The sequence below is a fragment of the Lissotriton vulgaris genome, chromosome 1_1, assembly GCF_964263255.1.
Source record: "Lissotriton vulgaris chromosome 1_1, aLisVul1.2, whole genome shotgun sequence".
In the NCBI taxonomy this organism is placed as follows: domain Eukaryota; kingdom Metazoa; phylum Chordata; class Amphibia; order Caudata; family Salamandridae; genus Lissotriton; species Lissotriton vulgaris.
This window is the reverse complement of record NC_141685.1, coordinates 24,658,538-24,802,716: the sequence shown is the minus strand read 5'-3', so window position 1 is coordinate 24,802,716 and position 144,179 is coordinate 24,658,538. Positions and strand designations below refer to the sequence as shown.

Below are 144,179 nucleotides of genomic sequence, written 5' to 3'. Positions count from 1 at the left end.
CACCCTCACTCACCCTCACTCACAATCACTCACACTCAGTCACCCTCACTCACCCTCACTCACCCTCGACCCCTCACTCACCCTCACTCATCCTCACTCATCCTCAACACCTCACCCTCACCCTCATCCACCCTCATCCACCCTCAACCCCTCACCCTAACTCACAATAACACTCTCTCACCCTCACCCTCAACTCCTCACTCACCCCCACCCTCACTCACCCTCAACACCTCACCCTCACACAGTGCAATAGGTCTCGCAGGATTTTTAGTTAAAGCTTTTACATTTGCTTATTGCTTTTTTGATTTGTAATTCTTTTGCATTGCCTACAAAAAAATAAAATGCAAAAGATTTACAACAAAAAACCTATAAACAATTCTAAAAGCACTAACTCTAATGCTGCGAGACCTATTGCATTTCTAATGCTTGTCCTTGTATAGCGCCTTCTACAGCTGGCATGTCAACGCAGCGGCAGCGCCCTAGGACTTCAGTTTGAGGTGCCATGATAAGCTTCCCCAAGGGGACCCTCGAGATATCAAGACTCGCCCCTGGGGTTAGGAGGGGGCCGGGGTGGGGGGGGGGCTGCCTGATAGGAGTCGGACAAGGGGAAGGGTCACTCCACTGTGAGCAGAGAGGTGCTCTGGTGCCTGTAGCTCCCGTTTTTAGGTCTCGCCTGTCGATGCGCATGCGCATCGAGCAAGCGAGACTATAGGGGCTCATCCACTCTTTATCTAACTGCAAGGAATCGTGGCGATTCCTTGCAGTGCCCGTGACTTTTAAGGTCAATGCGCATGCGCATTAAGCTTATGCGCATGCGCATTGACCTTAAAAGTCACGGGCGCGTGCACGTCCGTGTTTGTTTACCCTTGCCTACTCTCTCTCTCCCCTCTCCGCCCCCGTTCCACCCCCTCCCCTTCCCGCCGTGTCGCATTTCTCCTCCCCCCTCCTCTCCTCCCCTGCCTGCCTGCCGCATTTCTCCTCCCCCTCCCCTCTCTCCCCTCCGTCTCGTTTCACACACACCCTCTCTCCCGCTCCGCCCCCTCCCCGCCAACACCGCCTCGCGAGCTCGTCATTCCAAACCCGCCCTCCCCCGCCTGACCCCAGCGCATTTCTCCTCCCCCTCATTGCTCCTACTACAAGCCTTTTCTAATGGATCATCAGAATCACGTTTGCGACTACTTTCTTCTTCCTGTTTCTTGGGGAGTCTGACTTCATGTTGGTGGCAGAAGTGGTGACAATCTTCATCTCGATTCAGGTACGTTCGCTTGTTATTCGATGGCTTGCGTTCTCCTTCTCATGTTTGTCCCCTCCCCTGGTGCAAAGCCTCCATACTTGTGTCCTTCCACTGCTCACTTAGAGAACTTTTTTCTTTTTTGCTCGGGTATCCTAAGAGAGTGTATGTGTTTTTAGTGGTCTCCCTCGTGGTCTTCTCTACCCCCGTGCTCAATGTTGGGTTTTTGCATCCGTGTGCTCCTCTCTCTTGTTGCTCTCTGTCGCCTGTGTACTTCTTTCCCCCAAGCGGCGTCCATCTCACCTGGGTGTTTATCTGTTCGCCCTGTGTTCTCTCCCTCGTGTGTGTTTCCTCCACCCTCCTTTTTGCTTCCTCCCATGTGTGCTGCTTTACTCTTCCTCCCCTCCCCCTGCTAGCTGATCCGCTCCTCAGTTACTCATCTCCCCATACAGTACTATATTTTTTTTTAAGGAGGATTAGATACCAAATTACTGCTAATCCTTCCAATTTATAAATAAAAACGCCTTTGCGTTACTCCAATTTATACTTTTTTTTGTTATTTACAGATCTATCTCAGATCTGTAAATCTTAAAATAAAAAATTAAAATCGCAGCGTGCATTTTTGTCAATGCCGTACATCACAAACAAATGAATACAAGACGTTGACAGAGCAAGTCTGTCTCAAAGGCTAGGCCTCTTGGTTTTGCCCATGCTTCTTTTCTCTTTTGCATTGATGAGTACTCTCCGCTGTGAGTAGGCACATGCGCAGTCCCGCTACACCCTACCCCTGTGTGCCCCTTCCTGCCTTCACTCTGGTAGCACAGCTGCCCCGAGGCTGAGTAAATGTATCCCTGGGTCTGCCATGGACTTTGATCTCCTTTTATGAACCCACCCCAGCAGGACGTTCACTTCCTCCTCCCTGTGAACGGAGCCCCTCCAGCCGGACCAGAACGAGGGAGGTGATCCTCGACAGACCAAGGCGCCCTGGGAGCACCCTCAGCCCAGCCCCTGCCCTAGACCGAGAATGAGCCCTCCAACACATTGCATCGTGTCCTCTCCAGCATAGACTGAGGCAGCCCGACATCTCCTCGGTACAGATTGAGGCTGGCCCTTTTTTCTTGTCAATTGGAGCTCATGTGGCACCCTCCCCCACCCCCCAGATAAAGCAGGAGCTGATGCAGTAAGTGCACTCACAGACGGAGTTCACTGATACACGCAACCACTTCCCAGCCAAACCGAGCTGAGGTTGTAAACACCCTACCCCCCTCACGGGCACAGACTGAGCTTATGTGGCCGTCTGAGCTGTGCTAGCTCACCTGCATGGATTTCTGGCAAACTTCGCCTGTGGTTCTGTGGTTTATTCCTAGCTCTGCTCTCGCTCCACAAGTGTCCCTGCCAAGGTGTGAGGCCCGGCCTACAGCATGGACCTGCCTCTCTCTCCCGTGTCTGTGTGACTTGTGTTACTGTGAGCTCTGCAGACAGTGCTGTCCTTCATGGCTCCCGCACATGAACTTATTACAAATAGTTCTACGCACATCTCTTTACCCATGTGTCAGTGGGACATGGTGGCAATGCACATGCTTGATAACCTCCATACTGGTCACCCTCCCCTTCCCTACATGCTGTAGCCCTCCTCATCAAGGACTTGAAGAAATATGGTGCATTATCTCCCCAACCACCCTCTTCCATGGAACTTCACACGCACCCCATGCCAGCCTGCACCATCTTCTAAACCAGCTGCATCATCAAAGAAGCCATCACGGTGAGCACCCTTGCCTAGCTGGTTGACGAGCTCACCACCTCCAGTGGCTCTCAGCGCTACACTTCTCCTCCTTCACACCCAGGCAGGACCTGAAACAAAATCCCCATGTCCTTCAGGACTGTCCGTACAATTCTTCAATTTAGGAAAGAGCGAAGGACACACCTCTGCGAAGAACACTACTTCAGGGCAAAGTAACAACCCGTCTCCACTCTCAGCACCCAGTGATGCCCTCCAGTAACTTGTTGACTCTCTTTGGCCCTCTACAAGGCTCTTTCGCCTCTCGTCTAGGTTCTGATTATACAAATATCACATGGATATTTCCTAGTAAAGGTGTGCAGCCACTGTCTCTCTCACAGGATGATCAAATACATTCTCTGTTCATGGAGCCCCCTCCTGCCCTGTGACTTGTTACTGCGAGTTTTTCAAGTACAAGATTTGTCCGTATGAGTTATGGGATATGATGTGTTGCTGAGCCTGTATGAATTGTCACTGTGTTCGGCAAGTATGTGATTTGCCACTGCACCTGTATGAATTGTCCCTCTGAGGTCGGCTGGTATGATTTGCCACTGCATCTGTATAAATTGTCCCTGTGAGGTCGGCTGGTATGATTTGCCACTGCATCTGTATGAATTGTCCCTGTGAGGTCCGCTGGTATGATTTGCCAGTGCCACTGCACCTGTATAAATTGTCCCTGTGAGGTCGACTGGTATGATTTGCCCCTGCATCTGTATGAATTGTCACTGAGTTCTGCAAGTACATGATTTGTCCCTGCACCCTTCTGAATTGTCACGGTGATTTGTTGCTGATCCTGTATGACTCGCCATTTCTGTGCCTGTGGACTTACAGGTTATGCTTCCTCTTCTGCTTGGTGGGGTGGGAGGGGGCACTGAATGCGGTGGCTGGGGAGGAAGCTGTCATTCCTAGTTCTTTATTCCTTGAACCCCCTCCCACGACTGCAGGATGTTGGCACAGCTGACCGGATGCATGGCTGATATACATCCTATGAGCTCACCCCAGGCCTTTACTTGTGAGCCGATTATAGATTCTTGTCTTGGAGGCCTCTGACCTCAGAGAGGAAGGACATTCGTTATACAGCTGTTCTTTGTGTGTGATGGACGTGGGAGAGGAGGGGAGGGGGTGATCGACTTCTGAAGTCTGGGCCGTGCCCCACTTGCATCCTTAACTTTGAATATACGGTCATTTCACTACAAATAATCATGGACGCGGTTCCAGTCCTGGGCTTCACAATTACAGGTCACTTTTGCCAGGCGTGGTAGCTTGATTGGTTAAATTGCAGCATACTAAACAACACTCCCAGAATGCAATGGGTCTTTTGCCGCACAAAGTCTGATGTAAGAAACACTGTGATCCTAAGGGGGTGCTGTGGCCACCATACAGGTATGCCGGTTTAGAGAGCTTGAACCTACCCATAAACACGTTTAGAGATGTTGACCAAACTGTAAACTGGGTTAGAGCCCTTGAACCCACTCCTCCTGAACCGGATTTGGATCCCAGGAGTTTTTAACTGCACTGATTATCCTACCGTCATCCGCAGTGCGTGCTTGCGTCATCTTCGCACGTCTGGGCACAATCACCTCAATCACCCTCAACCCCTCACCCTCACCCACCTTCACTCACCCTCACCCTCACTCACCCTCACTCACACTCACCCTCACCCACCCTCAACCCCTCATCCTCACTCACCCTCAACCCCTCACCCTCACTCACCCTCAACCCCTCACCCTCACTCACCCCACTCACCCTCAACCCCTCACCCTCAACCCCTCACCCTCACTCACCCTCACTCACCCTCACCCACCCTCAACCCCTCACCCACCCTCAACCCCTCACCCTCAATCCCTCACCCACACTCACCCACACTCACCCACACTCACCCACACTCACCCACACTCACCCTCACTCACCTTCAACCCCTCACCCTCACTCACCCCCAACCCCTCAACCCCTCACCCTCATTCACCCTCACCCTCACTCACCCTCAACCCCTCACCCTCAACCCCTCACCCTCAACCCCTCACCCTCAACCCCTCACCCTCAACCCCTCACCCTCACCCACCCACACTCACCCACACTCACCCACACTCACCCACACTCACCCACACACCCTCACTCACACTCACTCACCCACCCTCACCCACCCTCACTCACCCTCACCCTCATGCTAAAGATTTACAAAAAAAACCATTAACAATTCTAAAAGCACTAACTCTAATGCTGCGAGACCTATTGCATTTCTAATGCTTGTTTTTCTAGAGGTGTATTTATAAAGCGCCCACGCAGTGAGCTTCAAGGCGCCAGGCTAGCACAGTGCGAGCAGGGGCTGAAGTACATGGAAGGACGTGCAGGAGGGGGGGCGCTATAGTGTGGTGAGGTCTCTCCTGGCATGGGAGTGTGGAGTAAACTTAATATCAGGACAATAAGCGTGACTGAGACTCGGAGCAATTTCATGCGTTAAATGGCACTGCGGCGCGTTGACTCCGTGTCAGGATGTAATGTTAGTTGGTACACGAGTAGCGCCGGGAGCACTTAGATGATTTGCAAGTTGGCTTTAGTTAGTTATCTATCTTTCTTGGACAGTGGACGGACTTTGGGGCAGGGGGCAGGCAGCAGGGCTGCAGCTGCTACCTCAAGTGATGTGTGAGTTGCGGGCCCGGGCCGGCGGCGCAACTTGCAAGTGTGAAGAAGACGCCGCGGCCGCACCGGTGATTGTTCACACAGTACTGACTCTGACTCTGACAGTATGATGAGACTCTGCGGCCGGCGGCGAAATAAATATATTTACATGATATCGACTCATGAACACAACACACGCACGCTGCGGGGCGGGCCTGTGGCTGCACAGAGACAGTCTCGGAGAGAGTACAATCAATAAGAAGGTGTATTTACATGAAAAAACAAACCATCAATGTGGGTGTGCGGCGTGCGCGCAGGATATTCATAGACCCGGCCCTAATATTTAAATGCCGGTGCTAAGCACCGGCACAAATTAAGCACTGACTATATCAATATCTACCATATCTATTGACATATACACCTATAAGTCACTCCTATGGCAGTTCTTAACAATCCTGGAAGCAGAGTGCTTTATGTGGTTTTATGTGAGAGGGTGCCCTAGCATGAGCTGAGCCCCTCTGCAGCGTTCGAAACCATCTCCTTATAGCTATTCTATGATATAGCCATACCATATACTCTTAAGTGCATTATAATCCTCGCAATTAATGCTAACTTTGGTTTGGCTTCATCAAAACATGTCATGTAAGGTGTCAAACACTTTGGAATACTACCCTCCCCCGCCAGTCCTGGCGGCGGGGGTAGCATTCCACCCTTTTAGAGGGAGAAGACATGTTGTTACTGGTAAACCTGGTTTAAGTTAAGGAGAGCCTCAGCATCACAAATTGGATGCTGCTGACACAGACATGAGTCTGAGCTCCTGTTGCTGGACGAAACTCTGGCAGGGGAGGCCTTGACAAAAGATTTCCTGTCCAGGGAGGTGCCAGCACCTCCCCAGACAGGCTGTAGTGTATTGGGGCAGGGAGGGCTGCATTCAGAATGCATTTTCTAGACTCTGCCTGGGGCACACAAGTTGCTCCATGCATAGCCCAGTTCAAACCAGTTGCTCGGACACTCCAGCCCCGCTCTGGCGCGAAACTGGACAAAGGGAAAGGGAAAGGGGTGTAACCACCCACTTCCCAGGTCTACCCATAGGAGGGACCTAGCTGGTAATCCAGCCCCCAAACTGAGTTTAAGTATAGGAGCTGTGTCCCTAGGACTTTAGACTACCCTGGACAAATCTTTGCAAGATATATCCTGGACCTTCGACGTTCCATTCTGACTGGAAGATGGAAGACATCTCCCTTGTGGTCAAGTAGTGACCACCCTGTTCAAACAGGCACCATCAGCAACTTTTCTGGTCAGTTTCAAGGCTCCTGCCGGAACCCGAAGACTCTGCGACTCAAGAACTGGACTTCCAGACTCCTCTGACCCTTACCCACATCCACAGCAAAGCTGAGATACGTGGCAGTCATGAGAGACGTGGGACCGGACATCTTGGACATCCTGCTTTTTGCTACCTGCTTGACTCCTGAGGCATCCTTGCAGTTGTGCATTGGGGTAAGAGAAGCCCCAGCCCCTAGCACCCTTTGCACCGAAGCACAGGCCCCTACACTTTGCGAGTGTCCCGTGGGCCCCGCTTTCGCATTTGTGCTCGATGCGTCTTCCCGGCTCCTTGCCCGTTGGCAAGTGAGTCCCCCAAAGACTTTCTTTCACCTTTAACTTGCTTTACTGGTTGCTCCAGGCTTGTTCAGGCTTCCCTACAAAGGAGAAGCGCCCCAGACCTTGCTGGTCTGACTCTAAGCCAATCTTCATCTCCTGCGCGGATTGCGTTTGCCAAGGCTTGTTGGGTCCAATCCGGATACCGACACCGCAGTCAACTAGATCCTTCGTGGAACAGCTCGAATCCAGCTCCTGGTTGTGGTCGGCACCTCCTGGACCTCGTGGCTGCAGAGACAAGCTTCACCTTCTTCACCTGAAACACTCAACATCGCCTGGTTCCTTCCTGGTCACTGGCTAGTGACCCAGACTCTGTCCCTTCTACTTTCAGGTTCTTCAGATCTTCGATCTACCCGGACACTTTTTCTCTGGTCGCCTGCAGCACTTCTTTGCAGATCTCCATTGAAAACATCGACGAAACCTGACACCAAAAGGCACCTATGCACCCGGCTTCCCTGGGTGAGGTAACATGAGTACTCTGGTGCTGCCGTGGGTCTTGACTCTCGAAGTGTTCTAGTCTAAAGGGGTTTTGTTGTAGTCCATCTGGAAGTGCCCTTAAACAGTAACTTTGTAACTTCTTCGTTTCCCATAGACAGTCAATGGTAACTCGCGGCTGTGTTTAGACACTGCACATGTCTCCCGTGGGCCTCCTACTTCCTAACCTTTGGTTGTTTAGAGTAGCCCCAGCGATTCCCCAGGCCCGCTTTCTATTCCAGGGGTGGTTGGTATACCACTATTTTAGTATATGGTTTGTGAGGCCCCTAGGGCAAAACTGTATTTGTGCAACTTATCGTATTCTAATTAAGTAACTTGTATTGTGCTTTTACCTCTGACCTCATAAAGTGTGCAGAGGGGTTGTGTTTAGAATAAATACATATATATTTGATATATACCTTGTGTGGTGTCCTTTCATTTGGTATCAAGGGATTATAATTGGTAAATCAAACTTGCTTTACATGCTCTCTGAAGTCTTAGCCTTTGATTGCTGGTCCATGCTACCACTAGGATAGATTTCTATAAGGTTGACTTTACAACCACCATCAATAAGGGTCGATTAGACTGGTGCAAGGTGCCCACTAGAACTAGTGGGCATCAAATGCCAGGCTAACTTCCCACAACGGCCCTGTAAGAAAAACGCCCCCAGGGGCCCAAAACCGGCCCACACCCATGTGGCGCACCGGGGGATTGCCAGGTGCCCGGTATGGCCAGTCCGGCCCCGGCCTCCTTGTGCTGAGGGGGTGCCGCTGCCAGAGGCGGCCACAGTGGACGGCCGGAGAGGCGGCAGAGCTGAGGCGGTGAATCTGGGAAGACTGGACACCCGGTGAGCAGTGCAGCCCTGACCCAGGACAGGGAGGGGACAAGAGAAGGGGGCAGGGAAGGGCTGGACCAGCAGATAACTGCGCTGGGTCAGACCCCGGACAGGACGGGGAGGGGACAAGGGAGGCAGGGAAAGGCTGGGGTCAGACCCCGGAAAAGACAGAGTGGGGACAAGGGAATGGAGGCAGGGAAGGGCTGCACCAGCAGATAACAGCGCTGGGTCAGACCCCAAACAGGACTGGGTGGGGACAAGAGAAGGGAGTCAGGGAAGGGCTGGAGCAGCAGATACCAGCCCTGGGTCAGACCCCGGACAGGACTGGGTGGGGACAAGGGAATGGAGGCAGGGAAGGGCTGGGTCAACTCAGTCATAAATTTAATCTGAGGAATTCGGCAGGGAGGTGGGGGGGGGATATGGCATCTGGCACAGGGCCATCTTTCCACTGGGAATTTTCATAAGAGACGAGGTGCTGCTGCTCCAGAGTGTGAGGTGAGGGGGGTCCGGGGCAGGGGCGGCTGGTAATAATGGTCGAAATGGGCACTGCCCTCCCACCTTGTAGGAGAAAGAAGACAAATAAATAACAGTGGGCAGTTTAAAATAACATTTAAGTTTGCATTTTACCATTTTATTTGACTAATTTATTGTTTTTCTGAGGGCGGGGTGAGGGTCCGAACGAATGGCCTGTGACCGTGAGGAAATAAAATTGACAATTGTACCCCATCATTTCCCTGTTTCTGCCTGGTAGCCATTTTTTATTCAGACAAGCACCCATTTTGAAGGAAGTGGCCAGAGCGGCAGCCCAATGGGCTGCATGTCCCTCCATGTATCGGGATGACCTGGTATCCCAACTGTACCCTGCCTTAATTCCACGTGAACAAAGACTAGCAAGCACATACATGCCCCAACACCTCATCACCCTAATGGAGATGTGGTGTTCTCAAAATCAGCCCACATTGATCCAATTGTTAGAAGACTGCGTGCACGACAAATATCTGCATGATGCACCCTCATTTGTAAGCAGGTTCTTTGAACTCCGAGCTAAATGCCACGAACAACTTAATAATCAGGGCCCAGGACTGACTCGGGGTAACAACCCTCTCCGGGAAGTACACCCTAGGTTAACTACTGCAGGAGCGCTAAAACGAGTCTTCGTATACACACCTCTGACCAAGTTAGAAATGCTTGAAATGAAGAAAATTGTCCCTGCGCACGAAAAAGACCCCGTAGGTTTCTTCCGGGAGCTCGTGGATGTCCTGCGAATGGGCAGTCTGACTCTCCCGGACATCCTTGCTCTACTTAAAATACTCTTGCCTGGGGGTATTTATGTCAAATTAAAGGAAAAGGACTGGCAAGTGGATACACACGAAATAAAATGGGCAGAAATAGAGGCAGAAGATACCGGCCGAGAGCCTGGCCAACCGTTGGGTGACAAGGTAAAGGCATTACCCAACGCCCTAATGGCAGTCCTCCCACAACTAACTATTGGCCACTAAGAAAGAGGACTGGGAGCCATTTCGGCGTGCAAACAAAAAGTAGATGAGGATGTGGGGGATTACTATACCAGGCTAGAACGATGTTTCACTGCCGATAGTGGTCTCACTCCATCCAGCGAGTCTTACATGCACCTCTTTGTATCCAAATTGGTAGAGAATGCACTTCCCCAGGTAAAGAATAGAGCGTTGAAAGTAGAAAGTACTTGGCAGGCGAATACAGCCTCTCAGATGCTGCAGATGTTACAATACCATCAGAATAGACTCCGTAAAGAAAGTGAGCAAGATAAACGCAGAATGAAAGAAACAAAAATAAAAGCACTAGTAGCACAGACCGTGACAACACCTGTTGTACAGAAGGGGGGAGGACAGGATAGGACAGGTTGTAATTATTGTAAAAAGCCAGGACATTTTGTACGTGAATGTCCGGTCCTTAAACACAATTTGGCCACCGGAAAGACGAAGCCCCGTGTCTATCCTCCCCGGCAGGACCAACCCTCGACAGGACAAAATAATACACCCCCAACTCAGTCTCAGATGTATATCGGACAAGACTTCACTACTGATTCATACCCTGATTTCTCATGAAGATGCCCAGAGAGAGGTAGTGAGCATGCCCCACCCTTAATACCCATCCCTCTAGATCAGAAGGGTCCCTAGGTAGATGTCTCAATACTGGGGGAGGAACGGAAGTTCCTATTGGACACGGGTGCGAGCAAATCCACTGTCAGTCATAGACAACTTCCAGAGGTTCCTCTCTCGGGGCGACAAAAATATATCTCTGGGTTTCTCAGGACAACCAGTAGTTAACAAGACCTCCAGACCCTTGCCCCTCACACTAGGACCCCTTACTACCATGACAGATCTTGTCCTTACAGATACCTGCCCCGAAAATGTATTAGGAATAAATCAATTAAAAGAACTAGGAGCTGTCATAGTCTGTTCCCCTCAAGACATCCGATTGTTTCTGCGTGACTTCAAGGGTCACTACACTTACAGGGACCTGGACAGCAGACTGGCGTCTCTACCACAGCATTTGTGGGCCAAAGATTCGACAGACGTAGGGTGCATGGCAATTCCACCACACAAGGTCACGCTGAAAGAAGGTGTCACTCTACCACGCCTTAAGCAATATAAGATACCACCTGCTGCAGAAATGGCCCTCCTAAAAATAATTGAGGATCTCATTCAGTATGGGGTAGTCAAAGAAACACCTTTCAACGTCTGTAATTCACCTGTTCTGCCGGTCCATAAGAGGACGGTACCAGACTCTCCTCCAGTGTACAGATTAGTGGTAGACCTGCGAAAACTCAATGAATGTGTATTACCCCAACATCCAGTGGTCCCAGACATTTCAACTCTACTTACCGCTATTGATGCACAGGCTTCATGGTTCACGGTAATAGATTTAAAGAATGCATTCTTTAGTATCCCTATGCATCCAGACAGGCAGTATCTCTTTGGCTTCTTCCTCCAAGGGTGAGCTTCCAATTTACAAGAGCACCTTAAGGCTTCACTGAAAGTTCGAGCATATACAGCCAGGCCCTAAAAAGACAATTGGACACAGTACATGTACCCCCTGAAACAGCCCTACTACAATATGTTGATGATATACTCATTACTGCCCGATCGGAACAAAAATGCTGCGAAGCCTCCCTCACGGTCCTCCAGTTTTTAGCTGATAATGGCCACAAGGTATCACCTTCCAAGCTACAATTCTGTCTACAGCAAGTGGCTTATCTAGGGCACTTGCTGTCAAAGGAGGGTAGGCAACTCACACCAGAACGCATCAAACTCATAACCGCCATGACAAGACCTCAAACACAGAAACAAGTCAGGGCTTTCGTGGGACTTACTTCATATTGCAGACAGTGGATTCCACACTATGCCCTCATTTCTAAACCCCTCGTCAACCTTACCACAGCAGAGGTTGCACAACATCCACAGTTACCGTGGTTGGAGGAACATGAACAAGCTTTTCAGACCCTTAAACAAGCTCTCTGCCAAGCTCCAGTGTTAGCAACCCCTGACTACCTAAAAACGTTTACGCTCTTTGTGACTGAGAAGGATGGCACCGCCCTGTCCGTTCTGAGACAGGATCAGGCAGGCAGAAACAGACCATGTGCATATTTTTCAAGTATTCTGGATCCAGTTGCACGGGCTCTTCCTGCATGCCTGAAATCGGTAGCGGACACAGCCCAAGCAATCCGACAAGGTGACTCCTTCGTGCTAGGACACCCATTAACCGTTCAGGTACCTCATTCAGTGGAGTTGCTCTTAAACAGAACTCAGACCCAACACCTCACGGTGGCTAGATTGACAGGTTACAAAATGACACTCTTCCAGCCACACATAACGATTCACAGATGCAACATCCTAAATCCAGCCACATTATTGCCCATTTATGACACACAACCAAAAATACATGATTGTAGTGTTGAGGTAGAGCTAGTAACTAAACCCAGACAAGACTTACTAGACACCCCCCCTTTGTGACCCAGATAAGACATTGTACGTGGACGGCTCCTGTATGCGTCTCACAACAAGAGAATTAGCAGCTGCCTATGCAGTCACCACCGGAACTACTGTTCTTGAATCACACAGGATCTTCATACTATCTGCCCAAGCAGCTGAACTGATAGCACTCGTACGCGCCTGCCATTTAGGAAAAGATCTAGTCATCAATGTGTACACCGATTCCTAGTATGCATTCGGAGTAGTGCACAATTTCGGCACCCTGTGGAAGGAAAGAGGATTCCTCAACTCACATGGAGCCAAAATTCAACACTCCGAACTTATCACACAATTACTGGAAGCCATACACCTGCCCAAACGAATATCAATAATTCAATGTAAAGCGCACACAAAGGGGACAGATGACATCTCCAAAGGAAATGAGCTTGCAGACCTCACAGCCAAAAAGACAGCCCAGACAGAGTTTCTAACACTACAGAACAACAGAGCACACACAGTTCGAGATCCTTTCCAAGACGTACACAGTGTACAAAAACATGCCACAGACTCAGAGATACAGGAATGGAAAGACAATGGAGGGGTACAGACTGAACAGGGATGGATGATTCCAGAAAGAGCTGTGTGGTACCTACCGGATGCGATGGTCCAGGTTATCATCAATACCATACATGGACCAGCGCATTTGGAGGAAAAAGGCACGTTGGACAGTATAAAAGATGTATGGTACAACAAGCACCTTTGAGCAGCAGCAAAGCAACGAGCAAAGACATGTATGATATGTTCCCAGCACAATCCAGGTAAAGGTACCCCAGTCGAGCAAGGTGGTTTCCATCCACCAGGCCACCCATTCGAAGTTCTTCAGATGGATTATAGCCAAATGGATAGATGTAGGGGACTGAAATATGTCCTGGTGGTCATATGTGCCCTGACCAGATGGGTAGAAGCCTATCCAGTCCCTGATTATACAGCAGCCACGACAGCTAAACAACTGGTCAGAGAATTCTTCCCCCGATATGAGCTGCCTCGCGTCATCTTCTAAGATAACGGCCAGCCCTTCTCTTCAGAGCACATGAAACACGTCTCACTCCTCCTAGGCTATACCTGGAAGTTCCACTGTGTCCGACACCTGCAGGCTGCAGGACTGGTAGAAAGATATAATCAGACCCTCAAGACTAAACTGGCGAAGGTAGTGGCAGAGAAAGGGGTGGATTGGGCCACAGCACTTCCAGTGGCACTGTTCTATGCCAGGATGATCCCGCATTCAAGGACAGGACTAGCCCCCTATGAAATTGTGTTTGGTAGACCCACTAACATATGGGGAATACCCAGACCCAAGTCCATTTATGATGTTGATAGCGCTGTTCTGACAGATTACTTGGCTTCCTTGATGTCTGCACTCCGTTCTTGTCGTTCACAGGTGGCTGCAGCCTTCCCAGACAAAAATAACCCTGAAGAGCACACCATCCGACCCGGGGACTGGGTCTTGGTCCGCAATTTCAACAGAACAAATCCCCTCCAGCCCAGGTGGAAAGAGCCGAAGTTGGTACTCCTAACTACACGAACTGCGGTGAAGGTCGAAGGCAGAAAAGGCTGGTTGCACGCCAGCCATTGCAAAGGAATACTTTAGAGAAATAGACTTGATTGCCAGCGATATTACCAAACTTAGTGACACTATGACTGAACAATCCTCATTGCCCTTAGAACAGACCCCACAACAGGAATATAAATCAAAGTTGAGGTCCGCCACCCGGACTCTGGCTGATTAAGTCCACGGACACAGGTCCAGTGGTGAAGTGGTCAGAGCATGGGAACAGACTCAGACACCCTGACTATGTGGGAGAAAGAGAAAGTGAGGCGCCGAAAGAAGAATGTTAAGAAGTTGCATAGCGGCTCTATCATATGTTTGATAATACTGTTTTTCTTGATAACTATCATGACGTGTCTTGGTTGGGTCCTCCACATTGTCTTCCCGCCGGAACCACATAACTCCCATGCACCTAACGGCACCCAGGAACACACATATCACGACCTACCCCCTCATGAGCAAGCCCATAGACTAGCCCTGCAGAACAATACCTTTATACAGATGCTACACTATACTCATCAAGCCAGCAATAGCACAGATTGCTGGATATGTGGCCGCCTCCCACCTCATCAAAAGAAAGGTGGGATACCTCTCTTCCCCTTCCCGTTTTCTTATAATGGGACTTGTGAGGCCTGGTTTGCCTTGATAACAGCCGACAACACTACCCCCACCTCCTGCCCTGATGGAAATAATTCATGCAAGAATGGGTGGCCTTGGGGGGACTTAAATAAGGTCCTTAATGCTGCCTGCTACCCAAATGAGGATGGAAATCCCCAGGCGACAGGTACGGCTCTAGAAAGCGAAGAATACAAGCAGGGGAACGTGACCATGTCCTATAGGATATTAAATACCAAACCTAAAAGGAATACCGGGTCCCCTTCCATCTCGGTCTCAACAGTAAAAGGGCACCTGTGCGTCCGAAAAAATGGCTCTGTTCCATTAGGACACAGTGACTGCCATACCACTGTGAGCTTTGAGGACAAAGGAAAATCATCATTTCCAGCATCTCGTCATACTTATTTCATCTGCGGGCAAACGGTCTATGTGCAGCTGCCCTTAAACTGGGGGGGAACATGCTACATAACATTTCTGCTACCCCCTGTCTTTGTGGCCCCATCCACTTATCACCGAGACCTCCTAGTGCCCCATGTGAGACATAAAAGAACGATTGACACCTCCGGGGTTGATCAAACGGAAACTACATGGGAACAATATACAGACTTCAACAAAGGTTTCTTTTTCTTTGTCGGTCCTGTGCAGAACAGCAAACTCATACGCAGGTTGACAAGGACCCTGGAGGCTGTTGTAAATCAGACGGCGTCTGCCCTGGGGAATTTGACTCAGGAACAGTCTGCCATAAGATTGGTTGCTCTCCAAAACCGCTTTGTCCTTGACATCATCCTGGCTGACAGAGGCGGAGCCTGTAAAATTATCGGCTTTAGCTGCTGTGTTTTCATTCCTGATAACTCTCCGTCTGTATATACGGCTATAACAAAATTACACAAGATAGCCACCAGCCTACATCAAGAACCTGGCACTTGGACATGGTCTGACTGGTTCTGGAAAATAGTATCATCCTGGGGATGGAAATTGCTGTCAGCAACAGGCATAATACTCCTGGTAATAACTGGATGCTGCCTTTGCATCCAATGTGGCCCCGCCGTGTGCAGACTATGCGCTGCAAGCTGCATTCGACCACGTATCCAGCAGAAAGAAAAGGAAAGAATTATGCCACAGGAATGCATAGACAATCTCATGCAAATTGAGATATAGAAACAGGTACACTCTGGGGCAAGGAGGGAATGAGGAAATAAAATTGACAATTGTGCCCCATCATTTCCCTGTTTCTGCCTAGTAGGCATTTTTTATTCAGACAAGCACCCATTTTTTGTGTCTGTCATCCATTTTGTCTTCAGACCCACGAGCAAGACACCCTGCACCTGGCATCTCAGTTCATTGATCACACATTCCTGTGGTTCTGCCAATTCTGGGAACCAGCAGCAGATAGTTCCTGTTTTAAGAAATAGTTCCTGTTCTTGACTGTAAGCCAGAGATAAAACCCCCCGGATGAGGAAGGGCCTTCAACTGAAAAGAGCAAGAACACATTTCAACATCACATGCACTCTCACGAGACATAGGACATGCCCATACCTTGACACATCTTGTTTGAAATTACTGTTTGTCACTTCCTTTTTCTTTCCTTTGCCTACTGATTGGATATGTATAAATATTCTGCTGTGTGAATGAAGTTTTAGACCACTCCTGAACCTGCTGGGTGATGGAGCTCTTCCTTAACTCAAGTTATTGAATAAAGCCTTAACTCTGCACCACAGACTCCTCCTTTTTTGCCTTCTGATAGCATTCTAGCAATTCCGATTGATGGGGTATTAATTTATTTACCACAACCGGACAATCCTGCACTTTGTCAGGGGCCAGGGCGAGGTCTTGCTCGACCTGCAAGCATAAGCTTGAAATGTGATGTCAGTAGTGGTGGGCATGTCGATTATTCATTGCGAGATGCAGAAAACCATTTGGGCGATCTTCACAATGGCCCTGGGCGTGTCTGGATAAATGCCATTAAAGTAAATTGGGCAGGGGCGGGGTATGTCTATGGAGGTAAGGAAAGGCTGGGTGTGTCTCTGGCCTCTGAGATACTGCTGTTGCTCAATTTGATTGGAAGGCTGGGGCCTAAGGAACAACCACGTTGCAGCAGCATGCACGCTGCTTTTACGGTTGTGTGTGTGATTGAAATCGAAGAGAAAAGAACCAAGCAGCAGCAGGATTTTACTAATGGCTCACCCTGAACTGAGCATTTTGCTTTCGGGGCCTTCCAAGCTCTCTGTCTGCCAGCCTTGAACTGAAGAGCCGGCCTGAGCTGCTCTGCCACGGAAGCTACAACAGAAAGTTTAATGGTCCGGGCCTTCCTAATTCTACAAGAGGAGCCACGGCCAGTGCAGGTAAAACTCACCTCTAGCCGATCCCCCTAAATCATCCAGCAAATTAAAGGTTAAGGTAGGTTTTATTACAGTTTTGTGTATTCAATTTATTGTACTACGTATTTTTTCAAATAAAGGAGTGTGCACATTAAATGAAAGTTAATATGTGCATGTTTGCGACTGTGAAAACTGAAAAGCTTTAATGTGAATAAATGCTATGGGGTCTTGGAGTTCTAAAACATGTAACCAGTTAAAAGAGAAATTGTGATTAAAGGTGCAGCGGTAGTGACGCCAGCAATGGTTGGTTTAACCTAGTGACATTACCACCAGGTGCTGGTGCAGTTTGGCAATCATTATTTTCCCTTTGCCAGGCATTGTTGTCATATAATCCAATTAATACAACTCCACAGAGGCCACTGCCATACATGTCAATGTTTCAGGACAGCGAGGTGGGAGATTTAAAGTAAAAAATCGGGAGAATGAAAATTCCCCATTGACTTCTATTGTAGAAAATGCAATTTCAGGCAAGAGACGGCTAAAATAAAGGCATTTTTGCCTTGAAAAATCGGTAGTCTCCCACCTGATTCGGGTCTATTGGCATGTATGCAGTGCTGTAACATGACCAATCACCGTATGACTTTATCATGAAGCCATGCTGTGATTGGCCATTTCTTCCATTGCTTCACTTCACTTCGTGCACATTGCCGGTTTTGCACATGAGGTCCCTCCCTCGCAACTGGACATGTCCCGACCAAGCATATTCCAAGTCACAGAAGCGGGGGGCCACGTAGTAAAACAAAAGGTAAACTCTGTTTTGTTGATTTTCTGTTTGTTTTTCTATGGTATGCCAATGCAGCCGTCGCCAGTGTTGGAATATGCGGCTGTAGGCTAGTGCAGTTTATTTTTAAGGCTGCTGCTAATAATGAATTGTGTTTGTGACTATTTAGAAATTACAAGCAGGTGAACCAGGCTTGAGTCTCGGCGTCCGCTCAACCTCCTATGATCCTGGGCAAATAACAATCTAAATCTCCTCGTGCCTAAAAATAAATGAATGTGTCTTTGTGTAAAGTAACTTTTCCCATCTTACAAAAGTGCACCTACTGGACGCGCAGCGGATGAGCGCAGAGGGGCGTGCCTAAGGCAAGCCCAGCTGCGCCCGTCCGCGACCGGACGGGGCCAGGGGCACTACACCACGCCCATTTCGTCTCTTATCCCCCGGAAACATTAGGTGCCCACCAAGGCCCTTGGGACCTGAACCAAGCCGCGCTGGGCCACATCACAGAGGCCGGGATTTTAAATATTCATCCCTTGCCCTCTTTCCCAGCGAACCTGCCTTCGTTAATACAACCTTCCACCTGCACTAGCTCTTCCACCCCTCAAGTAAGTGCCTCACCGAAAATCTCTGCTTACCTACTAAACACCCGGTCGGCAGTAAAACACCATCTCGACCTGTTCACTCTCCTGAACACACAGAAACCTGATCTACTGTTCCTCACGGAAACCTGGTTCTGCCAGGATTCACTGCCCAACCTGCTCGCGGCTCTGCCCTCTTCTTACTATGCCCTCCGGGCCGATCGACCTCCCGGCAAAGCAAGAGGGGGAGTGGCTCTGATCATCCGCTCAGACCTACAGTTCCAACTAATACCCCACCCCCCTATCCCAGAAGTGGACTATTTAGTTGCTTGCTCTAATTCCTTCCAGACACCTATCACGTGTCCTGATGTACTGACCTCCCAAAAATATTCCGCACTTTCTCTCAGCCTTCCTGGACCTGCTAGCCACACTAGCCGTCAACTACTCGGCAGTCCTGGTACTTGGCGACTTCAATTTCTGGCCAGCCGATCCAGCAGAAGATGCCCCCTCCAAAGACTTTACGGAATCACTTCAAAGCTTGAATTTTATATCCCACATCCATTCCCCTACCCACATCCAGGGCTATATATTAGACCAAGTTTGGTCCCTCAACACTTCTATTCATACTCCCACCATTACCCCTTGCCTATGGTCTGACCACCACTTAATCACCTTTTTCTTGGACTCAAGTCTGACCATCAAACTCCACTGCCCAAGAACACCTGGGCTCGCAACTGGGGCAAAGTCGATATCCCATTGCTCTTCTCCTCCCTACTAGCCTCTAGTCCAACCACAGAGGACCAGGCCACACCGCTTCAGGAAGAAACCCTTAATAAATGGCTATCTAATGCCTGCGATCAGGTGGCACCCCTAAGACGCATTAGAGTAAGACGCGCTAACGACGTCAACAAATGGTTCACCCCGGAACTTAAGGAGAAAAAACTAGCCACCCGCCGCGCAGAACGAGCGTGGAGACGCACGTACTGCACTGCTACCAAATTACTCTACTCCTCTATCCAGGCTGAGTACAAGAAAGCCACCCTTGATGCCAAAACTTGCTACTTCTTAAATAAGATCCTTCGGGCAGAGAACAAACCCAGAGAAATCTTTGCCACAGTTTTCGAATTGGCCTCTTCAGACTGGACCACACCCAAGCCAGTACCCTCCCAACCCCTGTGCGACTCACTAAACAACTTTTTTATTAACAAAATTGTAGAGATCAAGGCCAACATTGCTCCTCCCTCCCCAGCCTTCTTAAACCCTGATCTGCCACCGAACACCTCTCACCTCGACCTTATAGCCCCGCTGTCTAAAGACATCTTCCTTTCCTTACTCCCCTGCGTCAAATCTGGATCTCCTTCCGACATCTGTCCGGCTCACATCCTACGAGATATCTTCTCTACTTGCCCTTTCCCCCCCCCCCTCACCTATCTCAACGAGACCCTTATGTCATGAACAATGGTAAATCAGGGAATGCAGCTCAGGAGGAAAATATCTCTAGCAGCCAAGGTGTTAAATGCTGCAAATGCAGACTTGCCTGCGTTTGGCACATTTTTGCTAGGCCTATGTAGGAGCCAGCGTTGATCTCCCCCATTCTCAAAATATATATTATAAACAGTGCACTGTTAAAAAGAAAAAAAACTTTGCCTGACCCTCACATGTGTAACTCTGTTCTGTCAATCAGCCTGAGCACTAATATAACCCCATAAAAAAATGCACAGTTAAGCGCCACGGACTTCCATAAAAATGTTGTGCCCTCTCTCAGCTCACCACTCTCAGACTTCACCATCCACCACTGACACTTAGTAAGTCTTGCTCCTGTAACGAGACACTGCTGCCATCGCAGCATCAGATGTAAGATACTTCACTAGCATATTCGGAAGTGTTATCGCAAAATCTGTTATGAAGTTCTGTGGATATAATGGATAAGCAGCTACCTATGTCCTTACCATATGAAATCTTTATATTGATTAACCAACTTGCTTTCTCAAACTTGCTTGAAAATACACCATTCGGCCGCTCTTTTTTTCAAAATGTTGTGAGGGGGAAATTCCATCAACCCCTCTTTTGGTGGTCAGTCTCTCTTGCCGCCGGTAACTCTCGCACAACGTTTACACCCCACCTTTTTCAAAAGTCACCAGCCGCCCCTGATCTGGGGAGCCGTGGGCCTTGGGAGGGGTGAAGTATTGTTCAATAGAAGGGGCTGTGAGATGCTGCTGCTCCAGAGTGTGAGGTGAGGGTTTGGGGGGGTCCGGGGAGCAGAGGGCCTTGGGAGGGGTGAAGTATTGTTAAACAGAAGGGGCGGTGAGATGCTGCAGCTCCAGAGTGTGAGGTGAGGGGGGGTCCGGGGAGCAGTGGGCCTCGGGAGGGGTGAAGTATTGTTAAACAGAAGGGGCGGTGAGATGCTGCAGCTACAGAGTGTGAGGTGAGGGGGGGTCTGGGGAGAAGTGGGCCTTGGGAGGGTGAAGTATTGTTATACAGAAGGGGCGGTGAGATGCTGCTGCTCCAGAGTGTGAGGTGAGGGTTTGGGGGGGTCCGGGGAGCAGAGGGCCTTGGGAGGGGAGGTGAGATGCTGCTGCTCCAGAGTGTGAGGTGAGGGTTTGGGGGGGTCCGGGGAGCAGAGGGCCTTGGGAGGGGAGGTGAGATGCTGCTGCTCCAGAGTGTGAGGTGAGGGGGGTCTGGGGGGCAGTGGGCCTTGGGAGGGGTGAAGTATTGTTAAACAGAAGGGGCGGTGAGATGCTGCTGCTCCAGAGTGTGAGGTGAGGGGGTCCGGGGAGCAGTGGGCCTTGGGAGGGTGAAGTATTGTTAAACAGAAGGGGCGGTGAGATGCTGCTGCTCCAGAGTGTGAGGTGAGGGGGGGTCTTGGGAGCCGTGGGCCATGGGAGGGTGAAGTATTGTTAAACAGAAGGGGCGGGAGATGCTGCTGCTCCAGAGTGTGAGGTGAGGGGGTCTGGGGAGCAGTGGGCCTTGGGAGGGTGAAGTATTGTGAAACAGAAGGGGCGGTGAGATGCTGCTGCTCCACAGTGTGAGGTGAGGGGGGGTCCGGGGGCAGTGGGCCTTGGGAGGGGTGAAGTATTGTTAAACAGAAGGGGTGGTGAGATGCTGCTGCTCCAGAGTGTGAGGTGGGGGGGGTCCGGGGAGCAGTGGGCCTTGGGAGGGGTGAAGTATTGTTAAACAGAAGGGGCGGTGAGATGCTGCTGCTCCAGAGTGTGACGTGAGGGGGGTCCTGTGAGCAGTGGGCCTTGGGAGGGGTGAAGTATTGTTAAACAGAAGGGGAGGTGAGATGCTGCTGCTCCAGAGTGTGAGGTGGGGGGGGTCCGGGGAGCAGTGGGCCTTGGGAGGGTGAAGTATTGTTAAACAGAAGGGGCGGTGAGATGCTGCTGCTACAGTGTGAGGTGAGGGGGGGTCCTGGGAGCAGTGGGCCTTGGGAGGGTGAAGTATTGTTCAACAGAAGGGGCAGTGAGATGCTGCTGCTCCAGAGTGTGAGGTGAGGGGGGGTCCGGGGAGCAGTGGGTCTTGGGAGGGGTGAAGTATTGTTAAACAGAAGGGGCGGTGAGATGCTGCTGCTCCAGAGTGTGAAGTGAGGGGGGTTCGGGGAGCAGTGGGCCTTGGGAGGGGCGGTGAGATGCTGCTGCTAGAGTGTGAGGTGAGGGGGGTCCGGGGAGCAGTGGGCCTTGGGAGGGGTGAAGTATTGTTAAACAGAAGGGGCGGTGAGATGCTGCTCCAGAGTGTGAGGTGAGGGGGGGTCCGGGGAGCAGTGGGCCTTGGGAGGGTGAAGTATTGTTAAACAGAAGGGGCGGTGAGATGCTGCTGCTCCAGAGTGTGAGGTGAGGGGGTCCGGGGAGCAGTGGGCCTTGGGAGGGTGAAGTATTGTTAAACAGAAGGGGCGGTGAGATGCTGCTGCTCCAGAGTGTGAGGTGAGGGGGGGTCCGGGGAGCAGTGGGCCGTGGGAGGGTGAAGTATTGTTAAACAGAAGGGGCGGTGAGATGCTGCTGCTCCAGAGTGTGAGGTGAGGGGGGTCTGGGGGGCAGTGGGCCTTGGGAGGGGTGAAGTATTGTTAAACAGAAGGGGCGGTGAGATGCTGCTGCTCCAGAGTGTGAGGTGAGGGGGGTCTGGGGGGCAGTGGGCCTTGGGAGGGGTGAAGTATTGTTAAACAGAAGGGGCGGTGAGATGCTGCTGCTCCAGAGTGTGAGGTGGGGGGGGTCCGGGGAGCAGTGGGCCTTGGGAGGGGTGAAGTATTGTTAAACAGAAGGGGCGGTGAGATGCTGCTGCTCCAGAGTGTGGGGTGAGGAGGGGTCCGGGGAGCCGTGGGCCTTGAGAGGGCTGAAGTATTGTTAAACTGAAGGGGCGGTGAGATGCTGCTGCTCCAGAGTGTGAGGTGAGGGGGGGTCCGGGGAGCAGTGGGCCTTGGGAGGGTGAAGTATTGTTAAACTGAAGGGGCGGTGAGATGCTGCTGCTCCAGAGTGTGAGGTGAGGGTTTGGGGGGGTCCGGGGAACAGTGGGCCTTGGGAGGGGCGGTGAGATGCTGCTGCTCCAGAGTGTGAGGTGAGGGGGGTCAAGGGGCAGTGGGCCTTGGGAGGGGTGAAGTATTGTTAAACAGAAGGGGCGGTGAGATGCTGCTGCTCTAGAGTGTGAGGTGAGGGGGGTCCAGGGGCAGTGGGCCTTGGGAGGGTGAAGTATTGTTAAACAGAAGGGGAGGTGAGATGCTGCTGCTCCAGAGTGTGGGGTGAGGGGGGGTCCGGGGAGCAGTGGGCCTTGGGAGGGGTGAAGTATTGTCAAAGTGAAGGGGCGGTGAGATGCTGCTGCTCCAGAGTGTGATATGAGGGGGGTCCGGGGAGCAGTGGGCCTTGGGAGGGGTGAAGTATTGTTAAACAGAAGGGGCGGTGAGATGCTGCTGCTCTAGAGTGTGAGGTGAGGGGGGTCCGGGGAGCAGTGGGCCTTGGGAGGGGTGAAGTATTGTTAAACAGAAGGGGAGGTGAGATGCTGCTCCAGAGTGTGAGGTGAGGGGGTCTGGGGAGCAGTGGGCCTTGGGAGGGGTGAAGTATTGTTAAAAGAAGGGGAGGTGAGATGCTGCTGCTCCCGAGAGTGAGGTGAGGGGTGGTCCGGGGAGCAGTGGGCCTTGGGAGGGTGAAGTATTGTTAAACAGGAGGGGCGGTGAGATGCTGCTGCTCCAGAGTGTAAGGTGAGTGGGGGGGGGGAGCATTGGGTCTTGGGAGGGGTGAAGTATTGTTAAACAGAAGGGGCGGTGAGATGCTGCTGCTCTAGAGTGTGAGGTGAGGGGGGTCCGGGGAGCAGTGGGCCTTGGGAGGGGTGAAGTATTGTTAAACAGAAGGGGCGGTGAGATGCTGCTGCTCCAGAGTGTGAGGTGAGGGGGGTCTTGGGAGCAGTGGGCCTTGGGAGGGGTGAAGTATTGTTAAACAGGAGGGGCGGTGAGATGCTGCTGCTCCAGAGTGTGAGGTGAGGGGGGTCCGGGGAGCAGTGGGCCTTGGGAGGGGTGAAGTATTGTTAAACAGAAGGGGAGGTGAGATGCTGCTGCTCCAGAGTGTGAGGTGGGGGGGGGGGTCCGGGGAGCAGTGGGCCTTGGGAGGGGTGAAGTATTGTTACACAGAAGGGGAGGTGAGATGCTGCTGCTCCAGAGTGTGAGGTGAGGGGGGGGTCAGAGGAGCAGTGGGCCTTGGGAGGGTGAAGTATTGTTAAACTGAAGGGGCGGTGAGATGCTGCTGCTCCAGAGTGTGAGGTGAGGGGGGTCCGGGGAGCAGTGGGCCTTGGGAGGGGTGAAGTATTGTTAAACAGAAGGGGAGGTGAGATGCTGCTGCTCCAGAGTGTGAGGTGAGGGGGGGTCCGGGGAGCAGTGGGCCTTGGGAGGGGTGAAGTATTGTTAAACAGAAGGGGCGGTGAGATGCTGCTGCTCCAGAGTGTGAGGTGAGGGTTTGGGGGGGTCCGGGGAGCAGAGGGCCTTGGGAGGGGTGAAGTATTGTTAAACAGGAGGGGCGGTGAGATGCTGCTGCTCCAGAGTGTAAGGTGAGTGGGGGGGGGGGAGCATTGGGTCTTGGGAGGGGTGAAGTATTGTTAAACAGAAGGGGCGGTGAGATGCTGCTGCTCCAGAGTGTGAGGTGAGGGGGGGTCCGGGGAGCCGTGGGCCTTGGGAGGGGTGAAGTATTGTTAAACAGAAGGGGCGGTGAGATGCTGCTGCTCCAGAGTGTGGGGTGAGGAGGGGTCCGGGGAGCCGTGGGCCTTGGGAGGGGTGAAGTATTGTTCAACAGAAGGGGCGGTGAGATGCTGCTGCTCCAGAGTGTGAGGTGAGGGGGGGTCCGGGGAGCAGTGGGCCTTGGGAGGGGTGAAGTATTGTTCAACAGAAGGGGCGGTGAGATGCTGCTGCTCCAGAGTGTGAGGTGAGGGGGGGTCCGGGGAGCAGTGGGCCTTGGGAGGGGTGAAGTATTGTTAAACAGAAGGGGAGGTGAGATGCTGCTGCTCCAGAGTGTGAGGTGAGGGGGGGTCCTGGGAGCAGTGGGCCTTGGGAGGGGTGAAGTATTGTTAAACAGAAGGGGCGGTGAGATGCTGCTGCTCCCGAGTGTGAGGGTTTGGGGGGGTCCGGGGAGCAGTGGGTCTTGGGAGGGGTGAAGTATTGTGAAACAGAAGGGGCGGTGAGATGCTGCTGATCCAGATTGTGAGGTGAGGGTTTGGGGGGGTCCGGGGAGCAGTGGGTCTTGGGAGGGGTGAAGTATTGTTAAACAGAAGGGGCGGTGAGATGCTGCTGCTCTAGAGTGTGAGGTGAGGGAGGGTCCGGGGAGTAGTGGGCCTTGGGAGGGGCGGTGAGATGCTGCTGCTCCAGAGTGTGAGGTGAGTGGGGGGGGGGGAGCATTGGGCCTTGGGAGGGGTGAAGTATTGTTAAACAGAAGGGGCGGTGAGATGCTGCTGCTCTAGAGTGTGAGGTGAGGGGGGGGGTCTGGGGAGCTGTGGGCCTTGGGAGGGTGAAGTATTGTTAAACAGAAGGGGAGGTGAGATGCTGCTGCTCCAGAGTGTGAGATGAGGGGGGTCCAGGGGCAGTGGGCCTTGGGAGGGGTGAAGTATTGTTAAACAGAAGGGGCGGTGAGATGCTGCTGCTCTAGAGTGTGAGGTGAGGGGGGTCCGGGGAGCCGTGGGCCGTGGGAGGGGTGAAGTACCGTCAAACAGAAGGGGCGGCGAGATGCTGCTGCTCCAGAGTGTGAGGTGGGGGGGGGTCCGGGGAGCAGTGGGCCTTGGAAGGGGTGAAGTATTGTTAAACAGAAGGGGCGGTGAGATGCTTCTGCTCCAGAGTGTGAGGTGAGGGGGGGTCCGGGGAACAGTGGGCCTTGGGAGGGGTGAAGTATTGTTAAACAGAAGGGGAGGTGAGATGCTGCTGCTCCAGAGTGTGAGGTGAGGGGGGGTTCCGGGGAGAAGTGGGCCTTGGGAGGGTGAAGTATTGTTAAACAGAAGGGGTGGTGAGATGCTGCTGCTCCAGAGTGTGAGGTGAGGGGGGGTCCGGGGAGCAGTGGGCCTTGGGAGGGTGAAGTATTGTTAAACAGAAGGGGAGGTGAGATGCTGCTGCTCCAGAGTGTGAGGTGAGGGTTTGGGGGGGTCCGGGGAGCAGTGGGTCTTGGGAGGGGTGAAGTATTGTTAAACAGAAGGGGCGGTGAGATGCTGCTGCTCCAGAGTGTGAGGTGAGGGGGGGTCTTGGGAGCCGTGGGCCGTGGGAGGGTGAAGTATTGTTAAACAGAAGGGGCGGTGAGATGCTGCTGCTCCAGAGTGTGAGGTGAGGGGGGGTCCGGGGAGCAGTGGGCCTTGGGAGGGTGAAGTATTGTTAAACAGAAGGGGCGGTGAGATGCTGCTGCTCAAGAGTGTGAGGTGAGGGGTTGGGGGGGGGGGGGTCCGGGGAGCCGTGGGCCGTGGGAGGGTGAAGTATTGTTAAACTGAAGGGGCGGTGAGATGCTGCTGCTCCAGAGTGTGAGGTGAGGGGGGGTCCGGGGAGCAGTGGGCCTTGGGAGGGTGAAGTATTGTTAAACAGAAGGGGAGGTGAGATGCTGCTGCTCCAGAGTGTGAGGTGAGGGTTTGGGGGGGTCCGGGGAGCCGTGGGCCTTGGGAGGGGTGAAGTATTGTTAAACAGAAGGGGCGGTGAGATGCTGCTGCTCCAGAGTGTGAGGTGAGGGGGAGTCCGGGGGAGCAGTGAGCCTTGGGAGGGGTGAAGGATTGTTAAACAGAAGGGGCGGTGAGATGCTTCTGCTCTATAGTGTGAGATGAGAGGGGTCCTGTGAGCAGTGGGCCTTGGGAGGGGTGAAGTATTGTTAAACAGAAGGGGCGGTGAGATGCTGCTGCTCAAGAGTGTGAGGTGAGGGGTTGGGGGGGGGTCCGGGGAGCAGAGGGCCTTGGGAGGGGCGGTGAGATGCTGCTGCTCCAGAGTGTGAGGTGAGGGGGGGTCCGGGGGGCAGTGGGCCATGGGAGGGGTGAAGTATTGTTAAACAGAAGGGGCGGTGAGATGCTGCTGCTCCAGAGTGTGAGGTGAGGGGGGGGTCCGGGGAGCAGTGGGTCTTGGGAGGGTGAAGTATTGTTAAACTGAAGGGGCGGTGAGATGCTGCTGCTCCAGAGTGTGAGGTGAGGGGGGGTCCTGGGAGCAGCAGGCCTTGGGAGGGGTGAAGTATTGTTAAACAGAAGGGGCGGTGAGATGCTGCTGCTCCAGAGTGTGAGGTGAGGGGGGTCCGGGGAGCCGTGGGCCATAGGAGGGTGAAGTATTGTTAAACAGAAGGGGCGGTGAGATGCTGCTGCTCCAGAGTGTGAGGTGAGGGGGGTCCGGGGAGCAGTGGGCCTTGGGAGGGTGAAGTATTGTTAATCAGAAGGGGCGGTGAGATGCTGCTGCTCCAGAGTGTGAGGTGAGGGGGGTCCGGGGAGCAGTGGGCCTTGGCAGGGTGAAGTATTGTTAAACTGAAGGGGCGGTGAGATGCTGCTGCTCCAGAGTGTGAGGTGAGGGGGGTCCGGGGAGCAGTGGGCCTTGGGAGGGTGAAGTATTGTTAAACAGAAGGGGTGGTGAGATGCTGCTGCTCCAGAGTGTGGGATGAGGGGGGTCCGGGGAGCAGTGGGCCTTGGGAGGGGTGAAGTATTGTTAAACAGAAGGGGCGGTGAGATGCTGCTGCTCCAGAGTGTGAGGTGAGGGGGGGGTCCGGGGAGCAGTGGGTCTTGGGAGGGTGAAGTATTGTTAAACTGAAGGGGCGGTGAGATGCTGCTGCTCCAGAGTGTGGGATGAGGGGGGTCCTGGGAGCTGTGGGCCTTGGGAGGGTGAAGTATTCTTAAACAGAAGGGGCGGTGAGATGCTGTTGCTCCAGAGTGTGAGGTGAGGGGGGTCCAGGGAGCAGTGGGTCTTGGGAGGGGTGAAGTATTGTTAAACAGAAGGGGCGGCAAGATGCTGCTGCTCCAGAGTGTGAGGTGAGGGGGGTCCTGTGAGCAGTGGGCCTTGGGAGGGTGAAGTATTGTTAAACAGAAGGGGCGTTGAGATGCTGCTGCTCCAGAGTGTGAGGTGAGGGGGGTCCGGGGAGCCGTGGGCCGTGGGAGGGGTGAAGTACCGTCAAACAGAAGGGGCGGCGAGATGCTGCTGCTCCAGAGTGTGAGGTGGGGGGGGGTCCGGGGAGCAGTGGGCCTTGGGAGGGGTGAAGTATTGTTACACAGAAGGGGCGGTGAGATGCTGCTGCTCCAGAGTGTGAGGTGAGGGGGGGTCCGGGTAGCAGTGGGCCTTGGGAGGGGTGAGGTATTGTTAAACAGAAGGGGAGGTGAGATGCTGCTGCTCCAGAGTGTGAGGTGAGGGGGGTCTTGGGAGCAGTGGGCCTTGGGAGGGGTGAAGTATTGTTAAACAGAAGGGGCGGTGAGATGCTGCTGCTCCAGAGTGTGAGATGAGGGGGCTCAGGGGGGGCAGCGGGCCTTGGGAGGGTGAAGTATTGTTAAACAGAATGGGCGGTGAGATGCTGCTGCTCCAGAGTGTGGGGTGAGGGGGGTCCGGGGAGCAGTGGGTCTTGGGAGGGGTGAAGTATTGTTAAACAGAAGGGGCGGTGAGATGCTGCTGCTCCAGAGTGTGAGGTGAGGGGGGTCCTGTGAGCAGTGGGCCTTGGGAGGGGTGAAGTATTGTTAAACAGAAGGGGAGGTGAGATGCTGCTGCTCCAGAGTGTGAGATGAGGGGGGTCTTGGGAGCAGTGGGCCTTGGGAGGGGTGAAGTATTGTTAAACAGAAGGGGAGGTGAGATGCTGCTGCTCCAGAGTGTGAGGTGAGGGGGGGTCCTGGGAGCAGTGGGCCTTGGGAGGGGTGAAGTATTGTTAAACAGAAGGGGCGGTGAGATGCTGCTGCTCCAGAGTGTGAGGTGAGGGGGGTCCGGGGAGCAGTGGGCCTTGGGAGGGGTGAAGTATTGTTAAACAGAAGGGGCGGTGAGATGCTGCTGCTCCAGAGTGTGAGGTGAGGGGGGGTCCGGGGAGCAGTGGGCCTTGGGAGGGTGAAGTATTGTTAAACAGAAGGGGCGGTGAGATGCTGCTGCTCCAGAGTGTGAGGTGAGTGGGGTCTGGGGAGCAGTGGGCCTTGGGAGGGGTGAAGTATTGTTAAACAGATGGGGCGGTGAGATGCTGCTGCTCCAGAGTGTGAGGTGAGGGTTTGGGGGGGTCCGGGGAGCAGTGGGCCTTGGGAGGGGTGAAGTATTGTTAAACAGAAGGGGCGGTGAGATGCTGCTGCTCCAGAGTGTGAGATGAGGGGGCTCAGGGGGGGCAGCGGGCCTTGGGAGGGGTGAAGTATTGTTAAACAGAAGGGGCGGTGAGATGCTGCTGCTCCAGAGTGTGAGGTGAGGGTTTGGGGGGGTCCGGGGAGCAGAGGGCCTTGGGAGGGGCGGTGAGATGCTGCTGCTCCAGAGTGTGAGATGTGGGGGGTCCAGGGGCAGTGGGCCTTGGGAGGGGTGAAGTATTGTTAAACTGAAGGGGCGGTGAGATGCTGCTGCTCCAGAGTGTGAGGTGAGCGGGGAGCCGTGGGAGGGGCGGAGTACCGTCAAGCAGAAGGGGGAATGAGATGCTGCTGCAGCCTGCAGGGGGTTTGTGACTGGGCCGTCACTATTAAGGACACGTAGACAGCAGCCTAGTTTATTTAGGTTTGTGAGAATGCTAATGTTGCGATAGAGGGAAAGGTATTGAGTCACCAGGAACGCAGGTAAAACAAAAGACAAAACTTGAAGGGAAGGAACTGCAACCCATACAGACTGTATGTAGCACCCTTACAAGCAGGCATCAGCCAGGCCATCAGACTGGGCACTCCGATAAGACTTGGAGAATCATTTGACCAATGTGATCAATTGGAGAATCGTATGACCACTACTACAGCCCCTGGTACGGGAAACTCCTGAAGCATTGCAATTGTGGACCACAGTCTCTCCTGGACTTCTTTACTTTTCCCTTTGTCCTGCCCACCATTTTGTGGCTGTTCTCAGCAGTTTTTTCCCTGGTCCCCGACCCGTCATCTTGTCCATTCCCTCGCCTTTTTACCCTTTTCCCTCTTTTCCCCCTTGAGGACCCTCAAATGTTTCTTCCCCTCTCTGTTTTGCCTTTTCTCCATACCCTCGAATCCCTCCCACCCTCCCTTGGTGTTGTGACTACGTCCCCCCTCCGACCCCACTTAATAGAACTCTGCCTGAGGAAATCTACTATGTTTGTATATTTATGTATATAGGGATAACTCTAATCACTAGTATATGCAGTAGACCTTTGTACTCTCTACCATTCCTATGTGACTCTTAGAGTATATCCATTTGAATCCCTTCCCTATGTATATAGAGATAGCTCTAATCACTAGTATATGCAGTAGACCTTTGTGCTCTCTACCATTCCTATGTGACTCTTAGAGTATATCCATTCGTATCCCTTCCCTATGTATATAGAGATAACTCTAATCACTAGTATATGCTGTCGACCTTTGTACCATCTACCATTCCTATGTGACGCTTAGAGTATGTCCATTTGTATCTCCTCCTTGTGTGACTTTACATCTTGTACATTTGCATTTTTAGGTCGAGTTTACTCGAACCTATTCCTGTCCATCCAAAAGCTGACTTTTTACGATGTGGATTTTCAAAAGTTCACGTGAAATCACGTGACCACAAGCTCCTTCGTACACGAGCTTGCATTTGCTTCCGCTGCCCCGCCCCCCGCCGTCACTTATTCACGGCCGCAGGCCGTGACTTCAAAGGGTTCCGCTGCCCCGCCCCCTGCTTCACGGCCATCTGTTCCCCTCTCCCTCCCCTAATTATTCACTGCTGGCCGGCACATCTAGTTTCGACCCACTCCGTGTACTACCTACGTAGTAGGGCGTCAGGCTCTGGCTGCAGATCTAACCTCCCCTGCCGCTGAAACTAGGGCCCTCCCACCCCCCACACACTGGCACCGAGGCAGAAGAACGACCCTGCCATTAAACCTTTTTAGCGATGTGACGTGCATGGTTGGGCAGGTATGCAAGAATCCAGGGGGCCACGCAACATATTTTGCATTCGGGCCCTTTCGCATTGCCTCACGCTGCATCCTTCAGAGACCCAAATCAAAATGTGTGGCACGCAACAGGCCAGCGCGTGACACCACACGAAGCACGCTGATGGGGCAGAAGGAAAAGGGCATGGTAACCTCTGCATTGGCACCAGCTTGTTCTTGATTTGCTAATGATGGGTGTAATGACTTAAGTGGTGAACAACAGTATTTCTGTTTGTTTGCTGCTCATTAGTTCATGAGGGCTTTTGTAACAGAATATTCAGGCAGTCATCAAGTAATTCTTTAATCCAGTGGTATGGTTAAAGAAGACAACACTAGGTGTTTATGCCACACCTGGACGATGTACTGAGACTGGATGCCACTCCTTTGTACTGGCCCTTTTTGTACCCCCTGTACTGATGTTTAAGCAGTCAGCGTGTTCCAATCTTTTTTTAACCATACCCTGGGTTGAGGACTGACTTGGCGATTGCCTGAATATCTGGTTACAGAAGCCCTGATGAAGTATCTGGTTATTACCGCACAAGACGAAACATGTTGGCTTGCAAGAACTTCATGCGCGAAAGAATAATGCCAATAAAGAAGAATCGATCTGACAGCTTTCCATCACTTCCTGGTGATATCTGAAGGAGCGGTTGTGATTACTGTTGGAACTGGGGATTCTGGGGAGCATTTGTGTGCGTGCTCCTCTCCTTTGCTGAGCACCCTATCAAGGTGTGCTGTACAAAAACCTTTCACTTTTTTAGAACTTTGAAGCGTCTTCATCATATTTTTAGTTGATAGATGTTCCATAATTTACATGCCCTTGCGGCCCTCACAATTTAGAGAACCCTCCGCCTGCCTTCCTCCGCTCTGTAAACTTATTAATCTATCACTGTCCTCGGGCTCTGTACCAGCTGCCTGGAAACAGGCGCAGGTAATTCCTATCCTGAAAAAACCTGCTTTGGACCCTAAAAAAGCTAAACACTATCGCCCCATCTCTCTCCTCCCGTGGGCTGCTAAGCTGACTGAGGCCCATGTTAATACTATTCTTGCAAAACATCTCCATTCTGCGAATATTTTAGATCCCTCGCAGAATGGGTTCAGGCCCGGCCATAGCACCGAGACGGCGCTCCTGTATATGGCTGAACATCTCCGCATGTTAGAGGATTCAGGTCACACGGCGGCACTTGTGCTCCTCGATCTAAGTGCCGCCTTCGACACTGTCTCCCATGACATTCTACTCCAACGTCTGGTTGAGGCAGGAGTGGATAAGCTGGCCCTTGAATGGTTCAGATCTTTTCTATCTGATCGCTCCTTCAGGGTCATCACTCCCCCCTTTGAATCCAAACCTCATGCGGTTGCCCAGGGAGTCCCCCAGGGATCGGCCTTAAGCCCCACTCTTTTTAACCTTTATGCCCAGCCGCTGGCTGATGTCGCCATGCGTGGGAACCTCTCCATCGTGTCCTACGCAGACGACACGCAGCTTGCGGTTGCGATTAGTGGGGCTTCCGATCTCGAGGCAGCCAAGTTCCGTGAGGGACTCATATCTGTGGCCCATTGGATGAATGATAATTTCCTACAATTGAATGCTAAAAAAACCGAGGTGCTCATTGTGGGGAAACAAGTTCATCTGTGGGGTGACAGCTGGTGGCCACGCGAGCTCGGTCCTACCCCTACCCCTGTCACTGAAGTCAAAAACCTTGGGGTGTGGTTTGACTCCCAACTGAGCTTTTCCACTCACACTAAAAAGACCGCGGCATCTTGCTTTGGAATCTTGCGTCAGCTTCGGTCCACCTTCAAATACTTTGACGCTCCTACACGTCAACTCATTGTGCAAGCTTTGATTCTGTCTAAATTAGACTATGCCAGCTCTCTTTTTCTTGGAGTCAATCAGGCTGAGCTCTCCAGTCTCCAACGCATCCAGAACGCTGCCGCCAGGGCTCTGGTTGGTCTGCCTAAATTCTGTTCAGCTAGGAGAACCATCTTTAATCTCCATTGGCTCCCGGTGGCACAGAGAATAAAGTTTAAATTTTTGATTTTGACATTCAAAATCCTTAAGCTTTCTTCTCCTCAGATTCTGCAGCAACTCATTTCTCCTTATGTTCCAGCTCGTTCTCTGCGGTCTTCTGTTCTCCACCTTGCCACTGTTCCCCGTTTCAAGAGATCCAGGATTGGCGGCCGCTCCTTCCGAGTCCTTGCCGCCAAACTGTGGAATTCCTTGCCCGTCCACATCCGTGCCATCGATGAGCTCCTTGCTTTTAGGAAGGCGGTTAAAACTTTTCTTTTCCCCATAGCCCCTTAGTTCTGTTGCCGTTGTGTTGTGTTTCCCACCTCCTGTCCGGTTTTTGTTCTGCACTAGCGCCAGGACGCCCCTTTGCTGGGGCAGCTGTGCGCTCAATAAATCAGGATAACATAACATAACATTGTGTGTCTCTGAGAGCCACGCTAGACCTCGGCTGGGCTCGCCCTATAAACCTGCTGCTTGCCCACCTCTAAAACAATGGGCACACACGTTTGTGCTAAATTTCTACACTTGTGGGATGAGCAAAATGTGCACACAATTGTTGTTACCAAAAGTGGTCTAGTGACTACATTGCCGATTTGTGTGTTATGAGTTTGGGCTCTCTCTAGGCTGGCACTCTGAAACAAATGTCTGTGATACCGTGCACTTTAGACACAAGAAAGGCGCAGCTTTGAAACAGGCGGAGCCGTTCTGGCAGGACCACTCAAAACTGCCATGTTCTATTTAGCCTCAAAGCGCCTATAAGTGCTTCACTCCTCAATGTAGCGCTATAAGCCTGGCCTCCCTTTCTCAGATTGCCACGCAGGGCGGGATGGGGGTGCAATGGTTAAAATTCCCGCTAGTGCGAGGTTCACGCCACGCTCAGCACGCAGCAGTGGGCGCGCAGGTAGCGCCCACCAGAAACCGAGGCGCTTCTGCGCCCACGCCAGTGCTCTCGTCTTCCAGCGGGTGCATCCGGCCCACCCACGCCCTCTTGGTATCCTGGACAACCCGCAGCTGCCCTGCCAGACGACCCCCTGTGCTCTACATGCACAGCCCCCGCTCTGGGGCTCTGGTGGGGGCCGCCTCGGTGCTTTGTCTGCGTGCAGCTGGCACTGTTGTGCCTCCTCTCTTCTGGAACACAGTGTGCTGTCATGTCCTAACACGGGGAGATGGGGATGGAGGGAGGGAGGGGGCGAGAGCTCCAGGGAGAGGAGCTCAGCCAGCGCTGTCTCACGGAAGAACCAAACACAAACACTTGGAATCGGTGGTTTCCGGTGTGACATGATGCGGAGACGGGGACAGACGGCGTGAGTCACCTGATGGCGGATGCAGCCGGAAGCGGTTGTGTCAGACCAACAACAGGGCCGCGGGCTCCTCGCAGAGGCGCAGCAACGCCCCCCAGCCCGACAACGTACAACAGAATGAAAAAGCTTTCTCTTCAATCACAACCTGCAAGGTTGCCATGACTCCGTCACTTCCGCAGTTCCATTGGGATGTGCTTTTTAGGTCGAGTAATTTATTACTCGAAACTATTGTGATGAAACCAACTCTTAAAACCAAGGATAACGCACAGTGCATGTGCCCGTGCACGCGCTTTTCTCCCGAGCCTCAGCATCACACTTCAAAGGAATTCCTTCCGCTCCTTATCTCCTCAGGCACTTAGCGTCTACGTGTGTCTCCCAGGCTCCTCACAGTGCCATATGTCCTCAGAGCATCACACTTCTAACGTGAACGACCGTCTGCTCCTTGGAATGCTGGCATGGTTGCCCAGTGCTGCCTGATCTTCTTCAAAGGCAGCTTGTAATCCAAGCTGCCCTCTGCCTTTGCATTCTGAACTCTTTCTTGGATTTCACACAAAGTCCATAGCGCTTCCTTCTACCTTTCACCTGGCACACACACCACCAGCCATCAGTGCACGCTTTCATCAGGCATACACACCACCGGCCGTCAGTGCACGCTTTCACCAGGCACACACACACCACCAGCCGTCAGTGCACGCTTTCACAAGGCACACACACACACCACCAGCCGTCAGTGCACGCTTTCACAAGGCACACACACACACCACCAGCCATCAGTGCACGCTTTCACCAGGCATACACACCACCGGCCGTCAGTGCACGCTTTCACCAGGCACACACACACACCACCCGCCATCAGTGCACGCTTTCACCAGGCATACACACCACTGGCCGTCAATGCACACTCTCATCAGGCACAGACACCATCATCCAGCAGTGCACACATTCACCAGGCATACACACCACCGGCCATCAGAGGCACACACACACCACCAGCCCTCAGTGCATGCTTTCACCAGGCACACACACATCACCAGCCATCAGTGCACGCTTTCACCAGGCACACACACACACACCACCAGACATCAGTGCACGCTTTCACCAGGCATACACACACTCCACCAGCCATCAGTGCACCCTTTCACCAGGCACACACACACCACCAGCCATCAGTGCACGCTTTCACCAGGCACACACACACACCACCAGCCATCAGTGCACTCTTTCATCAGGCATACACACCACTGGCCGTCAGTGCACGTTTTCACCAGGCACACACACCACCGGTCGTCAGTGCACGCTTTCACCAGGCATACACACCACCGCCCGTCAGTGCACGCTTTCACCTGGCACACACACACACCACCAGCCATCAGTGCACGATTTCACCAGGCATACACACCACCGGCCCTCAGTGCACACTCTCACCAGGCACAGACACCATCAGTGCACACATTCACCAGGCATACACACCACCGCCGACAGTGCACTGTTTCACCAGGTACACACACACACCACCAACCATCAGTGCACTCTTTCACCAGGCATACACACCACCGGCCATCAGTGCACGCTTTCACCAGGCACACACACCACCGGCCGTCAGTGCACACTCTCAACAGGCACAGACACCATCAGTCATCAGTGCAAGCTTTCACCAGGCATAACCACCACCGCCCGTCAGTGCACGCTTTCACCTGGCACACACACACACCACCAGCCATCAGTGCACGATTTCACCAGGCATACACACCACCGGCCCTCAGTGCACACTCTCACCAGGCACAGACACCATCAGTGCACACATTCACCAGGCCTACACACCACCGCCAACAGTGCACGGTTTCACCAGGTACACACACACACCACCAGCCATCAGTGCACTCTTTCACCAGGCATACACACCACCGGCCATCAGTGCACGCTTTCACCAGGCACACACACCACCGGCCGTCAGTGCACACTCTCAACAGGCACCGACACCATCAGTCATCAGTGCAAGCTTTCACTGGGCACAAACACCACCAGCCGTCAGTACACGCTTCCACCAGGCACACACACCACCAGACATCAGTACACGCTTTCACCAGGCATACACACACACCACCAGCCATCAGTGCACCCTTTCACCAGGCACACACACACCACCAGCCATCAGTGCACGCTTTCACCAGGCGCACACACACACACACCACCAGTGCATGCTTTCACCAGGCATACACACACACCACCAGCCATTAGTGCACCCTTTCACCAGGCACACACACACCACCAGCCATCAGTGCACGCTTTCACCAGGCAGGCACGCACACACACACACACCACAATTCATCAGTGCACGCTTTCACCAGGCATACACACACACCACCAGCCATCAGTGCACGCTTTCACCAGGCATACACACCACCGGCCGTCAGTGCACGCTTTCACCAGGCACACACACCACCGGCCATCAGTGCACGCTTTTATCAGGCATACACACCACCGGCCATCAGTGCAAACTTTCACCAGGCACACACACACACACACACCACCAGCCATCAGTGCACGCTTTCACCAGGCATACACACCACCGGCCGTTAGTGCACGCTTTCACCAGGCACAGACACCATCAATCATCAGTGCACGCTTTCACCAGGCACACACCACCAGCCGTCAGTGCACGCTTTCACCAGGCACACACACACCGCCAGCCATCAGTGCACGCTTTCACCAGGCATACACACCACCGGCCATCAGTGCACGCTTCCACCAGGCACACACACACACACGACCAGTCATCAGTGCACGCTTTCACTGGGCACAAACACCACGAGCAGTCAGTGCACGCTTTCACCAGGCACAAACACCAGCAGCCGTCAGTGCACGATTCCTTCAGGCACACACCACCAGATGTCAGTGCACGCTTTAAGCAGGCACACACACCACCAGCCGTCAGTGCGCGCTTTCACCAGGCACACACACAGCACCAGCCATCAGTGCATGCTTTCAAAAGGCACACACACACCACCAGCCATCAGTGCACGTTTTCACCAGGCATACACACCACCGGACGTCAGTGCACACTTTCACCGGGCACAGACACCATCAATTGTCAGGGCACGCTTACACCAGGCACACACCACCAGCTGTCAGTGCACGCTTTCACCAGGCACACACACACACACAGCCAGCCATCAGTGCACGCTTTCACCAGGCACACACACCACCAGCCGTCAGTGCACGCTTTCACCAGGCACACACACCACCAGCGGGCCAGGCCCACACACACCACCAGCCGTCAGTGCACGCTTTCACCAGGCACACACACCACTAGCCATCAGTGCACCATTTCTACAGGCACACACACCACCAGCCATCAGTGCAAACATCAATTGTTAACGCATCCACAATTAACTATTGTAGCAATCGCAGTATGGCACACTTTACTTTTAACTAATACAAAGCTCCCCCCACTCGGGTGGAGACACCCTGTTGCACAGCGTGAAACATAGACTGTTGTCTATAAACAGTTCATCAAAATTTCATCTCATGTTGGGGTTCCAAAATGTTTAATGTTTCATCAAAAGTTCAAAATAATTCAAAGTTCAAGTATTTCATCCATTGTCAACATAATCCAATCATATAACTTCCCCAATGCATTTCGTTGGCCGACGAGTAAACACACCCGCGGGGTTCCCGACACTGAGGCGATCACACGCCGCTACAGTCTCTGTTCATATAACGCGACGCACACTGTCTAAACAAGCCAGTAACCCCCTGAGGAAGGGCTCAGTCATCAGCCCGAAATGCATTGGGGAAGTTATATGATTGGATTATGTTGACAATGGATGAAATACTTGAACTTTGAATTATTTTGAACTTTTGATGAAACATTAAACATTTTGGAACCCCAACATGAGATGAAATTTTGATGAACTGTTTATAGACAACAGTCTATGTTTCATGCTGTGCAACAGGGTGTCTCCACCCGAGTGGGGGGAGCTTTGTATTAGTTTACAGTTGACCGCTGTGAGGTACAGACAGCGTTTGATCCTGTTGGCACGCTACAAATCTACACTGCGAGAAAACTATTGAATTATCCAGCTGTGCAGGTCCTTCCCTCATTGTTTTGATTCAACACTTTACTTTTAAACATATTCATCTAAAGCGCAGCATGCCACCATTCCCTCACACTCAGCACCCTCATACACTCTGCAATGGAACATACACTCCAAATACCACTCAGTGCCACATAATTACACTGCACTCAATGCAACATACTCTTCAAATACCACTCAGTGCCACATAATTTCACTCCACATAATTCCACTGCACTCAATGCAACATACATTCCAAATACCACTCAGTGCCACATAATTACACGCCATATAATTACACTGCACTCAATGCAACATACTTTCCAAATACCACTCAGTACCACCTAATTACACGCCACACATTTACACTGCACACAATGCAACATACACTCCAAATACCACAGTGCCCCATAATTACACACCACATAATTACACTCTACTGAATGCAACAGACACTCCACACAATACCACTCAGTGCTACATAATTATATGCTGCATAATTATACTGCACTCATGCAACATACACTTCAAACAATACCACTCAGTGCCACATAATTACATGCCACACAATTACACTCTACTGAATACAACATGCACTCCCCACACAATACCACTCTGTGCCACATAATTATATGCTTCATAATTACACTGCGCTCACCGCAACATACACTCTAAATACCACTCAGTGCCACATAATTACACGCCACATAATTACACTGCACTCAATGCAACATACTCTTCAAATACCACTCAGTGCCACAAAAAAACACGCCACATAATTACACTGCACTCAATGCAACATACACTCCAAATAACACTCAGTGCCACATAATTACACACCACATATTTACACAGCCCTCAATGCAAAATACACTCCAAATAACACTCAGTGCCACATAGTTACACACCACATAATTACACTGCACTCAATGCAACATACACTCCAAATACCTCTCAGTGTCACATAGTTATTTGCAACATAATTACACTCTACACCATGCAACATACACTCCAAATACCACTCAGTACCACATAATTACACGCCTCATAATTAGACTCTACTGAATGCAACACACACAATACCACTCAGTGCCACATAATTATATGCTACATAATTACACTGCACTCAATGCAACATACACTCCAAATACCATCAGTGCCACATAATTACACGCCACATAATTACACTGCACTCAATGCAACAGACACTCCACACAATACCACTCAATGCCACATAATTATATGCTTCATAATCACACTGCGCTCAGCGCAACATACACTCCAAATACCACTAAGTGCCACATAATTACACTGCACTCAATGCAACATACACTCCAAATAACACTCAGTGCCACATAATTACACACCACATAATTACACTGCACTCAATGCCACATACACTCCAAATACCACTCAGTGCCACATAATTACACTGCAATCAATGCAAAATACATTCCAAATACCGCTCAGTGCCACATAATTACACGCCACATAATTACACTGCACTCAATGCAACATACACTCCAAATACCACTCAGTGCCACATAATTACACTGCACTCAATGCAACATACACTCCAAATACCACTCAGTGCCACATAGTTATATGCAGAAAGGTATAGGTGCCTTCAACGTGATTTGTTTAACAAAATATAATTAAACGTGGTTCAACTAACTCTTTAGGACAAGTCAATGGTCCTTTCAAGAATAAGAACCATTGACCTGTCCTAAAGAGTTAGTTGAATCATGTTTAATTATATTTTGTTAAACAAATCCCCTTGAAGGCACCTATACCTTTCTACTTACTCACCCAAGCCCTCAAGGGTATTTTGGGTTGCTCACTGTTCCTTAATCACGTAGTTATATGCAACATACACTCCAAATACCACTCAGTGCCACATAATTACACTCTACTGAATGCAACACACTCCACACAATACCACTCAGTGCCACATAATTACACTCTACTGAATGCAACACACACTCCTCATATTAGCAGTCAGTGCCACATAATTATATGCTACATAATTACACTGCACTCAATGCAACATACACTGCAAATACCACTCGGTGCCACATAATTACACGGCACACAATTACACTCTAGTGAATACAATATACACTCCCCATATTACCACTCAGTGCCATATAATTACATGCCTCATACTTACACTCTAGTCAATGCAACATAAATACACTTTATCTATCTGTCTATTTATCACCCTTCTATCTGTCTATCTCTGTATTACCCTCACTCTATCTATCTATCGCCCTCCCTCTGTTTATCTATTGCCCTCACTCTATCTATCTATTGCCCTCACTCTATCTATCTATTGCCCTCACTCTATCTATCTATTGCCCTCACTCTATCTATCTATCGCCCTCACTGTATCTATCGCCCTCACTGTATCCATCGTCCTCACTCTATCTATCTATCGCTCCCCAGCGGTATCGTTCTGCAGCGCTTTGCCTTCATTTAAAAGTGCCTCGTTTTTACTGAATATTGTCTGCCTTGGCTGCCGCTTAATTTATATGCTGTTAGGATTTGTCTGTGTCAGTTTCAGGCTCCCCAGCGGTATCGTTCTGCAGCGCTTTGCCTCCATTTAAAAGTGCCTCGTTTTTACTGAATATTGTCTGCCTTGGCTGCCGCTTAATTTATATGCTGTTAGGATTTGCCTGTGTCAGTTTCAGGCTCCCCAGCGGTATCGTTCTGCAGCGCTTTGCCTCCATTTAAAAGTGCCTCGTTTTTACTGAATATTGTTTGCCTTGGCTGCCGCTTAATTTATATGCTCTTTGGATTTGCCTGTGTCAGTTTCAGGCTGATTGCGCGTTTTCCCCCTAGCGCTCCGCTCTGCTCACCCCCCGCCTCCATTTTGTGTGTTGTTGTGCTCCTCTGTAGCCCGCCCCGCCTCCCAGCTGAGACGCCCTCCCACTGACTACTAACAGCGCTCCACTCCGTGGAAACGCTGTGATTCACTCTTCGCTTTTGAGCTGAGTGGTCGCTCCCCAGCGGTATCGTTCTGCAGCGCTTTGCCTCCATTTAAAAGGGCCTCGTTTTTACTGAATATTGTCTGCCTTGGCTGCCGCTTAATTTATATGCTGTTAGGATTTGCCTGTGTCAGTTTCAGGCTCCCCAGCGGTATCGTTCTGCAGCGCTTTGCCTCCATTTAAAAGTGCCTCATTTTTACTGAATATTGTTTGCCTTGGCTGCCGCTTAATTTATATGCTCTTTGGATTTGCCTGTGTCAGTTTCAGGCTGATTCCGCGTTTTCCCCCTAGCGCTCCGCTCTGCTCACCCCCCCCCCGCCTCCATTTTGTGTGTTGTTGTGCTCCTCTGTAGCCCGCCCCGCCTCCCAGCTGAGACGCCCTCCCACAGACTACTAACAGCGCTCCACTCCGTGGAAACGCTGTGATTCACTCTTCGCTTTTGAGCTGAGTGGTCGCTCCCCAGCGGTATCGTTCTGCAGCGCTTTGCCTTCATTTAAAAGTGCCTCGTTTTTACTGAATATTGTCTGCCTTGGCTGCCGCTTAATTTATATGCTGTTAGGATTTGCCTGTGTCAGTTTCAGGCTCCCCAGCGGTATCGTTCTGCAGCGCTTTGCCTCCATTTAAAAGGGCCTCGTTTTTACTGAATATTGTCTGCCTTGGCTGCCGCTTAATTTATATGCTGTTAGGATTTGCCTGTGTCAGTTTCAGGCTCCCCAGCGGTATCGTTCTGCAGCGCTTTGCCTCCATTTAAAAGTGCCTCATTTTTACTGAATATTGTTTGCCTTGGCTGCCGCTTAATTTATATGCTCTTTGGATTTGCCTGTGTCAGTTTCAGGCTGATTGCGCGTTTTCCCCCTAGCGCTCCGCTCTGCTCACCCCCCCCGCCTCCATTTTGTGTGTTGTTGTGCTCCTCTGTAGCCCGTCCCGCCTCCCAGCTGAGACGCCCTCCCCCTCCACCATCCATATATGACAGGAGTTCCCGCGCGCAGCGTTTACGCGCAGCGTTCGCGCCCAATCTGCGCCAAAGGTAAGCCCGTCTACGCCCGTCCGCGCCTGGACCGCGCCCAGCGCCAGACCCCCTGCCCCTCGCGCCGCCCAGCCCTCCCGCATCACCTACGATGCCGCCTCCCTCCTAGCCCTTAACCCCGGCCGCGCTCCCAACTGCATCCAAGCCGCCCCTGGACAAACCCATGGACCTTTCTCCTGCGTCACCTGCAAATTCAGCGGCACTGTTAACATCTCCGCTACACCCACAGCACAGATCCCCGACCCCAATCACCTCCAATGCATCCTTCTCAACACCCGATCCGTCCACAGACATGCCATTGACCTTTGAAATCTACTAGACACCATTTCTCCGGACATCGCCTTCCTGACAGAAACATGGATGAATGCTTCCTCCACACCCGACATCACCATTGCCATCCCTGAAGACTATAAGATCACTCGAAAAGACCGTACCAACCACACAGGAGGAGGAATCGCGATCGTCCATAAGAAATCAATCCGCATCTCTACCAACTCTGACGCCAACCTCGCCAACTCCGAACACCTCCACTTCCAGATCCACATCGACCCCAAGACCACACTTAGAGGCACCCTCCTCTACAGACCACCAGGACCCCGCGCAAAATTCAGTGAAGACATCACAGACTTCATCACCCCACACGCGCTCCCCTCCAAAGACTACATCCTTTTGGGAGACCTCAACTTTCACCTTGAAAAGAGCCACGACCGCAACACCACCACCCTCTTGGACAACCTCGCCAACCTCGGACTTAAACAACTAGTCACTTCCCCCACCCACATAGCAGGTCACACTCTCGACCCCATCTTCACCTCCAGCAATCATGTCTCCTTCAGCCACACTACGGAGCTCCTCTGGACTGACCACAGCTGTGTTCACTTCACCTACAACAAACCAAAACCCAACATCCACCTCCAACCTACCCTGCAAAGAAACTGGAACAAAATCACCACGGACCAAATCTCCGCATCGCTCCTTCAAAACACCCCAGCCCTCTCTTCTAACGCTAACGAAGCCGCCACCAACCTCACCCTATGGTTATCCAACACCGCAGACACCTTAGCTCCACTGAAAAAACGTCAAAGTAAACCTGGCAGCAAGAAAGCCTCATGGTTCAACGATGATCTCAAGAAGTCCAAGAAACTCTGCCATTCCCTTGAAAAGGCCTGGAAAAAAGACCCAACCACAAGCACCAAGGACGCCTTCAAAAGCGCCACCCGCACTCACCACCAACTGATCCGAAAAGCCAAGAAAACAGCATTCAAGGATCGACTTGACAACAACGCCCACAACAGCAAGGAACTTTTCAACATCGTCAAGGAATTTTCCAATCCCTCGGCCAATTCCAACGACATCACCCCCTCTCAAACCCTCTGCGACTCCCTAGCCTCTTTTTTCCACAACAAGATTGCAGACATCCACAACAGCTTTGACAACCAACCCGGAAACCAACACACACCACCATCTGCTGACCATCTTCCCTCCGTGAACACCCTTAACGCCTGGAACCCAATCTCCACTGAGGACACCATCCGCCTGATGAATTCCATCCACTCAGGTTCCCCCACAGACCCATGCCCTCACCACATCTTCAACAAAGCAGACTCCGTCATAGCACCGCACCTCCGAGACGTCATCAACTGCTCCTTCAACCTTCCCAGAAGACTGGAAACATGCTGAACTCACCGCCCTTCTGAAGAAACCAACAGCGGACCCCACCGAACTCAAAAATTACCGCCCCATCTCGCTTCTTCCATTCCCGGCCAAAGTCATCGAGAAAGCCGTCAACAACCAGCTCGCCGCCTTCCTCGAAGCCAACAAATCCCTCGACCCCTCACAATCTGGCTTCCGAGCAAAACACAGCACTGAGACCGCCCTCATCGCAGCAACAGACGACATTCGAACTCTACTGGACCATGGAGACACAGTCGCCCTCATCCTCCTCGACCTCTCTGCAGCATTCGATACAGTCTGCCACAGCACCCTTCTACAACGCCTCAATAACATCGGAATTCAAGGAAAAGCACTTGAATGGATCACCTCGTTCCTCACCGGAAGAACCCAGAGAGTCCGCCTTCCTCCATTCAAGTCCGAGGCCTCTGAAGTCATCTGCGGCGTATCTCAAGGATCCTCACTCAGTCCCACCCTCTTCAACGTATACATGAGCCCCCTCGCGGCCATCGCACGCCAACACAACCTCAACATCATTTCTTACGCGGACGACACTCAACTAATCCTTTCTCTCACCAATGACCCCAGCACCGCCAAAACTAACCTACACGAAGGAATGAAAGAAGTCGCCGAATGGATGAAACAAAGTCGTCTGAAACTGAACTCAGACAAAACAGAAGTCCTCATCTTAGGCACATCCCCCTCTGCTTGGGACGACTCCTGGTGGCCGGAAGCCCTCGGAAAAGCACCCACCCCGACAGACCACGCACGGAACCTAGGCTTCATCCTGGATTCTTCACTCTCAATGAACAGACAAGTCAGCGCCGTATCCTCATCCTGCTTCAACATTCTTCGCATGCTCAGAAAAACATTTCGCTGGATCCCCTCCGAAACAAGGAAAAGTCACCCATGCTCTGGTCACGAGCCGACTGGACTACGGAAACACCCTCTACGCAGGTACCACCGCTAAACTCCAGAAGAAACTCCAACGAATCCAAAACGCCTCAGCCAGACTCATATTAGACATCCCACGCAACGAACACATCTCTGGTCACCTTAAAGACCTCCACTGGCTACCCGTCAATAAGAGGATCACTTTCCGACTGCTTACCCACGCACACAAATCACTCTACGACATCGGACCAGATTGCCTCAACTCTCGACTGTCCTTCTACACCCCCTCCCGCCAACTACGCTCTTCCAGCCAAGCCCTCGCCACTATACCTCGCATCAACAAGACCACCATGGGAGGCAGATCCTTTTCATACCTGGCTGCTAAAACATGGAACTCACTCCCCGCTTACCTTCGCCTCACCCAGAACCACCTAGCGTTCAGAAAGCAGCTTAAAACGTGGATATTTGACAAATAATCCTCCTCCCCTTCCTAAGCGCCTTGAAACCCTCTGGGTATGTAGTGCGCTATACAAATTTTTTGACTTGACTTGACGATCGCATCACCACAGCATCACTCAGCACCACCAGAGCATCACTCAGGGGTACCACAACATCACTTATGCGCTACCACAGCATCACTTGTCGCCACCACATCACTCGTCGTCACCACAGCATCAATCTTTGCAACCATTCAACAACTGGTTCAAATATGTTCTCTCAATGTTTCAAGCTTCATTATAAATGTCACAAAAATATGTTAATAGTTAACTTCTGTTCTAGGATTTTCATCACAATAAAATACAATGAACATAATCTTCACAAAAATTATTTTACAAAAGCTATTGACATTATAAATTACAATAACTTAAGTATTAATTATTAAAAAAATAAAAGCCATTTTTATTTGTAATATCGATACATCTAAGTCACGTAAATACAACACATATTGCATTACAAATGCTATAGGTGTCACGTTTGCGAAAGTTAAAAGTATTGGCATTGTAAATGACAAAGCTATTACTTCAGCTATTTTCAAAACCAACACATGAATAAAAAAATTGTCATTCACAACACCAATAGCTCAAACTTTCCTAATGTGAGATTTATTGCATTGCAAATGCTTGTTTTTTCTGCTTGTATCTTTTATGTAACGCATGTAATCTTAAATCCTTATGTTTCTCAACTGGTTCTGATGTAAAGCGCTCTGACACCTTCGGGTAAAGTTCGCGCCTTAGAAAATCGCATTAAATAAATAAGTAGTAACTCGCAGACAGCAGCAGGGCGCCCGGAGCGGAGTTGAATGGTCACTTGCAGAGCCTCGAAGCATCGACAGCCGCGCAAAGACTGGAAGCTTCCCTGGGCGGGCCCCGCAGAGCCCGCGCTCGATCTGGAGTCTGAGCTGGGGGGGGGGGGGGGCAACGCAGGGGTTCATGGGCGAGGGGGGGGGGTGCGGGGCTTTGGCACCTACAGAGGGGGGCAGAGGAGGACAATGCAGGCACAGCACCGGGGGCACCAATGTGAGGGGGAGAGGCGGGGGGGGGGCGGGGAGTCCATGGCAGAGATCAGGGGGGGGGGGTGACTGGAGAGCGGCACGGACAGGCGGTGATCCTCGGCAGACAGGATAGTGCCCCCCCCCCCTCGGTCCGGGGGGGGGGGGGGGGGGGCTCGAGGCTCGGACCGGTGCACTCTGGGTCAAGGTTTGAATCTCGGCGCCTCGGCCTCCGGGGACCCTCGGCGGGCGGGCGGTGTCTGTGTCTCCCAGGGAGGGAGGGAGGGGGTCGCTCCAGGCCAGGCCGCCCCGGGGGAGGGCTTACAAGGTAAGAAGAATGGAGTGAGGCGGTCAGAGTCCACGTGGACCCCCCACACCTGGAGGAGGCGGGGGAGCAGGCATCTAAAGCATTGTTAACAAGGCGGGGGTCAGCCTTTCATCCTTCCGAGGCCGAGTGGGAACGTGACGGCGCCGCGCACGGGGGGGGGGGGGGGGGGGGGGAGAGCGCGCGGGCTGACCCCGACGCGCAGCGCGTGACCCGCGGGCTGACCCTCACAGGTGCGTGGCCTGGATTTCACGTCATGACCCAGGGACCTATGAAACGGAAGAACACGCCCACGTCACTGGAAGGCGGAAGAGAAGAACCCGGAAGGAGCGGAGCGCGAGGAAACGCCGAAGGTCAGCTGCCCACCGCTGACCCCAGAGACGAGAGGCCACGAGCCCAGCGTGCTGACGACCCCGGAGACGAGGGGCGCGCGAGGCCCACGCCGCCAGCTGATCCCAGAGGCGCACGAGGCCGACGCAGGTACGTGCCACCCTTTCAGAGGGGCCCGGGAGGGGTCAACCTCCATCACCCCCGGGGGTGCACCCCTGAACCCCCTCCTCTGCCGCGGGGCTCCCAGTGACTCTCTCTGAGGAGGAGTGACCTCCTCCAGGGGTCCAGCTCGGGTCTGTCCCTCCCTCCATCACCCCTGGGGGTGCACCCCTGAACCCCCTCCTCTGCGTGGGGCTCCCAGTGACTCTCTCTGAGGAGGAGTGACCTCCAGGGGTCCAGCTCGGGTCTGTCCCTCCCTCCATCACCCCCGGGGGTGAACCCCTGAACCCCCTCCCCTGTCGCGGGGCTCCCAGTGACTCTCTGAGGAGGAGTGACCTCCTCCAGGGGTCCAGCTCGGGTCTGTCCCTCCCTCCATCACCCCCGGGGGTGCACCCCTGAACCCCCTCCTCTGCCGCGGGGCTCCCAGTGACTCTCTCTGAGGAGGAGTGACCTCCTCCAGGGATCCAGCTCGGGTCTGTCCCTCCCTCCATCACCCCCGGGGGTGCACCCCTGAACCCCCTCCTCTGCCGCGGGGCTCCCAGTGACTCTCTGAGGAGGAGTGACCTCCTCCAGGGATCCAGCTCGGGTCTGTCCCTCCCTCCATCACCCCCGGGGGTGCACCCCTGAACCCCCTCCTCTGCCGCGGGGCTCCCAGTGACTCTGAGGAGGAGTGACCTCCTCCGGGGATCCAGCTCGGGTCTGTCCCTCCCTCCATCACCCCTGGGGGTGCACCCCTGAACCCCCTCCTCTGCCGCGGGGCTCCCAGTGACTCTCTCTGAGGAGGAGTGACCTCCAGGGGTCCAGCTCGGGTCTGTCCCTCCCTCCATCACCCCCGGGGGTGCACCCCTGAACCCCCTCCTCTGTCGTGAGGCTCCCAGTGACTCTCTCTGAGGAGGAGTGACCTCCTCCAGGGGTCCAGCTCGGGTCTGTCCCTCCCGCCGTCGTGTTTAAGGTCTCTCAGAAGCGCCCCGGTGTGTGCGCCTCTGGCCGTCCGAGACTGTAACCCCGCCCGGATCCCCTCTGCGTTCCCCTGTGTATTCCTTCCCCCTCTTAACCCTCAACTCCCGCGCCAAGGGGGAGCGCACCATTTTTTTTTTTCGAAAGTGAAAATTTAATGGAACGGTTGGAGCTTTTTAAAATTGGGTTTTATTGCTAAAAGACATAACAATATTGTTGACTATCGTATCAATTTGTCTTTTCTTTTCCTATTGCATCCTTATTTTTTAGTTTCTTAGTATTTATCTCATATAAAACAAATTGATATTGGCATTTGAAACAATACTTACAATTTCACTGCCACGCTAGGCAGTGCAATATGAACAATCGTACAACCATTTGTGACTGAGTTTTACCCCAACAGTGTTCAAACAATACCAGTATATGACTCCCCCCCCCCCCCCAATATCAAGCGAGTGAGAGTAGAGCAGACATCCCTGAAAAACTTTTGTCCGCTTATGTCTGCGTGTGTCTGCATATGTCTGCGTGTGTCTGTGTGTGCGTGTGTCTGTGTGTGTGTGCGTGTGCCTGTGTACGTGTGTCTGTGTGTACCTGTCTGTTTGTGTGTGTGCGCGCGTCCATATCCATTGTGTGCGTGTGAAGAGCCTGCCGGAATCAGAGCGCGTGTTCACGCGCGCGACCTGATCCGATTCCGGCAGGCTGCGTGCCAGTCTTATGTCCTCTCCTCTAGTCCTTGAAAGCAGAAAACGATCACTATAGGTTCACTTTGCGACAGCAAGGCTTCGCCCTGCAATCGCAGGCGCAAGACCTAACAAGCGGTCTAAACTCTTGTATTGCCCAGACTAGATTATGGTAGTGCTACTCTATGTGGCTTACCTCGATACAAGTTGGCCTCTCTAAGAGCCTCCCTCAACACGGCAGCCAGACTTGTCTCCGGAACAAAAATCCCTGAACTGGCGACTGTACGAAGAAAGAATTCAACAAGTAATTGCATGCATAACTCAAAGTGCTACACATCAATACCTCCAGATATCAGGCCCAAAAGCTAAACAGTGAGGAGGCTGCAGACCTTTGCGAAGTGCGCACACACTGTTTCTGAAACAAAGTGAACCCATAAAAAGAGCACCAGCGCGTTCTCGGTTGTCGCACCTAAGATATGGAATTCTCTACCACCGGACGTTTGTCTAATCTCTTCTACCACCACCACCACCTTCAAAAAAGAAGCAAATTCTTTTCTGCTGACTAAGTTTTACCCTAAGACAATATATTTATGCTTATTAAAATGTAACCATACTAACTACTCTTTATGATGCTTGGCCATCTAATTGTTGACTATTATTGAAATCCAGCTTTTACCTCTATTTACTTTCATTGCTGTGTTTGTCATTCACTCATGTCTATTTTGCCAGTCCAACTGATACCCTGCCTCTCGTCATGTAAAGTGTTCCAATACCCGCGAGGGTCATGTTCATGCAATACAAAACTATAAATATAGATTTTTACATATATTTCTCAGAGTTCTGAGCTGTTTTAGGTGTGCTGAGGGCGCTAGCTTCCATCGTCTCTCTGCAAATCGGAGTCTGCTTCTTTCTTAATTTTGGTGACTGTTCTACCAAGGTTGTGTTCATTTGTTTATGATCCTTTTTTGTTGGGGGGAGGGGGTTTGGGGGCTATCGTCCATTTTGTCATTCATAGTTTTGTTTTTAGTGTTCCATGAGTTTGTGAACATCGGAAATGCTTTCCTGGAGTTGAAGTTTTCTTTGGCATAGATCATACAGCTCATCTCTATTCTTATTTCTAGTATTCCTGACCCACCGTCTAGGTCTAACCTCTTATCTCATTGCCTTTGCTTCAGGAGCTGAGATGTGGAATGAGATGCTGTGATGATCTGATCAATCGCATGTCGTTATGGAGTCTATGCATAGAGCTTCTGCCATGGAGATAAGGGTTAGTGATGTTCCTTTGCCGGGTGTTCGACCTGTGCATGTTTTTTTTTTTTTTACAGAGTTATATATATCGCGATCTTGACCCAGATCGGGTATCTGAAGTGCTTTACATAGCACCACTTGCATTACATGAGAACACATTTTTTTATTTTTCATTTTTATTAGGCACAGGGAGAATAAGTGATTTGCCCAGAATCGCAGTATGTTCAGAGTCATTGCCGAGACTCGAACCCAGTTCCCCAGATTCAAGATCGACCGCCCTAGCCGTTAGGCCAACTCCTCTCCCCTGATTGCACCAGATTATGGTCTTTGAAAAAAGATTTAGTGCAGTCATATGCGGGTCCTCAATTTAATTGCAATTTAGGTTGAAGTCACCTAGAAAGATTCTGTTCGAGTGCCTTAAGGTCTGTACTGTGATTGTTAATTGCTCATGAGGGTCTGGTTGTCTCAAAGAGGGTGGTAGATAATGTGTAATTTGGTCCGGGAGTAAATCCCCCCTAACCCATGTGGACTTCAACTCCCATATATTCACAGGAGGATATCTTCTCCATTTGGAATCGTTTGATCTGTGAATGCACGCAACCCGCACGACCCCAACTTGGTTTTAGTGTGTGGTTCGGTCTAATGATGTTGTAGTTAGGTGGAACTAAGATATCTAATAGTGGTGTGGAAGAGTTATTTAGTCAGCTCACTGGTAGGATTGTTGTGTCTAGCAGGGATGTGGAATTCCTATAGGCCGACGCCCAGGACATATTGTTTGAGGCCAAGGACCACAAGTTTTCATTTGTATTTTGTCCTTGGGACATGTAGGCCCACCCCCCCGCAGCACAAACCCTTTGGCTGCCAGTTGCAGTACCACATTATGAAACAGGAAAGGGCACTGTCTGCAGTTAAGGTAATATTTTTGTCCATATAGTAATGCTGTTCAAGCTTGTATTCATGGTTCATTAATTGAAAGCATTTATTATTAGGGTGAGAGTAAATGTTGTAAGCTCCGACTGCACTACTGACTGTGGTTCCACTATAGGAACATCTACACATGTTTTCAAAGTTTGGCAATATGAGGCTATGTATAATGCTCCCAGAATGCTCTTATTTGATGCAAATATTTGCAGAAAATCGAAAGCAAGATTGATGATCCTCTGCTTTCAAAATAAAATGTTCATCAATTAATGAAAGCACAAAAAAAATCTCTAAACTACTATAACATTTCAGATACCATTTCTTTGTAGCTGCAGCATCATTTAGTGACATGTGTTGATGCACGCTTGTATTTCCCAATACTATTCATTATGGAAAATCAGTGTAACCAGTTTCAGGAAGATTATGGGAAACAAAAATAAACAAGCATCGGCAAAGCAGGTAGGTCTGAAATTGCTGGTCAGGTTTTTAGTTTTATCACTGTGCGAATTGTTTTGGCATTATTTTTGTAAAACCGTATTGGTGTGAGAACTGCCGGGGACTCACCATTATAAAAAACATTGGCAAAAGCAACAGTTGTTTTTGGTCTCAAATAGCATATTCTGCCACAGTAGTTACTGGCATTGAGCAAAACTACTGTGTGCCGATATGCTCCTTTTGAAAGAGCAGAATGCTGTCACTCACAGTGAAGTCAGCCGATACAGAGAGAGACAACATTTTAATAAACCCAAAACGTCATGGTCAACGCCAGACCAAATTAGGGAACCAATTATTAAAGGAAGTCTAAAAAGTGCATCCAGGGTATATGTCCTTGCATTAAGTGCAGCTATACGGCTTTCGTGAATTCCCAAGAATTTACAGAAGAAGGACTAAAAAATAGTACTCCTAGAAAATATTTGTGAACTGCATTTTGGCATGAGCAAATAACCATGTGTATCTTTGCTCATGCGAAGATCTGAGCTTTGCAAGTTAACTTTCCCTCCAACCACTCTTTTTCCCAACTCTGTAAGAGTACATTTCCAACATTTCTCAGTATGGGAAAAGATCAGAAAAGAGTTGTTGAAAAACCTTAAAACAGCAAGTTAGTAGGTTTGCACAGACACAAAAGGGCATTCTAACCCTGGAACTATTGTGTACCACTACCTTCAGCCCCAGTATTTAGATCTGCGGAAATGTGGCAACATAAGGGGATTGCACTTATTCAAACACTATCCTGGTATGAGCCCTGGCATAATCCGTTAGGCTATATCAGAGCTCTTATATATGGAGATTACTGCCATAATTTGTCGCCACACTACATGGCACTAAAGGGACAAGTGGATTTTGTTACAGGACAAGTAGATTTCTGAAGCAACCTTCTACATGGACAAGTAGATATTTGATTAAATTCCACACCACTGGTCTAGATTATGTGACAGGATGGGGTTGGCTATGTCTTTGGCATATTTAGCTGCTGATTGCAGTTGTGCAGTAAGCTCTTCAGTGTCTTTTAAGGCTCTCTTTTTCTGTCTTGATTACCTGGGATGAAGGTGATCTGTCTTACTTTTGAGAGGTTTATAGTAGAAGCTATGATGATTTGTTGCTCCAGAGAAGTATTTATAGCTATAGTGTGTATAGTCCTGAATTGAAATGTTTATAATTAACAGGTACTTTACTATCCTTGACCAATATCGTAAATGGTTATGGCGATGCTCGCACTACAATAACGTGAGATCTGCTGTAGGGATATTCCCTAAAGAAATGTGGAAATTTGGTGTAATATGATGGACTTATATGATTACAAACATGACTTTGTCTGTATAAATATAGGCAAATTGATAGTGTTAAGATGGCTGACCATTATCCTGATGAATGTAAAGTTTCTTGCCGCTACTGGGCGTGTTGCCACAGTGACGGCAAAATAGTTAAAATGGCATCCTCGAGGCGTAAAATGATGACACTGACTAAGGAAACGAAACGCGTCTGTCTTGAACTGCTGCTGGCTGATTAAAAACCTTCTACGCCGCCCGACTGGAGTGCTCTTTTTTGACTTCTGTTATTCGGAAGGGAGTTTCTTGGAGCGCGAATCTATATCGCGGGACACCACCGCGAAGAGCAGCCGCCCACGAGTGCACCGGCTTGTTGGTGCAACTGGAGCATATATATATATATATATATATATATATATATATATTACCTACTGGCGGTCGCCAGTAGGTAGTTATAGTTAGGATTTTTTTCAATGTTAAATCTCAAAATTCTATTTGGAATAACTTTGGCGCCGGTTGACGAATCTGCCTGAAAATTTCCTCAAAATGGCCTCGTGGAGCTCCGGTCCTTCCCTGAAAGTTTGGGGGGGATGCGTGAAGCGGGGGCCGAGATAAAAGGGGGGTCCCAAAACGCGTTTTCCCCATGTTAATTTCCATAGGGCGGTCGATGTCACTTTTAGCCCGAACGGCTGAATGGATTTCCACCTAATTTGTCAAAATTGTAGGGACTGGTAGTCCGATGTGCCTTTGCTATGTCTCGAGATATGTGCTCAAGTGGATTTTGAGTAATTTAGGTTCAAAAAAATATATATATCTAGAGCCGCGCCCCGGTACGCGCGCAGGGGAGCGCTCAAAGCGAGCCACGCGACTTGCGTACGGAAAGCTGATTGGCTCTCGGGTGTCTGTAAACATTCGAAACAGTCCGCAGCGGCCGCCATCTTGTACCTCGGTAGGATTGAGGTGGTAAAAATCAAAGGGGGAAATGAGCAAAAGGGGGCAGGGTACACCCCCCCTGACCCCCTAGGTTTGATGTGGGGGTCATAAAAAAGCCGTACGGGGCCCCAAAAATTTTTTTTTTTAAATTTGCGCCGAGGGAGCGCCTGGTACGCGCACCGGTGAGCGTACAATTGAGAAAAAGAATGACACTTTTTTTTTTAAAAAAAGTGTCATTTTTTTTATAAATTGGAGGTAGTTCTGAAAAGAACTTTTTTTTTGTTTTTGTTGTTTTATATTTTTTTTATACTTTTTGAAACGATTTTATATTTTTTTTGGTTTTTTTTCAGGGGAAAAACAAAAACAGGGATTCAAAAAATGCTCAACAGGAGCAAAAAAATGAGAAAATTTAGGGACGGGGAGAGCATTGGTGTTCCTGTTTCTTTATTGCAATGAGTTCAACGCTCTGCTCCCCGTAACAGAGTAGTTCGTCACAGTCCTTGCATAAAAATTTTATTCCTGCAAATACCGGCTGGACGTTAGGGACCATTCTTGCATGTCTTGAACCTGAAGGTGTTGGTCCACCAGTGGAGGTGCTGCTGCCATCTCTCCGTGCCTTCTCTGCCAGCTCCCTGACACTCTCCCTGGAGTAATTGTTGGGGTGTTTTCTTTTGACATGCCTAATTAAATTGGCATTTCCAAAGCTGTATTTTTTTAGAGGATTGCCTCTGGATAAAATACTGCCACATATTTTACAAGTAACTTTTCCAGCATTAACTTTTTTTTGTCCTTCAGGGATCTCATAAAATTTCCAAATGAAGTGGTTCTTTGTTTTCGGGTGAGGAGGGTCCTCTTGCACAAATCCATCTGAATCACTGCTGGATGACTCCCTTGCAGCCATTGCTGTAGATCAGGATATTAATGAGTAGACAATTCAGAAAACACCTCTTGCTCTCTCCAAGTGCAAATCAATAGTGAGAGAAATGGGTGGGTTTCTCTAAATTTAGAAAAAAATAATTTTTGAACCAATGAAAAGTGTTATTTACAGGTCACATGACCATGGGCTTCATCATTATGAAACCAAAACTGTTATGAACCAATGAAAAGTGTTATTTTCTGGTCACATGAACCGACGCGCTTACGCGACGCGCCTCGGGGCGCGGCCAGAGGCGCGCCGCGTAAGCGTGTCAGACGCCTACGTTGCGCGATCGTATTCGCTCGAGTGCTTCCGGGTGCGCTTACGCCGTGCGTATTACGCGGTTGCGGCTACGCGATACGTCACGATCATGTTTTCGTTTGCGATATTGGCGCTCACGGGACGCTCCCGGAAGCGCGCCCCGGGGCGCTTTTCAGAAATACGCTTTTCGGGGCGCTCCCCGAGGCGCGCTCCGGGAGCGCTCCCCCCAAAAATTAAAAAAAAAAATGGGATAATTGTAGGGACAGGTAGCCCTATTCTGAAGTGGTTTGTAAAAAAATTAACTTTAGAAAAATATGTATTGTGCTACATTGGGCTTAATATATGTTAGAGCCCAAAGTAGCCCAATGTAGCCCAAAGATGGCCACCAGAGACCAAAAATTGTAAATGTAGCCCAAATTTCAACTAGATGTAGCCCAACTGTAGCCCAATGACAGAATGTACCAGAGTGTTAAAAAGAACAACTAGAGTGCTAACAGTCTTATTTATAAAGTGAAACTTATAGTTAGGAATTAGCATTAACAAAACCTATGAAATTCACTGGAAAAAACATAGGTTTCACACCAGTTATAGTTAGGAATTAGCATTTAAAAAAGCTATGAAATTCACTGAAAAAACCATAGGTTTCACACTGGTTATAGTTAGGAATTAGCATTTAAAAAACCTATGAAATTCACTGAAAAAACCATAGGTTTCACACCAGTTATAGTTAGGAATTAGCATTTAAAAAACCTATTAAATTCACTGAAAAAACCATAGGTTTCACACCAGTTATAGTTAGCTGGAAATTTTACTGATATAAAACCATTGAAATTCCCACGTTATAGTTAGTCGGACTCACTATAACTTGCGCGTGCAATGCACTGCTGATGACATCACATATTACATCACTCATGACATGGTCAGTGACATCACTCATGACATCACTGATGACACCATCCTTGTGACACAGTGACAGACCTCCTCTCAGTGTAAAGTAACCCTTCAGACACATATTCAAAAATAGAAACTGAAATTTTTTAAAAATGGACATACCTATATCAGTTACAACAAGCAATTCTGTACTTCCACTATCTATATACACATCCACTCATTCACCAACAGTTCTATATAGTCACTCATACATATACTCACTGATCATATGAAGAGATACACCTATACATCCTGTTACACACCGACATTCATCCAAAAGTTACTCACACACATATTCACACGTGCAAATGAACTATTGAACAACCATTTATTTGAATATAGAGTTATACACACACTTCCACCTTACTTCTATTGAAAATTACACATATTTATTCTCTTAAACAATCACTTAAAGAAACACATACTTATTTAAACAGGAAATCTTACAATCTCTTACTCTCACATATACTCACTTATATACATCAATATTCATATATACTAGATTAAAACATATGTAGTTACTGATAAAGACACTAGTGAGACAGTCATTCACTCACTAAAAAACACAGATAGACACTCATCCACCCATACAGTCCTGTACATATGCTGTCTTCAAAACACATACAAACAAAGAGTCAGTCACTCATGCATCTATGTGCTAAGTAATACCTCCACCAAACCATATAGACACTCATACTAATACTAATAAAAATATCAAATAACCCATATACATACGCATGTAGCTACTTATCAACACATGTAGCCACTTATACACAAAGTGAAACACTAATATATGTATTTAAATATTTAAACATAACTCACTAATATTTATTTTTCAGAAAGACACATATTCACTGGATGGTGTCATCAGTGATGTCATGAGTGATGTCACTGACCATGTCATGAGTGATGTAATATGTGATGTCATCAGCAGTGCATTGCACGCGCAAGTTATAGTGAGTCCGACTAACTATAACGTGGGAATTTCAATGGTTTTATATCAGTAAAATTTCCAGCTAACTATAACTGGTGTGAAACCTATGGTTTTTTCAGTGAATTTAATAGGTTTTTTAAATGCTAATTCCTAACTATAACTGGTGTGAAACCTATGGTTTTTTCAGTGAATATATATATATATATATACATATACACGTTTGTGGACGGAATCGGCTGAAATTTTCAGGAAAATGGCACATTTTGTTTCCGAGCAGCCCCTGAAAATTTGAGGGGGTTTCGTCAAGGGGGGGGCAGAGAAAAAAGGGGGCTCCCAAAACGCGTTTTTCCCATTCATTTTTCCATAGGGCGTTTGGCCTCACTTTTAGCTCGAACAGCTGAATGGATTTGCACGAAATTTGGCAAAATTGTAGGGACTGTTAGCCCGATGTGCCTTTGCTGGGTCTCAATATGTGTGCTCCAGTGGATTTTGAGAAATTAACGTTTTTATCAAATTATATATCTGTGACAGAGTACCAGATAGCGCTCCAGTTCGCGTACTTTTCGCGTAACGGAGCTTTGCGAAGCTAAGCTGATTGTCTCTCCGGTGTCTGTCAACATTCTAAACAGTCTGCAGCGGCCGCCATCTTGTCTCTCGGTAGGATCGAGATACAAGAGGAGGCTAGATCGAAGGGGCAAATGCCCATAAGGGGGCATAGTAGATCCTCCTTGACCTCCTAGGTTTGATGTGGAGGCTTTAAAAGGGTCCCGCCGTGAAAAAAAAAAGTTTTTTTTCGTGGGGTGCGCTCTTTTCACGAAACTTTGCAAAATTGTAGGGACTGTTAGCCCGATGTGCCTTTGCTGGGTCTCAATATATGTGCTTCAGTGAATTTTGAGAAATTAACGTTTTTAAAAACTGATATATCTGTGACAGCGTACTAGATAGCGTACTAGTTCGCGTACTTTTCGCGTAACGGAGCTTTGCGATGCGAAGCTGATTGGCTCTCCGGTGTCTGTCAACATTCTTAAAAGTCTGTAGCGGCCGCCATCTTGTCTCTCGGTAGGATCGAGAGACAAGAGGAGGCCAGAACGAAGGGGCAAATGTACATGTATTTTATATAGCGCAAACCGCCCACATCGCAGGCATCTAAGCGCTTGCTTAGGGAACCCGTCCTGGTATTCCCCTGTGAGATAACCCCGGCAGGGTATCCACAAGGTGAAAGCCAGGCATCCCGCCGCGAGGGGCCGTTGTGGAGATTAAGCAAGCTATTGCCCAGAGTCGCAGAGTGTGAACCCGTGAGTCGAGTAGGCACCGGAGCGAGAATTATCGAGTATGTGGAATTATTGAGCCCAAGCCCCGTCGAGGCGGGGAATTGAACCCTGGTCCAGGGCCGATCTCAGCTTCCGGGTCTGCCGCCTCTAACCCCTGAGCCACACTTCTCCACAAGGGGGCATAGTAGATCCTCCTTGACCCCCTAGGTTTGATGTGGAGGCTTTAAAAGGGCCCCGCCGTGGAAAAAAAAAATGTTTTTTTTCGTGGAGTGCGCCCGGTACGCGTACTCGAAAGCGGTCTGGGGAGCGTACTATAAGGAAACAAAAATGATTGACTTTTAACTTATTGTATGTTTATCAATTGTTCTATTTGATTTTTTTTTGTTTATTTTTATTTATGTTGCTACATGTAGGTACCAATGCGGAGTCTAAAAATTTATAAACGCCGTCTCCTTTGTAGATATCTTGCTTGTTGATAAAGAAGTTATTGTGGTATATGGAATTCATACCATAGTTTGTCTGGAAAGTCAAAACAACATGGAGGCAGGAGATGATAAAGAGATGTTAAATACGCATTGGGGATTATATAGTGGGAGAAAGGAAGTAACTTTGAACAAAGTTAGTATGTAACTCCAAAAAGTTGCACAGTATATTTAAAGTGTGACTTCACGTTATAATTAATTTGCTACTAGCTTTCAATATACATATAAAAATAAATAATGTGTCAAACAATTTTTGAATTAAGAAATAAAAAAAAAATTTCAGATTGTTTTTCAAAATTTAAAAGAAAATCTAAAAAATTGTGATCATTTATTTATTCATTTTTCAGTAGACAATCTACTGTATCTACACATTGTATAAGTTAATTGTTTATAGTATCGTCATAGAAATCGTTGTCTTCTTCTGTCTCCATTTGTTTTTCTGTTTCAGTTTTCAAGTTGTTTTCTTGTCCTTCCATTTTGAATTCTGAAAAATGAATTTTAAAAAAATATATCAGTACAGATAGGGCATTGTTGAGTTTCAGTACAGACTAGTAGTTTGGTTATTTAAACAGTGTTTTTTTCTTTGGGCAGTGTATGGTATCAAATTGGAAGTAGAAATATGAAGAAAATTATCAAATAAACTCTTAGTCAATTCTGAATTATACTAGAGAAGTGTAACTCTATCCTTAAGTCAGGGCCGGCGCTAGGCATGGGCAGCGTGGGCTGCCGTTCAGGACCTCGCACTTAGCCCACCAGCATGGGGCCACGCACTGGTGATGTGTCCTTTTGTTTCTCTGGAGATCTATCACAAAGAAAGGTGTCGCCTGCAATTAAGGTCCATTGGAGGGGGCCCCCTCCTTGGGCCTCTCATGGATGGTGTCAGGAGGTGTAGGGGAGGGAGAAGGAGACACTCTCTCAATTGCAAGGAGACCATTCGCAGACACTGTGGGGGGCCCATTGTCCAGTATTTTGGCGCACTCTTAGTTTTAAATTTTTCAATTCTGAATTATACAAGACAAGTCTAACTCCATCCATAACTAAAACAGAGAAGTCAATTTTATTCTATAAGTATTACAGAGTGATAGAATATAACTGTCTGAAAATGTTTTTCTAATTAGCTTTCAGTATAGAACATACTTCAGTTTTAGAAATAATATCTTACTTTTTCAATATAATTTGAAGTTATCAGTTGATTTTTTCTTGTTCTGCAGTTCACGAAGTAGTAGTCAAAATGGCTGTGTTTCTCTCTCTTTGTTTATATATATTCAGGTACATAACCAATCAAATGTCATGATATTATATTAGATATTGAAAGTAATATTTTAATTGGTTGTCATTTCCAACACTTCCGATATGTTTTGTGAAGTAATTTACCTCACGTATTTTAGAGAATTCTACATGCTAAATGGCTAAATGGTATTTCAACGAAATTTGTGAAAATGGTGGGATTGGTATGTAGTATGAGCTACTGTTTAATTGGTGAAAGTGTCTCTAGTGGTTTTTCTGAAAATTACTTTCCCACCTTTTTTGTGCGAGTGCTTGTCAGTGCGTTTCCCGGTACGCGAACTGGCGGCGTTACGGGAGTTCTCCATTTTGTGTTTCGGTAGAATTGAGATATAAGATGGAGGGTAAATAATGTTCAGAATGGGTAAATTGGGGAACTTTAGACGTATCCTGTTTCCCTAAGTTTTCAGAGGGTGGCTCTGGAGGCTCATATATGTAGAGTAAAAAAAATTGATTTATTCGCGTGGTTAGCTGCCGGTACGCGAACTAGGTAGCGTACCGGGAAGCGAATAGAGGTGAAAATAAGTGAAAAAAGGTACATTCGAAATTTCAAAAGAGTACACTAAGTTAAGGTAGCTCTGAAAAGAGCTTTTGGGTTTTGTGTATGTTCTATAAACTTATAAGTAGGAACCAATACACATTCTTAAATTTAGTATGAAAACTCTGTTCCCCTCCTCTGAGAAATGCACACCATCTAGAAAAAGAATATATGTTACAGCTATAGATATTAGCTTTTAAAAAACCATTGAAATTCACGGAAAAAAACATAGGTTATAGACCATATATAGTTAGGAATTCGCATTTACAAAACCTTATTTTACTCGCACAAAACCATTGAAATTCGAATATATAGTTAGTTGCTATAACTATATATCGCGCACTCGCAATCCACTGCTGATGATGTCACATATTACATCATTCATGACATGGTCAGTGACATCACTGATGACATCACTGATGACATCTCAAATGACATCACTGATGACATCACTGATGACATCTCAAATTACATCACTGATGACATCACTGATGACATCTCAAATGATATCACTGATGACATCACTGACATCTCATTTGACATTACTGATCACATCACTGATGATATCATTTATGTGATAATACAATGAACATCTTCAGACTCTAATATAACCTTAGATACAATCAGTATAAACAGAAACTCAGACTGTCACTCATCCATGGAGTTACTCACACACCTAGTCAGTCATGCAAAAAATCATTCACACCTCCATTTCCTCAACTATACAGTTATACACACCTTACTAATTCAAACATATTCTAACACATATTTACTCTCCTATACAATCCCTGATACAAGTTCACAATGATCCATACAGCCACTCACACTTTCACTGGCTCTTATGCACAGTTATTTATATATGTCAATTCTCACATGTACTGTGTTTTACATATGTACTTACTTTGACATGTAGCACTGAGATATCCATTCACTCACCAATACACTCATGCACACAGTCAACTGCCCATGCAGCTGTTTCCACATGCACTTTTGAACCCATACATCTAATGATTCAACTGCTCACACATCTATGCACAGTCATACACTTCCCAGCCACTCACACACATACTCAGTCTCCCATACAAATACTTGGGCAACCAATGAATAACACATATAGTTACTCATATAGCTACTGATTAACACATTCAGCAGTTTACAGAACAACAGACATAATGATGCACAAATTAAGACAGTTTAGTCACTAACCCATGCACTCAGTGAGACACCTTTAATGACTCTCTCATACAGTCAGTCATGCACCTACTAAATCCTTCATCCAGACACTTACACATCCACTCATTCTTCAATATGTAAGACATATTTTAACTTTACAGAAACATACAGTCACTGGATGTTGTCATCAGTGATGTCATCAGTGATGTCATTTGAGATGTCATCAGTGATGTCACTGACCATGTCATGAATGATGTAATATGTGACATCATCAGCAGTGGATTGCGGGTGCACGATATATAGTTATAGCAACTAACTATATATTCGAATTTCAATGGTTTTGTGCGAGTAAAATAAGGTTTTGTAAATGCTAATTCCTAACTATATATGGTCTATAACCTATGGTTTTTTCAGTGAATATATATATATATATATATATATATATATATATATATATATATATTTATTTATTTATTTATTCCAGGGATAATCCAGTACGGCGCAGGCTTTTCAGGAGGCTGCAAATACGGACACAGACCCAAACTTGGTGCAAAAAAGGTGATTTATTCAGCTATGGTGTTCCCAGTCATCACGACGCGTTTCGCGCTTCACAGAGCGCTTGATCACATGACACAGTTGATCACCAGGCATTGGTTTAAATACAATCCACACATAGTATCTGAGCCTACAAATGGCATAGAAATAGAAGAGTTGAACCTTTAAAAACTACTCAGGCTCTGTTTATAATACCATCGAATATGCTAAAGTGCTATATGTTCTGCAATATCTATTTTTAAATTAAACAGAACAAAAAGATTGCAAAGCAAAATGTGGATGTAAAAACCGTTGTCATAAGTAAATAGTGATAGTGATTTTTAAAACGACAAACAGCAAATGTTTTTGATTAACGTCAAAATTAACCAATATAATAATTGTTTGTAGTGCAGTATTTTTACTGATGTTTGTTGTGTTTAAACATTTTTTCATTTTTATAATTTACGGTCAAATACAAGTTTGGAACAAAAACAATATGGAGCCCCATATGTTATTTGTATCCAATCAATTGTACAAATTTGCAAAAAGGAGAGCATAAAGTGCTTGTGAGAATAAGAGTTTGCATAAATTCTACTGAGGTATATATTGCTAGTAGTAAAGTTGGTATTGCAAAACAATAGGAAATAATGTGTGTGTGTGTGTGTGTGTGTGTGTGTGTATATATATATATATATATATATATATATATATATATATATATATATATATATTACCTACTGGCGGTGGCCAGTAGGTAGTTATAGTTAGGATTTTTTTCAATGTTAAATCTCAAAATTCTATTTGGAATAACTTTGGCACCGGTTGACGAATCTGCCTGAATTTCCTGAAAATGGCCTCGTCGAGCTCCGGTCCTTCCCTGAAAGTTTGGGGGGGATACGTCAAGCGGGGGCCGAGATAAAAGGGGGGTCCCAAAACGCATTTTCCCCATGTTAATTTCCATAGGGCGGTCAATTTCACTTTTAGCCCGAACGGCTGAATGGATTTACACCAAACTTGGCAAAATTGTAGGGACTGGTAGCCCGATGTGCCTTTGCTATGTCTCAAGATACGTGCTGCAGTGGATTTTGAGTAATTTAGGTTCAAAAAAATATATATATCTATAGGCGCTCTCCGGTGCGCGCTCCAGGCGCGACACGCGACTTGCGCGCAGAAAGCTGATTGGCTCTTGGGTGTCTGTAAACATTCTAAACAGTCTGGAGCGGCCGCCATCTTGTGTCTCGGTAAAATCGAGACACAAGGGGTTTGAAAAAAAAAGGGGCAAATGACCATAAGGGGGAAGAGTAGACCCCCTCTGACCCCCTAGGTTTGATGTAGGGACTAAAATAGGGTCCTGCAGGGCATTAAAAATTTTTTTTCGTTTTGCGCGGGGGAAGCGCATGGTACGCGCACCGGCGAAGCACGGGGAAAATCCAGGACCATATTTATGAAGGCCTTGCGCTGTTAGTTTTGCGCCTCCTGTGCGTCAATTTTTGTGACGCACCAGCGGTGTAAAAAAATGCGCATTGTTATGCAATATTTAAAAAGTGACGCATCTATCTAGATGCGTCACTTTTTAAATATAGTGCAACGAGGCACATTTTATTACACTGCTGGTGTTATGCGTCACTTTTCTGTGCGCACTCCTTATGACATTCCAGATGTGTCATATTTAATGTATGACGAATCATGTTGCAAGGAGTTACAGATACGTCAGTATTTCTGACATATCTGTAAACATAAAAGTGATGCGAGGCAGGTGCAAGATTTTGACGCAACAGCATCCTAAAAGTGACGCAGAGAAATCTTATAGATTTCAGTACGTCGTTATTACCAAGCTTTTTGCGGGGGAATGCCCCCTTTGCATACATTATACCTGACGCAGATATAATGTGGCGCAGAGTTTTAAAAAGTGACCCATGTACCTAGATGCGTCACTTTTTAAAAATAGCGTCAGGTATAATGCATGCAGAGGGGGTGTTCTCCCGCAAAAAGCTTTGTAATAGCGACGCAGTGAAATCTTTGAGATTTCACTGCGTCAGTTTTAGGATGCTGTTGCGTCAAAATCTTGTGCCTGCTTTACAGCAGGTGTTAGACTGAGGCAAGACCTTTCACATGCTGCTTTCCCCATTTGAAAGGACACATTACTGGAGTTGCGTCACTTTTGTGACGCACTCCAGCAATGCGTTACTTGGAATGTCATAAGGAGTGCGCACAGAAAAGTGACGCATCGCACCAGTGGTGTAAAAAAATGTGCCTCGTTGCGTTATATTTAAAAAGTGACGTATCTAGGTAGATGGGTCACTTTTTAAAATCAAGCGCCACATTATATCTGCGTGAGGTATAATGCATGCAGAGGGGGTGTTCCCCCACAAAAAGCTTTGTAATAGCGACGCAGTGAAATGTTTGAGATTTCACTGCGTCACTTTTAGGATGCTGTTGCATCCTTTAAATATAGTGCAACGAGGCACATTTTATTACACTGCTGGTGTGATGCGTCACTTTTCTGTCCACAGTCCTTATGACATTCCAGATGTGTCATATTTAATGTATGACGAATCATGTTGCAAGGAGTTACAGATACGTCAGTATTTCTCACATATCTGTAAACATGAAAGTGACGCGAGGCAGGCGCAAGATTTTGACGCAACAGCATCCTAAAAGTGACGCAGAGAAATCTCATAGATTTCAGTACGTCGTTATTACCAAGCTTTTTGCGAGGGATTGCCCCCTCTGCATACATTATACCTGATGCAGATACAATGTGGCGCAGAGTTTTAAAAAGTGACCCATGTACCTAGATGCGTCACTTTTTAAAAAATAGTGTCAGGTATAATGCATGCAGAGGGGGTGTTCCTTGCAAAAAGCTTGGTAATAATGACGCAGTGCGTCACTTTTAGGATGCTGTTGCGCCAAAATCTTGCGCCTGCTTCACAGCAAACCTTTCACATGGTGCTTTTTCCATGTGGAAGGACACATTACTGGAGTTGCGTCACTTTTGTGACGCACTCCTGCAATGCGTTACTTTTGTGTTTACAGATATGTCAGAAATACTGACATATCTGTAACTCCTTGCGAATTGATTAGTCATATATTAAATATGACATATCTGGAATGTCATAAGGAGTGCGTCCAGAAAAGTGACGCATCGCTGTTTTCACGTAGCGATGCGTCACTTTTCAGAAATGAGGCCTCCAGTTTATTCACTGTGTCATAACTTTCTTTTCTAACACTCACCTTCTTTCATTCCTCCTACTTCACTTCCTTTCACCTCTCATACCTTTCTGTTCTTTCTTACTCATTCTCCTTTCAATTATCAATGCACTATATTTCACTTACTCTTCATTTTTTAAGAATATAGCTCTTTGATGAGAATTGGAGGTAGTTCTGAAAAGAACTTTTGGTTTTCTTCTTTTAACTGAACAGGAACAAAAACAGGGAATGGAAACTGCTCAACAGGAGCAAAAAGAAAAGAAAAAAATTAGGGGTGGGAAGGGCAGCGATGGTTCTCCAATGCTCGAACCATGAGCAGGACACTTTGCTCCCCATAGGTGAGGAGTTGATTGCAGTATCTGCATTTGACGACCCCATGGTTAAATGCAGGTTGTATGTTTGCTACCAGCTCCTGTGATTGTTCTCTTCCAGAAGAAGTTGCTCCTCCTGTTGATGTAGAGGCCCCATCTCTGGGAACCTCTTGTGCCAGAGCCCTGACACTTTCCCGGGCAAAATTCTGGGGGTGCCTCCTCTCCACATGGCGAATCATGGTGAAGTTGCCAAAAGAGTATTTTTTTTGGGGGTTACCCCGTGACAGGACCTGTTTGCAGATCCTGCACTCTACTTTTGGTGCATTCACCTTCTTCTGGTCTGCTGGAAACGTAAAAAATTTCCAGATGAAATGTTCTTTGACCTTCGGCTGAGGAGGCTCTTCATCAATGAAATCATTGGAGTCATCTTCACTGCTGGATGGTCTGGCAGCCATGATTAATCAAGGAATATGGAACAGCAAAAAAGGCAGGTCTTTCAGTCACAAAAGTGAAAGAAGAAGTGAAGGAAATGGGTGGGGATTTCATTCATTGTAAAAAAAAAACTGTTAGCAACCAATGAAAAGTGGTTTTTTAGGGTCACATGACCCGACGCGTTTACGCTGCGCGCTCCGGAGCACTTCCGGTGCGTTTACGCAGCGCGATCGTAGGCGCTTCCGGGGCGCAAACGTGGCGCGATCGTAGGCGCTTTTGCGTGCGTTTATGCGCCGCGAACGTAGGCGCTTCCGAGGGCACTTACGTTGCGCGCCGAAGTGACGTCATCAATCTTTTATAGAAATGCATAATCATTTTCCTTATTAAAAAAAACTAATTTTATTTGTATGGTACGAAATGTTTTGCATTATTATTAACTTTTCATTCATATTTTTTTTCACGAACGACAGTTGCGCTCTGGGTGCGCTTTCAGATGAGCTCTCGGAAAAGCTTACCGGAGAGCTTAGCTGAAAGCTTCCCGGAGCGCCCACCCAGAGCGCAAAAGAAAAAAATTATATAAAAAAAATGAATACTTAAAAAAAACAGCAAATTGTAAAAAAAAAAAAGGTTAGAAACTCGATATACAAAGGAATTAGCATTTAAAAAACCTATGAAATTCACTGAAAAAACCATAGGTTTCACACCAGTTATAGTTAGGAATTAGCATTTAAAAAACCTATTAAATTCACTGAAAAAACCATAGGTTTCACACCAGTTATAGTTAGCTGGAAATTTTACTGATATAAAACCATTGAAATTCCCACGTTATAGTTAGATGGACTCACTATAACTTGCGCGTGCAATGCACTGCTGATGATGTCTTATTAAGCCAGTTAACCAATCAATTTTTAAAAACCATCCATTTAGACACTTATTTAAACATTTATTCTTCCATCAACTTTTACATATACATATATAAAATATATTTATTTTTCAGAAAGACACACATTCACTGGATGGTGTCATCAGTGATGTCATGAGTGATGTCACTGACCATGTCATGAGTGATGTAATATGTGATGTCATCAGCAGTGCATTGCACGCGCAAGTTATAGTGAGTCCATCTAACTATAACGTGGGAATTTCAATGGTTTTATATCAGTAAAATTTCCAGCTAACTATAACTGGTGTGAAACCTATGGTTTTTTCAGTGAATTTAATAGGTTTTTTAAATGCTAATTCCTAACTATAACTGGTGTGAAACCTATGGTTTTTTCAGTGAATATATATATATATATATATATATATATATATATATATATATATATATATATATCCTTCCTCCCTCCCTCCAAAAATGAATGAGCAGGACCCAGAGGGGAACAAGTGAGACAGCCTTTAATGTTCAGAAAACAACTAGGGTGACGGCAAATGCATTTCGGCATGTGGAGCCTTCTTCAGTGCCCAGCACCTAATGCAGTCCTGTAGTCTGGTGATTTCCTGCTGCCTGAAAGTAACTGGCGTAGGTCCGCCCCTCCCTCACGCAATGTGGCACACCTGTGGGAATTAATTGGTCAATCCTGAACTACCACTCCCAGGATGCCTCATGTTACAAGCGTCCCGGGCCGGTGAAATGGGGAGGATGTGGGGTGTATATATATATATATAAATAAACCTAGTGGTGTTTTCACTAGGAAGTTATAGCTGTGTAAAAATGTTCATCCACCTCAGCTCCTTCCTGGAAAGTTTTGGGGTGACCCAGCAAGCAGTGGCCAAGATAAAAGGGAGTGTCACAAATCGCAAAATCCCCAGGCTTTTTTTCGTAGACTTCTTTAAGATGGGCTACAGCAAAAATTGCTTATTGGAATTACACCAAATTCTGCAGGAAGCTAGATCTTGGTCCACAGACTGTGCTTTTTGTGATTTAATGTAAACCTATTCAGTAGTTTTTGAGAAATTAAGGTTAGAAAATGATTGTAATATTTATTTTTGACATTTATTAAGCGCAAACAAATGCCCGTGGGCGTCTCGGTGCTAGAGATTCAGAACAAGATTCGGGCCATTTACTGGTTGAACAGCCATGTCTTCAACAGTTTACGAAACTGCAAAAGAGTTTGGCTTAGCCGAATCTGGAGAGGGAGAGCATTCCAGAGTCTGGCTGGACGGTTTGGTTTGAGGGACTCATGAAAGAGTACTTGGAACCCAATGTTAAAAAATAGAGCATTCTTTTTGGGCGATTAGCTCTTTTCCCCTTGGGCCAGTTCACTCTGCAAAAGTTTAATTTTTTTTAAACACAAAAACAGATTGTTTGAACTTTTTAAAAAATGACCGAAATTCACCAGTTATAGTTAGCAAAGCTAACTATAACCTGTGCCCCATCATGCAGTGCTTACGACCTCACATATTACATCATTCAGGACATTTTCTGTAACATAATTTATGACAATACTGATGACATCTCAAATGACCTAATTGATGACATCACTGATGACAGCTCTCAAAGTATGTTAGTTTGTTTTATTGTTTACACAGTAGTGAGTAGTTGCCATATTAATTTTCTACCCAGTTTTGTACAGCCTGTATCTAGCTAATGGGTATGTTTACAAAACTCGTTCTCTTAATACATCATAGGTATGTAGAGGTATTGAACACCTTATAAATCTTTGCACTGAAGAGTAATTCTGTGTGTAGATGACAGTTGACTGCATGTGTCCATTATGATCCTCCCAATTTTTGGTTTTACAGAGAATGAATCCAACAGGGTAAAGATTCTACTTAGTAGATACTACGTATTGTAAGTACTTCTCAGTTGGCACCAAGGCACGCACACCGTGCTACAGAGACTCACTTTCTTCCGGTGCACGAGATGATCATCAGATCACCTCCACAGTCCCAGGTTGCACCAAAGCACGCACACTGCTTCACTGAGACTTACTCCAACTCCGGTGCCCTGATATCCAGGCGCTCTTCACCAACGCCTTCGGCTGCACCACAACATGCTCACCGTGTCTGAGCCTCACTTTGCCTCCTGTGCACTAGATGATACTGGAGAAGGTGGTACAGAAACAAGTGGCACTGTACTTAGAGTCAAATCAGCTGCTACACGACTCTCAGTCCGGCTTTAGATCCGGCTATAGCACCGAGACTGCGCTGCTCGAAGTCTCTGAAATCATCAGGGAATCAGTGGATAGGGGCGAGGAGGCCATGCTGGTCCTCCTCGACCTATCCGCTGCTTTTGATACTGTCTCCCATAAAATACTTACCACCCGCCTACAGCAGCTAGGGGTCGGTGGGACAGTGCTGGCCTGGATTACTTCATTCCTGTCTAGCCGTTCTCAAAGGGTTACGATGCACCCTTTTGAATCCGAGGACAAACCCCTCCTGTGCGGAGTGCCCCAGGGCTCTGCTTTGAGCCCTCTACTGTTTAATGCTTCTGTGGCTCCTCTGGCCAAGGTAGTTGAGTCTTGGGGTGTCAGGGTGGTCTCCTACGCTGACGATACTCAGCTCATCTTTTCCTTTCGAGACCATTCTGACTCCCTCTTTTCCAATTTTAGAAACTGCCTTGGTAACATACGCACCTGGATGTCAGCCAATCACCTTGCCCTTAACACCGACAAAACCGAGGTTCTTTTTTTCAGTAAAAAATCCCCCCCCCCCCCCCCCCCCCCCCCCCCTGCTATCCTTTGGTGGCCTACCATCCTGAATCCCCCACCCACTCCCGTGAAGGCAGCTCGTAACCTGGGCTTTATTTTTGACAACTCTCTGTCCGGAAATGCCCAAGTCAACAAAGTGGTAGGGGCCTGTTTCTCCAAACTACGCATGATCAGGAAAATCTTCCCCTTCCTCCCTCAATCCTCACGCAAAACTGTGGTCCAGGCCCTTATCACCACCCATCTAGACTATGCTAATAGCCTATATGCAGGTGCCCCTCACTACCTTATTGACCGCCTGCAAATAGTCCAAAACGCGGCAGCCCGGCTCATTGGTAACATCCCTGCCCGTACTTCAGTTAGAGCCTACCGAGAAGAACTTCATTGGCTTCCCATTTCACGACGCATCGACTTCAAAATTCTGATCCTGACATTTCGGGCTATTCATGGTACTGGCCCGCTTTATCTGAAAAAGCGTCTCAAAATTTCTGTTTCAGCTAGACATCTCAGATCCAATAACCTTCGTCTTCTGATGGTTCCTAGATTCAGGCTTTCTCGGACTGGCGGCAGATCTTTCACCGTCACTGCCGCCAAGCTCTGGAACAGCCTCCCCCTTGACCTCAGGTTTTGCGAATCTGAGCCAGCCTTTCGTCGCAAACTCAAGACCTGGCTGTTCACTAAGCGGTAGGACTTGGCACTGTCAGCTCCTCGCTTTTTCCTAATCCCTTTGTGAGATATGATTCTGGTTACTCTTTACGGGGACAGTTATGTAATCTTAGCGCCGGGACACCTCCGTTGGAGGTAGCTGTGCGCTCTACAAGCTCCATAAATAAATAAATAAAAATAAATGACCAGGCGCTCTTCACCAGCGCCTCTGGTGCACCACGACACGCACCCTGCGCGTCCGAGACTCCCTTCACCCCCGATGCACACGCTGACCAGGCACTCTCACCAGTGCCTACGGTGCAACACGACATGCACCCTGCGCATCCGTCTCCCTTCACCTTCTATGCACACACTGACCAGGTGCTCTTCACCAACACCTCCTGTGCACTACGAGATGCACCCAGCGCATGCAAGTTTCGCTTCTGCGTGTGTCCAAGATCACAGAGCACACCTTCCGAGGGTCTCAAGCTACCACAATACGCACCCACCGCGTAGCTTGAAACCTCTTCGGAAGCTTTTATATTCCTGTGTTTCTAAAGAGGGAGCCAGCTCACCTCCGGCCCTTGGGGTAACAAGACACAGCACAAAGCACAGCCTTCTAAAAGCAGGGGGACCCAGCGCACAAAGCACAGTCCCAACAGCCTCTTCCTTGGTTAAAACAGCAAACTGCAGACCAGCCCCAGATCACAAAGCAGGGGTTAGTCTTTCCCAGCAGTCTCTTCACTTGTTCCTTCCTTAGCAGAGGCTCCTTTTGACCACAAAATAGGTCCAAGCCTTTTCAGTCTCAATCCATTTCTATTCTAATGTTCAGAGGTTTCAGCTCTCATAGTTATACCCCTAAATGTCTTTGAAGTTCGTTGTGCTCCGGGGTCCCTGACCCCTGCCTAAATCTGTTCTGGGTGTCTCGCTCCCAGTGTCACCTTTCTCCCCTTGATACTGGGGGTCTGGATCCTTAATCACTTAGCAGGAGATGGGTCAATTGTTTTATAGCAGCAACCCAGGCCTTTTCACTTCCCGGCCTTCTCCTTCCCCTTCTCCCCAGATGCAGGGCAGCTGGTGCCATTTCAACCCCTCCCTGGGTCAAGATCTCTCCCAGCACCTCTCAGATCCAGACAGTCAATCCACATTCAGCAGAGACACACAGAAATGCTAAAGGCACAAAACTCGGCCACTTTCTAAAAGAGTGGCTTCTGAATACACAGTGACAAAATCGCTCTCATAGAAAGATGTGTTATGAAACTGTGAGTTATACATACTAAACTTGACCTCTCCTTTTTAAACCTATGGGAAATTAGGCTAACAAACACAATACCCAGCCTCCCCCATTATGTTCTATGATCAGGATGGCCTTTCATTAGTAAAAAACGAAATGGAGTGTTTTCCCGGTCACGACATGGCACACACCGCAGTATATGACCTGCCTTTTACTTACACTGCACCCTGCCCAGGGGTTACTTGGAACCTACCACAAGGGTGCCCACTGTGTACGCAAAAGAGAAAATGAGGGCTGTCGGTACAGTATGGTAACTAAGCAAACTGCGCGCAGGCCCTACACTGCCGGCCTGAGTTCTCTTCTCCGCTCACCTTTGCATTATTAGCCCTGGCACACCACTAGGGACTTTACTAGTAAGGCAAACATACCAATCCTGGCCAACCAATTACATTACACTTTACACAGGGAACACTTGTACTTTGACACTGATCAGCAGTGGCAAAGTACACAAAGCATCTATATTGGCAACCCTATGCAGAAAAAAAAAACATTTTGCTAAACTACTGTAAAATATCAGGTAAGATTTCTTTGCAGCTGCAGCATCCATTAGTAACGTGTTAATGCATGCTACTATTTCCCAAAGCTATTAATTTTGGGAAATCAGTGTAACCAGTTTCAGTAAGATTTGAAACAAAAATAAACAAGCATCGGCAAAGCAAGTAGGTCTGAAATTGCTGGTCAGCTTTTTAGTTTTGTCAATGTTCGAATTGTTTTGGCAAGGTTTTTGTAAAACCTTATTGGTATGGGAGCTGCCGGGCCCCCTCACCATTATAACAAACTTTGGCAAAAGCAACAATTGTTTTTGGTCTCAAATAGCATACACTGCCACAGTAGTTACTGGCATTGAGAAAAACTACTGTGTGCTGATATGCTCCTTGTGAAAGCAGAATGCTGTCACTCACAGTGAAGCCAGCCGATACAGAGAGAGAGAACATTTTAATAAATGCAAAGTGTCATGGTCAACACCAATAAGGGCTCAATTATTAAAGGAAGTCTGTCCTTTGCATTAATTGCAGCTATACGGCTTTCATAAATTCCCAAGAACTTACAGTAGGACAAGAAATAGTACCCCTAGAAAATACTTGCGAACTGCATTTTGTTATGAGCAAATATGCATGTGTATCTTTGCTCATGCGAACATCTGAGTGTTTGCAAGTTCACTTTACCGCAAACCACTTTTTTCCCCAACTCTGGAAGGAGGTTTACATCTGCCATTGTAAGGAGTAAATTTCCAACATTTCTCAGTATGGGAAAAGATCAGACAAGAGTTGTTGAAAACCCTTAAAATTTGCAAGTTAGTAGGTTTGCACAGACTCAAAAGGGCATTCTAACCCTAGAACTATTGCTTACCACTACCTTCAGCCCCAGTATGTAGATATGCAGAAACGTGGCAACATAAGGGGACCGCAAGTATTCAAACACTACTCTGGTATGAGCCCTGGCATAATCAGAGAGGCTCTATCCGAGCTCTTATATAAGGAGATTGACGCCATAATTTGTCGCCACACTTCACGGCACTAAAGGGACAGGTGGATTTTGTTACAGGGCAAGAAGATTTATAAAGCAAACTGCCCCTTGGACAAGTAGATATTTTATTAAATTCCACAGCCCTGGTCTAGATTATGGGACAGGATGGGGTTGGCTATGTCTTTGGCATATTTAGCTGCTGATTGCAGTTGTGCCGTAAGCTTTTCAGTGTCTTTTTAGGCTCTTTTTCTGTCTTGATTACCTGGAATGAATATGATCTGTCTTATTTTTGAGAGGTTTATAGTAGAAGCTATGATGATTCATTGCTCCAGAGAAGTATTTATAGCTATTGTGTATATTTTATAAGTTGTTTCTGTGTGGTGAGGGTATGTTATATAAGATTGGCAAAGGTCATCAATGTCCACCGCTAACATCTGGTTTGTTGTCCTGTTGAGGCGTATAGTTTTTTGGCAAAGGCATAAAGATCCATCTAGGTGTGCTTGATACTACATGTTTGTAGGGGTTTGAAGTTCTATGCGGTCTCCTAGTTTCCTGAGCCGTAGTGAATTCAACTGCCAGCTTAAGGTTGGCAATGATATTCCATAATTCTTGTCTTATCTTTTCTATTGTCGACTCTTGAGTTGTTAACACATGCTTGCCCGGTAGAAGTAACATTGTTTGTGGTGCTGGGAAGGGGAGACTCTTATGAGGGTGGGGATGCTTGCTCTTTGAGATATTACTTGCCTGGTTTGGGGAGTTGTGCAGAGAGGTATACCGCACAGTGAGTGAGAGGAAGTTTTGATCAGACACTTGAATAGCTTACTGATTATTACTGATGTGCACAAAACTGTTCATCAGAATTTCCATCTTCAGACCTCCTCAATCTAGTGTTCCAGTGTTCTCAAGCTTTCTATCTCGAGAATGCCTAGAGCCCTCTCATCCCTCTCTCAAAATGAGCTCAGACTCTGGATGTCTGTATTAGCTAATAAATGTTATTCCTTTGTTCCAGTTTTCATTATTTAACAATCTCTGGTTTTAAATCCACAGGTTATTGAAGAGTGGGCGTAGAAGACAAAATGGTGATCAGTAATAAGCAAATAAATGAAAACTATTAAAAGACTGATGCTAAAGAAGTAAAGTTGCTTCGGAGCTCCAACAAGAGAAAAGTATCTAGGAGAAAGATGTGGTGAGGAACTTGGATTACAGTAAAATAAAGAATGTGAAAGCAGTTTCTCTAAATACATTTCCTGCTGCTCTAATGGTATATGAAGAATGCCCTGGAGATGTTAACCCAGGGCAGGAAGACCATCTGTCTCAACCAGAGAGGACAAGCATCAGTCTAAAGTTCTATCCGATCCAAGAGAAGAGAATGTGATGTGATATTGTTTTTATAAAGCGCAACTTACACTCCACGGAGCATCTTGGCGCTAGTCATACGTGTCGCAGAGGAATAAAAGCCGGTGAGCCATAGGAGGGCTCAGTAGTGGAGTGTCTGGTATATCTGGAGGTGGGAATTTAAATTAACGCTAAACAGGACTAGTGAGACTTGAAGAGTTTTTAACAGACCTCAGCAAATGGAATACTTGAGCACCATATCCAGTGAATTCTCTTTAAATCAAAAACAAATATATGTTCATCACTTATACAGTGTTATTGTAGCGGCTTAAAAGACCAGGTAGTCGGGTTCGGACTAACATATCTGCTAGTTAAGAACTAGCGATCTGGGACCAAGGGAAGGAGACTGAGGGAAAATACATGCACCTATGTAACCAATGACCTATTGCTTGTAGTCCGGGTCCACATGTCCACTACCATTCTTACCCATTAGAAATGACCTTAGGTATTTGTTACCAGGCAAGACCTGCAAAATCTTTAATATCCTCATTGTAGTCTTATATACAGACATAGGAGACATTTGTAAGAAGGGTGACAAGAAACAATGTGCTGCTACTGATACACAAAAGTATTCTGAATGTTCATGCAAATACATTATGTGAATATGTACCTAGCTTTTAAATACTGAACACCAACCAAAGACCTAATCAGTGCTTCATCAACAAATATGTATGAGAAAAGGGTGAGAGAATCCACATGGATGTTATAAAGATGCAATAATCCCATGAGAGGCTTCCCCATAAGTACATGGGGCTGCTGATATTAAGGTTGTAGGGTGAATTAGGTTGCCTACAGAGGTTATAAACTATGAACTCCACAGAGAAGTGATCTTTGGCTAAATAAGTGTCCAAGTGTTAAGTTGAACAAGTGCACCACATTTGAGTGGGTGATGCTAAACACATGCTGAATAAGATTTAGTCTTGTCTTATGGTGTGTCTGCTAGAAAAATCCCAACTTGGAGATATTAACTTCAGAAAGGTATCTTATCTCATAATGGAATGTATACAAGATAAAACCGAACTTGGAGATTTTAGCACCGAAAAGAAGTCTCATACATGCTCTGAATGTGAGAAGAGCTTTAATTGTCGATCCAGTCTCCGTCAGCATGAGAAAATTCACACTGGGGAAAAACGTCATCAGTGCTCTGAATGCCAGAAACGCTTCACTCGCAAACACCATCTGACTCGACATGTGAGAACTCACACTGGGGAAAAACCTCATAAGTGCTCTGAATGCCACAAAAGTTTCCTGTGTAAATTCAGACTTACTGAACATGAGAGAACTCACACTGGAGAGAAACCTTATCAGTGCCCTGAATGTCACAAAAGGTTCACTCAAAAATCCAATCTCAGTCGCCATGAGAGATCTCACACTGGACAGAAACCGTATCAGTGTTCTGAATGCCTAAATAGTTACCAATGTAAAACAGATCTCACTCAACATGAGAGAACACATACTGGGCAAAAATCTCATAAGTGCTCTGAATGCCAGAAAACCTTCAGTCGAAAAAAAGTTCTCACCCGGCATGAGTTAACCCATACTGGGCAGAAATCCCATCAGTGCTCTGAATGCCCAAAAAACTTTAGTCGTAAATACCTTCTCATTCAACATGAGAGAACCCACACCGGGGAAAAACCATATCACTGCTCTGAATGCCAGAAAAGCTATTGCCTGAAAGCTTGTCTTATTTTCCATGAGAGAACTCACACTGGGGAGAAACCATATCAGTGCTCTGAATGCCAGAAAAGCTATTGCCTGAAAGCTGGTCTTATTTTCCATGAGAGAACTCACACTGGGGAGAAACCATATCAGTGCTCTGAATGCCTAAAAACTTTCAGTTATAAAACCAGTCTTATAACACATCAGAGAACTCACACTGGGGAAAAACCATATCAGTGCTCTGAATGTCACAAAAACTTTAAGGAAAGAGCTAGTCTCACTCACCATGAACGAAAACATAGTGGTCAAAAACCTTATCAGTGCTCTGAATGCCTAAAAACTTTCAGTTATAAAACCAGTCTTATTACACATCAGAGAACTCACACTGGGGAAAAACCATATCAGTGCTCTGAACGTCACAAAAACTTTAAGGAAAGAGCTAGTCTCACTCACCATGAACGAAAACATACTGGTCAAAAACCTTATCAGTGCTCTGAATGCCTAAAAACTTTCAGTTATAAAACCAGTCTTATTATACATCAGAGAACTCACACTGGGGAAAAACCTTATCAGTGCCTTGAATGCCAGAAAAGCTTCAGTTATAAACTCAGTCTAACTTTACATGAGAGAACTCACACTGGGGAAAAACCTTATCAGTGCCTTGAATGCCAGAAAAGCTTCAGTGTGAAAAGTCACCTTACTGTTCATGAGAGAACACACAATGGGGGAAGAACCTCTTCAGTTCTCTGAATTCCAGAGAAGCTTTAGTTATAAAATAATTCTCACTCCACATGTAAAAGCCTATACTAGCTAAAATAAATGTATGAGTGTTATGAAGATATGTAAAGATTCAGTTGGAAGATCCATGGTATAAAGGAAAAGTGTTTATTAGTGTTCTGAATGTCAGAAAAGCTTTATTCATAAAATTAATTTCAATTAAAATTAAAGAACGCGTCCTGTGCCAAATCCATATCACTGTTCTGACTGTCAGAAACACTTGAGTTGTAGAATGGATGCCTTTCGACATGAGAGAACCCACACTGAGTGAAAAACCTTAAACATATACCCTTTGCCAGAAGCACTTGTCATATCCATTGCAGTGGTTGTAAACCATTTATACTAAGCAAAACTGGTTTACTTCCAATCTCAAAAAGCTGACGCTGATAATTCCTCAAGTAGGTCTTTGGTTCTACCTAGCACAATTCACAGCCCCTCTTCTAAGGTTCATGGGTTACCTTTGCAACAGCTTTGAGAATGACTTGATGTTTTCCTTTTTTTCTTTTAAACCTCTTTATTGCACATTTTATAGCTTACGTTTTAACGTACCTCCAAGTAGACAGTCCATTCTTAAGATTAATTAATGTCACGTCTTCTACACTGATCAAACATTTATACATATATACCTATCTTTCCCACGTAGAAGACACCTGCGGAAAAATATACCCAACTGACCCCTATTCCCACATCTTATAGAGAATAGAAAGACACTCTACTATCCCTCTTCAAGTGTAGCCACCCACCCGTCGGAGGTGCCCACACCCATGACCCTTTCCTCCTAGCCTCTTCGCCTTTTTTTGCATACACTGCCACTTCTGTATGATAAATAGCTATTAGAAGAGTGAGCCATTGTTGGACCGATGGTGCTGAGAGGTCTTGCCATGCCGTAGCCAAGCTTAGCCAAAAATCTGTCATTACAATAAATACAAATGCCTGTGCCTGGCTAGGGATTGATTCATTACTAATCTCCAGTAATATAAGTTGCGGGCTCTGTACTATACTAAGTCCCAGTCCTCCCTCCAGGAACTCAGTAATGTGCCCAATGTGGCCTCCTTGGGCTGGGCAGGTTGGAAACAGTGTATCAAATGTGCCCCGTATGAATGGCATCTGGAACAGAGCTTGTTTCTGGTTCTACCCCATTTAGCTATTTTCCCCAGAGTGTAGTGCAACTTGTAATCCGTTATAAAATGCTGTACTTGCAGGAAGGCAGAAATTAAGATTATTTGTGCCAGATTTCTGGACTCTGAGAGGCCTGGTATTATGATAGAGAGGCACTGTTACAGGTTAAAGAAGGACAGAATGCTGATCATAATTCGATTACGTGTGTGACGACTTTTGGCCCAGAATCCAATGATATCAGAAAGATTGTTCTTAAGAAATGGCATTTGATAAGCAAGGTTGACGCACAATTAGAGAAACTGCGTTTAAACGTGGTGGAAATCTTCGAGATTATCTAGTTAGGGCATACAGTGAACCTAAAACTACCACATTACAGGATATGTGGGGCCTTATGCCAGTGGTGGGACATTACCCATGTGGGCACTGTCCCGCCAGTGCTACCACTTTAGTGGTAAAATCATGCATTCTGAACGATAATTAATGGGTGTTGAAACATCATTCTAACTGTTTGTCGACAAATGTAATTTACTGTGTCCAATGCCCGTGCCTATTATTTTACATTGAGAAAACTGCACAAGAGGCGAAAAAACGCATAATGCAACATCAATCACGAATACGATGCAAAGGAACAACTGCACCTCTTGTAGAGCACTGCTTATGTCTCATGCTCCAACAGATATGCAATGGTTTGTACTAGAGATTAAGGGTTCTAGACTGTGTCACAATGTTGATCCCCTGCTCACACTGAAGGAAAACCGATGGATCTGGTCTGCTAAGACTGTAGAGAAGGGACTCAATTCTTTTGTGGAGTGGTATACTCTGGCAACACTGTATCTAGATTTTTGTGAGATTTTTGCGAGACATTTGCTACTGTGATGTACTGAAGAACTTTATCCTGTCTGGTCTGAGTTGGATTTGTAACTAAACAGATGGTCCTGTGGTTTCTTATGTTCTGAGAACTGTGGGCTTCTCATTTACGATCCAAGTATTGTCCCAACATATTTTGTTTTGGTTGAATCGAGCCACTGACTAATGTATATCCTAAATGCTGATCTGTCCTTAAGGGGGATGGTTTATTCTCCTGTTGTATTTGACTGATTATGTAATCCATGACTTTTTACTGTCCCGAACCTCTGCACTTATGAGTGCAATGATTCAGTCATCTGCCGTAATAGTCTATTAATAGTTCCAAGATGGCGATCACGCCACGCCGTCTCTCACGTAAACGGGGTTAAAGTTCAGCGTGAGGCTGGCGGTTTCAAACAGGCTTTGAGATTGATTCTTCATGCATAATACGAAATGTGAGTACAATACTAGTTGTCTGGTTTGTAAGAGAGTATATGGATAGATGTAGTCGGCATTTATTAGATTTGTTTGATTTTTCTTTTCTTCCCTTTCTACAGCTACGAAACGGTTGTTGTTGACACAGGTAAGAGTGACTGCTGCGTTGGCCTTTGATTGATTTTGGCGTCCTATGATGATATGAGTTACAATTCTGAATTTTAATATTGACCTTATTCTTTGCTTTAGAGACCTGTTTGAGAAGGCAGGATGGAAATGCAATTTGATATATAGAGTAAGGATTCTATGTTGCGGTGTTGGTCACAGGTGTGTGCACTATGGGCACATTGGGTGCTTACAATTGGTTTTCTGTCCCACACATATTGGTGGAGTTTTAGTTGTAGCATCTGGAGGCTTGTCTTTCTAATTAGGCATGCTTGGTGGGTCAGCCACTGAAGTTGGACTGCGGTGTGAGCAGACGATACTTTTAGAACCCAGGGAGTATTCATTGTTGTGTATTGTTTTTATTCTGTACAGGAATGGTGGGATACTAAGCAACACTGTGTCCTGAGGGTGGTCTTAGAGACCTGTATCGCCTACTAAGACCGAAACGTCAACTTCCTTACACCCGTTTTGCATATGTTTCTCAGATTTTCTGACACCTGTTTTGTATATATTTGTCAAAACTATAAAAGATTTCTGATTGAAAAGTGCGATTCTCATATTAACATGACTAGAGAATCTGGATTTCGGAGACTCGGAGGCTGACATTATGCATTGTACCTTTAATGCAAACCCCAAGCTGCCGCATACATCACAATATAAAATATTCCAAATAGAACAAAGGCAACAGGTCAAGTCCATGAGGCAACAGCAATCAGCCTCTTTTAAATGAACAGACAGATAAGTTCTTATAAACTTGAGACGTTAAACTTCGGAATAGTCTTCGTAAGTAGAACAGAAAGAGGAAGATGAAGGAATCCATGAAGTAAAATCCAACCAAGATGAGGTGGTAAAAACACGCGATCAGGGATTGTCTGAAAAGATAAGGAAATGTGTCCAAGGAGAAAGGTGAAACTCAAATATTCATAAATACAAATTGATAAGACATAGAATAAAAAAGCATTACAATAAAATGTATAAGATAACATTGTAAATAGGAATGCCACCAGAGGTGGGAGGGGGGATAATGTCAGCCTCCGAGTCTTTAATGAAATCCAGATTCTCTAGTCATGTTAAATAGGACAATTGGAATTTCATTACAAGACCAGAGGCTACATTATGTATGTTGGTAGCTCTCTAAAACAACATCAGACATGTGTTGAATGGGTTTACAATAGTGACGAGCGAAGGTACTGGCATTAGACCAGTCAGCAGCTTTCAGGATGTCATCCAAATTACCTCCAGACCAAAGGGATTTACTGGCCATAGCACCTCTAAGGGAGTGAGCTTGAAATGTATTTAAATCAATACCAGCTAAGCTCATAGTAGTCTTGATCCATCTAGCAATAGAAGAGGAACTAATTCCTTTGTGGGGTTTAACGAAGGAAATAAGCAATTGATTAACACTTAAAGGACGGAGGTCAGACATTTTAAGATCATATTCTTTCATGCATTCAACAACGCAGAGGTTCGGACAAAGGTCAAAGCGGGGATAGAATATAGAGTCAGACATAGTCTTTGTTCTTTTATGGATGTCGAAATTGACACCAAACATATTGTAAGAACGGTAGGTAAGATCTAAAGCTCTAATATCAGAAGATCTTCTGCAAGAGACGAGGCATAAGAGTGTGGATAGTTTAATAGAAAGATTCTTCCTGTTAAGGAGAGAATTGGAGGGCCAATTGTTGAAGAGATGAATAATCAAATTAACGTCCCAACAGGTTTCGTATCTTGCTTTGGGAGGCCTCCTTACTTTTCATAATTCTACAGACGATGACATTTTTACCAATAGTCTTGCCATTGACAAGGGTATGACCGGCGGAAATAGCAGATCTAAAAAAGTTGACGGATCTGTAACTAAGTCCCCTTTCAAATTGGTGAACAAGGAAGTTGGTTATGTCAACAATATGGGCCTCCAAGGGATCCAGGTCCCTTTCCAAGGACTAATGGACCCACACTTTCAACATTCTATTGTATCTGTAATGTGTACCTAGTGCCCAAGAGACTCTGAAGAGAGTTGAAGCCGTTTCCGAAAGCCCTGAGATTTGGTTAGATCTCCGGACACTCTCCAGGCAAGAAGGTATAAACTCCGTTCTGAATTAGATGATGAATTCGACAGTCTACGTCTGCAAGGAGATTCTCTAGGGAAGGAATCAAGAAGGGAATACTGCAAGCCAGTTCTAGGACGGTCGGAAATCACACCTGGAAAGGCCAGAAGGAGGTTATCAAAAGGAGGAGACACTGTTCTAGACTCACTTTCTGAAGGACCCTCTGAATCATTGCGAAAGGGGGGAAAACATATCCTCTGATTTCTTTCCAGGTTTGAAGGAAGGTGTTGAATGCCAGAGCGCCCGGGTCGGGCATCCAGCTGAAATAATTCTGGAGTTGGGAAGTCAGTCTGCAAAGAGATCTACCTCCAGAGGTCCTCATATTTTGTTCAGGGTGTTGAAAACGGAAGGGTCCAGTTTCCAATCGCTGAAATCTGAGGAATCTCAAGTTCCAATCCGCAGAGGTGTTCACTGCACCCGGAAGGTACTCCCCTTTGAGAGCAATTTTGTGTTCCAGACAAAACATCCAGAGCTTCTTGGCTAGGTCCGAGAGGTCCGTAGATTTGGTGCCTCCTAAGCGGTTGATATAAGCCACCGCTGACATGTTGTCCATCTTCAGAAGGACAGATCTCCCTTGAAGGGAATGTCTGAAGCTCATGAGAGCGTAGAGTCCGGCTGCTAATTCTAGATAGTTTATATGGTGGAGAGATTCTTCCCGAAACCAGAGACCCCCGGTGTTCTGACCTAGAAGACAGGCACCCCAGCCATGAAGGCTGGCATCTGATTCCAAGACATTCTAGAATTGGACCAAAAATAGATTTCCCATTCCAAGCCTCCAGGTTGTTCAACCAACAATTCAATTCTGAACAAGAATCCTGGTCTAGGCAAATAAGATCCCTGTACCAAAGCCCGGATGTCAGAGTTCTTGCTTTGATTCTCTGAAGAGCTCGATAATTGAGGGAACAGGGAAAGATGGCTTGAATGGAAGACGATAGAATGCCTAAGAGTCTGGACAAGTCCCTGAGGGACAGGTCCTCTCGTCTGAGAACCTGTTTTATCTGATTTATCTTTGAAATTTTCTTTGAGGGGAGAAGTAGGAGGCAACGGACTGTGCAGACCGTGGACCCTAGAAATTCTAAAGATCTTGAGGCAATCAGGCATAATTTCTCCTTGTTTATGATGAAGCCTAGACTCTCTATGAGATTCATCGTAAAGCTAAGATCTTGGCTCAGTTGTGAGCAATCCTGGGCCATAATGAGAATATCGTCCAGATAAATGATTAGACGAATGCCCCATGACCTTAAATAAGAGACAACGGCTCTCATTACCTTGGTGAAGCACCAAGGGGCGGAAGAGAGACCAAATGGAAGTGCCTGGAATTGGTATAGATGACCTTTCCAAAGAAACTGAAGGAAGTATTTATGGATTTCTGCCATAGGAATGGTAAAATACGTGTCTTTCAGATCTAGTTTGACTAGCCAATCTCCTTCTAGAAGTAAGTCCCTGAGAGATGGATGCCATCATGAAATGTCTGTAAGTAAGGAATCTGTTCAAATCTCTCACGTTTATGACCGGTCTCCAACCTTTGTCCTTTTTTGTTCGATTACGTAAAGGTTGTTTATAAAGCCCAGTTGTTAGATAGGAACCTCCAATATTGCACCTTTCTGGGTCATTCATGAAATCTCCTCCTATGATACTTTGTTGATCTGGTGACAGGGGAATTTCCTTTGGGAAGGACTCCTGGGTAGGTGTATGCGAGAAGTCTATTGAAAAGCCCTTTACTGTATTTAGGACACAACGGTCCTGGGTAATTAATTTCCAATTCTTTAAAAAAAAAAAATATATATATATATATATATATATATATATATATATATATATATATATATTTTTTTTTTAAACCTTTATTGTGCAAGCAGAAGCGTACAAATACGGGCCTACAACCAATCAGGCCGGCCACAACACATTACGGGCGCACAAAATCAGGATAGAAAGTCTCCAGCAGTTCCTAAAGCATTCTTTGAACAATCAGTGAACATTAAAAGGCCCAATATAACTGCTAGGAGCAGGAGAAGAGAAGGTTAATTTTATAGTATAGCAGGAACAATTGCAACTGTTAATTTCCGAATTCCTATGGCGGGCAGTTGGTGAAGCAGCAGTACAAGGGAGCAGTTAGAATCAGAAATAATAGCAACAATTGGCAAAGGCAACGCATAATTCCCCCGTTTCAAATCAGTTCCCACCGCTGCCCACCGTCCACCCGTCACCACTTGAATATGTGCTGGTACCAATCAAAGGAGTCAGAACAGCAACACAAAGATATCCATCTGCTACACTAACCCAAGGAAGGGGAAAAGGAGAGGAAGGGTAGAAGAAGGAATATGAAAAACAATGAAGAAAGAACGCAGCGCCGCGGTACTCGCCCCATGGCGAATAAGGCACACAATACTCAAGATCCACAATCGGGGACGAGGCAAGTAGGACGTGTAAGTGTGCTATCATTACATTAACGCGAAGAAGTCATGTCCTACACTTCCAGCGAACACCCCATGGAGTATGCGTGCGGGGACAGCGTCCCGATAAAGGGATACAAAAGAGCCATAGAACTAAGAAAAAACGAACAATATACAGACCCCATCCCACCCACACCACCCTGCACCCCTGCAGAAGGCTACGGCCTACCCCCCCGGCAGCGTGCCTGTCGCCCTAAATAGAACCCGAAATACAGAAGAATCAGAAAGTAAGGAAAGAACACTACAGACAAAAAGAGGAAGAAAAGGGGGAAGAAAAAACCAGTGGGAGAGGAGATATGCAATCGAACCTTCAGCTCCCACCCCCCCCCTTTACACAATTAGGACCCACATCGAGATGAAAGCGACACAAACTCAAACATCAGGAACATGAAGAGGACTTGGTCATACTGTTACAGCTGCGAGCAGTCCTCATCTCCACACATTAGTTAGCAGTCCGCCGAGGCGAGTCCATCTCACCCCTGTCCTCTCCTGATCATTACTTTAGTACACAGTAAAGGAGAATACAGCAAGCAGTTAGGCACGAAGTGTACATAGGATCGGAACAAGGCAGGCCAAGGGTGCAAAACAGGGGATCCAAGTCGAGAGCAGCAATACAAACAATGGCGGCCTCGGACCAAACTGGCGAAAAGCAACGTCAGAAGCAACAGGCAGCGTGGGTGCAGTCTCGCCGACCAAAGAGGGTAGGTGTCCCCCACGGAACAGCCATGGGACCCCCTTGAAGCAATTCGAGTCAAAAAGCCGCCGGGTACCCCAGCAAAACTGACCTGGACGGACCCCAGCGTGGGGCTCTCTCCCACGTCCACCTCAAGCAAAACCTCCTGGAGACTCGAGGCAACAGACATATGAACTCCCAGATGAGCGGCGGTCGCATTCCCTTCAACAGCCGGGAGCGACAAATCAGCACATTCCCTCGGTCGGGCCGCATACATGGGGGGGCGGCCCAACAGGCCCGGCGGCAGAACCGTTATCGTGCACAGCTGCGGCAAAGGCCATGGTAGCGCGCCAGGAACACAAGGCGGCCAAGACATCGCCAATCGTGGGCTCACTCCCACACTCTTCAGCCAACGTGCAGTTCGACAGACCAGTTTCGCCACCCCCAACAAATCCGAGACCCAGGGCGCCGACCGCCATTTTGTCGGCGCAACAAGGCTGCTCCGTCCCTCAACCCCGGTCCGGGCCGTCAGGCAAGGCCCAGCGGAGTCTCGCCGGGTCCCGCTAATGGCAATCTTGGTGCAGAAAGATGGGTCGCCAAGACACAGGGGGTAGCCGGAGCCACCGTCTCATGGACGCCGCCCGCCGATTCCGGGCAAAGGGCTTCAAGATGGCCGGACAGGAGAACAAAGGGGGGACAAGCCTCCTGTACGGTCAACCCCCGTCCGAGGGAGGCCGCGCTCCGCAACTGGGCCCCCGGGCCACCAGACCGGGCCCGGTCAGTCGTCACCGGTCCAACCGCACAATGGCCTCTTCAGCCGACTCCTCTCCTCCACCAGGGGTCGGCGTCGATACCCCGCTCCGGCCGACCGTCACAGGCGAGTCCCCGGCCTGCACGCCACGGAGGCTCCGGAGCAAACAAGGGCACAGCTCAAGATCCGAAGCACCCAGGAGCTCCCGGGACAAACGGTGAGTGCAAGCAGCCTTTCATATTCCCATATTCCGTCGAATGTGTCTCCTCGGGGCAGGATAAAGTACAGGATTTACGGTTCAGGCAGGAAGGTTGACGGAGCCGAGCTACAGTGCGGCCATCACGGTCGCGAGCTTGGCTCCTTCCCCCTTTAGGAAATATTTGAGCCTGCCGCCAACCTTTAAGGGGAAAGAATGGGGAGGGACACTCACCTGAGGAATTGTTTTGATTACTTGAGCTGCGTCCCTTGCTTCGTTGTCCTCCACCTCTCTGGGGGTAGAATTGTGGGTTATTGAATTGCTGGTAGCCTCTGCCAAACCCACGTATTCTGAAATTGGCCCTTCGGTTATACCGGCCGCAAGATAGGCCCCGTCTTCCGGCCCTTCCAAAAGGGTATTACCAGTGTTGAAGACCTTGGCATGTTTTTTGCGCCTTGTTAAGGGCAGTGTATGTGGAGACATATTTGCCCAGTTATTTAATTAGTTCTTCTCCAAAAAGAAGTCCATTATGGTTTTTAGAGGGTTCCTTATCAGCAAGGTTGCGGAGTTTTGGGTTGATCCTGGTAAGGACAACTCTGCGCCTTTCAGCGTTTATACTTGCACTAGCATTGCCTAAAAGTATGATAGCCCTTTGGCTCCATCCCCTTATCATCTGTTTATAGATGAGTACCCCGAGTATGGCTCTCTTCGGCTGAGTCGAGGATCCTTGTCAGAGGGCCAAGCACGTCGAGGAGACGATCCGGACAGCTTTTAAAAGATTTTTCCATTTCTTTTCTAGGGTCTTGCTCTAGTTTGAAAAGGAATTTTATCAAATCAGGGGCCAGATTGGGGGTGTAACAGGCCTTATCCCCAAGGGAAGGTCTTGAACATTCACCTTTAAAATGTTGCTAGTTTCCTTTTCCAAAGGATTCCTAATCCATTTTTTAATGAACTTTGCAACATGTTCCTGCGGAAACCGTTGAGCTCTGAGGGTGTTTGAGGTTCTGAGGCAAGAGCATTTCTTCACCTAGGGGATTGAGGATTACATCCTTTGAGGAGCATGGTGCATCCTCCAATGATAAAGCTTCCCGATAGGGGGGGGTTGCTAATCAAGACTCTATCAACCAGTTCAGGAGAGGAATTTGCCCATTAGGAAAGATTTGGTCTCCTTTTTGAAGTTTGTTTGAAGTTTGAAGTTTTTGAAGTTGGCTAGAGACTGTATTCTTCTAATGGCGGGTGGGAGTGAGTTCCATATTCTTGGGGTGGCCCCAGAGAAAGCCCGATTGTATGTTCTTTTTTTCTTGAAGCATGCGGTTTGGAACAAAAGGGCTCTGGCAGACCGGGAGTTTCTGATTCCTCCGGATAATACAAGTTTCTGTGCGAGAAAAGCAGGGGACTTGGAATAGAGAGCCTTGTGTGTGATGCAAGCCAGTTTGAATTGGATTCTGGCCCCAAAAGGAAGCCAGTTTAGAGCTTTAAGGTGGGGCGAGATGTGGTCAAACTTCTTGGAGCCAGGTAGAAGTCTGGCGGTGGCGTTGAGGCAGGCTTTCAAGGGTGCCAGAGAGATCTTGGGTAGGCCTGCGAGAGTGGAGCAACCATATTCTAGTCGAGAGATGACTAAGGCCTGGATAGCCGATATTAGATCAGGAGAGTCGAGGAAATGTTTCAAGTTTCGTAGGTAGTTCAGGTGAAATCTGGTGATTTTGGCCATTGCATTGATATGGCCCCACATGTTCAGGTTGCCGTCTAAGGTAATTCCCAGGGATTTAGCAGAGTCCACAATGGTAGGAGAGCAGTTTAGCGCTGAGATAGCCTTGGTCCAAACTTGAATGTCTGTATTGGCGTTGGGTGGAGAGATTAAGAGATATTGATGTAGAGCTGTGTGTCATCGGCATATATTTGGTAGGAGATATTGACAGTGCAGCACCTCTGAGAGCGGTTCTAGGTACAGATTGAAGAGGGTAGGGGATAAGGTTGATCCTTAGGGGACTCCAACTGTGATCGGAGAGGAGGCGGATAGGTTGCCGTTGATCAGGACTCTCTGCCAGCGGTTCTGGGGGAAGGATCGGAACCAAGCCTGAACGGTGCCATCCAGGCCCATCCTAAGTTTGAGGCGATTCAGGAGAATTTCGTGGTTGACCGTGCCAAAAGCCGAGGATAGGTCAAGGAGGATCAAGAGACAGGTTTTGCCTTAGTCAAGGGCTTGAAGGGCATCATCCACAATGTGGAGAAGTGTGGTTTCGGTGCTGTGCCCCGGTCTGAAACCAGATTGCAAGTCAAGGTGGAAGTTGGAGATGTGTTGGCTTAGCTGTTGCTGTACACATTTTTGCAGCACTTTAGCTAGGAGAGGGATGTTAGAGATAGGTCTGTAATTGTCAGGAGAGGCAGGATCTAAAGCTTTTTTTGAAAATAAAATTCAAACTATACTTAAAACTCTACCGCAGAGCGCTCAAGCCTCTGATTGGGCTCATTCTTTGTCCCCCAACATAGGCCCTCGACTCGTTTGTCCCGATCTTAAGGGAGGATCTCCTAAAAATTTCACAAACCATAAAGAGTGGCTCTCCTAATGACCCTGCCCCCATGCATGTTCTGAATCAGGTAGCTGCCACGACTGCCCCATTAATTACAGACCTTATCAATGCCTCCTTCACCCAGGGAATCGTTCCGCCCAGCTGGAAGCGCGCCACGGTTAAAGCACTCCTGAAGAAACCCGAGCTGGACCCCGCAGAGCTGGGTAATTTCCGACCAATCTCGCTGCTACCGTGTGTCAGCAAAATAGCGGAAAAAATAGCCAACCGGCAGCTATCTTCTTTCTTAGAAATGAATAAACTGCTTCGTAATTCCCAGACAGGATTTCGCCCAGGGCAGAGTACAGAGTCCGCCCTATTGGCAGTCGTAGAGGAGGCAAGGTGCATTCTGGACTCGGGGGATCAACGTTGGTGATCCTCCTGGATCTGAGCGCTGCGTTCGACACGGTGGACCATAAGATCTTAATCCACCGTTTGAGCAATCTGGAAGTGTCAGGTAAAGTGCGGCAGTGACGTACATCCTTCTTGGAGAATCGGACATTCCAGGTGTAGGAGGGATCAGCATGATCCAAGACAACCCCTCTCGAGTGTGGGGTCCCACAGGGCTCATCACTGAGCCCTACCTTATTTAACATTTATATGGCCCCCCTCGAAGATGTGGTGAGTCCTTTTGGGATTAAAATAGTCATGTACGCCGACGACACCCAAGTGGTTGTCGCGCTCTCCCAAGAAGAACACTGCGGAAAAAACCCTCATACCTGCCTCTCAGAAATCTACTCGTGGATGAATGTCTCACGTCTCAAATTGAATGGGACTAAAATAGAGCTCATGTTGTTAGGCCATCATATAACATCTCTGCCAAAGTCCATCTGGCCTGCCTGTCTGGGACCTGCACCGACCCCAAAGAATGAATTAAAAAGTCTGGGAGTATGGCTGGAGCAGGACAACATTTAAGACCCAGGCAAAAAAGACAGCTGGCATTTGCATAGGGTTACTCCGTTCTGCCTGAAAAATACTCCCCACTACTGCCAGAAATCTCTAGGAGGCTACTGATCCAGGGTCTAATTTTATCTAGACTAGATTATGGCAACGCTCTCCTCCTAGCAGCACCGGAATCTACAATTAACATTCTTGAATGAGTCCAGAACTCGTCAGCGAGACTACTGACTGGCACCTCACGCAGATTGTCAGCTAAAATAGCACTCAAAGCCGTTCACTGGCTACCAATTCGTGAAAGGGTCAAATTTAAGGCCCTTTGCATTACTCATAAGTCCCTACAGGGGAAGGGCCCCCCTATCTTAGAGCATTTTGTTCGCCCATACAAGGTCACCAGACCGCTCCGCTCTAACCATGCCAACCTGGCAACTGTTCAGAGACCAATCTTGGCAGCACGCAGGCACACCAGCCAAGGCAGACTCACCAGCGGGACGCCACATCGCTCCTGGGGCCCTGACGCTGTGGTCTCGCCGCCCTACTCCATCGCGGCGGCTGGAGACTTTGATCTGCACTCCGGAAATGGGTAAGCGCAAACTGCAAACATCCAGCAATGGGGGTACAGTTAAAGCTAAAATTGCGCGAAAAGCTCCTGTATCAGCTAACATCATGACATTCTTGACATCAGCTGTGGGCAAATTGAATCAAGAAATAGCTGACAAAGAACGTGAATTGGGTTTGGGCCCAATAGCTTTGGATAGCCCACCTTTGCCCACAGTGAACAGACCACCTATTCCATTGGAACCGGTAATCCTGATTGAAAATGCACCCATTACTAGCCAACAAAACACACCCAACACCCCGGAACAAGGGGGCCAAGTGAACTGCAGCCAAGTCCCTCAGCAACCCATACAGGACATTACCCAGGAGCCTGAACCTCAGACTGCCAAACGTTCTAAACGTACCTTATCTAAATCAAAGGCTCTCGGCGCTCTGGGTCGAAAGCAACAAGGAACCTCATTGAGTGCCCTTGAAATCTCTATTAAGGACATGGTGGAGAAGGTCCTCGTAGATAAACTTGAAGGGGTACTCATACAAATCTCCACTGACATTGTAGACACACTTAAGGAATGTGTTAACAAAATCCTGGGGAAATGTGATAGGATTAATGAATATTTAACATCTTTTGAGAGACTTTCGGGGCCCACTTTTAAAAACTACAACACGGCCATCACTTAACCAACAGAGGCAACCCCAATCCCTTATGGAGCAGGGGAATACTGTATCATTATGTCCTCTAATTCCTTTTGTTCCACCACTAGCGTCTAAAGGTTGTGGCAATAGGCAAATAGATAGTAATAGTCCAACTAAAGCTCATTTGGCACTTAAACCATGCCTATCTCAGGCTAAGTCTATGGCACCCCTTTTAGTTGAGCATAACTCAGCAGGGCCTAGGAGAGAGCGCCCCAGACCTCCAATCCACCTCCCCCCGGAAGCTACACACTATGTTGCTGTCCTGGTGAATGTATCAGTATTAAAACAAGGGGAATTTGAGTCAAATGGCACCCAGCTGGCCAATATTAAGACATGGTGTGATGCAAATTGTACTGGCCCGAATAATATCTCTGAATGCATACAGACAGGCAGACGAGTGGACTGGGTGGGATATTCAAAGAAAAAATTCCCTGGTGACTGTATGATAGTCAACTTTAATAGACCGCACGAGGCCTCCCGTTTATTTTGGGATGCTACGGAGGTCAAAAAAGACAGGATTAGAGCGGTTCCTTTAGGATTTTTCTATCCACCACCCGCGCCACCCAAGATGCTCCCAGGAAGGGTTACTCGCAATGTTACTCCAACTATTACCCCCTGCCCCAGCTCTTGGGCGACACAAACAACTGGCATGCTACCTAAAACCCATGATACTCAAGGATGTGAAGCAAGAATTAGTCTGGTGTTAACAAATAGGTTTTCTGCTCTCTCTAATTTAGAGGAAACCGATTGACTGAATTCTTGTGACAATACTTGCAGTCATTTACTGTCCACACCATCTACCAGAAAGGAAAAGGGTAATGTAGCTAAATTAATGAGCTGGAATATTGCAGGACTACGCTCGAAAAGGGCTGACACAAAATGGTTGGATTTATTAAAAGAATATGATGTGGTAGCTTTACAGGAAACGTGGGATAGGGATTGTGATTTTTGGTTAGATGGGTACACATCCTATTTCTTAGCTGCACAGCCTTCGAACTCAGTCCGTAATAAAGGAGGTTTGCAGTTTTTGATATCAGTTAAAATGAATGGAACTGCGAAGGTATTACACACATTATCCCCAAACTACTTAGTTCTGGAAGTCACACTGACTAATACATTTAAATGTGTTTATATCAACTTTTATAATGCCACCCAAAGTACTGGTGATGAAGAGAATGTTAATTCTCTGAATTAGTTTATGTACCATTTTAAAGAGAGTCAAACCACTCCGGTATATTTCATCCTGATGGGAGATTTTAATGTACATTTATGTCAACAAAATTGCCAGTTAAGAGATACTGTAAATACAGATATGTTGCTACTCCCACACTTCGAACATTCTGTAAAAGGGGCTGCTCTAGAAGATTTTCTATTAGAGAATGAACTATTTGAACCAGAGTTCTTTGATAGCAATGAAAGGGTCCCAACCTACAGTGCTAGGGACAGCAATACTATTATCGATTACATATTCATTTCTCCGGCTATGTTACATAATGTAATTTTTTATAATGCTATACTCACTACATTTAGTGATCATAATCCGGTTGTGTTGAATGTAGAGGATAACAACCTGTTTTTATTTAATAAAAATTCTGAAGCAGAAATTTGTGCAGATTTAACCCAAAAGGACCAGGGGAGACGGCTGAAATGGAGTAAAATCATCCCAGAGGACTTTTTTTACTCCCTAAATGAGAAAGTGGGTAATGAAATTAACGTCTGTAGGGAACCACTTAAATTTGAGGGGAATATAATCAGATCCTTTGAATCTATCTGCCGACATGTAGCAGAGGATCTAAAATGTAAAACAAAAAAGAGAGAGAAAAAGGTAGAGGGGTGGTTTAATAATGAATGCTCCAAATCACATCATGAACTACACAAAGCTTTGAAAATGGTACCCCGAGATAGAATTGAGGTGGCGAGGCTTAGGAAACAGTATAATTTGGATATTCAAAAGAGAAAACAAGATATAAAGAGACAGGCTTGGGATGATTTGTATGATAAGGCAACCCTGAGGGATAGCGCAAAATTCTGGACCATTGTTAATACCCCCTTGTTTAATGGGAAAGAAAATGCGCCATTAGAGGTGAATATCCCTGAGCAGGATTGGCTGGATCATTTCCAAAATATTTATGGCAGCAATCTTGATCTAGGTCCAATAGACCCATTACTGACTGATATACATGACACTCTTTCAAGTTTTACTATTAAAGAGGTACAGAAGGCAATTGAGGATATGGCACACAGAAGGCACCCGGTCCAGACGGCGTGCCTGCCGATATGTTTAAAGCAAACTCGGCCCTGTGGTCAGTTGTACTTACAAATGTCTTTAATATAGTCAGTATAGATAAGGTAAAACCTCCAGCTACATGGTCACAATCTGTCATTATCCCTATATTCAAGAAGGGCCAAAGGGGGGACCCAAGATGCTACAGGCCCATATCTTTGCTAGATTCCTCATTTAAAATCCTAGGTAAGGTAATCCTAGAAAGAATCTCAGCTTGGACCACAAATAAGGATATTTTGTGTGATGCTCAGTATGGCTTTAGATCTGCCAGAAGCACAGAAGACCAATGCCTTAATTTACACCTCACACTGAGCAAATACACAGTAGCATCAAGGGAGATGATGTATTTGGCTTTCATGGACTTGTCCACAGCCTTTGACCTAGTCAATAGGTCAAAGCTGTGGACAATACTCCTTGATAAGGGACTGGATCGAGCGCTTGTGAATTTTTTGGCAAGACTTCACAGTGAGTTAAGGGCGACTATACGTATGTCCCAAGAGGGGAACTGTACCACTTTTTTTAAATCTGGACGGGGAGTGCGCCAAGGGTGCATCTTGGCCCCCATACTCTTCTCTCTTTATATTAATTCTTTGGGAGAGTCCCTAGAAGCGTCCTCTACTGATGTTCCTCGCATGGGTGGCTCCTTGATGCCGGTACTATTATATGCCGACGATACGGTATTGCTGTCAAGGACCCCTAAGGGCCTACAACATCTATTAAATGCATTTGGAGCCTTTATGAAAAATTTAGATCTAGTAATTAACATTGAAAAATCACATGTTATGGCAGTAGGCTATCGTAAGAATAACATCAAAACCCTGTCCTGTAATGGCTCCGTGCTCTCTAAAGTCAAAGTCTTCACCTACTTAGGAGTGGTGTTTGATGAGAAAGGGACATGGGCACCACAAATCCAGAATAAAGCAGCCGCAGTAAAAAGATCGTCTGCTGCTATTCTGGGTTTCGCAAAACGACTTGGAGGTAAACCAGCAGAGGCTATTTTATCTATCTATAGAGCTAAAACCCTGGCAATAGCCAGGTACGGGGCATCTATATGGGGTTTTAAGAACATGGCCCGCATCCAAAGAGCGGAGAATATGTTTTTACGATCACTTATGGGTCTACCGCAATCCACCCCTGCTTTCTCAATCCATATGGAATTGGGGTTAGGGTATATTGAAGATACGCTGTCCTTGGCTCCTCTCTTATCATGGATTAAAACATGGCTTAATTCAAACCTAACTCTAAACCATAAGATCATTAGAGATTGTATGGGGCGGGACAGAGTGGCTGAGATCGAGTGGCTAACATATATCAAAGTAACAGCAGGATATCTGGGCCGCCCTGATCTATATACCAATCCAGAAGGTCTAAGGAGAGAAGACATTAGCTGGGTTAAATCCCACTTTATAAAGAAAAGGGAAGCAGAAAGAGAGTCATGTGAAATAATGAAACCAACCGTAAGGTCTCACTATATGACAATTACCACCCTAGCTATCGAACCATATCTGAGGATAGTAAATAAACCATACCACCGGTGGCTCCTTACGAAATTTCGTTTCAACCAGGCTCACTTTCTGCTGGGTGAATACAATAAGTGGTGTAGGCCCCATGAGAATGCTCCCTGCAGTTGTGATGACTTCTCTGATCAGGATTCATTGCATTTTCTCGCCCTTTTTTTTAAAAGTGCCAGGGGGAAGTTTATTAAGCCCATATTGAAAGAACAAGGGTTTATACAAGTTAAACCGGCATTACTGTTTCTGCAGCTTATGGAAACCCCATTAATAATGTATGGGGTAGCAAATTTCTTGACAATGTCTATTCGGTCCAGACAAAAAAGACCTCGACCACCACTAGCCTAATAACATGTAACCCGGCGCTTTGACCAAATAGTTCATAGGCTATTATTAACTGACCTAGCTTGCTGAAAAAGTCTGCATACCTTGCCAGGTTAATGTTGTAAATTGATTGTAATATTGTAAATAGAAATGTAAATAGACTGGTAGCAAATTCATTCTACAAACTATGCAAATTTTGAAAAATTTTGAAGGAATCTATAGTGAGTGAAAAATAATGATGTAGTTGTATATAATTCTTGTATAGTTATCCTGATCGCCATTGTACATTTGTACCTAATGAATTCCTGTTTTTAAAGACTTTTTTATAAATTTTTCTATTATTGTGGTCAGAAATGGATGTATAGCATACTTTTATGATTTTAAAATAATCGAATAAAGTGTATTTGACTCTGACTCTGAACTGTTCAGAGAGTTAGGCCGGTGCGGACTGGGGGTCGTCGCTTTTCAGTGAACTCAGCGACTCTGTGGAATGCTCTCCCACTCAGAATTCGGATGGAACCTAGCCATCCGAAGTTCCGAAAGCTCCTCAAAAACTTCCTGTTCCCCCTAGGCCCCTACCCGCTGGCACTGTCTTGGTATTTTTTGTTCTATAGCGCTGGGACGCTTGCGGGCAGCCATGCGCTTTACAAATCTAATTTCATTTCATTTCAGTGGTTTTTTTTAGAATGGGGACCACTTGGCCGACTTTGAGAGAGTCAGGAATTGATCCCTGTAGGAGAGAGGAGTTGATTATAGTCGTCCAAGAAGGGATGTTAGCCTGAGAAACAGAGGCAAGGCAGTTTGAAGGGAGAGGGTCGTTGAAGTGATTGTTGGGGCTTAAGGAGGAAAGCGTTTTTGAGATCGAGTGTTCATCATAGACTTTGAAGTTGGACCATGACGCTTGGTCTTTGGGGGAGGTCTGTGAGGGCAGCGCTGAGTAGGGATGAGGAACAGGAGGGGATTGGGGTTTCTTTGGATGATTTAGCAAGTTTGTTTGATTGGTGTTTGACCAACTCCAATATTTTGAGAGGTCTATTCTTAGCGTTATCCAGTTCAGCACTGAAGAATTCTTTTTAAGAATTGATAATTTTTTTGTTGTAGGCGTTTCTGGCCAGACGGAGAAGTTTAAGATGGTCTGCAGAAGGGTGCTTTTTCCAGTTCCGTTCTGTTTGTCGGAAGGGACCTCCTCTCAATGTTAAGGGATCCGTTGAACCAGGGGTTCCTGTCTTTGATCTGTGTTTGTTTCAGTTTTAGCGGGGCAAGGTCATCAATTATATTGGCTATCGTTGTGGGATAGTGATCAGTGAGGTTGTCGACCGTGGCGATATGGGGGGGAGGGGGAGGTCAGTTGCACAGCGGGCGGTCAATTTGTCGTGATCCAGGTTCTTGGTGTCCCTGATCCATCTTTTGGGGATCACCGGTTGCGGTGTCCATGTCTTGTGAGTGCCAGGAAGACAGAAGGTGATAGCATGGTGGTCAGACCAGTCGCAGGGATCTATGGAAATGAGTTTGACCGCAGATTCCTTGGAGATGATCCAGTCTAAAGTGGCCCCTTTTGAGTGAGTAGGAAGGGAGCAGGCTTGGGTAAGGGCTTGGTCGGCCTGGAAGTCTCTGATGGCGTTGACCTGCGGGTCCTTGGGTTCGTTCCAGCGCAAGTTGAAGTCGCCAAGAAAAATTTAATTGGTGTTCTGAGAGGCCATGGCTGTGATGATTTCCATGAGGTAGTCTATGAAGGTGTCATTCTTGCTTGGGGGGTGGTAAAAGATGTGCAGCCTGCACTGAAGGGAGGTGTTGTTGCAGACAGAAAGGGCAAGATATTCGCAGGAATCAGGAGGTTTGGCCAGAAGTTCAGTGATGAGGAGGTTGGAGCGGTAGATGCAGGCAATGCCACCCCATTTCTTTTGTGATTGCCTGTCCAACCTTACGATGAGATAGTTGGGCGGGACTAGAAGGTCTAGGCAAGGCGAAGAGGATTCATTTAGCCAGGATTCCGTCAGGATCGCTATATCTGGGCTTAGGTTCAGGATGAGATTGGTGACATCAGGGGCATGCTTTACCGCAGAGCGGCAGTTGATAAGGAGACCAGGTAGAGGGGACGGTATGCGAATTGTGATTAGGGCCGGATGTTGGGACTGGCGCTATGTTACTCTGTTGTGGAGAGTGGCTGATCTGTAAGGATTGATTGCAACCGTGCGTATGGGTTGATCTTTCTTCAGGTCAGAGGGACATGGGCGTTCATAGCTAATGAGGAGGTCAGCAATTTCATCCTCCGAGTTCCATAGTGCTAGTCGAAGCAGGGGTAGGTTTGTAGGATAGGAGGAGGGCCTGTATTTCTTCCTCTGAGAGGTAGTAGGGCTGCCTGTGAGGGCGCAGGGGTAAAGGGAATGGGTGGAGAAGGGGCTTGGAGTAGGATGCGGGTAGGGTTCTGTGAGAGCCTGATCTTAGAGAGAGTGAGCTCGGAGAGGTGCAAGAGGTTTTTGAGGTCCGTGAAGGACTTGTGGATGCTCAAGGTTAATTCAGTGGCTTTGCGGTGGAGAGTGTCCAAATCTGTAAAAGAAGGGTGCTCTTGCGGGCAGGGGGTCGGCGGTGTGGGAACTGACTTGGTGGAGAAAGCAGTGGGCTTGGTAGTGTGGTGAAGACGACCAGAGACATGGGTTCCAGTAACCCCGCGGAGGGGAGGATTTAGGGTAGAGTGTTTAGTGATGGCTTGTGAAGGTGGCCTGGTAGACTGGCTATGAGGTCTCTCATTTTATCCCCAACAAAATAGACATCTGCTGCAGGGTAGTGGCCCAGTAGTAAATTGTTATATTAGGTACCGCTAACCCCCTGCCCTCTCTCAGGAGGGTCAGATATTTCAGCACCCTTCTAGGCCTAGTATAAGTCCAGAAAAAGCCACATCAATAACCTTAAACAATTGGTTCCCTACTTCTAGAGGGACGGCCCTAAAAAAGTAGAGTATTCTAGGCAAAAAACTCATCTTGATCAAATTGATTCTACCTAATAAAGACATTTGTAAGTTGTTTATTCTGCCAATTTCTACCCGTGTACGTTTTATTAATGGATCCAAATTCGTCTGTATAATTATATGATAATAATATTAATAATAAAGGAGTTTATAAAGCGCATGGTTACGCCAAACGGCGTGTCACCGCGCTAGGGTGAGAGAGGAGGCATCGCCTCGAACCACATCCAGAGCAACCAACCTAATCAACATGAAAACAGATGAGTTTTAAGAGCCTTCATTAACTTCAATTCAGAAGTTTCCATCCAGAGGCTCAGAGGGAGCTTATTCCAGCTCTGAGCTGCCAGGAGCCGAAAGGACCTGCCTCCCATTCTGGCCTTCTTAACCTTAGGTACTAGCAACAAGCCAGCCCCACCCATTCAATCTAAGGGACCTTGCAGGCCTATAGCAGGTAATAAGATCCCTCAGATAAGAAGGACCCGTGCCCTGGATGATGCGATGGCATATGCAAAGCGTCTTAAACATCACTCTTTTCCTTACTGGGAGCCAGTGCAGAGTGTCCAAGGCTCTAAAAAGCATTTAGCTGTGGCGCCCAGATAGAGTATATTGCCATAGTCTAGGCGAGATGTAATGAGGGCATGCACCAGCGTCTTCCTAGCATCTATAGGAAGGAGATCCATGTTTATCCGCAGGCTTTTAAGGACTCCAAAACACGTCCCCACTACACATCTAGTATGAATTTTATACGAGAGCTTAAAATCCAACCATACACCAAGGTTCTTCACCTGGGTGCATGGTGTAGGAGTGGGGCCCAGACTTGGAGGCCACCAAGCCGACATCCAGCTCGACGGAGTGTCCCCTACCACAAGCACCTCAGTCTTGTTACCATTAAGTTTCAGGCAGTTCTTAGCCATCCAGGAGGCAAGCTCCTGCAGGCATGCCCTGAAGTTAGAGGCTGCCAAGTCCGGTGCCTGTGATAGGGAGATCAACAGCGGGGTGTCGTCGGCATACGAGACGACCCCGATTCCAAAACCTTTCGCTATCTCCACCAGAGGGGTTACGTATAGGTTAAACAGGGTAGGACTCAGGGCCGAGCCCTGTGGCACACCCTATTCCAGTTTGATGTCCTTGGAGTAGTGTGCACCCTGTCTAACCTGAAAGCTTAGCTCTGTCAGAAAGGATTGCAGCCATTTTAGGGCCGGGCCTGAGACACCGCCCTTGTTCAGACACTGCAGCAAGGTATAATGAGCTACAGTGTCAACGGCAGCGCTCAGGTCCAGCAGAATCAGGGCCATAGTTTGCCCAGCATCTGCCCCCTGTCTAATGACTTCTGTGGCAAGGAGTAGTGCGTACTCTGTAGAATGTAAAGCCCGGAAGCCCGATTGGGAAGGGTGCAGGAGGCTAGATTCCTCGACATGAGTCATAAGCTGTTGGTTTACTACCTTCTCTGCCACCTTAGCCAAGTAAGGCAGCAGCGAGATAGGTCGCAGATTTTCAAGTTTGTCCAGGCTGATATTCGGCTTCTTTTGAAGTGGGAGAACAGTGGCTTTTTTCCATCTCTCTGACACCGTGTGTGATCTAAACAAGACCTCCAAGATGTGCCTTATATAGGGCTCAAGAATAGCCATAATCTCACCCAACAACTTGGGTGAGGCGGGGTCTCTGGGCGAGCCAGACTTAATGCTCAGACAGATTTTACTGAGTAGCTCAGGGGAGGGAATAGTGAAATTATCCAATCCCTGACCCGCCCCAGCTCCTCCGATCTGTTCCACAAATTCCATACCCATCCTTATGGTCCCAGGGAAAGAGAAATACATTTTCTCCACTTTCTCCGAGAAATAATTCGCAATCCGGTTGCATGACTCAGCCGAGCCCGTTATAGGCGTGGCGGTAGCTGGAAGGGAAGAGATCTCCTTATAGATTTTGTAGAGTTTTCCGCCGCCCCAATTCTAGCCTGGTAGTGAGTGGCCTTAGCCCGTCTAATGAGTCCGTAGTATTTGTCAACTACGTCAACTATGATTACTCACCAATCCTCCCAGTCCATTTCTGTGTTTTTAACAATTTGGTTCTTATCCTGATTTAATGGATGTACTGAAAATCTGCCGAACTGTTCAGCCTCTTCATTTATTTCTCTTAATGCTTCCCTGGGACCTGTAGTAACTACTTCCAAGTCATCGGCATAGGCCAGTATTTTTGTTTCCCAATCATGCGACCTCACATGCTGAATAAACATCTTTTTTCCAATCCTCTTTAGCATAGGATCAATATACAAGGTAAATAACAAGGGAGCAGTGACATCCCTGTCAAGTACCTCACTGTATTTTTATAAGTTCCGACTGCCCTTCCATCCTGGAAATCCTAGCTTTGAGCTGCTGATACAATGCTTTCAAGACCATTTAAAACCTGGCCCCTAATCCAATCTGCTTGATGAAAAACCAGAGACAGTGCCAGGAGACCTTGTCAAATGCTTTTTCAACACACAAGAGTATTAAAGCCATAGTCTCCCATCACTGCTGCTGCGTCAAAGTATGATTACCCGCCTGACGTGGTCAGTTGTTCCTCAACCCGGAACAAAGCTGTGTTACCAAGAAGACACGATTTTGCTGATTGTTCCAGACAGCCTTGTAGCCAAGATCTTGGAGTAGATTATTGTGGAAATACCACAATGTTTATTAAGGCCCAAGACTCATGTGGCGCCTCCCCTCCCTGTACTATCATTAGGAGGACAAAATCTTATAGAACTCTCCCTGAATGAGATCCTTTCCAGCTGCGAGGGCGGAGGTTGCTGACTCGATTTCCTCTACAGTGATTGGTTGACCTAAATATTCCGGCTCTTTCTCTCCTATATTCCCCATCATCACTGAGTTCAGATATCTTATCAAGTCCTCAGACTTCCCTCCCACATCCTCGGTGTATACCTTTGGTAAAATCTCTAAAGGCAGCCCTTATTCCTTCTCGATCTAAGACTATTCCTGACACGGGATCTTGAACTTCCCGAATATGGGACTGGGCTATTTGCTGCCTAGTCCGCACCGCCAAGAGATGACCCACCCCTCACTGTATTCGTAAAATTTATATTGCTGTGCCAGTAATTTGTCTGCGGCTTTCTTTCGCAAAAGACTCACTGTTGCTGCTTTAGCCACAGCCACTTTCAGCTGAGTCCCCATACCCAAGACACTGTTTCCCTCACCATAGCTTCTGCGAGTGACAGCCTTTTATAGAGGTCACCCAGAAAGAGTCTCTCTCTTTTTTTGACGGGCCCAGCAGTACCGGTCAGTCCCGCCTCGAACCCCATCTTGGAAGGCATCCCAGATTATCCCAACGGGGGCACTACCCATATTTTTTTACATAAAAACTGGAATCCAGTCCTGCATTTAATGGAGGTATGCATCATCCAGTAACTGAGCCCGTTCAAAAGACCAACCCCATGACTGACCCAACTTATCTAGATGAGAGACCTCTAGTACCAAATGGATATGGTCTAACTTGACCATGGGATATTTCTCTATTCGGCTACCCTGCAAAAGATCTAGGGAAATAAAAAAAATAGTCTAGCCTTGCATAAACTTTATGTGGCTGAAAAATTAGGGACTGAGGCTCATCAGTCATCGCTGGGGATAGTCCCCGACAAAATCGCGACTCAAAAATGGAGAAAGAAGACCAAAAACAGCTGAACCGGACAAGATACGGATACCAGCACTGATGGCAAACTAAGATGGGACTATTCTACTACCCAACAGGTTTACAGTGAGGACGGGGGAGGAAAAAGCGTAACTCCAGTCTGCTCTGGAAACTTCCTGGATCCAAAAAACCTCCCTCTATTGAACTTATTTACTCAACCCTAAAGGAAGTGTAAGGGGAGGCCTGGTTGGAAAATCGTTGGGTTCACTAGGCCACAAAAAATTGCAAGGGTCAATTTGGAAAATCAGTAAAACTTGCTCAGAAATGAAGGATAGAGTGACCCTTATGGAGGAAAGGGCCGGAGTAACAGAGGGGGAAGGCAGGAAACTCTAAAAGCATTAGGAGGCACATTATGCGCAAATGTCGGATGTAATGCGCAAACTCGAAGAATTTGAGTGCCAACAGTACCGAAACAATCTTATGTTTCTGGGTCTAGCAGAAAACATTGAGGGCAGTGATATCAGATGTATTATGGTGGGACTTCTAAGGGAGATTTTCCTGACTTACCTCAGTGGAACTGGGACGCTGAGGTGCAGCGAGCTCATTGTTTCCCGATGACGCTAAGAAAAAACCAAGTGGCAGGACAACCTGAATGGCCCCAGGCAGTTTTATTTTTCCTGGGTAACTTCCTACTCAGGTAAGTCATATTCAACAAGCAGAAGGCAAGGGCACCTATGAGGTACATACGCTCTTTGTCCGCCCAGAATTTTGCCACACTATTGTGGAAAGGCGATGGCGACTACGCCAGCTGATTTCATCCTTTCAGGGACTAGGTAGTGAGGCATATCTATTAAATCCGGCCCTTCTTAAAGTCATCTCTAATGGGAGGGTACAGTTTTTTACGTCTGAAATGAAGGCTCAAGAGCATCTGAAGGAGATCAAAGGAAGGTCCAGGGTGCCAGAATTAGAATGAAACCTTTCCCATAATATTAACTCTAAGGATTTCTGCAGCCAGCAGTCTATGGACTTTAAGAATGGGCTCTTTTTTTTCTTCTTTTTACTTATATTCTCTTTACCAGTGAATCTTTCTTTTCCTTTGTTTGTCTTTATTTTCTGCCCTGGTTTTTGCATGAGGGTTGGAGCCTGGGGGCACTTCGGGAAAGGTGGAGTGGAGGGCATTAACAGGGTCAGATTTGACCTATTTGCTCGTTTGTATTGGGGTGGTGATGTGGTGGGTGCTGTAGGGTGGGTTGAGGGAGGGGTCGGTGGGGTAGGGTCAGGGGAGGTCATCAAAGTAGACCGGGACATTCATGGACAAGGGGGGTGACAATAGGCTATTCACACATTATCAATGAGTAATTTGCAGATTGCAACTTTTAACATGTGTGGGTAAAATGGCCCCATGAAAATGCGTAGGGTAGCCCTTGATATGCTTTATCTCAATCATATGTGTGCAAAAGACACACATTGAGGGCTCTAGGAAGACACTGTGAGTCTTTAGGGTACCAAGTGGTAGGTAGTACTTCACAAGGAGCACGTAAAGCATGTTCCCAAGGGTTCGGGGAGACCAATATGGACGCTGGGTCATCAAATGTGGATTTGTTAGGCACAGGACCTAGAAAGTATAAAAGTCGTACATCTGAAGCTCTTTGGTCTCTGCTGGATCTAGGCTCCACCCATGTTCTGAGGGACATTTGGAGAAATAAATATACCTCAGATCCTGGTTTTACATATTTGAGGTGAAGTTTTCCAATGGCAAGACCATTAATATCCTCGCTAATATAAATGTCCCATATCCGCCAGAATGAGATCATTGTCTTTGCAGACGGAAACCCCTTCTGGGATTCCTTTGCCACTCTAGTTGAAAACAATTGTAAATGAAATCATCAACAAACTAAAACCTATTACCACCTGTTCAAAAGCCTGCAGTGCCAAAACCATTTAACCTTAGCAACATGGCTCAGTGACAATCATTACCATATTTGTAAAAACATCTCTGATGGTAGGAAACATCTCAGACATACCTGCTATTATAATGACACCTCTTGTAAAGACAACTGCCAGTGACCTGAATGTCCTTGCCAAATATAGACTGATTTCTGTCCTACACCAGTATTACTAAATCCTGGAAGTGTCTTAGTGACTTCTAGCCAGTCATCAGGCACCAAAGAATTATTAAAACTATCCTATTGAACCTCAGGTAAGCATCCCTCTCTGCCAGGGACCACAGTAAAAGCTGCGATTGATCCTCCTAGTCCTGTTCGCAGCTTTATATACACACAACCACATCATTCTCTCTTTTCAACTTTAGACCTCTTTTGGGCTCAAATGTGTTTGACTCCAGTTGCTCAAATCGCATTTAACTAACTGCAATGACTAGTGATGTTTCTGAGGGTTCATCTCTCAGACAAACTCTATTCACCACCTACAATGGCTCGACTCACTTCTATCCTCGACAACACCAGCAGTAGCTACCACCATGCTGACAATACCATAATACACATTAAAATCCCAAAAGAACTAGAGAAAAAAGGTAACGGCATCATTGCCTCCAACATGTACAGAAAAGGTTGACAAACAATTCCTTGGAATCTTTCAACGATGAACTGTACGTCTCCACTTGCATTGTCTTTTTTCTTCCTCTTCTTCTGCCTTTGTGGACATCCACCCTACTGTATTGAGGGTCCAAACTCATGAATATCATGTCAAACTCAACAAAAGGATGAGGCTGCAAAGAATTTATTAAATATTAGGCTGACAATCGCTGTGGAGCCAAGTCTTCGAAGCTCCAATAAGGCGATCTGGTACTTTCCAAGTCGAAGATTCATCACAAGGATGATACAGACTTAGCCGCTCAGCTTTATGTGATCACTGCTGCCCATGGCACCAGGACTACGGCCTGGTGAGATGAGCACACCATCACTGGCAACTCATCATATTTCAAGGCTCTACTAGAAGGAGAGCGTGAGTTTCTGATGACAGATGACAAAGTTGACTCCAGCAACCCTGGGATATTTGATGCTGGAAGAGAAAATCATGAAGGCAGCACGGGACCAACGACCAAACAAACTGTGCACCCCTGATTTGTTTACCAGTCCTTAACGTCTTGGTTTTCTAATGAAAAAACAAGACAATAACCCCTAGAATGAAAAGAAAAAAGAAAATTAGCACAGCACATCACTCCAGGACCTGAGAAACTTGGCAGTCATAACTATGGATAACTTGCTACCTTCGCCAAGCATGTTGTGTCCTGTCTCTAAAAATTCCTTTGCTCTGTTCTGTGTGTCCCTCTGTTTAAAGCCTCTCTGTTGTAATATAATTATGTACAGCTTGTTTAAAACTTCGATTTCCTTTATAAGGCATTCTCCACCCTCTATCTCCATTCACTGTGCATTCACTCTCAATTCTCCCTTCACTTTCTGTTTGGTAGGTGTTTATTTTCCTATGTGTTTGTTTCTATTTTTCCTTTGCTCTACTGCAGCGCATGCTTCATGTCCATTGTGTGTTCATGAAGAGCTTCTGCCCTTAGGCTAGTCAGTTGCTGTTGCTTCCTGGCCTTGTATGTCTGCACAGGGACTGTAATTCCAGGAAACAATAAACTGCTTTTTAGGTCGAGCCTTTACCATTCCGCAGGAATGGGAAATGGGGAGAATTCAAGTCGGCTATTTTCTCTTCAAACCAAAGGGCTTTCAGACGCGGTTTTCTTGCAGTGCCCGTGAACCACGTGATAACATGCACGCGCATTCAGGGCCAGCCAGCCCAGCACATCAAAGGGCTTCTCCTCCCCTAATTATTCATGGCCGGCCGCAGGCCGGCCGTACTTTCAGTTTCCCCAGAACGGCTAATTAGGGGAGGAGAAGCCCTTTGATGTGCTTCACACCAATGCGCCTCAGTCATTCCTCTTCTTTGTATTTGCTTCCAGACTCCGATCTGCTCATGTGCACAAGACGCTTTACACATTACACTCATCTGCCTGAAGTGGGAGTTTTAAACAAGCAAAGCTGGTCCTTCTGTACTTGCAGTTTCACTTCTAATGTGTGTTGTTATTTATCATGATTTTTAGCTGAGGTGTATCACGCTTGTTCATGAGTTTGATCTCTTCATACTGTCAAATGTTTTCTAAGTTGTTTTTGATTGTCTTACCACTGGAGGTCTCCCTGTGCTACATTTAGCCTCTGACACATGCAACGCCACTCAACCACGCAACGCCACTCAACCACGCAACACCACTCAACCACGCAACGCCACTCAACCACGCAACGCCACTCAACCACGCAACGCCACTCAACCACGCAACGCCACTCAACCACGCAACGCCACGCAACTACGCAACGCCACGCAACTACGCAACGCCACGCAACTACGCAACGCTACGCAACTACGCAACGCCACGCAACTACGCAACGCCACTCAACTACGCAACGCCACTCAACTACGCAACGCCACTCAACTACGCAACGCCGCTCAACTACGCAACGCCGCTCAACTACGCAACACCGCGCAACTACGCAACGCCGCAATGCCACGCAACTACGCAACGCCACGCAACAACGCAACGCCACTCACACATGCAACGCCACGCAACTACGCAACGCCACTCAACTACACAACGCCACTCAACTACGCAACGCCACTCAACTACGCAACGCCACTCAACTACGCAACGCCACTCAACTACGCAACGCCACTCAACTACGCAACGCTGCGCAACTACGCAACGCCGCAACGCCACGCAACTACGCAACGCCACGCAACTACGCAACGCCACTCACACATGCAACGCCACGCAACTACGCAACGCCACGCAACTACGCAACGCCACGCAACTACGCAACGCCACGCAACTACGCAACGCCACGCAACTATGCAACGCCACGCAACAACGCAACGCCACAACGCAACGCCACTCAACTACGCAACACCACTCAACTACGCAACGCCACTCAACTACGCAACGCCACTCAACTACGCAACGCCACTCAACTACGCCACGCCACTCAACTACGCCACGCCACTCAACTACGCAACGCCGCGCAACTACGCAACGCCGCAATGCCACGCAACTACGCAACGCAACAACGCAACGCCACTCACACATGCAACACCACTCAACTACGCAACGCCACTCAACTACGCAACACCACTCAACTACGCAACGCCACTCAACTACGCAACGCCGCTCAACTACGCAACGCCGCTCAACTACGCAACGCCGCTCAACTACGCAACGCCGCTCAACTACGCAACGCCGCTCAACTACGCAACGCCGCTCAACTACACAACGCCGCTCAACTACGCAACGCCGCAATGCCACGCAACTACGCAACGCCACGCAACTACGCAACGCCACGCAACTACGCAACGCCACGCAACTACACAACGCCACGCAACTACACGCAACGCCGCTCAACTACGCAACGCCGCGCAACTACGCAACGCCGTGCAACTACGCAACGCCACTCAACTACGCAACGCCACTCAACTACGCAACGCCACTCAACTACGCACACATGCAACGCCACTCACACATGCAACACCACTCACACATGCAACGCCACTCACACACGCAACGCCACTCACACACGCAACGCCACTCACACACGCAACGCCACTCACACACGCAACGCCACTCACACACGCAACGCCACTCACACACGCAACGCCACTCACACACGCAACGCCACTCACACACACAACGCCACTCACACACACAACGCCACTCACACACGAAAAACCACTCACGTTGCCAATAGGTCTCGCAGTACGACAGTTGGAGCCATTACAATTGCAAATAACAATGCCTTTCACTTTGGTTATCATTTTAAATACATAAAGGGCTTTGTCATTTACAAAACCAATAGCTCCAACTTTCCTACTGCGAGACCTATTGGCAACGCCAGTGCTTGTTCAAGACTTACCGCCTCTGGCACATTTCTAAAGTTTGGTCACAAGTTACTATGCAGTCCTTTGTGGTGTCCACACCCTGCGACACAGCTGATACAGGTTTTTACGTCCTGTATTCACATCAGTATTTCTCATAACTGCGCTTTTCTGCTGGCTGATATTTTCTTCAAAAGTGGTTTCCTGAAGCTTTGGCTGTACCGGTCAAAATTGCTTTTGGTGTTTAATTTCCTGATCAATGCATTTCATCAACTCGGAGGGGCTGCGCCCTGTTATTGTGTAACAGTGTCACTAATGTTCAAGTTGAGTAACGCTTCTGACAATTAATTTCAGTAAAGCTTTATGTGCACTGACAGTTTATATCTACAAGCTTTACAAACTCAAGTTGCTAATTTCACATAAAGGTGTTCATTAAACATTTAGTTAAAATGTGTGTGTATATATAAATATATATATATATATATGAAATGAATTTAAATGAGCAGGAAGCTAGAGCTTGGTAAACAGACTGTGCTTTTTGTGATTTAATGAAAATCCATTCAGTAGGTTTTGAGAAATTAAGGTTAAAAAATTATTCTATATCTGGACGGTTGGGTTTGAAGGACTCTTGCAAGAGTACCTGGAACCCAATGTTAAAAAATAGAGCATTCTTTTTAGGCAATTAGCTATTTTCAATTTTTTTTCTTTTTTCTTTAAAGAAAAACAGATCTTTTGAACTTTCAAAAAAATACATCGAAATTCACCAGTTATAGTTAGCAGAGCAGAGATAACATGTGCCCCATCATGCAGTGCTTATGACCTCACATATTACATCATTCATGACCTGTTCTGTAACAGAATTTATGACAATACTGATGACAGCTCAAATGACATAATTGGTGACATAACTGATGACAGCTCTCAAAGTAGGTTAGTTTGTTTTATTGTTTACACAGTGGTGAGTAGTTACCATATTAATTTTCTACCCAGTTTTGTACAGCCTGTATCTAGCTAATGGGTATGTTTATAAAACTCGTGCTCTTAATACATCATAGGTATGTAGAGGTATTGAACACCTTATAAATCTTTGCACTGAAGAGTAATTCTGTGTGCAGATGACAGTTGACTGCATGTGTCCATTATGATCCTCACATTTTTTGGTTCTACATAGAAAGTTTCCAACAGGGTAAAGATTCTACTTAGTAGATACTACGTATTGTAAGCAAGTCTCAGTTGGAACCAAGGCACGCACACCATTCTACAGAGACTCACTTTATTCCGGTGCACACGATGATCAACCGATCACCTCCACAGTCCCAGGTTGCACCAAAGTACGCACACTGCTGCACTGAGACTTACTCCAACTCCGGTTTTCCGATATCCAGGCGCTCTTCACCAATGCCTTCGGCTGCACCATGACACGCTCACCGTGTCCGAGCCTTACGTCGCCTCTGGTGCACTAGATGACCAGGCGCTCTTCACCAGCGCCTCTGGTGCACCCGGACATGCACCCTGCGTGTCCGAGACTCACTCCACTTCCAGTGCAAATGTTGCCCAGGCGCTCCTCACCAACGCCTCCTGTGCACCACGACACACACCCTGCGCGTCTGAGTCTCACTTCTCCTCCGATGACACGCTGACCAGGCACTCTTACCAGTGCCTGCGGCGCACCAAGACACGCACCCTGCACGTCTGAGTCTCAATTCTCCTCCGATGCACACGCTGACTAGGCGCTCTTTGGAACACCTGTAGTGCACCATGACACTCGCCCAGAGAGTTCAAGACTCACTTCACCTTCGATGCACACGTTCACCAGGCACTCTTCACTAACACCTCCTGTGCACCATGACATGCACCCAGTGCGTTCGATTCTCGTGCTCTGTGATCTTGGACACATGGAGAAGCATCTTCCGAGGGTCTCAAGTTGCCACAACACGCATCCACCTCGTTGCTTGAAACTTCTCCAGAAACTTTTATATTCCTGTGTATCCAAAGAGGGAGCCAGCTAACCTCGGGCCCTTGGGGTAACAAGGCACAGCACAAAGCACAGTCTTCTTCCAGCAGGGGGACCCAGTGCACAAAGCACAGACCCAACACCCTCTTCCTGGTTAAAACAGCAAACTGCAGACCAGCCCCAGATCACAAAGCAGGGGTTGGTCCTTCCCAGCAGTCTCTTCAGTTGTTCCTTCCTTAGCAGAGATTCCTTTTTACCACGAAATGGGTCCAAGCCTTTTCAGTCTCAATCCATTTCTATTCCAACGTTCAGGGGTCTGAGCGCTCATAGTTATACCCCTAAATGTCTTTGAAGTTTGGTGTGCTCAGGGGTCCCTGACCCCTGCCTAAATCAGTTCTGGGTGTCTCCCTCCTAGTGTCACCTTTCTCCCTTTGATACTGGGGGTCTGGATCCTTAATCACTCAGCAGGAGATGGGTCAATTGTTTTATAGCAGCAACCCAGGCCTTTTCACTTCCTGGGCTTCTCCTCCCCCTACTCCCCAGATGCAGGGCAGCTGGTGCCATCTCAACCCCTGCCTTGGTCAAGACCTTGCCCAGCTCCTCTCACCTCTCAGATCCAGACAGTCAATCCACATTCAGCAGAGACACACAGAAATGCACAAAGCACAAAACTCAGCCACTTTCTAAAAGAGTGGCTTCTGAACACAGTGACAAAACCACTTTCAAAGAAAGATGTGTTATGACACTGTGAGTTCGTACATATTGAACTTCACCGCTCCATTTTCAACCTATGGGAAACTAGGCTAACAAACACAATACCCTGCCTCCTCCATTTTGTCCTATGGGCAGGATGGCCTTTCACCAGTGAAAAACTAAATGGAGTGTTTTTCCCTGTCACGACATATCACACACCTCAGTATATGTCCCTCCTTTTACTTACACTGCACCCTGCCCAGGGGTTACCCAAGACCTACCACAGGGGTGCCCAATGTGTACGCAAAATGGAAAATGAGGCCTGACCAGTGGTTGCTCTTGTCAGTACAACATGCAAACTGTTCCGAGGCCCTACACTTCCGGCCTGAGTTCCCTTCTCCGCGCACCTTTGCATTACTAGCCCTGGCACACACAGTGCACATCACTAGGGACTTTACTAGTAAGGCAAACATACCAATCATGGCCAACCAATTACCATTACACTTTACACAGGAAATACTTTGACACTGATCAGCATAAATTGGCAACTCTATGCAGAAAAAAAAAACATTTTGCTAAACTACTGTAAAATTTCAGGTACCATTTCTTTCGCAGCTGCAGCATCAGTTAGTAACGTGTTGATGCATGCTACTATTTCCCAAAACTATTCATTATGGGAAATCAGTGTAACCAGTTTCAGTAAGATTATGGGAAACAGAAATAAACAAGCATCTGCAAAGCCAGTAGGTCTGAAATTCCTGGTCAGTTTTATAGTTTTGTCAATGTGCGAATTGTTTTTGCAAGGTTTTTGTAAAACCTTATTGGTGTGGGCGCCGCCGGGCCCCTCGCCATTATAACAAACTTTGGCAAAAGCAACAATTGTTCTCTTCCAGGGGATCCTCATCAATAGTCATAAGCATTAGAATATTCCCGCCCATGTGCGGGACCCCGGAAACACTATATTATATGTGCCCCACATATAAATACACATATATATATAAATTATATATATATAAAAAACAAGCAATAGCAGCCAAATCACATTAGAGCTGAAATATGCTGTGAAGAATTTCCACCATATATGAATAACAAGCAGTAGAAACAGGAGAAAACAACACCAAAGTTTGTTAAGGAATTGTTTTAATGCTCAGAAAGCAGTAGAAAATTCTCAGAACTCACTGGAAGCATAGGAAGCTCCCAGGCTGCATTGCAAACACACAGTCTAACAAGACTGAAAAGCTAACCTGTAGCTAAATAACAAAAAACTGACACTGTGCCTTTAAGGCACTCATGACCCCCTGTATCCCATCATGCCTCAGGAGTGGCAGTTAGGTCAGTTGTTCTTTCCGGCTCCTTCAGTGAAGGACCCTGGTTACACAACGCCACTAATTTTTTCTGTTTTTTTACAGAAAAATTGCTTCTTTTTGACAACTTTTGCTCTTACTTCGACGTCTTAGATCTGGTCAAGTAAGATACTGCTTGTTTTGAGCAGTTTGGAGAGCATTTTCCTCTAAAAATGCCTTCTCTCTTTGATAAATGTCCTTCTTGTAACAGCAAGAAGGCCAAGACAGACAGCCACGAGGTCTGTATCGTTTGCCTGCCTGACGACCATGATCCAGACACCTGTCCTCATTGTGAGAACCTGTCAGGGAGGACTCTCAAGGACAGGGAGAGAATTCGAATTTATGGCCTGGCTCACAGAGCTTCGAGAGGGAGATCTCCAGTGAAGAAGGGCTCCAAGAAGACCCATTCCTCTTCAAAGAAGAAGTCTTCACACGCTTCAGCGTCGAGCTCTGCACTGAGAAATGATCCACAGGTGGAGTTTTCCTCTTCGAAGCTGCCGTCGACGGCGGGCTCGCCGTCAGGAGGAAGACCAGGTACGTCGACGACATCGAAGGCACCGGCACCGTCATCGAAATCCCCTCCGCCATCGTCAACCGGGCGGCGATCGGCGTCGAGGAAGGCTACTCCGCCGCCGTCAACCGGGCGACGGTCGGCGTCGAGATCCATTACTCCTCCGCCGTCGTCAACCAGGCGACGACCGGCGTCGAGGGACATCACCTCGCCGTCGTCAACCAGGCGACGACCGGCGTCGAGAAGGGTGACTCCGCCGTCGACAGTGGCTCGTCGATCGGCGTCGAGGACGCGTTCTCCGTCGGTGCGGCAGCAGCGCTCGGCGTCGAGGGTGTCCAATACCCCTCCGCCGGCGTCGCACAGGCATTCGACGTCGAGACATGGCTCTACGTCGGCGACTGACCATCGCCGTTCGACGTCGAGGCCGAAAGCTCCGTCGACGACAGGGCGAGGCCGTTCGACGTCGAGAGAGAAGCCTCCGTCGGCAACAGGACATCGTCGTTCGACGTCGAGGCTGAGGTCCCCGTCGACGACCGGACACCACCGTTCGACGTCGAGGCAGGAAGCTCCGTCGGCGGTTGCTCATCGCCGCTCGACGTCGAGAGACTACGAACACTCTCATGGACATTCGAGGTCGAGATTGTTTGATCCTCAGAAGCGGTCGGCTGCGAGAAGTGAGCGCTCGATGTCGAGGCACTCGGATACGATCATGGTGACAGAATCTGCTTCTCACCATTCATCTTATCGGTCCTCGGGCTCCTCTACTGCGCATTCAAGATCCAGAAGCCCTATACACAGGACTCCTGAATGTCGTCCAGATCCCTCAGCGGGGCGCATCAGACTGTCACCTAGATGGTACAGGTCCTTGGACCATTGGAGAGACGATGGGCCTACCAAGCGTATGCAGGAGTATGCCAGCCCACACCACAGGTCACCTCTCCAAAACCTGGTGGAGGAGATGGACAAGCGTAGCCCTCCCAGGCGCTCAACGCCTGTGACGCTGCCCACCAAAGCGCCAAGGAGGTCCCGTTTGCCTACAAGGGAAGCTGGACGGGATGGTCGGGGAAGATCTAGATCGCCTGCAAAGGATCCTAGACTGGAAGGTCGGAAGAACTCTGTCCCCCCCCCGGGGCAGATCCCCTGTGCGGTCGCCGACCAAATCCCCCAGGGTGTCCTGATCCCCTAGAAGAGAACATCGGACAAGAGATCGGGTCAGGTCTCGCTCTCCTAGACGGGAGGAGCGCCCCAGGAGGTCGCGGGAGCGGAGACGCAGTTCTCACCATCGACATAGACGTACTCCGTCTACCTCCTCCACTTCATCTACCAGATCGTCCAAGAGGGACTACTCACCGACTTTGACGGACAGTCCAACGTCCAGGTCCTCCCCAGTGGATGATATTGGCACGTACCTGGACGTTCTGCAGAGAGGTGCGCTTAAACTGAACATCGAAATGTCTGTCCCTCAAGTGACGACGACAGTCATTTTCGAAACCTTGCACAAGAAGGCCATCTCCAGACCTCTGCTGCCTTTGGTTCCGGGGATTATGGACCCTGTCAAGGAAGTTTTCCTAACCCCGGCAGCAATCAGAGCAGTGCCAGCATTCATTACCAAGAAGTACAAACCGGCGGCTTCTGACCCGGTGTTTGTGAAGTCTGACCCTCCGGCGGACTCTGTCATCGTGGCAGCGGCGAGGAAGACACATGCGGTTGCTGGTTCATCTTCAGTCCCACCAGATAACGACAGCAAGACCCAAGATTCCTGGGGTCGGAAGGTTTGCAACTCTGCTGCTTCCACTCTGAAGGTCGCCAGTGCAGCTGCGCTCCTGGGTCGGTATGACAGAGCCTTATGGTACTCGATGGAAAGATTCAAAGCCAAGCTGCCGAAAGAGGACCAGCAGGACTTTGAGGAAACTGTTACGGATGGGTGTCTGGTGGCTAACCAGATGATCAGCATGGCCGCGGATGGGGCGGTGCTTTCGGCTCATTCCTATTCCCATGGAGTTTGTGCCAGAAGATCGGCCTGGTTGCGCCTTACAGGTCTAAAGCCGGATGCTCAGCATCGGATTCTGAATCTCCCCTTTTCGGGTTCCGCTCTCTTCGGGGAACACGAGGACGAAGAGATGACCCGAATGAAGACTGAGCTGGACACGGTGAAGGCAGTGGGCTTGGAGAAGAAAAAGGAATTCAAGCGCCGCTTCAAGTTCAACAGGGGGAGAGGGGCCCAACAGAGGGTTCAAACCCCTCAGTGGTCCCAGAACAAAGCTCCGGGAAAACCCCAGTTTCGTGGTAAGCCCAGCAGGGGCAGAGTGGGCCACCAGCAGTCCTCCAACACCACGAGAGGAGGAGAGGCCTGAACAGTGGCTTCCTCTGACGCCGTTGCCCACTCCAGTGGGAGGAAGTGCTTCACAATACCTGGCAGAGTGGGTCAGCATCACAAGAGATCAGTGGGTGCTGAATATACTGCGAAATGGATACAGGATACGTTTCCGTGCTCTTCCAAAGAGAATTCCTCCGAAGAGCTCTTGCCCTCACCAACTGAGCTTGCTCCGACGAGAGGTAACAATCCTGCTGCAGAAAAGGGTGATAGAAGAAGTTCCTCGCGCTCTGAGAGGCAAAGGAGTTTACTCCAGATATTTCCTTGTCCCCAAAAAAGATCAGGAGGACAAGTTCAGACCCATACTCGACCTACGACTCCTAAACAAGTTATCGTCAAGGAAAAGTTCTGCATGCTGGCGCTTCACCAAATATGTCCTCATCTACAAGCCGGAGATTGGATGTGTTCGGTGGATCTACAAGATGCGTACTTTCACATCCTGATTGCGCAGCAACATTGAAAGTACCTGAGGTTTGTCGTGGGACACAAACACTACCAGTACAAGGTGTTGCCCTTCGGTCTCAAGTCCGCACCACGAGTCTTCACCAAATGCATGGCAGTGGTGGCGGCTTTTCTTCACAAGAAGGGTCTCTTCGTTTACCCATATCTAGACGACTGGCTCCTGAAGGGTCCATCTCCGGTACGGGTAACGCAAGATCTGCATCTGTGCCTGCAACAGCTTCACAGGCTCGGCCTCCATGTGAACCTGGAGAAGTCAGTCCTGCGGCCTACGCAATCCATCCACTACCTAGGCTCCGTTCTGGACACAAGAGTGGGAAGAGCGTTTCCTTCGGAGGAGAGACTTTCTTCCATGAACCTGAAATGCGGGATTCTGCTAGAGTCTCGACCTCCAACGGCGCAACAGGTGGCGTCTCTGCTGGGTTCCATGGCGTCCTGCATTTTTCTCATCCCACACGCCAGGCTGAGAATGCGTCCTCTGCAACAGACCCTGGAGGATCAGTGGGACCAGGCAACAGGTCGTTGGGAGGACCGTATCCATCTTTCCCAGGCGACAAAAGAGTCCATCAGATGGTGGACTCGGAGACACAATGTGATGGTGGGAGTGCCGTTTCATCAGCCCATTCCGTCCCAATCTATAGTGACAGATGCCTCCCTGCACGGCTGGGGAGCACACATGGGTCCGCTTCAGATTCAAGGCCGGTGGTCTGCACAGGAGCAGACATACCACATCAACATGCTGGAACTCAGAGCGGTATTCCAGGCTCTCAAAGCTTTCCTGCCAGCGATCACCTCCAACTCAGTCCTGGTTCATACGGACAATACAACAACCATGTTCTATCTGAACAAACAAGGAGGCACAAAATCTCGCCCACTGTCTTGGGAGGCTCAGACAATATGGCATTGGCTCCTCGCTCGAGGTCTCACAGTGGTGGCGGTGCATCTTCCGGGCGAGTTGAACGTCAAAGCAGACGCACTCAGCAGGCACTTCGAAGATCAGCCAGACTGGGTGCTAAACGACGAAGTGGTGGAAGAGCTTTTTCGTTGCTGGGGACGTCCGTCCATAGACTTGTTTGCAGATGACGAAAACGCCAAGTGCCACGCCTTCGCGTCCAGGTTCCACAGGCCGGGGACGCAGGGGAACGCTCTTCTGTTGGATTGGGCAGGGATGTTCGCGTACACGTTTCCTCCCCTAGCTCTGATCCCGAGGGTGGTTTCCAAGCTCCTCAGGTTGAACATGGAGATGATCCTGATTGCTCCAGACTGGCCTCGGCAGTGGTGGTATCCGGACCTTCTACATCTGTCTGTGTGTCCACACAAACGACTCCCTTGCAGACCAGACCTGTTGAGCAAAATGAACGGGAGGATAATGCATCCCAACCTCCCATCATTGAACCTAACAGCATGGCTCCTGAGGTCCTGCAATACGGACATTTGAACCTGCCTCCAGACTGCATGAGCATTTTGAGGGAGGCTAAGAGGCCGTCCACGAGAGCATCCTATGCCTTCAAGTGGAAAAGGTTTTACTTGTGGTGTAGGGATCATCATTTGGATCCTATTAAAGGGCAGGAGGACGTCATCTTACCATACCTCCTTTCCCTCGCAACAGCTGGTTTGAAGTACGCTTCCATTAGAGTACATTTGTCAGCTATTGTGGCCTATAGGAAGTCCCCTGACCAGGTGTCTTTCTTTCAGGTTCCAGTGGTCAAGGATTTCCTTCAGGGTTTGAAGAAAGTGTATCCCCCTGTGCGAAATCCTTCTCCTCCGTGGGAATTAAACCTGGTTCTATCTCGGTTAATGTCTCCACCTTTCGAGCCCATCCACAAGGCTTCCTTACAACATCTCTCTTGGAAGGCAGCTTTTTTGGTGGCAATTACCTCTGCATGCAGAGTCAGTGAGATACAGGCGCTCTGTGCAAAGGAACCTTATACGGTATTCCACCATAACAGGGTAGTTCTAAGGGCTCACCCATCTTTCTTGCCTAAGGTCATCTCTGATTTTCATATAAATCAGTCTATTTCCCTCTCTTCTTTTTTTCCAAATCCGACGACCCCGGCCGAGCGGTCACTTCACTCCTTAGTACTTAAAAGAGTGCTGAAGTTTTATTTGGAAAAGACTAAAGGGATTAGGAAAACGGACCAACTGTTTGTGAACTATGGTGCAATGAGAACTGGCTTTCCAGCGGCAAAGAGGTCCATTTCCAGGTGGATTGTCTCTTACATTAAGTTGGCCTATCAACTAGCAGGAAAACCTTTGTTGATGTCTCCAAAAGCGCATTCCACTAGAGGGAAGGCGGCTACAGTGGCTTTCTTGCATGACGTTCCCATGTCAGAAATATGCAAGGCCGCGACCTGGAAATCAGTGCATCCATTTACGAGGCATTACTGCCTCGACTCTGATTCCAGGACTGACACTCAAGTAGGGCAAGCCTCCTTGAGGAATCTGTTTGGGTAGTCTGTTTTTGTCTACTCGCGCTTATTGATGAGATTTCTGTCTTATCTTTCCTTTGCCCGCAGGGATGAGGAGAGGCTCGCTATTCTATTCTAATGCTTATGACTATTGATGAGGATCCCCTGGAAGAGAAGGATTAGTTACTTACCTGTAATCCTAGTTTTCTTCCAGGGGTATCCTCATCAAAGTCATAAGCAACCCTCCCGCCTCCCCGGGCAAAGGATACTCTTTAATAAGGAGATATTGTTAACTTATGTGTTATTGGGTTTGGTTTTCAGTCTCCGAAATGAACAACTGACCTAACTGCCACTCCTGAGGCATGATGGGATACAGGGGGTCATGAGTGCCTTAAAGGCACAGTGTCAGTTTTTTGTTATTTAGCTACAGGTTAGCTTTTCACTCTTGTTACACTGTGTGTTTGCAATGCAGCCTGGGAGCTTCCTATGCTTCCAGTGAGTTCTGAGAATTTTCTACTGCTTTCTGAGCATTAAAACAATTCCTAAACAAACTTTGGTGTTGTTTTCTCCTGTTTCTAATGCTTGTTATTCATATATGGTGGAAATTCTTCACAGCATATTTCAGCTCTAATGTGATTTGGCTGCTATTGCTTGTTTTTTTTATATATATATATATATATATATATATATATATATGTGTATTTGTATGTGGGGCACATATAATATAGTGTTTCCGGGGTCCCGCACATGGGCGGGAATATTCTAATGCTTATGACTTTGAAGAGGATACCCCTGGAAGAGAACTAGGATTACAGGTAAGTAACTAATCCTTTTTGGTCTCAAATAGCATACACTGCCACAGTAGTTACTGGCATTGAGAAAAACTACTGTGTGCTGATCTGCTCCTTGTGGAAGCAGAATGCTGTCTCTCACAGTGAAGCCAGCCGATACAGAGAGAGAGAGAACATTTTAATAAATGCAAAGCGTCATGGTCCACACCAATAAGGGCTCAATTATTAAAGAAGGTCTGTCCTTTGCATTAAGTGCAGCTATACAGCTTAGCTTTCATGAATTCCCAAGAATTTACAGAAGTAGGACAAAAAATAGTACCCCTAGAAAATACTTGTGAACTGCATTTTGTTATGAGCAAATATGCCTGTGAATCTTTGCTCCTGCGAACATCTGAGTGTTTGCAAGTTCACTTTACCGCAAACCACTTTTTTCCCCAACTCTGGAAGGAGGTTTACATCTGCCATTGGAAGGAGTGAATTTCCAACATTTCTCAGTATGGGAAAAGATCAGAGAAGAGTTTTTGAAAACCCTTAAAATTTGCAAGTTAGTAGGTTTGCACAGACTCAAAAGGGCATTCTAACCCTGGAACTATTGCGTACCACTACCTTTACCCCCAGTATGTAGATCTGCAGAAACGTGGCAACATGAGGGGACCGCAAGTATTCAAACACTACTCTGGTATAAGCCCTGGCATAATCGGAGAGGCTCTATCCGAGCTCTTATATAAGGAGATTGCTGCCATAATTTGTCGCCACACTACATGGCACTAAAGGGACAAGTGGATTTTGTTACAGGACAAATAGATTTATGAAGCAACCTGCCCCTTGGACAAGTAGATATTTTATTAAATTCCACAACCCTGGTCTAGATCATGTGACAGGATGGGGTTGGCTATGTCTTTGGCATATTTAGCTTCTGATTGCAGTTGTGCCGTAAGCTTTTCAGTGTCTTTTTAGGCTCTCTTTTTCTGTCTTGATTACCTGGGACGAAGGTGATCTGTCTTACTTTTGAGTGAGTGATTTATCGTAGAAGCTACGATTCATTGCTCCAGAAAAGTATTTATAGCTATTGTGTATATAAGTTGTTTCTGTGTGGTGAGGGTATGTTATGTAAGATTGGCAAAGGTCATCAATGTCCACCTCTAACATTTGGTTTGTTGTCCTGTTGAGGCGTATAGTTGTGTTTGGCAAAGGCATAAAGATCCATCTAGGTGTGCTTGATACTGTGTGTTTGTGGTGGTTGGAGATCTATGCGGTCTCCTAGTATAATTCAACTGCCAGCTTAAGGTTGGCCATGATATTCCAAAATTCTTGTCTTATCTTGTCTTTTGTTGACTCTTAAGTTGTTAACACATGCTTGCCCGGGAGAAGTAGCATTGTTTGTGGTGCTGGGAAGGGAAGACTCTTATGAGGGTGTGCGTGCTTGCTCTTTGAGATATTACTTGCCTGGTTTGGGGAGTTGTGCGAAGAGGTATATCGCACAGTGAGTGGGAGGAAGTTTTGATCAGACACTTGAATATCGTACTGATTATTACTGATGTGCACAAAACTGTTCATCAGAATTTCCATCTTTAGACCTCCTCAATCTAGTGTTCCATTGTTCTCAAGCTTTCTATCTCGAGAATGCCTAGAGCCCTCTCACCCCTCGCCCTCTCGTCCCTTGCCCAAAATAAACTTGGACTCTGGATGTCTGTATTAGCTAACAAATGTTATTCCTTTGTTCCAGTTTTCATTCTTTAACAATCTCTGGTTTTAAATCCACAGATGATTGAAGAGTAAGCATAGAAGACAACATGGTGATCAGTAATAAGCAAATAATTGAAAACTATTAAAGGACCGATGCTAAAGAAGTAAAGTTGCTTCAGAGCTCCAACAAGAGAAAAGTATCCATGAAAAAGATGTGGTGAGGAACTTGGATTAGAGTAAAATAAAGAATGTGAATGCAGTTTTTCTAAATAGATTTCCTGCTGCTCTAATGGTATATGAAGAATGCCCTAGAGATGCTAACCCAGGGCAGGAAGACCATGTGTCTGAACCAGAGAGGACAAGCATCAGTCTAAAGTTCTATCCGGTCCAAGAGAAGAAAATACACACAGAACAAGTGGGACTTGAAGAACTTTTAACAGACCTCAGCAAAATGGAACTTGAGCACCATATCCAGTGAATTGTCTTTGTATCAAAAACAAATATCTGTTGGTCACTTATACATTGTAAACAAAGCTGCTTAAAAGATAGGTAGTCAGGTTAGGACTAAGATATCTGCTAGTTATGAAATAGCGATGTGGTTATATCTGGGACCAAGGGAAGGAGAATGAGGGAAAATTAATGCACTTCTGTGACCAATGACCATATTTTGTTTGTTGTCCTGGTCCACATGTCCACTACCATTCTTACCCATTAGAAGTGACCTCAGGTATTTGTTACCCGGCAAGACCTGCAAAATCCTTAATATCCTCATTGTAGTCTTATATACAGAAATAGATGACATCCGTAAGAAGGGTATCAAGAAACAGTGTGCTGCTACTGATACACAATAGTATTCTGAATGTTCATGCCTATACATTATGTGAATATGTACCTAGCTTTGAAATACTGAACACCAACCAAAGTCCTAATCAGTGCCTCATTAACTCATCAAGAGAAAAGGGTTAGAGAATCCACATGGATGTAATAATGCAATAATCCCATGAGAGGCTTCCCCATAAGTACCAAGGGCTGCTGATATTAAGGTTGTAGGGTGAATTAGGTTGCCTCCAGAGGTTATACACTGTGAACTCAACAGAGAAGTGATCTTTGGCTAAATAAGTGTTCAGGTGTTAAGTTGAACAAATGCAGCACATTTGAGTGAGTGATGCTAAACACATGCTGAATAAGATTTAGTCTTGTCTTATGGTGTGTCTGCTAGAAAAGTACCAACTTGGAGATATTAACTTCAGGAAAAAATCTTATCTCATAATGGAATGTATACAAGACCAAACCGAACTTGGAGATATTAGCACCAAAAAGAAGTCTCACACATGCTCTGAATGTGAGAAGAGCTTTAGTTGTCGATCCAGACTCAGTCAGCATGAGAAAACTCACACTGGGGAAAAATCTCATCAGTGCTCTGAATGCCAGAGACGCTTCACTCGCAAACAGCATCTGACTCGACATGAGAGAACTCACACTGGGGAAAAACCTCATAAATGCTCTGAATGCCACAAAGGTTTCCGAAGTAAATTCAGCCTTAATCGACATGAGAGAATACATACTGGAGAAAAACCTTTTCAGTGCTCTGAATGTCAGAGAAGCTTCATTTGTAAAACCCTTCTCAGTCAACATGAGAGAACTCACACTGGAGAGAAACCTTATCAGTGCTCTGAATGCCTAAATAGTTACCAATGTAAAACAGATCTCACTCAACATGAGAGTACGCATACTGGGCAAAAACCTCATAAGTGCTCTGAATGCCAGAAAACTTTCAGTTCGAAAAAAGTTCTCACACGGCATGAGTTAACCCATACTGGGCAGAAATCCCATCAGTGCTCTGAATGCCCAAAAAACTTTAGTCGTAAATACCTTCTCACTCAACATGAGAGAACCCACACCGGGGAAAAACCATATCACTGCTCCCAATGCCAGAAAAGCTATTGGCTGAAAACTGGTCTTATTTTCCATGAGAGAACTCACACTGGGGAGAAACCATATCAGTGCTCTGAATGTCACAAAAACTTTAGTGAAAGAGCTAGTCTCACTCACCATGAACGAACACATACTGGGCAAAAAACTTATCAGTGCTCTGAATGCCAAAAAAAGTTCAGTTATAAAGCCAGTCTTATTTTACATCAGAGAACTCACACTGGGGAAAAAGCTAATCAGTGCCTTGAATGCCAGAAAACCTTGAGTCATAAACTCAGTCTATCTTTACATGAGAGAACTCAAACTGGGGAAAAACCTCATCAGTGCCTTGAATGCCAGAAAAGCTTCAGTCATAAACTTAGTCTAACTTTACATGAGAGTACTCACAGTGGGGAAAAACCTCATCAGTGCCTTGAATGCCAGAAAAGCTTCAGTCATAAACTCATTCTAACTTTACATGAGAGAACTCACCCTGGGGAAAAACCTCATCAGTGCTCTGAATGCCAGAAAACCTTCAGTGTGAAAAGTCACCTTACTGTTCATGAGAGAACACACAATGGGGGAAGAACATCTTCTCTGCTTTGAATTCCAGAGAAGCTTTAGTTATAAAATAATTCTCACTCCACATGTAAAAGCCCATACTAGCTAAAATAAATATGAGTGTTATGAAGGCATGTAAAGATTCAGTTGGAAGAGCCATGTTATAAAGGAAAAGTGTTTATGAGTGTTCTGAATGCCAGAAAATCTTTATTCATAACATTAATTTCAATGAAAATGAAAGAACGCGTCCTCGGCCAAATCCTTATAGCTGTTCTGAATGTGAGAAACACTTGAGTTGTAAAATGGATGTCTTTCGACATGAGAGAACCCACACAGTGAAAAACCTTAAAAATATACCCTTTGCCAATAGCCATATCCATTGCAGTGGTTTTAAACCACTTATAGTAAGAGCAAAACTGGTTTACTTCCAATCTCAAAAAGCTGACATTGATAATTCCTCAAATAGGTCTTTGGTTATACCAAGCACAGTTCACAGCCCCTCTTCTAAGGTTCATGGGTTACTTCTGCAACAGTTTTGAGAATGACTTGATGTTTTCCTTTTTTCTTTTAAACATATCTTTATTGCACATTTTATAGCTTACGTTTTAACACACTCCTCCAAGTGGACAGTCCATTCGTAAGATTAATTCATGTCACGTCTTATACACTGATCAAACATTTATACATATATTCCTATCTTTCCCACGTAGAAGACACCTGTGGAAAAATGTACCCAACTGACCCCATTCCCACATCTTAATGAGAATAGAAAGATGCTCTACTATCCCTCTTCAAGTGTAGCCACCCACCCGTCAGAGGTGCCCACACCCATGACCCTTTCCTCCTAGCCCCCTCTCCTTTTTTGTTGTTGCATATACTGCCACTTCCGTATGATAAATAGCTATTAGAAGAGTGAGCCATTGTTGGACCGATGGTGCAGAGAGGTCTTGCCATGCCGTAGCCAAGCTCAGCTGAAAATCCGTCATTACAATAAACACAGATGCCTGTTCTTGGCTAGGGATTGATTCATTACTAATTCCCAGTAATAGAAGTTACAGGCTCTGTACTATACATAGTCCCAGTCTTCCCTCAAGGAACTCAGTAATGTCCCCAATTAGACCACCTAGGGCTGGGCACTTTGCAACCAGCGTATCAAATGTGCCCCGTATGAATGGCATCGGGGACAGTGCTCATTTCTGGTTCCAATCCATTTAGGTATTTTCCCCAGAGTGTAGTACAACTAGTAATATGTTTTAAAATGCTGTACTTGCAGAAAGGCATACATTAAGATTGTCTCTGCCAGATTTCAGATAACCTTTGATCTTTCCAGTGAATTTCTAGTTTTTTTTAAAAATAACTTAAAATAATATTTTATTACATATGTAAAGCCACCCCCCCCCCCCCCCCAATGTGGCCAATCTCGCCGAGCCTCATAAGACTCCATCACAAGGTGAATACACGTATGGATGCTATTGATCTCCTTACAAAAATGTCTTTTTTGGATATTACAATTGTGTTAGGGAAGTTTCTGAAAGCAACAAAAGAATCTGTAATGGAGTCAATTAAGGAGGATTTTAAAATACGGAGTATCCCAATATTAGGTTTTAACGGTTTTAAAATTGTATAGAGTGTTTAAAATGAATTGTGGTTTAATTATCTTATTGCTTTGTGGATCCATTGTTTTATGTATGGTTTAGAGATTATTTTCTAAATAAACATTGTTTATCATCAAGACTCCATCACCCAGGGTATTTTTTTTTAAAGGAGGAAGGGGCCATGGGGCCGCCTCCCTGAACTAATCTAGGCCCTGTGGAGACCAAACCTGTGGCCAAAATGTAGAACAGAAGGGGAGAGGGGCCATGGGGGCCTCTCCCTGAGCCTAAAGAAGGCTACTGCCTTTTATTCCCAAAGAATCATGCAAAACACTAGTAATGGCACTGGCCTTGCCAGGTTGGATTACGGCAATGCATTGTATGCTGGGATACAAATCCAACATGTGACAAAACTCCAGCGTCTACAGAACGAAGCAGCTTGGTTGGTGCTGGACATCCCCAGATCCGGTTGCCCACAGACTAAGAGCCCTCCACTGGCTACCAATGGAGAAAAGGGTACGGTTTAAGTCAGTTTACCTAGCCTATAAGGCCCTCCATGGTGTAGGACCATACTTTTTAAATCTCATCTGAAACGGTATGAGCCAGCCAGGAGCCTGAGATCTGGTCAGGCAACATTGATCAGGTCCCTAAATTCAAGCCGGTCAGGTGGGGGGGGGGGGAAGCATCCTGTTGCAGACTGCCAAGACCTAGAACCTTCTTCGTATTACAATAAAAAGTAGCCCCTCGCTATTATCATTCAGGAAAGTTGTACCTGGCTTTTTACCTCCAAGTTAGAGCCTGATATCATCGGAAGTTATGGTTTTCTACATCGACTTAGTGCCTAGATGCCCTTGGGCATTCGTGTGCTCTTCAAATTTTCAAATCAATCAATTAAGGCCCTGGAGACCCCAACACCCAGGGCTGTGTTTTTTTTTAAGGGGAGGGGAACCCCTGTTTGTGCCTTCAGCAGTCTATACTGTCATTCAGTCAATTAAAAAAGAATTAATCCCATAATAAACAGGCCCGGACTTGAATGATGTTTCTCTTTCAATTCTTTATTATGATGATCCAAAGCAGATTAAAAGATCCAATTTTACGAATTAGTTTTTTCTTTTTTAGCCAACGCGTTTCGTCTCAGGAATGAGACTTCTTCACGGCTCATAGAACAGTCTTTATAAAACTAATGCATAACAGGATGGTTACTTTATTCAAAGCAGATATTTACGTAATCTGTCAATTCCACTCTGTGTCTTGAAATAACGAAAAAGGCATGGTAGCCAGGAGCATGACTATCATCGAGGGTAGAGCAGCACCAGGTGCCCAAGGGACAGTTTTTTTTTTAATGGGATGGGACCCCATATGGCCCCCACCCTGAGCATATTTTGGACCTGTAGACCCTATCCCGCAAGGCTACATCCTGAATCTGCTCACCTCAAATTTTTAGCACAGGATTAGCATAGTGCCATCCAAGCCCTGTACATATATACATGTATAAACACATAAATATATATGTACATACATATCTATCTCTATCTCAATATATATATATATATATATATATATATATATATATATATATATATTCCAACAATTGAGCTCTGAAAGGGCACACCACGCTCTCCCCCACCATGTTGTAATGCATTCCTGACTTTCAATCAATATCCACCATGTCCGACGCGTTTCAAGGCTGCTCTGCCCATTATTTATGGACTCTGCACAGAGGGAAATGAAAACTCATGGCTGCTCACTTTTCGACCCTTTATTGAAGTACTGGAAAGGCTTCTGAAGGGAAACACTTTCCTTTCGTTGAAGCATGCTCTGCCAAGGTGAACAACAGCACGCAAACCTAACTTTCTTTCCTACTTAAGGATAATTGAAGCTGCAACCAACAGGGGGACTGAGCCTACTTATGGCGATCACTGCACTCCCCTCTTCTGGACCACAATTACCAACATGCTGCTGGTTGTCTTGAAATGTGCACTACCCTCTGTGGGAGTTCTTTCCTTCAAGAAATGGTCAGACAGTAAGCAGCTGTGAGTTTTCATATCCCTCTGTGCTGAGTCCATGAGTAAGGGGCGGAACTGCCTTGAAACGCGTCAGACATGGTGGATATTGAATGAAAGTCAGGAATGCGAGCGTCCGCAAGGCATTACAACCGGATGGTGGGGGAGAGCGTTGTGTGCCCTTTCAGAGCTCAAGGGCTCATTTGTTGGAACATATATATATATATATATATATATACATACATATGTATATATACATTACCTACTGGTGGCCACCAGCGGGTAGTTATAGTTAGGACTATGTTTTCCATAGGAAAAGTGTCTTGTGACTTGCCTATATCTTTGGCGGTTGCAAGCAAATGGGTGGTTCCTGTTCGAAGAGCGGCCACATCAAAGGCAGGACCCAATATGTGTTTGGCACTTTCTCCTCAAGGAGCTGCACCCATGAGCTTGTTCAACATGTTTGCCAGGGTTTTTTGCGAAGGAAGGATGCATTTGTATATTTTTTATCCTTTTGTTTGATGCACGGTCATAGACAGAGGAAAGGAAGAAAAGCAAACAGCCGACAAGTGTTGTGCCTAATTGGCCGAGGGCTTTCTCAGGCTGTACATAATAAATGCATGATTAGTCCAGAAACGTATGTACCATGATTATAAGAAGAAAAAAGGAAGTAGAGGGTTTAGACAAAGACCCAAGTGCAAGAGGTCATATTAGGGTGAGGGACATAGATAGGGGAGGGGGAGAGGGATTGGAAAACCAGAGTGAAAGGGAAAAGCGGGAAAGCAAAAATAGAGAAGAGAGAGACAAAAAGAAGGGCAGAAGTTTAGAGGTGAAAATATGTTCCCAAATGAGTGAAGATAGTTATATGTGCAAGTAAGGAAAGGGTATGGACAAGAAAGTGGATGTAACCTGGTTAAATGTTAACATTAAAAAAACAATATCCATAAGGAATTTCTCAAGTAATATGGTGGTCATTGGTAAAAGGTGCATTGCCCCAAGGTGCACGTTAAGTGCATCCTCTAATAGGTCACCTTTTATGCTACATAATAGGGGGAAATACCTAGGTCTTCAGCGCTATTCGACAAATCATCATGAAATTTTCCCTAAAAATTGCTCCTGTAAATCTTGTTGCGCATGGTAAGTTTCGGGCATTCAGTCAAGTGGGAGGGTCAAAAAAGTGTGTTTCCCATGTTAGTTCCCATATGACATTTACTCGAAGCTGCAACCCAAAGCACTGGATGGAGTTACACCAAATTTGGTAGAAAGGAAGATTTAGTTTCTCAGATCACACTTTCAGTTATTTGGTGTAAATCCATTCAGTAGGGGGCGTGGCTTGGACGCCGATCGGGATGGCGGCGTGAGCTCGCAGCTCCGCGCGGAATCCCGCTAATTCTCCTGTTTTCTGGACCCTAGGCGACCCGAAGACGACGTTCCTGCCCTCTGCAGTGTAAGGGGACAGCTGGGCGCAATCGGAGGGTCGTTGGGGGACTGCTGGCCCCGAGCAGATCGTGAGAAGAGGCGGCCGAGGTGTTGCCGAGGGTGAGAAGAAAATGGCGGCGAGGAGGTCGGACGGTCCCGAACTTCAGCCCTGAGCCAAGTTGTCGCCAAGTGGCAAGAGATCCTGCACTCGGCTGCCCGAGGCACTAGGATCGGCGGTGCTGTGTCCTGAGACCAGGGGACGCTGACCTGATCAACCTAGGAGCTCGGGGACCTTCGTTGGCCACCGCCCTAAGACTCATCCTTCCCCCCTCAGGCTTCGGAGGGGGGTGACGGAACGGAGCCCGTCCACCTGGCCATTGCTCCTGAGAGCGTCGGCGGGGACATTGCACTGCCCGGTGCCCGGAGACCGGCACGGAACCACGGGCGTAATCGCAAAACGGGCGACTGGACTTGTGACGCAGCACCCTGACATGGCGGCGATCGGAGGGCCGATGCCCGGGAGTCGCGAGGGGGACTCGGCGACATCGACTCGGCTGAGTGAGAGTCCCTCCCCGGAGCTTGATCAGGAACAGCGGCTGAACCGGCGTTTGGATGCCATCCTTGATGCGATCACCTCCACTAAGGAAGCATTGCACCATGACATCGCCCAAGTGGCCACGGGCCTGGGGCTGCTACGCGCGGATCACGCGAAGCTGGCGGACAGGGTCAAGGACCATGACCAACTGTTGCTGGACCTGAAGCCATCGGTGGTGACCGCGGAGCACAGGATCACGGACATTTTGGCCCGACTGGACTCACTGGAGCGGAGGGCGGAGGATGCCGAAGGCCGCAATAGACGGAACAACGTGCGGGTCGTAGGCCTGCCGGAACGGATTGAGGGGGAGGATGCGGTGGCCTACATGGAGAACTGGTTCCGCACTGTGGTGGCACCGGAGGGGCTTACTCCTTTTTTCACTCTGGAGCGAGCTCACCGGGTGCCTGCTCGCCCGCCGGGGCTTGGCCGCCCCCCCCCCCCCCCCGACCGATGGTGGTGCGGCTCCTCCACTACAAGGACCGGGATCTCCTCATCCAGCGGGCCAGGATGTCGGGCCCGTATGAGGTGGAGAACAGTAAGGTAACGATCTTCCCGGATTACACTCAAGTGGTCCAGAAGAACAGGGCATCGTTCCTCGCGGTGAAGAAGGAGCTCAGGGAGGAAGGCATCCAGTACTCCTTGCTCTACCCAGCCAAGCTGCGGATCATTATGGATGGCACGACGCACTTTTTTCAGACTCCGGATGAAGTTTGGCAATGGCTCGAGTCATATAGAGCGGGGACGGACAGATCGCATAAAAGTAGGCGAGACCAACCCAAGCAGCCCCGGGTGAGGCAGTCACAACGCATCAGATCCCGCAACAGGCGCCAGCGGGAGAAACGGGAGGCTTAAATGGCGGCGGAGAAGAGGGATGCGCTCGCAGCGACGGCGGCCATTACAGGGTCGCAACAGAACAGCGAACGGGCAGAAACGGACTCGGGAGGGGAAGGCAGCAGGACGGGAGAGGAACTTTCAGAGGCGGAAAGCTCGAAGGGGCCGATAGTAACCCCACAGACATCGGATGGTATTTTCTGCGGCTGAGATAGAATTGGGACTAGATCGAGACTTCATGGTAGGGTGATATCCTGTTGATGGAGGGCGGGTTGCCGGGAGGGGGAGCTGGGTGCTTTGGAGGGGATGAAGGTGCGGGGCGCGGGCTCCGCTAGCTGGGGTCGGCGACGACTCACCCCCCTTGGGCCCTTAAGGCCGACTGTGGTGGAGACCACAGGGTAAGAGTGTGAGAAGTTGGTTCAAGGTTTGGATGGGGGCGGCCATTGGGTTCGTGTGCTCTGTCCTGGGGAGTGGGGTTTGGGAAGTGTTTCAGTTTTGGGAATGTTCGGGGGGGGGCAACTGCATTGGGGGGGCCATGGACCTTCGTTATTTGAATCGGACTGTACGAGGTTGGAATGGGGACATTACCTAATTTGAAATGCCTAACGTGGAATGTCCGGGGGCTGCGGACTATGGTGAAACGTCACAAAGTACATGCATATCTGGTACGCAGGGGGGTTCACATTGCTATGCTCCAGGAGACTCATCTCACCAAAAAAGAGTGCGCTGCCTTGCAGAAAAGATGGCGGGGCCAGGTGTTTGGCACCACTTACTCAGCGTATGCCAGGGGGGTGTTGATCTGGGTGAGGGCGGGGATACCCTTTCAAGTGCTGAACCAAGTAGTAGATCCGGATGGCAGGTTTGTGGCGGTGGAGGGGAGGTTATATGGACGGGATGTGGTTTTCTGCTGTGTCTATGCACCGAACACTGACCAAGGCCGATACTTTGATAGTCTCTCGGGGTCCTTGGCCTCTTTCCTGGCGGGTCCGATAGTGTTAGGGGGGGACTTCAACTCGATCACGGATGTTGCTCTGGATAGGTCCCATCCCCCCCTAGTAGACTCTCCGGTGCGCAGGCTGGCCGCGCACAGGAAGGACTGGCAGGAACGATGGGGGTTGCTGGATGTCTGGAGGGAGCGGCACAGGGGAGCCAGGGATTATTCCTTTTATTCCGCTCTCCATGATCTGCATGTCAGGATAGATTCGGTGCTCTGCGGGGGATCCCTAGCCCCATTGATTTCCCATGCGGAGTACCTGGCTAGAACTATATCCGATCATAACCCCCTATTGGTGCACATTCAGTGGCAGAGGGAGCGCTCAGTGATACCAACATGGCGGCTTCGGCCGGAGACGCTTGAGGATTCTGTGTTCAGCGACGCGGTTCGGCAAGGCATTGATAGTTATTTCGGAGTGAATGAGGGCACGGCTACGAGTAGGTCCACTGAATGGGATGCAATGAAAGTGGTGGTGAGAGGGGTATGTTTGGGTAGGTTCTCGAATGCTCGCACGACTGTGCTGAATGACCTAATGAAAGCGGAAGAAACTTTGAGGGACCTGGAGCGCCGCAGGCCGGCTAGGCCTGATCTACAGGCCCAGTTGTTGGAAGCGAAGGAAGTGGTTGCCACCGAGACTGAACGTTTAAGGTGTTATGACTATAGGCAGTACATCATAAGAGCACATGCAGAAAGGGACAAGGTGGGTACCCTCTTGGCCAGACTAGCTAACCCGGAACTTAGGGGCTGCCCGATCCTCAGCATTAATAATGCGCAGGGAGAGATGGTGTACTCCCAGGCAGCGGTATTGGAACGATTTAGGGGGTATTATGAGGAATTATACCAGAGTCAGCTGGGAGTGGGGGTTCAGGACATCGCGGAATACCTGGGGGAGAGGCAGCTTCCGGTCCTGGACGAGGAAGACGCGAGGGAGCTGGGTAGCCCGATCACGCTCACGGAAATACGGGTGGCCATCAAACATATGGCCCGCAACAAGACGCCCGGGGTGGACGGACTGCCGATTTAATTCTATCAACAATATGTGGACAGCCTGGCGCCCAGGCTGCTGGTGGTGTATACGGAAGCTTTCGAGACGGGGGCATTGCCTGGGTCCATGCGGGAGGCCTTGATTGTACCGCTCCTCAAGCCTGGCCGGGATGCCGCGGATGTGAGGTCTTATCGCCCGCTGTCCATGCTGACGGTGGATTATAAGATCCTGAGCCGGATCCTGGCCACCAGGCTGGCCCCGCATATGACGGGCCTGGTACATAGGGACCAGGCCGGGTTTATACCCACGAGGAGCACGGCGCTGAATATCCGCCGCCTGGTGGGAATAATGGACGCCATCTTGGACGGGGAGGGAACCCCGGCGGTTCTGTCTGTGGACATCGAGAAGGCCTTTGATAGTTTGGAATGGTCTTTCCTGGATGGAGTGTTAGAGAGGTTTGGCATGGGCGAGGGGTTTCGACGGTGGACGAGGGTCTTATATACCTCGGCGACGGCGAGAGTACGATTGGGCGGCCTGGTGTCTGCGGCGTACCCGGTGGGCAGGGGAACACGACAGGGATGCTCTCTCTCCCCCCTATTGTTTGCCCTGGCGATGGAACCCTTGGCGGTCCATGCGAGGTCAGGTGACCGATACACGGGGATAGTCAGCGGCGGGCAGTGGCATTATATATCGCTATATGCGGATGACTTGCTCCTGTACCTAGCTGACACCTCGGGGGCGTTGGTCGGAGCGATGGATCTGTTGTCTGAGTTCGGCCGGCTGTCGGGCCTTAAGGTCAATTGGGCGAGGACTTGTGTGTTCCCGCTGAGAGCGGGATCGCCAGTCCCTAGCAGCGATTTGGGTGTGGTATGGGAACCCTCTTGCATCACCTATTTGGGTGTCCGCATTTACCACGCGACTGCGGACCTATTGGAGGGCAACATTGGCCGCTGTGTCCGGGCGCTGTGGGGCAGCTTGTCTTTCTGGTCGACCCTCCCGCTGACAGTCCTGGGCAGGATTGCACTGTTGAAAATGGTGGCGCTCCCCCGCTTCCTCTATTATTTCCGAACGCTGCCTGTCTGGATTCCCCAGGGGGTGTTTAGAGAACTGCGGTCACTTATAATTGGCTTTCTATGGGGGCATGGCCGCCGTAGAGTGGCCCTGAGCACGCTACTTCGCCCCAAGCTGGAAGGGGGCATGGCTGTGCCCGACCTCGAGCTGTATTATCTTGCGGCGCAGTTGCAGGTCCTTACACAGAACGTAGCCAGGGTGTTCCGGGGCCCGGAGGAGGACCGGGATCGGGGAATACAACGCCACGTGCTGTCCTACATCATCATGCAGCAGAGGCTCGAGTTACGGGCCCTCACCATGGAAGAGCGGACGCTCCGGCTGTGCTGGCAGCGGAGCCTTCGGAGAGCGAGGGCATCGCGGGCTTATGCCCCGGAGATCCCGATCGGAATGTTGATGGCTTTGCCGCACGGAGGAGATTGGTCCCCGTTGCTGGATTGGGAAGAGGCGGGACTGCAGATGGTGGGCGACCTGTACATAGACGGGGCTTTGGCGCCGTTCGAAGTGCTCCGGGACCAGTTCGGGCTGCCTGATGGGGGCTTCCTCCTACACGCGGCAGTAGTGGCTGCCATACAAAAGCACTGGAAAGGGGGGCTCATGGAACCCACGACGACTATGGCGTGCCAATATGTGGTGATGGCGGCTGGTACGTTCAAAGCTGTGACGTGCCTCCATAATAGGATGCTGAACGAGGGGCTGGAACCACTCCAAGGGCTCAAGGCTAAATGGGAGGTGAGCGTAGGCCGGCCCATACCGGATACGGCATGGGGCCACATCCTGCGGCGCACGTGGAAGGGCACTAGAAATGCGCGCTTTCAGCAGGTACATTTCTATGTGCTTCATAGGGCTTATTTAACTCCTGAGAAATTACAGCGGTACTTTCAGGTGCCGGATGCCTGTTGCCCACGGTGTTCGTCCCCGGGAGCGGACATGGACCACTTGTTTTGGGGGTGCCCACAACTAGGGACCTATTGGGCGGAGGTAGGGGAACTTCTGAATGAAGTGACTGACAGGGAGGTGGAATTCGACATGGCGGCGTGCCTACTGCTCTGGTTCCCGCATACTAAACGCACCAAGGTGACAAGCAAATTCATAGACCTGGGCCTGATATTGGCACAGAGGGAAATTTCGTGGCATTGGAAGTCCAGGGGGGGACCCTCACTGCGTAGATGGAAGAATGAGCTGCTGCGGTGGTCTGACTGCGAGAGTGTGCTCCGGATGAAGCAAGCTGTAAAGTTGGGGAATGAGAGGGCATTGGATGCGGCGCGTGCATGGGAGTTAGTGGTACAGGCTTTGCGTGATTCTTTGGTAGAGGATGAGGATGGCGAGAACTAAGCCGCTGGACACCGCGGGGCGAACACAGAAGTATGGTACCACGCACTGTAGTGGACCCATCCAATCCGACAGGACGAGGCACACACCTTAGCAGTTGCCAGGGGAGGAGGGGCTTTGGGGGGGGGTTGAAGGGTGTTTGGGGAGGGCCGGAAGCCGTTAGATGGTCGCTTGTTAGGGCCTTGGATCTACTGGGACGGTGGGTACTATGTGGAGTGTGGAATGGCTGGTAGAGCGGCCAGGTGTGACGACCCAGAGCGCCTAGGGCAGGTCCCGACAAGGGCGATATCACTGATTATCACTGGGATGGCTGACGGGAGTGTTGTTGTGGGTGGGGGGGTAAAAGCAGATACGCAAAACGATCTTTCAACCAGGGTCCCTATGGGACGTGCACTGTGATGTGTTCCTCTTGAACGACGTAGTATGCCGCCCGGCCTCCGGGATGCGGGCTGAATGGCTGTGTACGACTGGGAATTCTTATTGGACGGGGGGATCTCACAAGTGTACTGGCTGATTAATTGTATCCTGTCGTTTATAATTCTGCAATAAAAATATATTTAAAAAAAAAAAAATCCATTCAGTAAGAAAATAAAGTTATTAATATCTATGGCTGCAGAGATTTCACGAAAAGTAACAAGCTTGTGCAGGGAAATGCAGCACTCTGATTGGCTGCCAGCACTCCAGCCAGGAGGTGTTGACAGCCATCTTGGGACTCTGCTTCAGCTGAGTCCAACAAAAAAAAGGAAAGAGAAAGGGGGGCAGGGTAGGGCTACCCTGACCCCAAAACCTTGGTTTTGGGGCTCCCCCTGGGTCCCTGCCATGCTAAAAAAAAAACATTATGAAAAATAAAACAGTTGCTGCGAAATTGCAATAATTGTGAATACACAGGACAAATAAAAGAAAAACAAGTGCAGGCTCTCAAGCTTGTTTTTTAATGACCCCGGCAGGCTAGGTCCTGAGGAAATAATATAAAAATAGGAGGAGGTGCACAGGAACCCCTTCTTCAGGCTTATAAAAACTCAGGGACTGCCACCTCCTCAGGGCAGTGCTTTGAATTTATGCAGGAGGTGTCTGCTTAGCTTCCCACAGCACTATGGACCACTATCTCCTGGGCTAATTTAAGAATGAAGTGAGGGGGCCACAGGGACCCCCCGGATGGCCACCAGCGGATACAAAAACCTTATAGTTAGGAATTAACATTAAAAAACCTTAGAAATTCACTGAAAAAAACTAAGGTTACAGAGATGATATAGTTAGAAATAAAATTTTAAAGAACCCTTACAAATTCACTGAATAAAACAGGCTACAGGGATAATATAGATAGGAAATAGATTTTAAGAACTTAGAAATTCACAAAAAAAACGAAAATTACAGGGACGTTATAGTTAGGAATTAGGGTTAAAAAACCTTATAAATTCCCTAAAAAAAACCCCGAAGGTCACAGGAACGTTATAGTTAGGCTCACGTTTTACACATACAAAACCAGAGAAATTTAGCAGTTATAGTTAGCTTACTATAACTTACGCCCCCACAATGCACTGCTTATGACCTTACATGTTACATCACTCAAGACCTTACATGTTACATCACTCAAGACCTGGCCAATGACATCACTGATGAATTCTCAATGAGTGTTTTAATGGAGACGCCTCTGGTCCACCTCCAAGCTTGCCCATTATGTCGAAAGTGTGAAGGATGTTATGAAGGTGACCATTTTAGTATCTTCCCTTGGTTTATGAATTTGAAGTCTAAACTGTACTCCCACTATATGGGTGCTTCATACCAAAGCTTTATGTCGCCATATCACCTGATTTTATTGAAGTGTATTGTTATCTTGCACTTTCTCAACTGCCCTGTTAACAACTAGTTACAGTGACATTTCCGTTTATAAATATTTAGGTATTTTTTACAACTTTTTTTTTTTTTTTTTGAAAACCTTTATTGTGCCTGAGTAACAGAACAAATACGGGCCCACAACCTTCAGGCCGGCCACGGTGTGACATCAGCACAAGTGCAAGCAATACAGTCCCCCCGCGGATATAATCAGAGTAGCAAGCAATGAACAGTACATTGGAAAGAGTCATGCCACCGGGGGAGAGGATAAATGAAGGTTAATTTTTCAATCTTTTTTTGTCGTTTTCATCAAAAGAAGGCAGTGAAGATAAGATAATAAGAGGATTCGAGTCCGCACAGTAACTTCACACTACGGGTAGGCGACGTTATATCTGAAAACATCACTTGTGGGACACCCCCGCGCCGCACGGCCACCAGCTGCTGCGTGTGCTCCTGTGCCTGCCTCTGCCCCAGCGCCGGCCTCGCTGCCGCCTTGAGCGCTCCCCTTGGTTTTTGCCGATTTCTGTCGGAAATTTGTGCTTGTTTTTTTTGGTTGCCGTAAGAGCGTTTGTCTACTGTTTTGCCTCTGTTTTTGACCTGCATTGTTGCCTGTACCCAGTGCCCCGTTTTTCTTCGTGTTTTTTCATTTGTGCCTGTCTCCTTCCTGTGTGCCCGCCTACCTCGCCGCCCTCCGCTCTCCCTCCCCGCTCCCGCTTCCCGCCACCGCCATCAGCCCCGCCCCTTTTCTCTTCTGTTCCCTCCCCGCTCCCGCCTCCCAGCTGCTCCGCCCACCCGCGCACTTGGCCTTTAAATGGCGACCGTGCGACGCAGGTGAGTGTGACCCACTTGTGGGACACCCCCGCGCCGCACGGCCACCAGCTGCTGCGTGTGCTCCTGTGCCTGCCTCTGCCCCAGCGCCGGCCTCGCTGCCGCCTTGAGCGCTCCCCTTGGTTTTTGCCGATTTCTGTCGGAAATTTGTGCTTGTTTTTTGGTTGCCGTAAGAGCGTTTGTCTACTGTTTTGCCTCTGTTTTTGACCTGCATTGTTGCCTGTACCCAGTGCCCAGTTTTTCTTCGTGTTTTTTCATTTGTGCCTGTCTCCTTCCTGTGTGCCCGCCTACCTCGCCGCCCTCCGCTCTCCCTCCCCGCTCCCGCTTCCCGCCACCGCCATCAGCCCCGCCCCTTTTCTCTTCTGTTCCCTCCCCGCTCCCGCCTCCCAGCTGCTCCGCCCACCCGCGCACTTCGCCTTTAAATGGCGACCGTGCGAACGCGCAGCGGTCACGCGCAGCGGGCGCGCCGATTGTGCGCCGAAGGCGCGCCAAAGGTAAGCCCGTCTGCGCCCGTCCGCGACCGGATCGCGACCAGCGCCAGGACCCCTGGCCCCCGAAGACCCCGACCGACCCGCCAGACGTACTCCGCCGCCACCCTCTTCGCTCTCAACACCGGCCGACTACCGGAATGCCATCAAGCCACTCCAAGACATACCCACGGACCTTTCAGCTGCCACGCCTGCAAATTCACCTGCATCCGGACCAGCCCCGCACCAGCACCCGCCAAGTCGAACACCAGCAGCACCCACCTCAAGTGCATCCTGCTCAACACCCGCTCCGTCCACAGACACGCCATCGAACTCTGGAACCTTCTAGACGCCACAGCCCCTGACGTTGCCTTCCTCACGGAGACCTGGATGAACGCCTCTTCAGCTCCCGACATCGCCATCGCTATCCCAGAGGGCTACAAGATCGTCCGGAGGGACCGAAACGCCAACCAGATGGGAGGAGGCATCGCCATCATCCACAGGAACACCATCCGTGTCACGACCAGCACCGACAACACCCTGACCAGCGCCGAACACCTGCATTTCCAGATCCACACCAACCCGAACACCACCCTCAGAGGCACCCTGATCTACCGACCCCCTGGACCACGCACGCAATTCAGCGAGGACATCGCCGACTTCGTCAGCCCGCATGCCCTCCCCTCCGCTGACTACATCCTCCTCGGAGACCTCAACTTCCATCTGGAGAACAACAACGACCACAACACCAGCACCCTGCTCGACAACCTCGCCAACCTGGGACTCAAGCAACTGGTGTCCACCCCCACCCACCTCGCCGGACACACACTCGACGCCGTCTTCTCATCCAGCACAGACATCGACTTCAGCCACGCCACAGAGCTTCAATGGACGGACCACAGCTGCGTCCACTTCACCTTCAAGAGAACGACGACCCACCAACACCAGCAACACACCGCCCGCAGAAGCTGGAACAAGATCACAGCAGACCAGCTCGCCACCTCCCTGAGCCAACACCCTCCTGCCAGCTCAGCGAACCCCAGCCAGGCCGCCGATAACATCACGAAGTGGATCAGCAACTGCGCGGACGAACTCGCCCCGCTGAGGACCCCGCCTAGCAGACCCGGCAGCAAGAAGGCCCCATGGTTCACCGACGAACTCAAGAGCTCCAAGAAGAACTGCTGAGCCCTCGAGAAAGTCTGGAAAAGGAATCCGACACCGGACAACAGGACCTCCTACAAACTTGCCACCCGGAAACACCACCAGCTGATCCGCGCCGCCAAGAGAACAGCATTCAAGGACCGGTTGGACAACAACGCACACAACAGCAAGGAACTCTTCAACATCGTGAAAGAGCTTTCCAACCCCAACGCAGGAAACAACGACATCACCCCATCGCAAGACCTCTGCAACTCCCTCGCCTCCTACTTCCACAACAAGATCACAGACATACACAGCAGCTTCAACAACCAACCAACGCACACCACGACCGACCAGCCACCCCCCCCCACCACCACCCTCCACGCCTGGACCCCGATCAGCACCGAAGACACCATCCGCACGATGAACTCAATCCACTCCGGATCACCAACCGACCCCTGCCCTCACCACATCTTCAACAAGGCCGACGCTGTCATCGCACCCCACCTGCGAGACATCATCAACACTTCATTCGACACCGCCATATTCCCCGAGAGCTGGAAACACGCCGAACTCAGCGCTCTACTCAAGAAACCAACAGCGGACCCCACCGACCTCAAGAATTACCGCCCCATCTCGCTTCTCCCGTTTCCAGCCAAAGTCATCGAGAAGACCGTCAACAAGCAGATGGCCGCCTTCCTCGAGACGAACGGATCCCTCGACCCCTCACAGTCCGGCTTCCGAGCCAAACACAGCACCGAGACCGCCCTCATCGCCGCCACCGATGACATCCGAGCCCTGATGGACAATGGAGAAACAGCGGCCCTCATCCTCCTAGACCTCTCCGCGGCATTCGACACGGTCTGCCACCGCACCCTAGCACGGCGCCTCAGCAACATCGGCATCCAGGACAAGGCGCTGGAATGGATCATCTCCTTCCTCGACGGAAGAACACAGCGAGTCCGCCTACCACCGTACAAGTCAGAGGCCTCCGAAGTCATCTGCGGCGTCCCCCAAGGATCATCCCTGAGCCCCACCCTCTTCAACGTCTACATGAGCCCCCTCGCGGCCATCGTACGCAAACACCACCTCAGCATCATCTCCTACGCCGACGACACCCAGCTGATCCTCTCCCTGACCAACAACCCCGCCGCCGCCAGAGCCAACCTACACGAAGGGATGAAAGAGGTAGCCGAGTGGATGACGACCAGCCGCCTGAAACTGAACTCGGACAAGACGGAGGTCCTCATCCTGGGCTCCTCTCCTTCCGCCTGGGACGACTCCTGGTGGCCTCCCGCCCTGGGCACCGCACCCAAACCGACAGACCATGCACGAAACCTGGGCTTCATCCTGGACTCCTCCCTCTCCATGACCAGGCAAGTCAGCAGCGTCTCCTCGGCGTGCTTCAACATCCTACGCATGCTACGGAAGATCTTCTGGTGGATCCCCACAGAGACCAGGAAGACCGTCACCCAGGCCCTCGTCACCAGCCGACTGGACTACGGCAATGCCCTCTACGCCGGGACCACCGCCAAGCTCCAGAAGAGACTCCAGCGGATCCAAAACGCCTCAGCCAGACTCATCCTCGACATCCCACGATCCAGCCACATCTCCGGACATCTGAGAGACCTTCACTGGCTCCCCATCAACAAGAGAATCACCTTCCGCCTCCTCACCCACGCACACAAAGCCCTACACGACCAAGGCCCGAGCTACCTCAACAGCCGAGTCAACTTCTACGCTCCCAAACGCCACCTCCGATCAGCCAACCACGCCCTCGCCGCCGTCCCCCGCATCCGAAGAGCGACTACAGGAGGAAGGTCCCTCTCCTACCTGGCCGCCAAGACCTGGAACTGCCTCCCGTCCGACCTGCGCCTGACCCAAGACCACCTCTCCTTCAGGAAGAAGCTGAAGACCTGGCTGTTCGAGCAGTAGCGGCACCCCCCCCCCCCCCCCCAGCGCCTTGAGACCCTATGGGTATGTAGCGCGCTTTATAAGTGTCACTGATTGATTGATTGATTGATCAACGGAGGTTTAACATCCAGTACTGTATGGCGGTGCAAAGCAGAAGCAAACAATCTATTACCATTCATGCACCCCAAACATCGTCGCCCCTTCCCTACCATACCCAACCCAGACCCGGAGTCTAACCAAAGTAAAGCGCAGAAAATAGAAAAGAAGGCCCATAGAACTAAGATAATATCAAGTTACCCCACCCACCCTGCAACATTGTGGAGGCTACGGCCTGCCCCCCCGCCCCACAGAGTGCCTGTCGCCCCGTAAAACCCGAAATATAGACAAGAAAAGAAGAAGAAAAGAAGGAAAAGAAAAAGAACATTAATACCTTTAATATAGGGAGTGAGAGAGAACGAATCTATCTACCGTCCCAAAAAGAAGAATGGGGGGGGAGGAGCCCACTCAATACCAAATCGCCCGGAGATCCCAACCCTTCACTTAGACCCACAACATAAACATCAGCATTCCTGGAAGTCAAAACAGAATCAAATAGCCTTACAATACAATTGTGTAGAAGCGTCGTGCAATGCGCACCCAGTAAACACGTAAGCCAGTTTCAACCCCCTCCCCTTCAGCCAGCTAAATCAATCGGCAGTGAGAGGGCAGCTCAGCCCTGTCCCAAACGTGGATGTAACCTCTCACAGACTTCCCCGGGAGAGCCTCTCCCCCCGCGTACATCAGGGCAATATGGCCGCCTGAAAGAAGAAGATGAAGCAGGATCCCAAAATGGCCACCGTCCATCTACATAAGTTCCTTTGTCCTCCATGTATAAGTCCGTAACGGCCACTGAGGAGTAGAGAATCCACTGGGAGAAGGGTGAAGACCACCAGTCAGAAGTCGGCACATAGTCACCAAATAAACTCGGTGGTGCAGGCGGCAAAAAGTCACGCCCGGAGGGAAGGGGAAACAATGTAGCGGTCACGGGGCTGCAGGGCTGCAAGCCGTAGGCTTCGGTAGAGGCAACCGCAAGTGTAGCATCAGCACAGGCATGGTGAAACATTGTAGCATCATGTAGTGGCAAAGGCAGATTCTCACTCAGCTGGGGCAGGCGCTGCGTTCGCGATTCACGGTGGTCAACATGGTGTCCAGTTGAGCATCCAGTGCTTTGAAGCCATCGTACATCTCCGAGCGGAGTTCACGGAGGGCGGCAAGGATAGTTCCATAGGATATTGCGGGTCAAAGTTCCCTGGAGGCGAGTTCCTGCACCGGTGTTCTCAAAGCGGTGTCCCGCGCCGGCCGGGCAAAGCAGTCGACAGGCAGGAGCGTACAAACTTTCTCCGGCCGCGGGAGAACAAAGGGAACCATGGCGTCGGGCATTCGATAATGGAGCCGGGGGGGGCGCCTCATAGGCGAGTATCCCCAGGAGACCTCGACACCGCCAGCACCAAGGGTAAAACGATCACACCTCCCATCCGCCGTTCCCCGCAGGCTGGGCAGTGGGATAAGTCAATAGACGTCGCTGTGCTGTTCGCCGGACACCATGCGCCGCTCACCTTCCACCCGGAGTGACAACAAAGGGAACCACCGTCCACGGGCTTCCCAACTCGGCTGTTCCAGTCCAGGCGCAGTCCGCATTGGACGTCAGCTGTAGTGCGGCGGCGACTGCCTCACTCGTGAAGGCGCCGCCACGGAGCCTTCTGCCCCAGCTGAGCGGATCGCATCAGATTCCCAGGAGCCGACGACGAGCGGCAGTACAGGCGAAGGTCCGGGGCGGGGAGCCGCACTTCGAGTTTCCCCAGCACCCGGGCACGCCAGGAAGTCAAAAACGGGTCCACACGCTCAGCTCGTCTCCATACACAATCCGCCGCCGGATTCGATCAGGAAGGACAACAGGATTTCTTAGCGGAGCTCAAGGATCGGCGGAGCCGGGCGACTACACGTCTGCTCCGGTCGCCATCTTGGCTCCTCCCCCTTTTTTTACAACTTTTAGATAATTTATGAATTCAACATGAATTGATCTAATCCCTTTTTATATAACGTTTGTATAAACACATCTACTTTTATTTCTGGACTCATTCTATTTTTGATCTTTTTGAGAATGTATTGCTAATTGTATGCATTTTATAGTGTTTGTACTTTTTATGGTCTTGGCTGCCAAAATAAAGTGATCTATCTTACTGAGTGTGTGAATTTGTTATTGAATGGATTGGTGTATTTTTGGTTGCTTCAGTGTATAAATCAGTGAGTCTCAGAGGTGTGTGTGAGTGGGTGAATATGTGAGTGAATGCATCAGTGTGTTCTTGGGCGTGTCAGTGTATGCGTCAATGAGTACTTGGTTGTACTAGTGTATGCATCAGTGTTTAACTAGGTGTGTTAGTGAATACATCAGTGTGTGCCTGGGAAGGCGAAAGTCTTAACGTTTTTGATAACTACAATTACAAAGTCCAGTAAATACTACAAAAATAATAATGTTAAAGGAGTGACAATCATGGAAAAGTTAGGAAACAATGCAGTAAACAGAATTGAAAAATAGATAACAAACGAGTACCAATCATAACAAAATATAGACAACCATTGTAAATGTATTTCAACAAAACAGTTAAACAACATTCATAATTTACATAGCTATTACAACTCCTTATAATTACATATACCTATTTGACAACTATCATAACTCTATTATGACATAATTTAAACTTTTTCAATGTAACTTTTCAGTTTTCTGGGGAAGTGAGCTGTGCAGCGTAATACATGGAGTTGGTCAATAATGAAAACTAAAAGCTTCAGTTCTATTGGGTTCTCTTTAACCACACCCACATTTTGAGAAAACCACACCCGAAACAATGAGTTTGAGGAACTGCTTTTGTACCTTCAGGAGATAACAAAGACACTGCCCGATATGTTAATTATCACCGGTGTACTAAATAGCTTTCCAGAGGTATCCTTACTGAGGAAGCACACCAAGAGCAACATGATCATGCATATTTAAAAATCCTAAAGCAGAAAGAAACATCTACTGATGTAAGGGAATCATCATCTATGCCCAACCAACCTTTTGCAAATATTACAATTGCAACAACTAATTAGAAGGTATTGGAAAGGCAGTTGGAGCTCGCTGAGTCCCTGAGCAGCAGAAAGGGTTTTGTGCACTTTTAAAACTGCAAAATGGCAAGCAGCAAATATAAAGAGCAGCCTGAGAGGAGGAGGAAACTCAAATTCAGCAGCATGGAGCTGTAGGTCCTTGTTGAGGAGGTGGTGAAGGTGCACCAAAAACTCTTTGGCAGGCAGTCCCTCACTGTGGCAGAATCGTCCAAAAGGAAACTCTGGCTGGATATACTGGACACAGTTAATGCTGTTGGGGTGACTACCAGAGACACAGAGGACGTGAAAAAGCGGGTCTACGACCTCAGGAGCCAAAAGAAAATTGGCTGAACACCACAAGCAGGCATCAAAAACTGTCGGAGGCAAGAACCCAGCACCCCCCCTTACTGACCTAGAGGAGATGGTGGCCTCAACCATTGAACCAGACAGCGTCTGCGGACTGGGAGAAGTAGACTGCTCAGCCAGAGCTGCAAGGCAAAAAGGTAAGACAAATGTACACCATTCCCCCCCATACCATCATCCTTACCTGTACCCTTTGTGGGCAAGTGAACCCCAGTCCAGTACTGCTAGCACTATACAGGGGCAATGCATCATGGTATATGTAGTCAGGAAATGTAAGAACATGTCATACAGCACACCAACCACAAAGTCAGCTAAATGATTGCATAGAGAATATAGCTAATGTGAGAAATATTTAATTGTAGTCACTGTGAGACAGTAGCGCTTAGCTAATGTACGCTCCTATGTCTACAGGTGAAACGTCTCGCAGGCCTTAGCAGGAGACTGAAGGAACACCACCAGAGAGGGAGGAGAGTCAGGAGCCAGGTCCAACTACCCATAACATACCACAGGACACAGGTGCACCAAGTACCCATCCTCCTGCACAAGAATCAGAAATGGCTCCAGAGTTGCATGCGTCCCCTCGCAGATCTCAATCCCCTCTGTTGCTGTCATCCCCTGAAATGCCAGCATCACAGCATGATGCAACACCTGCATCACAACCAAGCAGGAGGCATGTTGTGGCCCCACTTCTAGAAACACACAACTTGCCTGTAGATGTCAGCTCTTGTACAACGCACTCAAGTGCAGGGGTGGGCCATGGTGGTGCAAGACGCCGCAGAGTCAATGAAAGGCCAGCAGATGAACCTGTGGAGGGTCAAAGTGTGTTCCGTGGCCTGGAGGGGTCCATGGTGAGAATGTAGAGGATGCAGGGAAGAGCCATCCAGGCATGCCAACGCCAAATGAGGTCCCTGAACAATAACATCGGAGAAATAAGGAAGGGCATCAATGAGCTTGTACAAGTGAACAAAGAGATGGCAGCAGGGATGCCCGAAATTAGCCAATCGGTGCAGCAGCTTTGCACCAAACTAGACACTGAATCTGCGGCAAGGCGCAAGGAAAGGCAGCGTGCTCATGGCCAAAATAAAGCGATCAACCGCCTGGCCACTGCCACATCCCTGCTATGCAGGAGAAGCAGTTACATGCAGGAGGCTATGACTCAAAACACCAATGAGGTCACTAGGGGCATGGGCAGGATGACCAGTGCTCTTGAGGTGCTGTTAAATGCCCAGACTGCACAAACAGCTGCTCTGGATGTGCCTGTAAGTGAGGAGAGCACAAGCAGGAGCAGCATTGCAAGCTCCCTTGTCCCAGAGATGAGGAGGAGCAGGCGCCACGCTGAGGCCACAGGCCAGCAAGACATTGAGCATGGTGAGCAACATACAAGTGGCACTGGGAAGCGTCGACGGAAATGACTATTACAGTTCATGGTGAAGTGAACCAGGACAGACATCATTCAAGTTAAATACTTTTTGTTGCACATTTGTGCTTTTGAAACCTACGTCATTACACTATTAAACTACATTGGGTGCATACTCCACCTGTCTGTGTCTCTTTACTTACTTAAAAGAAGTTGCGTGTGACCTCTTCCTGTCTGTGTCTGCCATCAGTTGGTGTTGCAACTCCAGATGTGTATGGTTCAGGCACTGCTTCTTCGTCATCATGATCCTCATAATCAGAGATATCCACTTCTGTGCCCTTCTTGACCTCAAGCATTGCACAGGCTGCAATCATCTTGCAGCAGGTGATTGGTGTGTGCTGGCGGGCCCCTCCACTCTTATGGAGGCAGCGAAACCTGCTCTTCCACATACCAAAGGTGCGCTCCACAATGTTTCGGGTTGTATTGTGTGCGACGAGGTTAGCATTCTGCCCTTCTAGAGGGACACGACATGTACGTAACTGTGAACCCCGGTTAAAGTTAACTAAAGCCTCAGCTCCACAAAATGGATGCTGCCACCACAGACACGAGTCTGACCTCCTGCTGCTGGGAGTCCTTCCAGCGAGGAGCACTTGGACAAAGGGTTTCCTGTCAAGGGCGGTGTTCGCACCGTCCCAGACAGGGTTTGTGTATTCTGGGTAGGTAGGGCTTTTGCGAGAAGGTGACTGC

At 48.0% G+C, this 144,179-nt stretch overlaps 2 protein-coding genes across 6 annotated transcripts; both read left to right on the top strand.

Moving 5' to 3' along the window:
* Positions 1 to 14,367: 14,367 nt before the first annotated feature.
* LOC147737017 (endogenous retrovirus group V member 1 Env polyprotein-like) lies at positions 14,368 to 15,921 on the top strand. The gene has a single exon (XM_086922592.1). It carries the CDS (start codon positions 14,368 to 14,370, stop codon positions 15,919 to 15,921), a length of 1,554 nt encoding a protein of 517 aa, XP_086778718.1.
* Positions 15,922 to 46,981: 31,060 nt separating this feature from the next.
* LOC147737016 (uncharacterized) lies at positions 46,982 to 123,319 on the top strand. Of its 5 annotated transcripts, XM_086958666.1 has the most exons (5): positions 47,000 to 47,237; positions 50,002 to 50,093; positions 74,074 to 76,782; positions 79,310 to 79,312; positions 120,497 to 123,319. In XM_086958666.1, the coding sequence occupies exons 3-5, from the start codon at positions 75,349 to 75,351 to the stop codon at positions 121,631 to 121,633; spliced, it is 2,574 nt and encodes an 857-aa protein (XP_086814792.1). In that variant the 5' UTR covers positions 47,000 to 47,237; positions 50,002 to 50,093; positions 74,074 to 75,348; the 3' UTR covers positions 121,634 to 123,319. The 5 variants fall into 5 exon arrangements, with proteins under 5 accessions (XP_086814638.1, XP_086814576.1, XP_086814743.1 ...); XM_086958512.1 differs by lacking the exons at positions 79,310 to 79,312; positions 120,497 to 123,319 and having other exon boundaries at positions 46,982 to 47,296; positions 74,074 to 77,027; XM_086958450.1 differs by lacking the exons at positions 79,310 to 79,312; positions 120,497 to 123,319 and having other exon boundaries at positions 46,998 to 47,180; positions 74,074 to 77,027.
* The last annotated feature ends 20,860 nt before the right edge of the window (positions 123,320 to 144,179 follow it).

What these genes read in the sequence shown, in the direction of transcription:
- LOC147737017 (XM_086922592.1), top strand. Translation starts at nt 14,368, where the DNA reads ATGGGAACAGACTCAGACACCCTGACTATGTGGGAGAAAGAGAAAGTG.
- LOC147737016 (XM_086958666.1), top strand. Translation starts at nt 75,349, where the DNA reads ATGGTGTGTCTGCTAGAAAAATCCCAACTTGGAGATATTAACTTCAGA.